This window comes from Colletotrichum godetiae (genome assembly GCF_030913485.1).
Source record: "Colletotrichum godetiae strain CBS 193.32 chromosome Unknown BDP55scaffold_57, whole genome shotgun sequence".
Classification (NCBI taxonomy): Eukaryota; Fungi; Ascomycota; class Sordariomycetes; order Glomerellales; family Glomerellaceae; genus Colletotrichum; species Colletotrichum godetiae.
Window position 1 is genome coordinate 1 of NW_026851305.1, and position 133454 is coordinate 133454.

At 52.6% G+C, this 133454-nt stretch overlaps 32 protein-coding genes across 32 annotated transcripts; 16 read left to right on the forward strand and 16 right to left on the reverse strand.

Annotated features, from left to right (window-relative positions):
• Positions 1–850: 850 nt before the first annotated feature.
• BDP55DRAFT_755187 (uncharacterized protein) lies at positions 851–3438 on the forward strand (the record flags this gene model as incomplete). Its single annotated transcript, XM_060580740.1, has 2 exons — positions 851–1399; positions 3121–3438. 2 exons carry the CDS (start codon positions 851–853, stop codon positions 3436–3438), a joined length of 867 nt encoding a protein of 288 aa, XP_060424447.1.
• A 1225-nt stretch (positions 3439–4663) lies between these two features.
• BDP55DRAFT_636671 (uncharacterized protein) lies at positions 4664–5626 on the forward strand (the record flags this gene model as incomplete). The annotated part of the gene is made up of 1 exon (XM_060572919.1): positions 4664–5626. One exon carries the CDS (start codon positions 4664–4666, stop codon positions 5624–5626), a length of 963 nt encoding a protein of 320 aa, XP_060424448.1.
• Positions 5627–7359: 1733 nt separating this feature from the next.
• On the forward strand, positions 7360–8470 carry BDP55DRAFT_333374 (uncharacterized protein). Its single transcript, XM_060566862.1, has 2 exons — positions 7360–7734; positions 7787–8470. The coding sequence occupies exons 1-2, from the start codon at positions 7660–7662 to the stop codon at positions 8366–8368; spliced, it is 657 nt and encodes a 218-aa protein (XP_060424449.1). The 5' UTR covers positions 7360–7659; the 3' UTR covers positions 8369–8470.
• Positions 8471–9625: 1155 nt separating this feature from the next.
• Positions 9626–10868, reverse strand: BDP55DRAFT_636672 (uncharacterized protein; the record flags this gene model as incomplete). The annotated part of the gene is made up of 3 exons (XM_060572920.1): positions 9626–10249; positions 10431–10556; positions 10620–10868. 3 exons carry the CDS (start codon positions 10866–10868, stop codon positions 9626–9628), a joined length of 999 nt encoding a protein of 332 aa, XP_060424450.1.
• A 2630-nt stretch (positions 10869–13498) lies between these two features.
• Positions 13499–16961, reverse strand: BDP55DRAFT_333438 (CP2 transcription factor). Its single transcript, XM_060566863.1, has 3 exons — positions 16495–16961; positions 16196–16348; positions 13499–15990 (listed from the first exon to the last, which is right to left on the reverse strand). The coding sequence occupies exons 1-3, from the start codon at positions 16506–16508 to the stop codon at positions 13761–13763; spliced, it is 2397 nt and encodes a 798-aa protein (XP_060424451.1). The 5' UTR covers positions 16509–16961; the 3' UTR covers positions 13499–13760.
• An 857-nt stretch (positions 16962–17818) lies between these two features.
• BDP55DRAFT_591645 (uncharacterized protein) lies at positions 17819–18575 on the reverse strand. The gene has a single exon (XM_060570930.1). It carries the CDS (start codon positions 18532–18534, stop codon positions 18211–18213), a length of 324 nt encoding a protein of 107 aa, XP_060424452.1. The 5' UTR covers positions 18535–18575; the 3' UTR covers positions 17819–18210.
• Positions 18576–35731: 17156 nt separating this feature from the next.
• On the forward strand, positions 35732–37202 carry BDP55DRAFT_562409 (oxysterol-binding family protein; the record flags this gene model as incomplete). The annotated part of the gene is made up of 3 exons (XM_060570152.1): positions 35732–35974; positions 36053–36721; positions 36786–37202. Coding segments are annotated over 3 exons (1329 nt in total), but the record flags the coding sequence as incomplete, so codon positions are not given.
• A 1684-nt stretch (positions 37203–38886) lies between these two features.
• BDP55DRAFT_733013 (uncharacterized protein) lies at positions 38887–40799 on the forward strand (the record flags this gene model as incomplete). The annotated part of the gene is made up of 2 exons (XM_060580017.1): positions 38887–39841; positions 40732–40799. The coding sequence occupies 2 exons, from the start codon at positions 38887–38889 to the stop codon at positions 40797–40799; spliced, it is 1023 nt and encodes a 340-aa protein (XP_060424454.1).
• BDP55DRAFT_333707 (uncharacterized protein) lies at positions 40592–42018 on the forward strand. Its single transcript, XM_060566865.1, has 2 exons — positions 40592–41809; positions 41871–42018. Exon 1 carries the CDS (start codon positions 40842–40844, stop codon positions 41712–41714), a length of 873 nt encoding a protein of 290 aa, XP_060424455.1. The 5' UTR covers positions 40592–40841; the 3' UTR covers positions 41715–41809; positions 41871–42018.
• A 2805-nt stretch (positions 42019–44823) lies between these two features.
• BDP55DRAFT_719635 (CAP domain-containing protein) lies at positions 44824–46157 on the forward strand. Its single transcript, XM_060578445.1, has 2 exons — positions 44824–45712; positions 45775–46157. Exons 1-2 carry the CDS (start codon positions 44991–44993, stop codon positions 45794–45796), a joined length of 744 nt encoding a protein of 247 aa, XP_060424456.1. The 5' UTR covers positions 44824–44990; the 3' UTR covers positions 45797–46157.
• A 532-nt stretch (positions 46158–46689) lies between these two features.
• BDP55DRAFT_755196 (Scytalone dehydratase) lies at positions 46690–47388 on the forward strand (the record flags this gene model as incomplete). The annotated part of the gene is made up of 3 exons (XM_060580741.1): positions 46690–46720; positions 46777–46874; positions 46928–47388. 3 exons carry the CDS (start codon positions 46690–46692, stop codon positions 47315–47317), a joined length of 519 nt encoding a protein of 172 aa, XP_060424457.1. The 3' UTR covers positions 47318–47388.
• A 156-nt stretch (positions 47389–47544) lies between these two features.
• BDP55DRAFT_697432 (putative phenylalanine ammonia-lyase) lies at positions 47545–50229 on the reverse strand (the record flags this gene model as incomplete). Its single annotated transcript, XM_060577682.1, has 4 exons — positions 47545–47598; positions 48181–48628; positions 48683–49872; positions 49945–50229. The coding sequence occupies 4 exons, from the start codon at positions 50227–50229 to the stop codon at positions 47545–47547; spliced, it is 1977 nt and encodes a 658-aa protein (XP_060424458.1).
• Positions 50230–51512: 1283 nt separating this feature from the next.
• Positions 51513–52467, forward strand: BDP55DRAFT_697434 (S-adenosyl-L-methionine-dependent methyltransferase; the record flags this gene model as incomplete). Its single annotated transcript, XM_060577683.1, has 3 exons — positions 51513–51583; positions 51645–52206; positions 52231–52467. The coding sequence occupies 3 exons, from the start codon at positions 51513–51515 to the stop codon at positions 52465–52467; spliced, it is 870 nt and encodes a 289-aa protein (XP_060424459.1).
• A 541-nt stretch (positions 52468–53008) lies between these two features.
• BDP55DRAFT_678740 (mitochondrial glycoprotein) lies at positions 53009–54973 on the reverse strand. The gene is made up of 2 exons (XM_060576010.1): positions 54046–54973; positions 53009–53976 (listed from the first exon to the last, which is right to left on the reverse strand). The coding sequence occupies exons 1-2, from the start codon at positions 54546–54548 to the stop codon at positions 53418–53420; spliced, it is 1062 nt and encodes a 353-aa protein (XP_060424460.1). The 5' UTR covers positions 54549–54973; the 3' UTR covers positions 53009–53417.
• Positions 54974–55054: 81 nt separating this feature from the next.
• BDP55DRAFT_521775 (uncharacterized protein) lies at positions 55055–55231 on the reverse strand (the record flags this gene model as incomplete). Its single annotated transcript, XM_060567776.1, has 1 exon — positions 55055–55231. A coding segment is annotated over one exon (177 nt), but the record flags the coding sequence as incomplete, so codon positions are not given.
• Positions 55232–56466: 1235 nt separating this feature from the next.
• BDP55DRAFT_333803 (translation machinery-associated protein 16) lies at positions 56467–57522 on the reverse strand. Its single transcript, XM_060566866.1, has 4 exons — positions 57229–57522; positions 57081–57168; positions 56889–57022; positions 56467–56831 (listed from the first exon to the last, which is right to left on the reverse strand). Exons 1-4 carry the CDS (start codon positions 57398–57400, stop codon positions 56689–56691), a joined length of 537 nt encoding a protein of 178 aa, XP_060424462.1. The 5' UTR covers positions 57401–57522; the 3' UTR covers positions 56467–56688.
• A 652-nt stretch (positions 57523–58174) lies between these two features.
• BDP55DRAFT_333848 (uncharacterized protein) lies at positions 58175–61087 on the forward strand. Its single transcript, XM_060566868.1, has 3 exons — positions 58175–58321; positions 58381–58528; positions 58611–61087. Exons 1-3 carry the CDS (start codon positions 58309–58311, stop codon positions 60862–60864), a joined length of 2415 nt encoding a protein of 804 aa, XP_060424463.1. The 5' UTR covers positions 58175–58308; the 3' UTR covers positions 60865–61087.
• Positions 61088–62267: 1180 nt separating this feature from the next.
• On the reverse strand, positions 62268–64147 carry BDP55DRAFT_333825 (IBR domain-containing protein). The gene is made up of 2 exons (XM_060566867.1): positions 63825–64147; positions 62268–63746 (listed from the first exon to the last, which is right to left on the reverse strand). The coding sequence occupies exons 1-2, from the start codon at positions 63913–63915 to the stop codon at positions 62305–62307; spliced, it is 1533 nt and encodes a 510-aa protein (XP_060424464.1). The 5' UTR covers positions 63916–64147; the 3' UTR covers positions 62268–62304.
• A 1702-nt stretch (positions 64148–65849) lies between these two features.
• On the reverse strand, positions 65850–67168 carry BDP55DRAFT_678753 (redoxin). The gene is made up of 4 exons (XM_060576011.1): positions 66633–67168; positions 66485–66530; positions 66250–66415; positions 65850–66197 (listed from the first exon to the last, which is right to left on the reverse strand). The coding sequence occupies exons 1-4, from the start codon at positions 66944–66946 to the stop codon at positions 66169–66171; spliced, it is 555 nt and encodes a 184-aa protein (XP_060424465.1). The 5' UTR covers positions 66947–67168; the 3' UTR covers positions 65850–66168.
• A 742-nt stretch (positions 67169–67910) lies between these two features.
• On the reverse strand, positions 67911–69324 carry BDP55DRAFT_562331 (isoprenoid synthase domain-containing protein; the record flags this gene model as incomplete). Its single annotated transcript, XM_060570146.1, has 7 exons — positions 67911–68180; positions 68237–68270; positions 68342–68431; positions 68490–68646; positions 68729–68982; positions 69050–69112; positions 69167–69324. 7 exons carry the CDS (start codon positions 69322–69324, stop codon positions 67911–67913), a joined length of 1026 nt encoding a protein of 341 aa, XP_060424466.1.
• Positions 69325–74882: 5558 nt separating this feature from the next.
• Positions 74883–77388, reverse strand: BDP55DRAFT_562422 (GTPase-activator protein for ras-like GTPase; the record flags this gene model as incomplete). The annotated part of the gene is made up of 4 exons (XM_060570153.1): positions 74883–75043; positions 75094–76687; positions 76742–77124; positions 77187–77388. The coding sequence occupies 4 exons, from the start codon at positions 77386–77388 to the stop codon at positions 74883–74885; spliced, it is 2340 nt and encodes a 779-aa protein (XP_060424467.1).
• Positions 77389–87656: 10268 nt separating this feature from the next.
• On the forward strand, positions 87657–88522 carry BDP55DRAFT_678762 (uncharacterized protein). The gene has a single exon (XM_060576012.1). The coding sequence runs from the start codon at positions 88022–88024 to the stop codon at positions 88316–88318; it is 297 nt and encodes a 98-aa protein (XP_060424468.1). The 5' UTR covers positions 87657–88021; the 3' UTR covers positions 88319–88522.
• Positions 88523–89832: 1310 nt separating this feature from the next.
• Positions 89833–92221, reverse strand: BDP55DRAFT_562304 (uncharacterized protein; the record flags this gene model as incomplete). Its single annotated transcript, XM_060570143.1, has 2 exons — positions 89833–90291; positions 90371–92221. 2 exons carry the CDS (start codon positions 92219–92221, stop codon positions 89833–89835), a joined length of 2310 nt encoding a protein of 769 aa, XP_060424469.1.
• Positions 92222–93639: 1418 nt separating this feature from the next.
• Positions 93640–94675, reverse strand: BDP55DRAFT_733025 (ASF1 like histone chaperone; the record flags this gene model as incomplete). The annotated part of the gene is made up of 4 exons (XM_060580018.1): positions 93640–94024; positions 94093–94401; positions 94464–94503; positions 94567–94675. 4 exons carry the CDS (start codon positions 94673–94675, stop codon positions 93640–93642), a joined length of 843 nt encoding a protein of 280 aa, XP_060424470.1.
• A 1257-nt stretch (positions 94676–95932) lies between these two features.
• On the forward strand, positions 95933–99271 carry BDP55DRAFT_733026 (mRNA 3'-end-processing protein RNA14; the record flags this gene model as incomplete). Its single annotated transcript, XM_060580019.1, has 4 exons — positions 95933–96649; positions 96706–97137; positions 97192–98206; positions 98259–99271. The coding sequence occupies 4 exons, from the start codon at positions 95933–95935 to the stop codon at positions 99269–99271; spliced, it is 3177 nt and encodes a 1058-aa protein (XP_060424471.1).
• Positions 99272–101814: 2543 nt separating this feature from the next.
• Positions 101815–105026, forward strand: BDP55DRAFT_591690 (piwi domain-containing protein). Its single transcript, XM_060570931.1, has 2 exons — positions 101815–102230; positions 102278–105026. Exons 1-2 carry the CDS (start codon positions 101890–101892, stop codon positions 104772–104774), a joined length of 2838 nt encoding a protein of 945 aa, XP_060424472.1. The 5' UTR covers positions 101815–101889; the 3' UTR covers positions 104775–105026.
• Positions 105027–105602: 576 nt separating this feature from the next.
• Positions 105603–108271, reverse strand: BDP55DRAFT_562313 (capsule biosynthesis phosphatase; the record flags this gene model as incomplete). The annotated part of the gene is made up of 4 exons (XM_060570144.1): positions 105603–107009; positions 107088–107550; positions 107624–107814; positions 107948–108271. 4 exons carry the CDS (start codon positions 108269–108271, stop codon positions 105603–105605), a joined length of 2385 nt encoding a protein of 794 aa, XP_060424473.1.
• A 3584-nt stretch (positions 108272–111855) lies between these two features.
• Positions 111856–112227, reverse strand: BDP55DRAFT_636696 (uncharacterized protein; the record flags this gene model as incomplete). The annotated part of the gene is made up of 1 exon (XM_060572921.1): positions 111856–112227. One exon carries the CDS (start codon positions 112225–112227, stop codon positions 111856–111858), a length of 372 nt encoding a protein of 123 aa, XP_060424474.1.
• A 3450-nt stretch (positions 112228–115677) lies between these two features.
• BDP55DRAFT_334239 (UDP-galactose transporter) lies at positions 115678–118748 on the forward strand. Its single transcript, XM_060566870.1, has 4 exons — positions 115678–116374; positions 116434–116574; positions 116632–116962; positions 117011–118748. The coding sequence occupies exons 1-4, from the start codon at positions 115835–115837 to the stop codon at positions 118684–118686; spliced, it is 2688 nt and encodes an 895-aa protein (XP_060424475.1). The 5' UTR covers positions 115678–115834; the 3' UTR covers positions 118687–118748.
• Positions 118749–120121: 1373 nt separating this feature from the next.
• BDP55DRAFT_562321 (glycosyl hydrolase) lies at positions 120122–122325 on the reverse strand (the record flags this gene model as incomplete). The annotated part of the gene is made up of 2 exons (XM_060570145.1): positions 120122–121683; positions 122193–122325. The coding sequence occupies 2 exons, from the start codon at positions 122323–122325 to the stop codon at positions 120122–120124; spliced, it is 1695 nt and encodes a 564-aa protein (XP_060424476.1).
• Positions 122326–124811: 2486 nt separating this feature from the next.
• Positions 124812–125832, forward strand: BDP55DRAFT_334286 (uncharacterized protein). Its single transcript, XM_060566871.1, has one exon. The coding sequence runs from the start codon at positions 124993–124995 to the stop codon at positions 125527–125529; it is 537 nt and encodes a 178-aa protein (XP_060424477.1). The 5' UTR covers positions 124812–124992; the 3' UTR covers positions 125530–125832.
• Positions 125833–127623: 1791 nt separating this feature from the next.
• Positions 127624–128295, forward strand: BDP55DRAFT_562360 (uncharacterized protein; the record flags this gene model as incomplete). The annotated part of the gene is made up of 2 exons (XM_060570148.1): positions 127624–127862; positions 128019–128295. 2 exons carry the CDS (start codon positions 127624–127626, stop codon positions 128293–128295), a joined length of 516 nt encoding a protein of 171 aa, XP_060424478.1.
• Positions 128296–133454: the final 5159 nt, after the last annotated feature.

A 133454-nucleotide genomic window follows, 5' to 3' on the forward strand; every position in this document is an offset into this window, starting at 1 on the left:
TGCTCGTATAAACAACACTACTCATTCATCCACGTCATGAAATCTCCCATCCCTTGTTTCAGTGAGACGATCATGAGATACAGATACAGTTTTCCGGTCAGAAGACATGGCATTCTATTTGAGAGAGGTGTCACAACTACGAGCATCACAAATAATATGCTAGATGCTGCTTTCTAGATGCGTTCTATTACGGCCTTGGGTGGCAACGCACATACAGTAGACGGAGTCTCATGACACACTCTCGGCAGAATAGAGCAAGGTTTGCAGTGACGGTATGACGATGGCAGTCTTAAGCTTATGATCCATCCGAGGCTATGAGGACTTGAAGCTATCGTCACATCATGTCAACCGGCCGAGAGCCCACAGAAGGGACTCTTAAGTATTGGATTTGACTTGATCATATTGATGTGAACATCGTACCTGAGGTATGAACAAACCATTGTCAATGGTGTTAATGCTCTCCAGTCTGTCCCTCGTCTCGCTCAGCCACTGTCGTCCCTCCCCGTCCCGGAGGCCTTTTCTCTAGCACACTGAATCAAAACACAACTTTTTTTGCTCCTTCCCTTTTGTTCTGAGTAAGTCGCTCCTTCCTCTTGCCAATTCGAAGGTTTCCTATTACTGAATTTTCAAAGCTTTATCCTCTCGTCGATTTCTTTCCTCTCTCCCTCCTTCTTACCTTCACCACCGCTACCACGTCCACACCCACCACCGTAGCAGCAACAACGACATCACAACATCACAACATTATCACTTTACTTCAATTCACGCACCATCAGCCGCTATTGCCACCGCCGTCATAACAGACCCTCCCCCATTCTCAGTAGGCGCAGCGGTGAATATACAGCCTCAGATGAAGGCCAGTGTTCCCTACGAGGTCTTTCTACATGTTATTGAGCAGCTCATCGAGATGTCAAAGGACCGCTACGACATCAAGGTGTGGTCTCTCGGCTATGAGCACAGCTTGGCCACCAAGCTTGTGCTCCACGAGCTCAATAGCACAAGGGTCAGGTCAGAGACCATCGCCCACCAGCGCCACCAGAAGTTGCGCCTTGCCCTGCAGATCAACCAGCAGTCCAGACGCATGGTAGAAAAGACCTACGCCCGCCTTCCTATGATGGTCGCCAACCCCGACGGGCTCACTCGCGGCCTCAGCCCGGTCAAGGCATTCGTCCCTCTCACAGACGAATATATCCCTTTCTTCACATCTCTTCAAGAAGGCCGAGAGTTCGAGCAGTTCATCTACAATCAAGCAGTACTTTTGCCCTCTTCGTCCGGCTACGCCCTCCTCACTCGCATCGAGAAGATCTTTCTTCCGTTTTTGCGCTACCTCACCACTAAAAATGCGGAGTCCCTTGCAACTCTCGTTAGACTACCAAACCTTAAGTCAATCGTCTTCAACGTCGGCAGATTCAGTGGCGAGCTTCGCGACAGCATGAGGCCAGGTCTCCATAAGGTTGACTCGGAGGACTTTCCTGACCTTGCAAAATTCTGCACCCACAGGTCCTCGGCACTCAGAACTCTCTGGGTCGACCATCTGCACAACAGAGGCGTCAAGCTCCTTGGGTTCATCGACAGCAATCAGAATCCGATCATTGAGTTGCACCCGAGTCGCGAGAGGATCTTGATTAGCTACCTTCTACCTTACGCCAACGAAGCGCTCAAAGAGATGATAGAGAGCATGACACAGCCCACGACGCATATCATGAACCTCGCGATTCTCTGATTTCAACATGGACGAGATAATGAATGATACAAAGGGAGGGATACAGACTCGTGTTATGGAAGGAGAGGAAGGTCTCTGGCTTTTTGGTTATGAAGGACAGATCTGGCACCTGGCTTGTGATGGATAGCTCTCGCCTCAAGAACTAGTCTATCACAGATGGACAGGTACTACGGATGAAGAAAGAGTTTCCAGCACACCGGCTCATTGGGAGTCACACTTAGGAGTTATCAAAGTCTTTGTCCCATGCATAGTTCACCAAAGGTGATCCGATCTTCTTTTTGCGTATGTCTATCATGTGTGCATGTTGTTCTCTTCATCTCAAGGTCTTTCATGGAGCCTTGCTTTGCCTGAGATGAAGGTGACTGGAAATTGATTCGTATAGTGGTCGGCCACTCCGCCATAGGTCTGATTCTGCGCCTCAAGTCAAGGGTGGACATGGAGGCGGACAAACAAACAGAGCCCAACATGACGACCAAGCGGCTACTCACATAAGCCCGATTTTCCTCACTTGACAAAGCTTTCTTTTTCCTACTTCGCCTCATTCCTTCTTTTCCTTTTCCACCCTATTCCAGCACTGAGCTTGGAGTGTTGGGTACTTAGTATTCGACAAGACATCGCGAGATCCTCAGTTTTCGCGGTCGTAAGGTACGTTGACGACTCATCAAACCCCTCTGCTATTTTCATCTACTAAAATCGCTCATCTAGGTACAATGGCATCGGAGGCTACCTCCTCATCTTCTCCGGCAGGCGTGTCAAACGCCGCCGGAGAGTGCGGTCAAGTTCGCCTCGCTAACCGAACGCTCCTCGCAACTGCCTCCTTCGCCAATATGCCGCGTCCCACCACTCGACGAGGTAAAGCCGGTCCCGCAGACCTGCCTCGCGAGGTCTTTCTCAACATCATTGATGCTTACCTCGAGAACGCTCTTGCCGACAACCGTTCAGTCCTCTGGTTCATCGACTACCACCATGACGCCCCGACCAAGCTCGTCCTCCGCATCAGAGGCTGTAAAGTCGGCACTGAGCAGGTTGAGATGAGCGAGCTCGAGCGTTTCCAGAGCATTTATCTTCCCCTTCAAATCGACAAGAAGACGCGCTCCATGGTCCACCGCCACTTCCGCCGCATGCCCGTCAAAAAGCATCACTCGTACAACTCGCCCCTCTCCGTCGTCGACGCCTGGGTCCGCCCTGAAGTTGACCTCTTCACGCCCGACTTCAACGATACGGAAGACGTCCACCCCCCGCGCGATATGAACTGCTCGGCGGCCATCCGGCTTCCCACCCCCCTAGGCTACGACCTCCTGAGCAGCGTCCAGCATATCTTCCTCCCGACCCTTCGCTTCTTTCAGAAGAACAACAAGGTCGCCGTCGCCGCGATCTCTACGCTTCCGAATCTCAAGACAGTCTCCATCATCGCTGGCTACTCAGTGCCCATGTACGATGATCCCGAGCTTCTGGCGATCCACCCGGGCTGGATGAAGATCGAGGGTCACCGTTACCCAGATATGAAGATTTGGGAGGAGAGACACGGTCGTGCCTTTCGCAAGTTGTGGCATCCGTTCGAGCGGCGTGATATTGAGTTGTTTGCGTTCAGAGATAACATCAAGCCGGCTGTTATGAAGATGAAGGTTACCAAGGAGGGTATCCGCGTTAACCATCTTTTCCCCGACTGCTCTTGTTGCCCTCCCGACATTGAGTACAACGACAAGGAGAGTTGAATGTTGAACATAGCCAGCTGTACTTGAACAACGTGCCGGGCTACTGGGGATAAGGTCGTGGAACTGTAAGGCAGTTGCTCCTTGGGCAAAACCTGGATCATCACCTCATGTCAGAGCCAAATGCACCAACTAGGGCGTTGCCGAGATAGTTTACCTAATGGCCATCGAGCGGCGGTTTGAGTCCACAACCGACACTACGTCGAATCTCCGCCTCGCTCTCGCTGATGATATGGGTTACCCTGAGCCGCTCAGCATCCAGAGATTCCGACAAATATCTCTTCCTTTGCAAATTAACAAGGAATTTCGAGACTCACTAGCCTAGTCTTCATACCTGTCCCCTCGAAGTCTTTTTATTATACGCTTATACGCGAACTAGCCCTGACATCATCGTCCTCCCTGATGTTGACCTGTTTCGGTCACGCAGAATTGGAAAGGGTGACAAGGAACTCCTCCATTCATTATTCCCGACTTTCGCGGTCCATACTTTCATGCAACACGTTTGGCAATTCCATATCTTGGAATTGAATAGGACGAATCTCGGAATCATAGAGAGTCTGCCGCAACTTGAAGAAGTCATGTTTAATGGGAGAAATCCCTTTGACAAGATTGAGATGAGTGATACCCAATGCGTACTCGACGCAATCCCCATGAAACCCAACGACTTCCCCGAATGGAGCAACGATCACCTCCCCCAAAATACTAGCTTTGGATCATTTTGGTATCCGTTCAGTCATCGAAGCATACGCGTATATGGAACAGTATTAGACAGTCGGCTCTCTTTTGGAATAATGTTGCTCAGTTTATTCTTTCTTCCCTTTTTTTCTGCCCAGAATAGATAATGCCAAAAGAAGAGTCTGAAAATTGGCGCCTAATCCTGTAGGCATACGATCTTTTGACTTTCGAAAGCTTGCTTGAATGCTTGAGAGAGAAAGGTCTATATCCATATTTCGCCGAAATCAATGCCAGAGAACCATCATTACGTGACAAAATTTTCTTTTGGAGATGGCAAAGAAAAGTTATTAGACTCCAGCATTGGTAGGACACTCAAGGTTCTTCACCTGGTATCTCCGGAACCATCAGTTCTACGAACATTATTGCTGCTCTTCTCCCCTGAGAACGCTGAGAAATTCTACCAAGAACAGATCACCGTCACGAACTTCTCATACCAAATCATCAATACTGTGAAATCTTACGCCTCCTTGGTTGTGTCTCGCCCAGAATCACGATGCAGCAAGTAACTACAAAGACAGCGGAGGAAGCCCATTACCTCCCCCGCCTACCAAACGAGATCATATTGATGATATTCGACAACCTAATCGCAGACGCTGCGGCCGACTGCCAGCCCATCACGTGGGATATTCATCAAGGAATGGAATGGTCTACCAGACGCCGATCTCATACCGCAGTAACCTACCATCCAGAACACCAAGAGCCCAGGGAGCTACTTTCCTCAATGAAGCGCTTCAACAGTATCCGACTCCCATTACATACCTGCTCATGGAACAGGGCCCTGACTATGAACATCTTTCATCCGTTTTACTATCGCAGCAACCTCTTTCGAGTATTCAGAGCCCCACCATTAGGGGATGAAAACTACATGCAATGTAATAAGCAGACCGGTGTCTGGACAAACCCAATACTCGACGTCTTCTGTCTTAGTAACATCCCCGTCGACAGCCGCGAAACGCACATGTGGCCGTTTTCGCGACCAAGCAGGCATCAGACCTCCTTGCCCCGCCAGCTCAGCGTCACGACCAACGGAATCCTCCGAGTTGTCCAAAACGTCAGATTCGACTGGGCCAAGTCGGGTATAAAGTTCCCAGAGGACCTGTCAGGCGCGCTCGAGTGGTGTCTCTCTCTTCCAAACGTCAAACGCATCGACTTGGACAAGCACCCGATGCATCCTACCGCCGGCGTGCCCGGGTACTTGAGGACGGGACGCTTTCAGCTCGCGTCTGGCAAGTTTGGACCCGAGAATCTTCACCTTGCCGGGCTACCGAATCGGATCACCTTTTCTCTGCAACGCCGTACGACGGACAAGGCCCCGTGGAAGGCGCTCCGGGAAAGGAGGGTCCCAGTTGTAATTCGCGACCGGGCCTTTAGTGAGGAGCAAAGTCACGAGACTGATCCGCTGGAGATATTCCTTGATGAGAGTGATGAGATTTGCTTCCGGCTCTTTTTTCGGTAGTCCTCCATCGTTGTTAGGTTAATACTAGGATGGGGGGTGGGGGCTCTTCACTGCTATTGCATTGGCAGACTTGGGCTCCAAGGGAAGGGGGAACCGAGAAAAGACGTTTAGATTGAAACATGAAGCTTGGCTTTGGCAAAGACTTTAGAGCACAAGTGTCGACATCCGCAGAAGGGATCTCGGAGCACACATGTAGTGAACTCATAAGTCATTTCTAGAATCTGGGAGACCCGTTCGTATTCGTTGACGATGTTTTCGAGGATGAGTATTCGTAACAAGTAACGGGGGGTATCTTGGGTTTGATCAAGACAAAGCGACGTTCGTTATTTAGGAGGAGGTCTCGGGGTACAGTGACTTTCAGCATTTTGAGGAAGTATCTCATGCTAAGGGAGTCGATGGCATTAACCGCCGGTGCCTTGGGGATCGTTTTCGAACGGCTGCGTAAGGTTAGATGGTATTGCTTTGAGTTGCCCTGCGTTTCCCTTTGCCAGTCAAGCATATTCAGGAACTAGTACTTCGATACCTCTACGTCCTTCCCATCACGTGTGACAAGTAACTATTCAGAGGCCTCGGTGGCCCTCAACGTACTTCAGAAACTGACAGATCCCATGGCACTTGCCATACTTGAACTACTTGAGTTTAACTCCGATTATGGGACGGAGGAAGGGAAGTACCACAAGCTAGGTGAGGGGATGATGGCATGAACACCATAGGTGATGCGCGAATATCTCGGAAATGATGATCTTGAACAGGGGGGGAGTGAGACTCAGAGTTCCGTGCAACAAACATGTCTCGTCAGCGAAGAAGACATCGGAAGGCCATGTCCAAACGCCCCCCCCCCCCCCCCCCCCCCCAAAAAAAAATAACCCACCTTGTCCCTTCCACGACCCCAATCTGGACGACAAGAGAATACGACCAGATAGCGCTTACACCCCGCTCAAGCACATCCTCTTCAAGAACTCCAATGTCCATGTTCGTAGACGATGATTGACGTAGCGTCAGGACGTGGACGTAGCGAGGGGTATCAACCGGCCAACCCTCACTCCCCGTCGCGAAACCATCGTGAGTATCCGTCGCTCATCAGGACACGCCCATCCCGCTCTTCAATTCGAATCCAGCTTTAGTGTTGAAACCTACCTCCCATCCAACTTCCAAGATGTCCTATCATTGTTCCGGTCGTCCCGTCTTCCTCTGCGGGACTGAGCCGGCAGGATCGGTAAGCGCCGTCCTCATCCTCGAGGCTGGGTATCTCCGGAGCTTCGTCGCTGGCATAGTGGAAAGGTCCCATCAATGCGAATTCGTAGCAATTGTTTCGTGGTCGCTGTTGTCGCCTTCATTGCTTGTTACTTTCGTCGTCGTTGCCCATGCTTGTGTCCCGTGTCGACCCCCTTTTCCATCTATCTCTCGTAATCCCATCGCGACTCGGTCGTGAATCCCCATCCAGCCTTCCCATCAAACTGAAAAAATCCATCCTTGAATCTTTCTCAATCGTTCTCATGCCAAATCAATCGCAAATTCGAATCTCCTTTGCTCGTTCAATCGCCGTCTTGTTGTAATCCCTTAAGATTCCTCTTTCTAAGTGTCGCTCATCCATCACCATAGAGAATCTCAGGTCGCACCAAAAAAAAACAAGAATAGCGAAATACAAAGATGGACAAGATTGTAGGGAATCATTAAGATTATAGAGAAATCTATCAGTGGCAAAAACCCCCTCCCGCTGGCCGTCTAACAGCAAACCCCCGCCTCCGAAACGTCACGGAGCTTGATAGAAACGGGCAATGACGTACGGCCGATCACCGCCGATCACCATTCGCCTCCTCTCACCTGAATAGTAACCCCAAAGCCCCAAATCATCTGATTTTCCGCCAATTCATTTCATCTTGAAGAATTGCAAAAGAGCATCCAATCGACAGCGAATACGCAAAATGAATGGATAAATAAGTCGAATCGGCAAGCAAAACCGGGCCGATTCGGATAACTGCATAGCGAAGTTCGCACAACTCTACCTTCGCATAGAGAAACCCGCGCAAACAATGGTCGAAAAACCACAGCTGTTTTCCCCGCTTCTTGCAAACGGTCGATCTGCAGATCTCCTCCTCTTGTTCGCCGTCAGAACCGTCAGAACAGAGACCATCACAAAGGGTCCAGGAGAATCCCTACCTATCACGCTCGTCTTTCGTCTTTCTCTACCCATTTCGCAAAGCTTCTGAAACACCCATCATCCACAAGGTTCTGTCACCCCCAGCCGATTATGGGCCCCCATCTCGACATGCCGAGGCCCTTTCCTCTCAGAAGGATTCGCCGATCCCCGCCACTCAACGTGCCTCGTCGCCCGCCTGGCAGGTCAGTTCCCCTAGAGAGACTCTGAGAGCTTGCAGAGAGGTAGGGTGGCGAGCTGGCGAAATGGGGGAAGCAAGGAGAAAAAGGCCCATCAGCCCTAAACTCAATGCCACTCGGCATACTGCGACAGCTGCCCCTAAGAGGAATTTCCCCATGGCGATCGCGTCTCCATTGGTACTTCTGCCATACGATTACCGTCGTATTCCAGGTGATAGAGGTCGCAGATCTGAATATCTCTCTGCGCGACAGACCTCTCCAGCAGCCTCTTGTGGTGATAATTGCCCGTTTCTCTACAAAGAGATTGCATTCTCCCATGCAGATCGCGGAAACAAGCCAGGGGAAGCTTCTTCCTCGCGTGGCGATAGCTCGCCGCCTGGCCACTCGTGGCCTGCTGTCCATTGACCAGTGAAAACGCTTGCTTCCGCTGCCTCGAGGGCTTCTCGTCCGCTTCTCGCCTATCCCACGGGGAGCAAAGTCGCTTGTGGGTGGCACTGTGGGCGCTGATAAGTCCCCAAGGTCCCGAAAGGGAGCACTTCATTCCACAAGAAGCCAGTTGACAAGCGAGGATCACCGTCTCGGCTGCCGTTCTACAAGGGGAATACCCTCATGCAGCAAGTAACAGGCCAGCAGGTAGTGATGAGGATGTGTATCGCAAGATCCTGCAGCCCTAGCCCCTTCTCGCCTACGGTCCTCACTCTCCTTCCTCACCCTCGCCCCCCCACGTTCCGGGCCAAAGGCCAGAAAGGGTGTGGAAGGGGAACACCGCCACGAACTCGCGATCTTCCCTCTCAGAAGAGCTCTCGGGTGTGGCAAAAGCCTCAAGTTACCGCTTCAGGAAACTGACAGGCCTCGTGTGTTGTCGCCATTGGCTCACCGTCGACGTTCCAGCGGCAAGACAAGCGTCACTCCGCTACCGAGCAGAGAAACCTAGTCCCTCACTGTGGCTGGAGAGGAGGCGGAGGACGCGGTAAGGGGAAACGAGGAAACAAGGAGGAGATTCTCACCTCGAAGTCGCGTTGTCTTGAGAGAAGGAAGGGATCGCGAGGAGCAGACTGAGAAAGACAAGGCAGTGTTGATATAAGAGCGTAGGAGGAGGGCACCAGAAACTCACCTTCATCCATCAAGAAAGCCGCGTCGAGCATGGCCCATGGGGCGTCGTCGACTCTTATCCTCTTCAACTTGGCGAGAGTCCCTTGTGGCTGGGTTCAAGGCGTCCCTCTTCTGATGGAACCCCTCCGCCATGCCTCCCGAGTCCCGAGCCCTCGTGGCACCCCTATCCTCGGCGATCCCAAGAGTCTGGAATCGTGTAGGGGTCCTGTCACCCAATGAGCGAGCCCGTTGTTGGCCAGATAGAAAGTGACTTCTTCCTAACGAGACCCCAAAGACACTCACCCCTGGGGCGCCCACTCCATCCGACGGCTGCACAAGCCGCACCCACGCACCAACGCCATTTGTTTCCCCGTCCGTCACCCTCCAACTGTGGCGAGTGCATCAGGCGAGAGCCAGTCAGGAGCCGTAAGCCTTCCACACCTGGTGCACACACCCCAGAGAAGCAGCTGCTCAGCCACTTCAGCCACGCAGCTCTCCGCACATATCGGTTGAACACTCCAAGTGTGGCTCGCCTCTAAAGCCACATGAAGTAAGTGATCGACATCTTCCCTACACTTGTGGCGGACGAGTTCGAAGCCGAACATGAGGCCTTAGACCCTCCGCTAAACCTAATTGTTTTACGCGAAGGGGCTGAACCCTTGGCCAGCTGAGATGCAATTGTCTTGGGGAATCTGACTGGGTACTTCCCCTGAAGAATGATGCGATTTTGAGATATAGTTTGCAGTGATCTTCATGCCACAGAGGATCTTGGGCGCTGGATTGTCGACCTGTGGCACCAATTGTGGCTAGTAGCCACGCAATCATGGCGCATCTTTGTCTCGTCACAGACGCACAGAGGTCATCTGGAATGCAACTGCCCTCCTTTTCTCTGCATGAAGTATCTTCGTTTCCAATAGACGCCGTAAAAGCAGTGTGACGAGGCTGTCTGTCCGGAGTCTCTTCATGGTCTGTTGGGCCCAGATTCTTCTGCGTGGCTCTGGCGGTGCTCCCTTGGTTGTCGATGATCAGCGTGTAAATGCTCCGTCTCGGGAAGCCAGTTGAGCCACTCCCTTTGGACAAAAGGTCCCAGTCTCTCTCGTATCTTGAGCCATTCGAAAGCATCCAACGGACGACTTGGGAACTGATCTGTGGCGAGTGCTCTCCACCGTTTCTGGGCTGTGGCTGGCCCTCCACCTAGCCAATGTACCGGTACTTTGGATGCAGGACCTGTGGTTTCACCCGCTCGCGTAGACCTTCATCGTGTACTCGTGCCGCTGCATAATGCAGACCCTTAGAAACCCATCAAATGTCAGGCGCAGGGCCTTGCATCCGCGTCATTGGGACAAGGGATGAGACGCGTGGCCGAAGTGCTTACCGCTGCTTTTCTCTCTCTGGGTGACTTGATGTGTGATACAGCACCAGCTCTTTGGACATTATCTGAGGAATTTGAGACATTTTCAGGCTCTGCTGAAAGTTGGGCAATATTCGATGTATCCCTACGCTTGTTTCATCAGTAATGGGACATGGAGTTGTATGCGACCGGGGCCGAAGGTGTTACTGCTACCATTAGCCGCAGAAGATCGACCTCGTAAGGCGAAGGCCTCGCTTTCCGCATGCCAAGGTCGCTTTCTGACCCCGAATTCCCCGCACGCGAGCCCCTCTTGGGGCGTATCTGCCAGGGAAGTTCGAGGCTATTGGCGGAATCCTTCTCGGGTTCCTTCGCGATGTTGTGAGATTCAATGAGTTTGGCGTCTTCCAGTGATGATCCCACATCAAAAGACGGCTTGTCAGTCACAAACCCTCGCCTCGGCATTCTGTAATATCAGGCGGAACGGGCCCTTGGCTGCGAAGACATCAGACCAAAAGACCGAATGGGAGACCAAACAAGTCACGGTCTACTAGCGTAACTAACTCAATCCAATTCGTTCGTCTCTGTGCGTACGTACTTTAGAGTCACAACGTCGTTTGAGAGCTTATTATTTGACACCGTCTGGTAAACGAGTTTTCGTGCGGCCATCTGCTTGCGGCCGTCCAAGAGACCGGTCTTCAATCTTGCGGTTCTAGATCAGGGCGGCCTCCGTGATAGCCCCCTTCGGTCTAGACTGTTCAGTTGATGCCCTGGAGTCAAATACGGCATCGCTTTTGGCGAGAAGATAACGCGATACGTAGACGATCAAACCGAAAGTGCATGGCAAGGCTGTCCGCTCAGGTGACTGCCTATATGCACGCTGGTGTCATAGTTTCAAGATCTTCGAGGTCAACAAACCTTTGCAGCTCGATTTGCATCGAGCGACAACCTACTGCCCACCCCTCAGACAAACACAAGTACTTCGATGTAGCTGAGCAACGCAGCATCCAAAACGTCCACAATGGACCCTTGTAGTCGTAGGTAGTCGCTCACTCGCTTCGGTCAATCTTAAAGGTGTTTGGTCCTGCGGTGCGTCGCTTGCGCCACACGTGGCTTCTCGACCTCACGGCACGGATATGCGTAGGTCGTCTTACTAGCTTTTCGTTCCAAATTTGACTCATGTTTAGGTCATCAGAGGAAACATCCTCGAGCGAATAAGACAAGAGTCCATGGCGCTTCCAGGCCCTCGGAACACGCAAGCACTCGCCACATCATTAGTGGCTCGTGCATCTTAACAGGCAACGAGAGGTGGCGATCGCTGTGGCTTGACGTAGAGCAGCGAGGGGGTTGTCGGGCGGCCTCGCAAGGTATCTTGTACTGCGCCGATCGCACGGCATGGCCGGAATCCGGCCGGTCTATAGGTGTCTCGCCGGGGACGTCGGGAGAATGGTCTGCTGACGGATCGGACGAAGCAAACAATTGCCCCGCTATTCGTCAGTCGGTGGCCGCGGAGCTGTCGGCGTATGTAGCGAAAGACCCCCGACAGCGCATGAGCATCTGATGTGTCGCCTGTCCATATTGAAAACACTCGATGGGTTTTCAAGTGTATTGACTAACTCATTGACCGAGGCATGTTTGCTGAGCGATGATCTTCCCCAATTCGAGGATTCCGATCGGGGGATGGCAGTATCATGCATCAGTGATATTCAAGCAGCTGAAAGGACGGCCACCAACAGCTTTGGGTTGCCATCCTCGACGGGAACTCGTCACCTCAGCCTTTGCTATACGCCCGCCCGATCTTTCTCCTGTTTGCAGAGTAGTAAAAAATTAAGCTCTGTTTGGCCCTGTTGCTTGAAAGTCGTCTCTATTGCTCCGGTTGGCTGAGAACGGCAAATAACATGACTGTAGGGGCCAAAGCTCATAGGCTTTAGTTGATGCCGTATTCACGAGCCCCAGTGTCCGATTCTCTCGTGATTTCGCCGAGGATCAACGCGATCTGATTGTGACCACCAACTGAGAGGCTTTTCGCGTTCGTGGGTACGAATACGCCCGGATCCCGCCGGCGCGGCGCGGCGTCAGGGCGTTGGAGTGTTTGGTCCCAGGCAGACCGTAGTGGGACGGAAACGTTGTGTGGCTGGAGAAAGACGGCCGCCTTCCATCGACGATGTCGTGGGCTCGAAAGCCGTCTCCAAGGATTATCCCAGGCGCGGCAGACCGAAACTTTGGATCCGTCCTTATTGCAAGAGGGAAGTCTCCGCATATCTTGTTCGATTATGATGGAGCAACCGGACCCGCGATGACAGTGGTCTAGACCGTTGACGGCGCTAGTCAAAGTACACTTCGCCAGCGGTTTCAACGCCTCCCCGGGGGCTCCCACCGTCGAAATGAGCGCTTCCCACGCGAGATTAGCCACAGCACGGCCGTCTTCCAATCATCGTGCATAACGACCTAAACGGCGGCTTCTGTGTCCCAGTCAGTAATAACCGCCTTGCATGACCTATACGGAACCGATATGAGCACTAGAGTCAGCCATTGTTTCTGTGGTTCGGTCTCTCGGGCCTGGCAATTTCAATTCAAAATGTGCTTGATGCGGGCGCTGCGAAAATAATGCAAACTCATGTAAATGCCGTAAATTCTCTGTTCCCGGATAGACCGAAGGAATCAGCGGGTATGTTGTTATGGTACAAGCCGCAATGCATTGCAGTGCAGGGAGCTCGTCTCTATCAATGGTGCCCTCCAATGCTTGCGTCATTTCATCGGCCAAGCTACACGGCTCCTGAGCACTCAGGAAGCAAAGATACACAATGTGTTGCCTTGAACAAATGAAAGACATGGGTTGGATACCAAATAGTATGGTAAAAGATATTGATGCGTGAAATGAAGGAAGAGAATGGAACAGGTCGCATCAGAGGCCATTGGCAAGGTCGAAAGGGCCACGGAAGTTCGGATTGCCTGTGAAAACGTATTCGCCATGTGTCTGCCCGTCGGGCTTCCAACGAGCCTCTCGAGATGTGCCGAACGGCCCTTGTGGAAGGGCGGGATATCTTGTGTTTTTTTGCTGCCCAGGATTGCCCATAGTGACCCAGATCTAAATGCCCAAATCATAAAAGTCGCCCACGATTTGTGTGGCGAGAAGCGTTGAAAAGAAGAAGCGGCCCATCCAGGGACTTGGTATCTCAAAATCAACAACGCCTTCGGAGCGATATTCCAACCGTGCGTGTGCGAGCGCGTGTATGCCTATGCCACCCATATCCTAGTGGCCTCCCTGGTGATGGGCTAGAAGAAAAGTGAAGCCCATCCCCAGTCCGAGTCCCATCCAATTGTTGCTGAAGTAGAGATGGATCCAATTATGTGATATTAAAAGTTAAGGCGCAATTCGAAGCCGCCTTGTGCAGATGACTGGTCCATGGCGTCGCCATCGCTTGGGTCAACGGCCATGTCCCATTCGCGTTTGAGCTGGACAGGGTTCTCGGGCAAGATCTCCTTGATCTCAAGCACCATGTCTTGGCCTTCTCTGAGTTCTTGGATGACATCGTCGTCTATCGCGACCTCGAGACCACGATCGAGGACGTGGACTGTCCGCAGAATCTTTGACGGGTCTAGGTTCCACTTGGCAGCCACACGGTAGTTAAAGTCCTTGAGGTTTCTCTGGGCCAAGTAGACAGCCCGGTAATACTCCCGTTTCTCGGGCTCGTGTGGGTTGGGTTGAATGACGTAGAAGCAGGCTGCGGGCTTTAGCACGCGCTCTGGGGGTGGACGGTAAGCTGGGTCCACGCCTAGTGCCTCGATCCAGCCGCTCAGATTGCCCGCATCATCGGTTTTGGTGACCTTTGTAGGCTGGTCCGACCCTTGCCGGGAAGCAGGTTCACCAGAGCCTTCGCCCTCGAAACCGGTCCATTGACGGTTGGGAACAACTGAAGCCTGAGACGCCAGCGATAGGGAGCTTGGCGAAGGTGATACTAATGATGAACCGGCAACGGAGCTGCGGCCACTGCGCGCTTGCCATGCTGGCCCCTCGCGAGATTCTACTTTGGCAAGTTCGCCTTGCTCTCCGGGAAGCGAAACGGGGTGGAGGTCTGGATCATCGAGGTCTTCGCCGCGCAGGTACAAAACGCTCACAGGTCGGGTACTAGTGAACATATCCTGCAGTGTTTGAAGCTTGAAGTGTAAGTCTTCTTCGAGAGGAGGGCGGACTCCCGCCCCGGCTGAACTGGTGGAAGACATGGACCAAGTTCGCTTATGTTTCTGAACCTTGCCAGGTCGCTGATCTGCACCCTTGACTTGTGCTGCAGCATTGGACCTCTTGCGCTTCCCAAAGTCCTTCATACCGCTTTCCGCTTGGGTTATCTGTTGCTTGAGCTTGTCGATTGTCTTCTTGACATGTGCAACGTCGTTGGAAAGCTTCCGTTCGGCACCGTGGTCACGGAATAGCTTGACCTTGCAGAAACAGATCTCCGGGTTGGCGTCGGCTGCTGGCTGCGCAGTGTCTATCGGGAACGTGCTGGTCTTGGTGCAGAGTCTTACAGGAATACCCTTGACACCCTTGGAGTGACTAAAGTCGGTGGACAAAAAGTTGAAGCGTACAGCAATGTTGCACTCGGGGGCGCCGTTGATGCCGGGTGTCCAAACCACTGAAAACCCGTCAAAGGAGGATGATTCTAGTTCAACGCGGGTTCTCTTGTCGTCGCCTTCGGTCGGCTGGCCTGCCTCGACGTACTCTACGGCCTGCAGCTTTCCGCCTCGTTGGTGGGCTTCGTTTGTGCCTCTTCCTTCTTTCCACAAAGCCCAGCAGACGCCGGGTTTCTGTCTTTGCTGCTCGTCTTCGAAAGAGATTCGGACAAACGTTCGAAACTTGGTACCCGGGGCCACGGGCATTGTAGCATTGGTATCGACGACAGACAGAGAGTAAGCTTGGCCCTTGTTGAGATACGTAACGGGAATCTCATCAGCGTGCTTGATCATAGCGGTAGGGGCATTGAGAGTAGCGTGGAACCGGAACTTCTCGGCAGATGGTGGCATAACCGCAGCCATGGGCATGCCTCCGAATTGACGTCCCTGAAAACCGACCATAGGCGAGTTGTGGAATGCGCTGTCGATAGAAGCCATTCGCTCTTCAGATGGATCAGAGTTCATTGGCGATCCATCTTGCTCCATGGTCTCGTACCCAGTGTCTTGATGAACAAATGAGGAGGGAGCGAAGGATTGCTGGTGCGCCGGAGGCTGAATGAATGGATTGAATGGTTGCTGAAACTGCTGAGGGTGGTGCATTCCTTGCATTCCTTGGAAGCCAGCGAGGTCCATCATGGGCTGTCCAGCGTGCATTGCCCCTTCAGATGTGGGCATCGACAGAGGTGTCCCGAGACCCATGCCGAGCCCCAGGGTGGGTGTGTGCAAGTCACCAGCTTGGGGATGATAGATGGTGTTGGTGCCTCCCGGTGTGGGAGTGTAGTAACCGGGCGGCGCATTGGCGAAGTTGGTGAAGGAGAAAGAGTTGGGGTCAAGCAGCGATGGGGTGAACCTCCATGGTTCATTCGTGGCTCTGGGTGTTGGGTCTTGATCCCTGAAAGCCTCATGGCTGAGGCTGTGGCTTCTATAGCGAGTATAATGTTAGCCACAGAGTCGGATAAGTCAAACATCTTTTTGAAGGTGATTCTGCGGATAAGTCCTTTTGATTCATAGGTGGGTAAGAGTACCCCGCGTTTCTGCCTGGACTCATCCCGGCGGACGCGGCCGGGTGCCGCAGAAGCAACGGCAAAACTCTAGGGAAAGTTCACGACGATATCGTTACTGACCTTTCTTGTACTCCCGGGATGGACGGAATCATGCCCGCATTATCGACGGCGGCGCTCGCGGCGCCAACTGGGGCCGTGGTCGTTACAGCTACCTCGGGGAACTGCTTTCGAAAAGTGGCCAGCAATTCATCGCCGGGTTTTTGGGCGCTTGTTCTGTGAACAGGCACACGAGTCAGCACATGGCCGGGCAGGCGTAAAAAGGTTTCGAGATGGCGCAACGACGCGCGCATCTTGAGCGGGGAGCCAGGCTGCGCAGCTATTTTTGTCGGCGCATAACGACAAGACATGGCAGAGCTTACCTTTGGCGAAACATTTGGAAAGCAGATCTGCGCGCTGCCTAGTGACAGCGATACCGAGTTGGTGTTCAGTAGTTGCGGGTGGTCTCCCAAATCCAGTCTCTTTCTGGCGAACGATCGAAAGGTCCGAATCCTCGCCCTCGTGTTGCTGCTTTGCGACGCCTGTCTCTTTTTTTCTTCTTCTGCTGCCGTAATTCAGCTGAAGGAGCCTGAACTTCCTTAACGAGCGTAGGTCAGGTGGGGGAAAGCCGAGCTTTGGCGTCTCATAGAGCGGTCGGAAGTAAAACGAGCGAATGGGTCGGTGATAGCGTCGCACGCGGTCGCGGAGCCAGAGGAGGAAGAAAAAGCCCGATGCGAAATTGGTTCCTCAAATGGCGATGTGCAATGTCAAATGGCCGCTAGCAAAAGTCGAGAAGTTGCAGGTCGAAAGGAAAAGGCCGCTCCGGTATGACGTCCGTGGGGAGAGAGCGGTATATTAGAGGATGCGGTGGGTACCTGGCATGTACGTGTGTGAAGCAAGGTGGACAGACAAGGATGCGCAGCGGAGCAACGATGGCCTAGATGCGCAGTGGGCGTTTCTGTCGTTATTGGATCTGCTTCACCGAGGAGATGAATCTGGCGGATGTAGCGGCTTGGTTAAGAGGCGCAAACAAGGAGACTAAGACGTTGGCAGACAGAGACCATGCGCGCACAAGAGGTGACAACAGTCGGTAGTCCGTTGGTTTGCCAAAGGGTCTCGAAATCCAGGTGTTGTGGTTTCGAGTATGGCCGGCAGTGGTGCGTTGCTTGGTACACAACCTGTTGCTCAAGGTGAGTAAATGGACGTTGACCGACACAGCGCGTGGGTGGGCGATGTGTGCGTATTCTGTTCCAGGGCCGGGGAGAAAGGTAGAAACGATGCGCAAGAGCGAGAAGAGACGCGGCTACGATGGGAGGTCGGAACAGAACTTCAAGCAAGACATGTAAGTAGAGAATCCAAGGGAAGGGGGACGGATGGGATGAGCGGTATCTAATGTATGTATGTGTGAATGCGCGCTTGTAAGGCAGAGTAGAGAGAGGTCAGGTAAGGATGGGGTGTGCGCGCGGGTTGAACGACGGTGCAGTGAGCCCTTTGGGCTGGGTCCTGGGTTGATGGGTATGAGGATGGATGGGACCTGGGTCTGGGACCTCCTTGGAGAGAGACAGAGAGAACTGGGGCCCATGGGGCCTTGGGTTGATGCTGGTAATAGCAAGGGTGTGTGGGATATGGAAATGGGTGTTGGAGGAGATGGGTAAATGGGCATGGGTGAGGATGGTCGGGGGGATGGGTACCTTACGATGTGCTTGGGCGAGACTGCAAAGACAAGTAGCTGATGGTACGTACTCTTTTTTTCCCTCTTTTTTTCTTTCCTCTGAGGTTATGGTTGTGGATGTGGGATGGATTGTGGAAGTGAGGTGAGCTACTTGAGGTCAGGCAGCAGCAGCAGTGGTAGTGGTAGTCGCAGCTGGGTCGAGAGGATACAACGGAGGTGAGATGAGTTGCAAAGATTGTCAAGGTAGAAAGATGAAGAAGTTGGAGATGGAATAGTAACAGAAGTGAGGAGAAGTCAGGTAGGAGGAGAAGGATGGAGAAGAAGGCCGGTATATGGGAGAAGTCTGGCGGAAGATATGAAGAAATCGCAGTGGGGTGTGTTTGTGATGTATCCAACGGAGGATTTCCGGTAGTAAGGTAGGGTACCTTTACCTCTCCTGCCTTGCCCTTGAGGCGGGTGAAGTGGGAGCTGAGCAGAGCAATGATGTACGGCAGAGCAAAAGCTGTGTAAAGTACGGATACGTTAAGTAGGGTGATGTCAACCAAGGTACTCGATAGTTTAAAAGAGAAAAGTTGAGTTGGGTCGAGGTGGAATCAAGTAGATATCGGGTATGAGGAACAAACAGTCGCTTCCTTTGGGATACCAAGCACCGTGAGGATAATGTAGGTAAAGGTAGGGTAAATAGGTAGAGAGACGAGTCGGACGGGGGAGGGAGAACTAGGAGGAAGAAGACGATATTGTCGGGTGCCATTGGATGTGTGATGTGTGAGGTCGGCCTGCTGCTGCTGCTTCTTTTGCTGGAGCTGCCGCTTCCGCTGCCACTGCGCAGCTGGGCTGGACTTGGTCCCTCGTTGGCTTTTCTGGTCGGGTGGGGTGGACATGCGAGGTTCCGACTACTTGTTGTCTTGCGTGAGACATATGGTCAGCCGAGGTAGCGGTACGTGTCTTTGGATGTGGGACTCGACTTGCAGTACATGCGTGCCGCTGTTTCCCCCCCTCCTTTGCTGAGCTTGCCCCGGCTACTGCTGCTGTTCTTAGGTTGCTGCTCTCCTCGCTCCTGCTCCTGCTTGCTCCAGGTGAGGTGAGGTGAGGTGTTCTGTACCGCTACCTTCCTTACCTTACTGCGACTGTCGTGTGTGGACAGTGGCAGTGGGCAGGGGCAGGGCATGTCCATCGGCGGCTTCCTCCACTCGATCCCCCCTCCCTTGCCAGGCCGACTGTCCATCTCAAGAAAAATAATTGTTAGTGCGCGACAATAACCATTGTATCGCACCCCCCGCTCGCTGGCCCCCCCGGCATGGGATGTGTCGACAAGGCTCATTTATGCACACGCCCCTCGTGCCCTCCAAAAAACGGACGGCAACGGTTGTACCAATGTCTCTCGCTCTCTTGAGCACCAATCCAAGGATACGTACCCATCATCACTCAGATGTGAGAGGATGAGAAAACTGCCCTCGCTGATGTAGATGTACGAAGTATCCGTAGGTACTGCAAGCCGATGAGGAGACTCGGCAGAGGAGAAGCCCAGAGAGGCGAGAAGAGAAGAGGTGAGGTGAGGTGACGGACCGACCGAGTCTCTCTCTTGCCGTGACGCGCAGCTCTGTGGCTCCATCAGACCGAGGTCAAGCTCATCCTTTCAGTCCAGATGTATCCGTACCTTGCTCTGTTGTCTGTTGTCTCTGGCCGCCCCAGCTTCGAATAGAGTCACCACCTTCACGTTATGCAAAGGAGGCGCGCGCATTCATCACCGCCAGTCAAGCCCAACTCCGACGAGTGTGGCACCTCAATCGTGGCTCGAGCTCTGGCACTCTCCGATGTCTTTCTTATTAGGCCAAGGTGCTATTACGCAAGCTAAGGTGCAGAGTAGTGTATCCGTACCCATATGGAATACAGTACTCCGTAGTCCGTACGGAGTACTACAGACAGCATCGTTCTTTTGCCGACCAAGTCTGTTCTGTTATTGTCCTTCCCCTGCACAGTCAGCCGACACTCTCTCTAACTTCAGTAGACTCGGAGAGGAGAGATTCGGAGAGTGGGGGATGGACAGGGGGACGAAGCCGCGCTACTCCGTCGCAGCGGCGACCTTTCCCAACTGACGTAGTTCGTCTAGCTGACCACTCTCTGACAGAGCCGATTAGAATGGCAGATTGATTGGGATCGTGGCTCGGAGGAGACGTGAGAGGCAAAAAGACGTCGTCAGTCAATTAAGAAAAGCGCTGCACAAAATGCAAAGGACCACAAAGTATGGATCCCCGTCCACGGAGGCCTTGCTAGATTTCGCGACCTAAGTTGCGGATGCTAAGGTAGTCGGTCCCTCGTCTTCGGTTCTGCGGCGGCGCGGCCTGCCCTGATGCAGTCAGATGGTGTCTCGTGGTCGGGGGGAGCTAAGGTAGGTATTCTCAGGCTTGAAGCCTTCAACAGGCGGGAACGGGGAAACGCGCGAGTCTCGTCAGATGGCAGGCTCTTTCTGGCCCTCTTCTGTCTGGATTGGGTCTGGCTTCAGACCGGTGTGCTTTCCCCTTGTGCGTGTGCTGTGCGGCGTGCCTCTTTCCACCCCCTTAGGTACCTGTGTTTATGTAGGTGCTCCGCACGATGTTTGGTCCCTTGGGGCCCTTGGGGTCAGATTTCGGCGCCGTCGCCGTTGCCGTGTGTCCCATCTTGGTGCTTGGCTAGCCCTGGTAGTCGATATTGGCGAGCCGTCATCCGTGTGCGGGTTCGATGCGACAGGACAGCGTTCGTTCTCGAGCTGACCATAGGTCGGGTGCAGAATGGAAAATGGAGATGCTCGGTGATGGATGGGGACGGGGTCGGAGACGGAGGCACGCACAACTTCGGCCAAGCAAAGGCAGGCAGGTGCCTTCCGTTTCCTTAACGAAGAAGTAAACATCATCCGGAACGATATTCGTACATTATTCAAACATGCCTGAGGTTTAGGTGCTCCGTAACCACCGCGGTTTTCCCCATTCGCACTTCGTACCTGCTCCCGTGTGCTGTCCAATCCTCGCTCCTTCCCATAACATTGGGGTTACTACTGAGTATTGATGTACTGTGTAAGGCAGTTGCTGCACACCCAAGCAAGAGCTTACCACCTTCAATACTACATTGACATGGGGAGCTGAGGTAAGTAGGGTACGGAGTGAGGTATTCGGGCTTGCCTCTCTTCTGCTTTTTCTGTTTACTTTTTGACCAACATGGTAAAAGAGCCATGCCATGTCCGCCAATCTAGGGTACGTGGGTTTCTAACGCTTTCTACCTTACCGGAAGGAAGGTCTGAGGATAAGGTAGCGCACCAGTCAATGGCTCCCGCTTGCTCTTGCCAGTCTCTCCCAGTCTCTCAGGTCATACGGATAATGGTGATTTTTTAAAGAAATAAAAAAACATGGGAAAGCGCAAAGCGCCCTTGCTCAAAACAGAAACACCACACATGGCAGGTGTGCGATGGAGGGCGCCTTACCGAAACTTTAATCATCAACTGGACACTTTAAACGGCGCTTTTCTCACACCTTATCGTCAAGCTTGGAAGGTAGTAGTCAGCATTCCCTTGCCTGCCTCACTAAGGTAAACAACGTCTCTCTGAGAGCCTGAGCTCCTTACTGAGCTGAGCATGCATCGTACCTCAATCTTGGCGGCGGCTTGCCCTTTCCCCCAATTCCTTGCGCTCAGCTCGGCTCGATCACTCCTGCCTCACGTCCCATGTACTGGGAACCTTGCCTTGCGGATGGGAAGGAACTGAGAATGGGTGCTTTCCATGTCGCACAGGGCACCTTCTCCTGGTGGTACTTCGTAAGGTACTCAGCTTCACGGGAGTCCTCAATCACATCATCTTCCCGCACAAGGTGCCTCCCTTCGCCCATTACATCGCTGATGCCCTCGTCCTCGTCGTCTTCATCCGCCATCTCCATCTTCAAGCACACTGAACCCAACCTGCGGATACCTCACCTGCCAGCCCAGTCCGACCTCATCTTCTTCATCTGTCCACACTGCCATAAGCCAATCTCAATTCCGCATCCATGCGCCTTTTTGTTTTCCCCATCCTCGCTTTGGCATTTCCGTGTGCCATGCTCCCTTTGGCTTCATCATTCCCATTTAACCCCCCCCCCCCCCCCCGCTCCTTGCCCATCCTCCGCTTCTTCTGCCGTCTGCGGCCTGCCATCGGCGCCATCCATGCATTCGCTCTTCTTCTTTCTCATCCACAGGCCTCATCCTTCTCCTGTTAGTCTGCCAATGCGCCTACCGTCGCAGTACCATGTGGGTATAGTGGGTATCGTCTGATTAAGGCGCCGTCTCTTGGATCGGTCCTTTCTTGCGCCATCGCGCCTCTGACAGCTGGATGCCCCATGCCCGCGGCGCCGCCCCGAGAAAACGTTCAGCACTGACAATAGGCGCCGGAGCATTGTACAACTTCGTCCCTCAAGATACTCACTGGTGCGCCCTTTGTGTATTCTTTGCACAACCCATTCCTCGCACTTCTAGACTCTTGATCAAACTTCTGCATTACGCTTCGGACAGAGTGACAGACCTCGCCTAGATTGGCGCAGCCGCCCAACTGCCTCGGGCTTTAACCAGTCATTCCGCCGAGGGATACTCGCAATTCCCCGTCTTTGCTTTTTCGATCAATTCCATCCAGTTACTCAAGACAATCTGCCAGCCCCTCGTCACTCCCTCCGATGCTTCAGACGCACTCCATAGAGCGAACTAATACCGCACTCTCCGAACGGATACATTCCATCAACTTGGTGTGGCGGCTCTGGCCACCCGCATCTAGAAAATCACAGAAGGTTAGTGGACAGAACGAGGTGCCGCTTCATTCGTCTTGGAGTAATAAGCGACTCGGTGGCTCTCAAAGCCTGCGATACCTTTCAAGTCTCGTCGTCGAGCCGTTGACCCCCGTCAAACCTAATCCGCGCAACGCCACCTCATACTGCGCGCTCAGGTACTACGTACGGCGCTTGACAAGCGTCGCCTACCTATTTTTGTCAGTATGCAAAAGTTGCCTTTTCGTCATAAGCAGTCAACGGCCTATTACCTAGCAGAAACATCTACCGCCAAAGAATGAGGTCGGCTTGTACCAATACTTACACCACCACACTACGCCTGTTGGACATTGAAGATGGTGAAGGCTTGCCACAAGACCCCTGGACCCTTAAGCCGTGTGGCTGTGCAATCTCCGTTTTGCCCCTCGCCGAAGTGCCCTGAACAAACTGGAGAGCTGCCGAATCCCAATCGAGCTGAGCCAGGACGGCCAGTGTCCGAAGATAGAGACTTCTGGGTCATTTGACAGATCGCAGGATACACCAAAACGGTCATGCCCGACGAGTGCTGCCGTTGGAAGGGCATTACGCTTGCCGTGCGCTTGTAGACCAGGATCTTCGGGGATGTTCGTCTGAATGCGATCCCGAAGGACGGGCTGTATCCGCTTGTTGTCGGCCAACAACGACGACCTTAGAATTCATTCAGTCGATCATCGCTTCGACGGCTAGGTAGGCCGACACAAGTCACCGGCGACACCCCACGCCCAAGGCTCGATGAAGCCGGGAATTGATTCAGAAGCGGCAATGGTCTCGGATCGCATATTGCAACAACTGGCCTTTGGGGTGTCTCCTTTTCGCCTGGCGGCGATTCAATGTCTAGAGATTTCACTAGTGAATGCAGATCGCTACCCTGCAAGCCGCTCCGCCCAAAGCCAAGTAGCGTTCTTGATGTCAACCACGATTCAGCGATGCGATCAGCACTGCACTCATCAGCAGGACGTACACGATATCCGGACAGCGCTTTGCTACTTTGCATGATTCACCCCTTAGCCTCCTTCCTACTGGCGGCCCCCAGCGGATGGGCGTGTGTTGGTTCTATCTCGGCCCTGGTTTACTGACGGGGTCGACTCCGATGTTCACATTGTTCATCGGGTCAATCGCGGATGCTTTTGCATACGGTGCAATTTCACAGCGAGGCTGTAGTGGCTGCCACCATGCAGGTATGCTCAGCGTTCCAATTCCACCTCTTGCAGGCCCGTTGATTCGACATCCTAGGTTGCTCGCTAAACGGTGGCTTCGGGTCTGACTATCCTATTCCAGATGACTGGCCTTGCCGGCCGTTACGCACCATCTAGTGAACTCTAAGTGGCGCTATCACAACGTCGCCAACGTTCTGTTAGCCTTGGGCGCCGTTGTCGCTACTGGAGATGACGACTATTACCCGCGCGGGACACGGCACGTGGTATAGCTCCCGTCCCGTTCACACGCGACAATTGGTTGCTATCGTTTTCAAAGGCACATTTGTGTTGACGCCATGTCGATGGTCACTATATCCAATGTCGTTCAGTACGCTTTTACTGAAGACTTGCAGCGGCACAGCACTGGTGACTATGGTTGGGTCATCGTTGCAACCACTTCAATGGGGCAGAGTCGTTGATGGTACCACATTGAGGGATCTGCCGCCAATCCGCTACCTCTTCTCTTCCGAAGACAACGCGGAAATGTACGTACAGCAATCGTGCAGGAGATTTCAACTTAGCCGCGTAACAGGAGCTTACATTGGACAATGGCTCCCAACGGTCCTCTGTTGACGTGGAGCTCTATTCTGAACGGCAGAGAATATTCAGAAGGCGTGTTGACGTCATTTCCCTGGCCAGCGAGTTCGCAGATGCACTCCCAAAGGCTTACTCGAGTCAGTTCAATCCCCATCTTGATATGCAACCAAGGCTTCGGAAACGAGAATCGACGAGGGTTCTTCCGGGCCGCCGTCAAATCCACGGCACAGTACTTCATGTGTTTCGTGTTTAGCCTATTCAGCATCGAAATGGCCCGAAACACTGCCAGACTCAAACAGCCCGGCCATTGCATAGTCCGGCATGGTATTTTGAGACGGCGCTGCATTCTTTACAACCATTTCGGGTTGCCAAATCGTCCGAAATTCTTCAAGTCATGTCGAATCAAAGCACAAGGGACGTCTTTTGACAATGGGTATACGGCTCCTTGCATTTAGAGGTCTTCGGGAGATTACGAGGCGACCTCCAGGGGCCCATGGAGCGACTACCAAAGTTGGGCGCCAACTGATCATTTCCGACTCTGACCAGTAGCTGTCAAAGGAGGAGACTGACACTGCGATCCTTGTTTCACCTAAGCTTACTCACCTTACCACAAAATTCGTTCACTGCCTAGCGTACAGGCCTCGAGGCTAGAACACAAGCACCACAAGCCTCAAGGTCGTCTCTTCCATGCATTTGCGATTGATCCCCAAAGATGGAGAACGAGATGAATTCCGGGCGGAGTCTGATGATGAGCGAGAGAAATTCCGTGCCAGGGGTTCCGAATTGAAAGTCGTCGAAGATTCATCTAAGTCAGACTCCATGGGCGGACTAAAAGAAGATCTACCGTCGATGCGAGCTTAAGCGATGGCTCGACTACGGATACAACGATCTCTGCAGAGCTTGCCGACCACAACAACTTCCAGCACGTCCCAATAGTTCGGTGGAGGTACTGGATCCGCCTCAAGTCGTGACAGCTACAGGCCACAGCTGCCCTTGCAGATGGGATCGCCGAGCTGACAATTCGTTCTAGACGGACGTCAACGAAGCTAGCTCGAAGGAACATCTTCTTTGCACCACGCTAAGAACAGTCCAAAGGAAGCTACTCGGGTTCCCCTCGGGCTCACCATACCTTATGCAGCGCACTACATCAGCGCAGAGTGCTCAAGCCGAAAGCTTTACGACAGGCCTCAACTTGGGGAAGAAGGTTGATGGGGGGGCCAGACCGTCTCATGTCAGGCACAACCCCATGTCTAGACTCTGGACCCGAGTGTCTCGCGCAGCGGCTTTGAGCCTGCGAGTCTGTGACTGTTCCCAAATTACCAGGGCGAGGCGGGACCTCGAGCAAAAGCTCTGACGTCACGGCGACCCAGACTCACCTCCTTACCCACAGGCTAATGTCGAGAGTTCGAAACTCATCAATCACGGGGCTACGAGCCTGCGACAACAAGCGCGATACTTGTGTCTCTGAACTCCTGGTGTTCGATTTACATCCGTACGAAGTACAGGAGCCTCAGGAAGAAGGGTCTTTGAAAAGGATTTGCCGATTGGGTCAGGACTCATTGGCGCCAATGACTAACACGAAATCGAAATAGAAGCAGAGGATGTCGGGAGCCAGCCATCGCGGCTCGCCTGCCCGTTTCTGATGCCGATCTTCGGTCCAGCACGCTGGAGAATCTGCCCACGGGCGAGGGAGTTCATCCCAGCACAACTTTCCGGGGGACATCGACGAGCCAATCGCTGCTTGCTTTTGTCATCAACTTCAACGGTCGTCGTTCCTAAGCACAGTAATCGTTCGTCCCAAAGGGAATGGAATTGCCAGTCTACTCAGCAGAGTTCCCGCGACTTGGAGATTGGACCGGGTGGTTAGGGGACTTTCCCCTACAACGAGGCGGCCAAACAGCACGGCGTTCAGTTTTAGTCTGATGGCGAAGCATCGATCTCATCGCTTCCGACTTTCCCTCGACCAGAATGCTCTGATCATACGGCTACATACGATACAGAGTACGAGGGCATTCCAACGTCGACCACAGTCTACTTCCAAATATCGAAATGTGCGGTTTTGCAGGGATAAGCCCAATGCAGTCGTTGCAGTTCGATAATTTCGCATCATTGTCGAGATAACATTGCCAACATCAAACCACAAGGATCCGGCCGTAGGGCTTCTAATTGAGACCCAGAAACTCGCCAAACATCGGTAGTTGGAGGTCCCAATAATTTCCAGCTGTGCGGTTCACGTCACACACACCTACCATGGTCCGTGGATGAGCTGAAGAGAGGCGATCCCAGCGTGCGGAAGAAGTTTCTGAGTCTGTGAAATGGGCCTCGTGATCAAAGATGCAGCCATGTGCGCACCAGTGCATGGAACATGGGTGGGCAGATTTTGATGAGAATTCGCCCCTTCAGTGTCGCGTTGCTACCATCGCCAAATGGCAAATACCTCACTGACGACATCGGTGGCCAGTCGAAATGGGCCTCGCAGCTCAGGCTGTGACTTTGATGGTTTTGTCTGGGTGCCACTCAGATGGAGACCAACACCGAAAATTTCCTCCTGTTCCTCATGGGGGGGATCCGACGTTGATTCGGCACAGCGAATTCATATGGAGACGACGGCATGGCAAAGCGCCGTGTGTTGCTTTCTTTCGACCCCGGGGCTTTGGAGAGAAACAAACTGCTGCGGGACCCAGGACCCGACATGCGCATGCTCCATCTCCATTCTCCATCTCAGTCTCCATCTTCATCTTGGACAAGGACCAGGGATGGATGTCAAAGTTGGAGAGAGCGCACCGCCACGAAAGAATGATGTCATGTCGTGCTTGACGAAAGCCAAACAGAAGAAGAAAAAACTGTCTTCACTGGGTCTCTATTTTCACCAAAGTACCTTCGAAAAAGCGACGTCGGCTCCACAGACAACATTCCACGATGCCACAAGCTCCATCCCCTCAGAAGGCTCCAATGAACAGTCGAGTTAGCCCTCACATCTTAAGTCAACTCTCCGCAATGTAGCGTCTTTGAGAGTTGCGGTGTGGAAACCTCTGCGCCGCACACTTGATTCGTGGCACCGGTAGAAGCCAGCGTTGCGATAGTGCAATGGAACTTGCATCAACAGTCGTTGCACAGAGAGTTGAAACAGACCCCGACAACACACGATCCGTGGTTCTCTGTGCCGCTGATATAGTTGCGCGGGACGTGTTCGAAACTCGTAACCCTGCCACCTGGTAGGCCGCACCCTCATCAGACCAGCTTCCGAAAATGGGAGAGTGTCGAACTTCTCTCAATGCAGGCACATTTATGCCGTCCAAATGGGGATGCTGAGATACCACGAACCACGTCATTCCCTCGAAAACGGGGCCCCCGTCTTCACTCTGTTCGGCCTAACGATGCATCGAAGTACGACTACAGGGGAGGCCAGTCTCAGCGCCTCGTTCTTCCCGGGACGTCGCACGAATTTGATGTGGCGTTGACCGACGGAAACTGCTGGGCCTGGAGAGTCTGCCTGAGCAGCAGCAATCACCAAGTTCTGCCCACTATGAAGTACGGACACAAAACATTGTTCTCTGATCAGTTGAACATGGCCGGATAATTCACCGAGTGGATACGGACAAGGTGTTACCAGGCGAGATGGCAGAGTACTTTGTCAATGGGTAGCCGGCTCCAGCAAGAGCTCCCTGAGCTCTACCCCGGGATCTTGAGCTTGACCATGGATACCATGTCCAACCCAAATGCGAGCCCGCACTCAGCACTCAGGAGTCAGGAGGTGACTGCAAAGATGCCGGCCCGGAGACGGCTACTACAACGGCATGATGAATATCTATCAAATGTCATGCCTGGTTGGCATTTGACGTCCATATCGCGCTACTAAACAGTGCACGGAGCGGGCAGCATGCCGTGAGGCAATGCCCGCAGATATGGCGCCGAAGCCAGCTACCATCGGCCTCGCACGATGTTATTGCGAGCCACAAATCTCGCCAAGCTTTGGAAATGCAACGCTTCGGACAGGCTTGGGTGGGCGGCCGTGGTACGGATAGAGAGCTTGGGATCATGGCCTTTATGAGCGCGTCAAAGTGGGAGGGTTGCCATGCATATTTGCGGGGCCCTTGCACATGTGGCTTCGGAGCACGCACTCTTGGGGCAAGAGGATTTCAGCAGACCCCAGGGCGTTTTGTAGCGCGTGGCATAACCTCACGACCGCTCATTGCTCAATGTCCGCATGAGATTATGACAACTGATGGTGTGCATCCCAATCTGGGCACATGGTTGAAGCCATCTTGGGCCATCCCGCGCAACGGCCCTGGGGTACAGGAGACTAACTACGAGACCACGGAGCCCTACCCAGCGATTGAAACCAACCGCCGGTTGCTTGCTAGTATGGTTTCTTCAGGGTCCTCGCATTCATGGTCAAAGCAGGGGGATCAAGTGCCCGAGTCTAGTTGACCGTTGATCGGCGATTTAAGAAAAATCAACAATTTCTTTCATGCTTCTATGCATTCAGCGCCAACATTACCAGGTATTTGGTTGAGGGTCGCGGCAGCCGCAGTGGAGGTGTGGGTGCACGCTGATGCTACATGGGCAAAGGTACGGAATCAATTCATCTCAGAGTTGCCGGCAAGCTCCACGGACTTATTCTTCATCGAGATTGCTTCGTGGCTTACCTCACGGTCAGCGTAAGGTAGGATAGGATCTCGTACCTTACCACTCTGCCGTGGCCCGTAACTTCAATAGCTTGCCGAACCCTAAAGTCCCCGATTCGCAGAACGGCGAGAGCCGCTCAGACTGGCTATGACGGAGATTCGACAATATCGCCCGCCGTTAAGTGCCAATAAACCTGTCAAACTACGCTCCGACTGTAGCACACGAGTCAGACGCAGTGTATATGAACCAGAGAAGACATCTTGATGGGTTTCTCAGTCACCAAACAGAGGGGCTACATAATAGTCGCAGGCCCTGACCCGCCCTGGCCCATCATCCTGGAGCTTAATTCCAATCTTACCACATGCAACGTTAGGCAGTAGGACACCTTCGGGGCTTGATCCCGCAGCTGGGGGAGTGCCATATGGTCGTAATTCAGTCAGTGGAGACGCAAGGTTGCTGTCCGACGCGCCGGTGATGAGAAGCTTTCGTCAATATGCGTCAGGGCAATGTCTCGTAGCCGAGCCGGTTGAGTTCGCCTGCTTGGGTTGAGGTCCACCTCACGTTGCACTCGGAGACCCGGGGCACCAACATGCGCTTTGCCGGACATGGGAACAAGGCCTCAAGGGACCGTTGTCATCCACCCCGGAACGTGCCCTTCTCTCGGGACTAGGAAATGACGAAGCTTAGGGTTAACTTTGTAAGCGCCAGTTGACGAGGGTAGCCAGGCGGAGGTTGCAACACTAACGGCGGCAAAAACAAAGTCGTGCTGTGGGCAACGCGCAGGTACAATTTTGTTTCCTCACTTACACCGCGAATGGATATGCAAGCCTCACCCTCCGAAGGGGCCACAGGAACACAAAAAAAGAAGCGAGCTACAACTGCAGCGGCATGTGATAAAGCCGAGTCCTACGATAGCGACAGATATACTCATCATGTTGTTGCGGATGAATGGCAGACGTGCTGTTAGAGCTAATCTCACATCCAGCAACTTGACTAGGGTCCCGACAGTGGAGGTGGCTCTCTGCCGTTGCGTTGCCCACTGACTTAGTGGTCCGGCACGGCACTCACAGACGCTGACGCTGTGGCATCGGAGAGCATCCCGCGTGCGCCCTGTGGTCGGCCGGGATCAGGGTGCAGATGGTGGATTTGCCCTAGGGATGCCTTTTAAGGGTCTCCACGGACGCCGCCGGGATGCAGCGATTATTGACGGTGACGGTTGCCCAAGAGAGAAAGTTTGGTGTCGATCATGAGGTCATTGTCGATGAGAGGGGATGAAATTGTTGGAGGAGAGAAAACTCTTCGATGGACCCTTCCATGGCGTGGGTCTTGCGGGGGCACACGGGGGGGGGGGCGGACAGCGTGTGTTGCGGTGTTTGGGGGCACAAAACATATGGCAGATGGTCCCTGACTCCGATGCCATGATCAGGGTTGGACCGAACAAGGTTTGTGTTGGGCTTGGGAATTGAGGAAGGCGGGAAGAGAGGGGAATCGGGGGGGGGCAGAAAGCGACGATGATCATTTCTCGACGAGGTAGGTTTCTCGATGGGTGGAAATCAGTCAATGGAACCCTTGATCGCGCCCCCCCCCCTGAGAAAATCATTGGAATATATATATTTATAGAGGGCTGAGCCACGATAGAGGCAACTTGGGGAAGTATTGGAGGGGAGACACTGACGTTATTCGCGTACGATTCTTGCAGACGTTAGACATGGGGATAAGACTGGCGTGTCTGGATACATGAAGCAGAAGCAGAAAAAGGGGGTAGCGGGATGTGTTTGGTGTGTGGGAAGAGGCGTGAATAGGAACTACACACCCCCCGATCCCCCGAGACGCATGTCCGACGTCGAGGATTCAGACGTCCAGGAGTCGATAGAGAGAGTCGGCATTAGGCAAAGAGGGCCGTGAAGCCCGGGCTCCTAGCCTCCGGTCGACCACGGGACTTTGCCACGCGTTGATCTCTCGTGTTCGGCCGGAATACCGGGGGGCCACTTTCTCACCACGAAGTAACCGCCGGGAGAGGAGATGTTTTTCTTGACGATAATGAATATACGGCGGTGCTTATTGGGTGGGGCGGGGGTTCACTTTTTGTTGCTTTGTCGATGAAGCTTGATTCGGAGGGGGGCCTTGCGGCGGCGGCACTTCCTCTTCGACTGGCATTGCTGGGTGGTATTTTTCTTTCCCTTATTCCCTCCTTCTCTCTGCCCACCGCATGCGATGCAACCCTTCAGGTGAACCTGTCAGTTGGAATGCTTGGATTGGAAAAAAACGGTCAGAATGCAGATCTTCCAAGATTCCCATGGCGCCAGAGACCCTGAAGTTGGCAGATGGAGGGGGATTATGCTCGTTAGAGCCCTTTGAGGAGGTGCAGGATGAAGCTATACGAAGTCAAAATCAGGGTCAACTTCCATCGGAGCCCCGGGTTGGTGGGTGGTTGGTGGTTCGGTGAGCCAAATGCCGAATGCAGGTACGGGCCACGGTTTCTCTCTTCTGCACCGCTGCGGATATCCCTGACATACACCGCTTTTGACTGGAGTGGAACATTGTTGCATTTCTTTTTGCGGCTTGACACCATTTTGATATTGGATTTTTTGAAGGGAGGGGGGGGTCCGTCCGGGAGTGGTGATGTTCGGAGGACCGGGGGGTTGGGTTTGATTCGGGCCTTGGAGGCGGCGAAACTTTTGAAGGCATTCACGCATTCACGAGCATCGTGATATTTTTCTTCTTACTCTTCGCGACGATCAGATGCATGAAGGGTAGCATGTAAGACGGGGAACGAACGGCGGCCCCCCCTCCCTTCTCCTCTTCTCGAAGCCCTTGACTCTCCCATGTTCCTTGATGACCCTCGAGTCGAGGAGATTTTCGGTGGAAATTGAAACTCGATGAGGAGTCTGATACCGAGATACCATCGGTACACACGCCGTTGAGGTATCCTTTCCATCAGACCCCCATTCCCAATTTCCATTTTCACCCCCCTGTTCCCATTCTTACTACAATTCAACTTACCGAGAGATGAGGTTGGTGATAAGAGTATGAGACGAATCGACGATCCCAAGCGGACGTACACCCCCCCCCCCTCTCGGTCCCCACCTCTTCCCTTCACTCCTGATGTAACCTCCTCCTCCTCCTCCTCCTCCTCCTCCTCCTCCTCCTCCTCCTCCTGCTGCTGTTCCTGTTAGCCTCCTCCTTCCCCTTCCAGAGGACCCTCCAAGAGACCCTCCAGGTTCCGAGCTCCCCCCCCCCCCCCCCCCCCTGGAATCGCGCTTTGGACCACCTAGCACCAACTAACCCAAGCAACGACGAGCCTTGTCTTGCCTTGGAGGTGAGTCCCTGGCAGGACCCTGAGATGGCCTGAGATGAGGGGTTCTTGAAGATCTGCAGCAACAGTAGCAGTAGCAGTGGCCAGTACGGAGTAGTAGTAGCCGCAGCAATAGTAAAGGCGGAGAACGGCGGCGGGCGGACGGGCGGGTGAGCAGGCGGATGAGAGAGGCGAAGGTAATATCAAAGTGTTCAATATCGGAAGCTGACTTTGTTCAGGTTCCGGTGAACCGTCGGGGGGGGGGGCATCATGGATGAGTATCAGGGCACGCTCAGGGGAAAGTGTTTTTCGGCGGGAATGAGGGGGGCCAGGGTGAAGATTGATTCACAGCCTCCTTGGGTATAGGAACTAGGAGATGGGGGAAAGGACGAGCGTTGAATAAGGTGTAGGTGAGTTTTTTTGGTCTCGTGATGGCTTCATGAGATGAAGGGGGGTCACGGGATACGAGGTGGACGTACGCTTGGGTGCTGCGGGCCCTGTGGGCTTGGAGATATGCGGCTCTACTGCGTGTTGTATGCAGGGTGGGATTTGGGTTCTCGTGACTGGTTGTGTTGCGCTTGTGATGTCCTTCACGTAGTAGAGGATTTGTTCACTTGTGGTGTCTTTTGCTGCAGACTTGCGTCTGCCTCCGTGGTTGCTTTGCTTACGTTACCTCTGATGTTTGAAGTTGAAGTTGATCTGAGGTTGGCTTGCAGAATCCAGGTTTGGGTTGTCAGTCAGGTAGTGTGGACTCTAGCTCTGTGACTGGACTCAAGTCAGTGCGGGTGGGAGAAGGCTGAAGAGCTGAAGAAGCGCAACTCGTTGAGTGATACGCTATGGTTGGGATGAGGCTTGGGTAGAATCGTATGCTGCTTTCGCTTTACTCCCTTTTTGGATTTGGGGAATGTCCCTGTCATGGGATTGAGAAGAATTGGATACTAACTATCTGTTCGCTATTTAACCCTTGTTATTGAGATTCGTGTGACTTCTTGTCGAATATACCCTATTGTATGAATTGACGGTGTTTTGAGAAGTCGTTCAACGGTTTGCGAGATATCATTCGTTCTCCAGCATGTAGTGGTGTTTGGAAGGAAGTAGTTGACGGATATCCCAACTTCACTTGGGACAGTAAAGGTATGTTGTACACAAGTACGGAGTAATCACAGTGCCTTTCTTACCTTCATCGCGCATATTGCGAGTAAGTGTACAAAGCAGATGATGCCGCCGCAGCCTCTCATTCCTCCCATGTGCTCGAGCTTGTTTCCTCGTCCTTTTAAGCTAGTTACCCCTCCCCTCTCACCATGGAAGCAGACGTGTTTGAAGGGGTTAGGCTTGAGTCAAGACAAGGCAGAGAGCGAGACAGTGAGGGAAGCTTGTGATGGCGGCTGGATTAGACATGTGGGCGGATGATTGGTCGATATCCGGCCCTGGCGTTGCGAGGCTGCTTTGCTGTCTGCGGCGGTCCGGACACGGCCTATGGTGATGGATGGATGGGAGCGTTATTACATGCATGGCTTGCCTTACGTGGTAGAACGGTAAGAGTGAGTATAGCCATGATGACTCCAGTTTCTCCTGAAGCTAGAGAGCCGATTCTACCATTCTCTCTGCATGCTTCTCGGTGCTAGATAAAACATCATCGAGAGCTCCGTTGTTCTCGAGCTGTTGCTAAAAGTCAGAGGTGCGAGGCCCCTTCGTTTCTGATGTAGCATCAGAGCGGGGAGGAAGTGTCTTATCGCAGCTCTTATCTGACTCTTTTCTAAGGGCTTCTGACAGTTGTTCTGGAAGGAGAAAGGACGGTCGGTGCGTTATCAGAGACTTTAAACAGTGCTATCACTTATCGGCCAGAGCTGTTGTACTCGTGATTACTTGGTCTCATGACCCATCACGTCACCTATCGCACTGTAGATGCAGGTACTGCCCCTAAGGCACACGCTGGACTGAGCTGCACCTACTGGCTGCTTGGCGCTGTCCCTCGGTGCCATCCTCCCGCTCCTTTCGTCAGGTTGCGGGTTTAGCGCTCTCTGTGCGGCGTCACCACCTGCCCTTGCCGCTCCGATACATGGAGCTCTGCTGCTGGCGGCGGCTGCTATTGCTTGATCGATGCTTGCTGATGCTGCTGATGCTGCTGATGCCGCTGATGCTGCTGTTCATGCCTTTTGGGTGCCGTGCATGCCATTTTTACGTACCTTTCTGGGGCCTGCAGTTTCGCCTTCATCTCTCTCTTCATCCTCTTTTATCCACCGCCATTTCCAAATTCTTTGTTTATTTGCTGGAGGAGAAAGAGAGAGAGGAGAGAGAGAACATTGCCCCCGAATCGAACAAACCTTCGTCTCTATCTACTCCGTTCCGCGTCTGGGTTGCACCTTTTCTTTTTTTCCGTGCTCGTCTTGCCGATTCGCTACCCATCTCCGATACGGCAACGTCCACAGTATTTCATACTATCCAGACCACCTACCCACTATCGCCTCTCAATATATTCCCAATAGACGCGAAAAGGAAGGGTTCGATTCCATCTGCAGAGTCTCATCTTCCATCGCATACGTATCTGTACACTGCGGCGCGCTGCGCACGAGTCGGACGACTGAAACGAAACAGACACGCGCGCTCACGCTTTGGAACCACCTCGCCTACGAATACCTTACCTGTCCAAACAAACGTACCCGCAACAACGGCTATCGCATCGCACCAGCGGTAGCATCTTTTCACTTCGACCCGGAGTCGAGCAACTCAAAGGAAAACCTTACCCTGCCATCTATAAACCACCTCTGGATCTCGACTGCAACCGCCAGATCTCTTGGGACTGCTACCTTACGTTGTAGTGTGGGTGTGCTTGTCTCTCACTGTTCGGTTTCTCTTTTTTGGCCGTTCCCATCTCGGCTTCGCAACCCCGCCAGCCGTTCTCGGCACCCCACCTTATCGCAGCCAAAGCCGCTATTTTTCGCCTGGGCGATTTCTTGGTGAACAGTACCTTTTACGCAGTACGCCGGCCGCCAAGCAGCAGTTAACCCAAAGGCGGAAAAAAGGGAAGCGTCGTCATCGGTTCCCAAACTCTCTCTCGCTCCTCCGAAAACCCACCGACCGGCGCGGGCTTGTTTGAACCTCTCGCCCATCCTCCACAACCAACCCAACCAACCAGCCCCTTGTCTCCGATCTCGAGACTGCAACCATGGCTGCTGCAGTTGCGCACGATACGCCTGAGGAGCCTCAGAGCGATGGCTCGAAGCTCAAGACCTTTATTGGCATTCTGAAGAAGTGAGTCTGTCCCGTGGTGGTTGGCGTCGTCTGGCAGTTTTTCCTGCATGCGCAGTGCTTTGGAAATGAGGAGGCGAGTTTCTCTGCCTCGCGGGCGGGGTGTGGTGCGTTGGCTGATGGGCGACGATCCCTGGAGGGGTAAACCTGCGGTCGTCACCTCATCAGACCCCCAAAGCTCCAGAGCCAGACGGACGAGACTCATCAGGAAATTGGAATTCAAGCTGACGGCCTCTTACTTTCAGGTTTATTGGTGTCGCCGACCTTGCTGCCGTCCGCTTCTCTCTTCCGTCCCAACTCCTCGAGCCGACACCGAATCTCGAATACTGGAATTACCTCGATGCGCCCAACGCCTTTGTTGCTATTGGTACCGCGGACGAGCCCCTCGATCGTATGCTCGAGGTCTGCCGGTTCTGGTTCACAAAGGATCTGAAGTACGTCAAGGGAAAGCCTTGCAAACCATACAACTCGTGTTTGGGAGAGTTCTTTAGGGTGAGTTGCTGCCGTTCCTTTCGCCGCGCAACATGCGCCTGTCATGGTTTGTGACGCTGATCGTGAGGATGTGACTAGTGTAATTGGGAAACCGAAGATAATGCTCCCAAGATCAACACGACGGCCCTCGGCAGCGGCGCGGCCAGCAGCTCGTCAAGCTTCAAGTCGGCCAAGGCAGACAAGAACGCCTCGGCCGTTTCCCTCTCCGTTCCTCAACACGGCAACACGACGGCCGAGAACAAGCCTCTCCGCATCTCATACCTAACCGAGCAGACCTCCCATCACCCGCCTGTAAGCGCGTTCCACATCAGCTGTCCCGAGCGGGGCCTCTCTGCTCGCGGCTTCGACCAGATCACGGCAAAATTCACGGGTACTAGTGTTCGCGTGTTGCCTGGTGAGCACAACCTCGGTATCTTTGTCACACTCGAAAAGCGCGGCGGCGAGACGTATCGCCTCACTCACCCCGCGGCGCATCTCGGTGGCATCCTCAGGGGAAGCTTGAGCGTCAGCGTCAGTGAGATGGCGTACATTACGTGCCCGGAGACCAAGCTCAAGACGATTCTGCACTACATTGAAGCTGGGTGGCTCGGCCGATCTACGAACCGCGTCGAGGGCATCATCTTCAAGTACGATCCCGAGAACGATAACAAGGTCAACATCAAGGATGTTCCGGAGGCCGATATTGTCGCCCGCCTCAGCGGTCCGTGGCGCGAGAAGATTGAGTTTACCCTCGGCCCTAAGCCAGTGGTATGTACCCTCCCCGTCTCCCTTCACCCCCATCTGTCGCATGAATACTGACCACAATATACAGAACTCTCATCCTGTCGAAGCCCGCTACACAATCATCGATCTCGCACCCCTCAATGTCGCACCCAAGGTGCTGCCCCCGAAGGAGAAGCAGCTCGAGAACGAATCCCTGACTATGTGGGGTGGCGTCACCGAAGCTATCCACGCGAAGCAGTTCTCCAAGGCGACGCAGGTCAAGGTCGAGCTCGAGGAGCGGCAGCGAGAGCTGGCGCGTGAGCGCGAGCGCACGGGTGAGGTCTTCAAGCCCGCCTTCTTCGAGCAGGTAACGGACACGGGTGGCAAGCCCGAGTTGACGGATAAGGGAAAAGAGGTGCTCGCGAGAGCGCAGAAGGGGGAGTGGGACATGAGCGATATCATTGTTGTAGAAGCTCCGGCTGCGGCTGCGGCTGCGGCTGAGACTCCAGCTGTGGAGAGCAAGTAAATGCCAGTGCTGGGGGGGGGAAATTAATTGGATTAGAAGTCATACTGAGCGCCTGGGAGCTGCATCCGGCCATCCCTCCTTTTCTTTTTTTTTTTCTTTTTTTTTTGTTGGAAACTCTTCTTCTCTCTCTCTTTCTCGGGTTGCTTTGGATTTGTTGACCTCTCGATCTTTTCCTTAACGGCCGATGGCATGACTTGTCCAACTCGGTCCCCAGTTTCGAAGGATGCATCGTTCAGTTTGCTTTTACAGGTTCTCTTGCTCGGGGTGTTATTTTCCCTGTTTATTCATCATCCCTCGCTTGAAGAATTCTTGCACAGACAATGAGGGCGGGAGGTTTTTGCGTTGCATGATGTGTGGGAGGGGAAGAGAAGAGGGAGATTTCTTTGCATTGTTCGCTTCTGTGGGACATTGCACTCATACACACACAGACACACACACACAAGCCTTTCTATGGAAGGTCGGCGTTGGGATTTTAGATGGTATTCTTGCTTGAGGTTTATAGTAATACACTTCATCAACACTTGATCTAGTATGAATGCGACTTGGGAGGATGAGTGACTAGCCTGGAGGACATGTGATATGTTTGCGTGTGTAGCTGTGAGAGGACTGGGCTTGAGAGGAATGCGGGTTTTGAAGTCGATCTGAACAGGAGGGGCGACAAGATTCGAAGGGGGAGAAGAAAAAGGTAATCCTTGAGATGGGCAGTCTCAACTCAGCCAAGCGCTACTGCTTCCCTTGTTTTCTGTAAGAAACTCTGCCAATATTTCACTCGAAGAAGAGGGGAAGAAAGCTTGTGGGAGTTGGTGTTGGGACGGCATGTTCGCTTTCGGATGACGGAGGTGACGCAGAGCGTTTTGATGTGGTACCGGGCGCCGAGCCGAGTTTTGGGTTCGGCTCCGTGCGGTTCGGCCCCGCTTTCGGGAAGGGGGGGGGGGATTCGGGGGTTTGGGGACGTCTTGGTGGTGGCACTCGACGCCGCACAAGCACGTATTGCAATTCCCTGGTGGCTTTCAAGCTGTAAAATCTTTGGTCAAAGGATTTTGTCTGTATTTTCGTGATGAGAATGGCAGTGTACACCTAATAATTGATGAGGTACTCATCTCATACACTCTCAAGGACCTACTGATAAGGAGGGCGTACCAGCATTAAAGATCTCTGATGAAGGATAATGGACAATGATGCAAGTAAAATATCTTTGTCTCTTGGTCAACGATTATCGACTTGAATCTCAAGGCGGCAGGGACAATCACTTTGTTTCCCTGGGTTACAAAGACCAAGCTCGTTGATTGTAACCGTGAAAGGGGGCTTGAGGTAAAAATGACACGTAAAGTTGGAAGAAGCTTCACAACTAACCTACTACACTACAGATCTCTACAACAGCAGCAGCAAACTCTCAAGTACTAATATAGATCGTCCTTTTTCTACAGTCCCGGCTCATAGCACTCCTCAGGACTGGCTCCCGAGCTCACTTCACCTTTGTATCAGCATTAACTTCACCTTTCGACTTCACCTACCAAAATCCAATTCCTCAACACAAACTTCACATTCACTGGTCCGGACTGACTTCATTGCCTGTAGCAACCAATTCGCAAGCATTCCCAACCACACCTCTCTCCAGTCTAAGTTTCTCTTTCCTACTTCTCTACTCAACTCAGCTACCAACAACCAGCTAACTCTCCCAACCATGGCTGATCAGTCCCAGAACCAGCCCACCACCGAAGCAAGCGCCTCAAGAGTCGTCGTCCCCCTGGAACTATTCCTCGAGATCGCAGACCGCTACGTCGAATCCGCCTACGCCGAAGCAGAAACCGAAGCGCCCTCGACATGGCACGTCGAAGGATGCCCAGACGCCCTGGATTCAATCTACATCACCGACAACCACGCCTTCGACTACGCCTCCCAGACGAAGCGCTGGCGCCTCGTCAGCGACCTCGCCAACCTCCGCAGCAAACACGTCTCGGACATCGTCGACAAGACCTTTTGTAAGTTTCCGCGCCACCACCATGTCCCGCGTCACCACCGCACCCCCGCGAACGCCGTAGACTGGTCCGCGAACGCCGCAAACTGGGCGCGCCCGAGAAAGCCCGGCAACATCGTGTTCAGCATTGACATTGATACCGATCTCCTACCCAGACACGCCTACGTCCTCCCCGAAATCGACATCTTCGTCCTTGACTTCAAGGCCGCGGATAGACATAATAACGCAGATGGCGAGAACCCTGAACCCCTCGAGACCGCAATCCTAACCCTCTCGTCGGAGTCTGCCGACGGACCAATGCGCATGATCCGTAACGTCAGCAGCAGCTTGTCAAACCTAATGACAGCATCCAGCAAGCAAATCCGCGCCCTCGCGGCCCTGCCCGAGCTGAGACGCGTGCAGACGTGGTGCGCGATCCAGAGCCCCGTGCAGCCTGACAAGCCGCTGCACGATCACCGGGCGATTCTGCCTGTTGACCCTGCTATCTTGCCTGACCTCGCTGCGGAGTTGGCGCTGAGCGATACGCGGCTTTTGTTGTTGTGGGAGCCGTTGTTTGATGCTGGGGTAGAGATTACGATCCAGCCGAGGTATGCTAAGCGTGGGGAGATTGAGCTCGTTCGTACGGATGGGGGGCTGCGGACGAGGTTTGTTGAGGAGGAGTGTAAGTGCTATCGGATTGAACTGGAATAGAGAGAACGGCAAAGCTTACTATATGGTAGGGTAAGTTCTTTGGAGTTGGCGGGAGTGTCCTCTCCGGCTTGGTACTGGAACCTTGTTCATGTTGGTATATGGTGGTAGGTGGGAAGCGTCGGGATGGAAGAAGCTAGACTGCCTTGCCTTTTGATGTTCTTTGATACCCCAATTTGAATTCAGTTGCTCGCGAAGTCAAAGTCTGACATGCGAGGAGTGGTGTCTCTCCATACCAAGTGTCAAACGGGCCTACGTTGACGATGCGATAAGCGCCTTGCACCCTCTTCATACCGCCTCGTTTCGCGAGAATGCTGGCCGAGGCAGCCAGTTCTATACACTATAGAATTGGAGAGGCTAAGTGTGTCTACTCATCGAGTCACGTCCCTAAGATCACTGTACCAGATAGTAGGCAACACGCACTTGAGACACTCGACCAAGGTAGTTATGGACGGCCATTAGGATCTACGTACTCTCTATGTGTCGATGTAGCTGCAAGTATTCTATGGTAACGATGAACCAATTTCACACCTCGGCCATACCCAATGTAGAGCGATCCTGCCTTTCAATGTTGGAGGTCGTCAGGGTGTCTCGGATTATGCTTTCTACTCTGCTTGTTCCAGCCCCGAAAATTCAATTCTCTGTCCCGAGGGAAGCGCCAGGAACTCATTGCTTGGCTCAAATCATGAGAACCCTGCTCGTAAAGTTCGACAGCGCCACGAATCCTACCTGGGTATTGCTATGTTGAACGACTAGAAACTTTCTTCCGTTTCATACCACTACAGCAGCTCACCTCACCTCCATCTCCGTCATGTCGCAACATAGACGCCGTCGGTACAGGCAATACTAATGTCTACTGCACAGCGTCGACTAAATCCAACGCCACATTACTAATCTCCTTCGTCATCATCTATAACGCCTCTGAAAGATAAACATCGACCCGCAGCCAGAGTCACACGAGGACTGTATTCACCATGCGCTGGTCCACCAAGTTTTGCAATATCTTGGAGCGTATAAAATTCGGAATCAGAGGCGCCACTCTCCCAACCGGCGTCCTTCCGTATGAAATATGGCTCGCAATTGTCGACGCCGTGATTAACGATTTGGAATCGACAGTCAAGCCATTATCTTGGGTTGTGGTCGGATTCGAGTCCGAGCAGGTGACAGATATGATTCGCTGCCGCATGCTCGACAAAGGCAAACACCCCTGGTCTCACAGAATCGAGCATTTCTTGATTGACGAAGCTAGGAACTGGGAAAGGGGCAGAACCAGGCTTCGGCATAATGCCATGGAATTCCTGCGTAACTTTACACTAGTCGACCACAGAACTCGAGAGATCATAAACAGACGGTTACCACGATGCACATATTTCCGGATAGATTGGCATGATCGCGGCAGGCCGTTGACGTGGCCTTCGTCCATACGGGTCGTCCCGAGCGTTGACCAGTTTGCTTACTGTGTCAAATATCCAATTCCGCATGATCATATGGTCAAGTGCAGGACTCTTTTTCGCCTTTTCGAATACGGCGGTTGCGTGGGACCTTTCTCCCATGTCCAATCCATAAGCCTCTGTGCGGTTCTGCTCAGGCCCGGCTTGGTGCAAAAGCTTAGGCACCACTTTCAGTACTTGCAAAAGATGCCGAACTTGGAAAACGTAGAATTCAGAGCAAAAGGACGGTACATGGAATCGGATAAGACCGCTACTTATACGGTAGAGGACAATCTTATTACCTTCTTGCCTGAGAACTTGGACATGGTCGATATTGTTTCACTGTGGAGGTCACTCAAAGACCGAGGGGTGAGGTTCACCGTGAGCCATTCCAAGCCTTTGATCGAGTTTACTTGAAATCACCTTCACACATTATCGCAAGATCCCCTTTGTAGAACGGGAAGGGATGTTGTTGGAGAAAAAGGGTCGGATAAGACGACAAGAGAACCGAGGTATGTATGTGAAGAAGACGTACCCGGACATATTGATAGCATGTGCTAATGAGCAACGCAGTACTTGTCTTCGCCTGAGTCTTGACAAGCTAGGCAACAACCGGAGCCAGCTATGGAGTCTTTGGCTCCAAATAAACAAGCTTGGCTGGCAATCTACAGGGACAAGCTAGTGAGGCGCAATTGCTCGGATTACCGATGGCGTTCGAAGCTGCCTGAGAAGTATGACACTCGATATTTTGGAAGTATGCTGTGTATGGACGGCAGTCAAATGACCAGCTGCCCACGCGTTTCGACGAACTAAACCTCGACCAAGGCTGTACTCAGTACGCCTCACTGGCCTACGTCAGACGCGCGGACTGGGCAGACAAGGGCAAAAAAGAGATTCCGGTCCAGCGAGATGATCAGTAGATTAATAAACTTGTTGATACGAGATCTGGGCGAAGCGACTCGACTCAGCCGCACTGGATGGATACCGCCGCCTGCAAAACCACCTGGGGATAAGCGGCTAGGTTCCCTTCTCCCTCTCGCGCGGCTGATTCAGCGTTTACGCGTCTCCTTGCCACTTCGCTTACTGAACTCTGAATTGAATGCAAGATTGTGATGTCCCGTGAGGTGACTGGCGGTGGAGTTATGCCTGACTCGCCGGGTCTATGAAGGCCCGAGGTGCGGAAAGGCCAGAGGCGGAAGTAAATTGTTAACATGAAAGCCGTAGAATGTTCATGAGCTGACGCACGGGAGAAGAAGGAGCTGGCTGAACTTGAGGCCTACATCCATGCATAAGAGGTTGCCATAGATAATAGGATCAGTAAACAATCCTATTCGTACTACGTACTCCGTTCTTCGAAGTAACATAAGGTGCTTGGACAGACGACGGTCGCTTCCGCACTGGCCAATTGGTCAGTCAACCGGGTTCATCGGGGAAAGCAGTCGAAGCGATGATGAGGACTGTGCGGATTGCAACAGGAACTCGTGACAGAGAAATGGAGACATTTCGAAGCGAACTTGGCGAAGAAGGCAGAGAGGGGCATAGTGACACCTTGGCTCAACTCTGTACCGGCGGGATGTAACCGGGGCGAGCTCAACCATGTTGATTTCGCAATCTCGGAGGCCCACTTGGACGATACCATAGAGAACGGCATATAGGGCCCTAACGGATATGGTGTAACTCAAATGAGAGATTTTCTGTGTAGCAAACTTATGCAACATACAGAGTCGTTTGCAGTGCCACGGTGCTTGCCAGTTAACTCTAAACAGCTCATGACGAAACGAGTTGAGAGATTTGTTAAAGTGGTCTGAGAACTACACGTGCGAGAGAGGGAGAGAGACATCAGATGAACTAGTGTAGGGAAAGGTCTAGGCCAATTTTTTTCTTTATTTTTTTTTTATTTTTTTTGCATGACACGAACCACATCCATTTCTCACGAGTCACCAGTACCAAGACGCCGGATCCAACGGCGCGGGAATGTGGGAACTCCCAGCCCCGGCCCATGCAAGCTTTGGTTTGCCGCCAAGTCCAAGCCTCGACGCCTGCCAAAGACCATCGATCGGCGGGATTGGCTGGAACCAAAGGAGCGGAAGGAAGGGAGGGAAGCAAGGAGCCACGGGCTTAAAGCAAAAGAGGCTCAAGGCCTCGAACGTGTCCGATGATCATCGATGCGGTCTACGGAATATAGGTGCTAGTTTACTACGGATAGTGGCAAAAGGGATTGTTTGTGTGCTTCTGGTGATGTGCCAGAGCGAAACGCCCCCCCCGACAAAGACTTTGTCTGGTTTTCCTTTACCCCTGAGTTGAAGCTTGTAGCCGAAGCTAGAGTTTGAAGTTGTTTAATGAGGGAACGAAAAAGCATTGTGCAATGTTTGATTGGCCATACCCCGCACCAGACTACCAACATGAGTTCTCGCCCAGAAACTGGGTTTGCCATCCATGACGCCTTTTCATCCCACTTGACGGGATGATCGAAGCATAATAAACAATGTCCGTTCGGCTGCAACTTCATTAATTAGACGAGAAGAGAGTGTCAGAGAAAGAAATGACAGGTGGGGTGCTCCGAAGTAGGCGAACCCAACCAAATAGGGTGTATCGTACTCTATACGGGCAGTTTCTCTCTCACTTTCTTCTGATCTGGCCCCCTCGGACACCGACTCCATAGGACGTTGAACGAGGCTGTAAGAAGAGAATTAGAGAGTACCGCGGTAAGGAGGGCTCTCAGACTTGTTGCTTGAGAAAAGTGACAAAGAGATTGAGACCTCATGAGGGAGTATCGAGCAGCCAAGGAGTCGAGGAAATGTCATCCCTGAGCAGATTTGGTTCTGGACCGCTGCCTGGACCACACGCTCGGCCCCACATGGGGTCCCTTCCATTTACCGGCAGCAGCTAAATCCACTGATGTGACATAATCTGGTAGGGCTACGTCCCAGAGAAATCCTTGGAGATCCTGGGTGTGGTGGTGTGAGACATGTCGACAGGGGCGAGTTTGTTGCTGCCCGGTCGAATTTAAACCACTCATCTGGGGTCGTTTCCAATGTCAGCGTATCCACTAATACAATGGGCACCGTTGTGTGATCCAACTTCCGCGCTTCCGCGGCTCCTGCAGAAGAAGGGGAGGAACTCAGGGCCAGGCACAGGAAACTGTTGGAACTTGGAAAGACTTGTTGACAATGTTGACGGTGTGGGGGATGCTTCCAACACACTGAGATCCTAATCCCTTCCAGGTTCCAGGCTCCCCTCGAATCCCCTGGTCCTATCAGGATGCAAAGGAGATTCGATCCTTCGTAAGTGCTCTCTCCAAAGAGCCGGGAGTGTGAGACACCACGTCTTCCAGTTTAATATCTCTGATGTGGAGGCTTGCATACGGGAGATCATCACTCGTCTCAAGTTGAATACCGCCAGCGGCAAAATATCCCGACATCAGCAGGACCGGGGGCAAACAACTCTAACTAAGAATTCGTAAACAAGATGCAAAATATATAACATCCGAGTCTCTCGCGTTCCATTTGCGTTGTTTCCCTTTTCCTCTTCACCCAAAATCGACCTTTTGCGTCTGTCACTCTTTTACACCCCAGCGGTACTCATCGACGCCTTGGCAGGTTCCATCCTCCGTTCACTCCTTCAGATCAACATCCAAGAATCCCGGCGATTTTCCAAGAAAACTCCTTCTTCAACCAAACCCAAGCTTTCAAAATGCGTTTCTCCGCTGTAGCCGTTGCCGCTCTCGCCACCCAGGCCGCCGCCTGGAGAGGTCAGGGCCCCCCGTCCGGCTCCTACTGGGGTTGGGGGAACACCGGCCTCGAGGCCAGCAAGTCCGCCTCTCCCGACGACTGCTCCGGCGCCGAGGTGACCTCCACCTCCACCATCACCCTCCCCGCCGCCACCGCCCCTCCCGCTGCCACCTCCGCCGCCCCGGTCGTGACCCCCTCCGCCGCCGCCCCTGTCGAGGAGGCCGTCAGCACCACTTCCTCTGCTGCGCCGGCCGCCACCACCGCCGCTTCCAGCGGCACCTCCGGCCTCACCTCGGACCAGCAGGCCGCCCTCGATGCCCACAACGCCGCCCGCTCCGACGTCGGCGTTCCGGCCCTCGAGTGGGATGCTACCCTCGCCTCCAACGCCCAGGAGTGGGCCACCCACCTCCTCTCCGTCGGCTCCCTGACGCACTCTTCCGTCAATGACCAGGGCGAGAACCTGTACATGCAGTCCAACACCGACAGCCCCTACATCAACGCCGCCAACGCCTGGATCGCCGAGAAGTCTTCCTACAACGGCGAGACCATCACCGCGGACAACTACATGGGCTTCGGTCACTACACTCAGATCGTCTGGAAGAGCACCACCAAGGTCGGTCTGGCTGTTGCCACCAACTCCCAGGGCACCTACGTCGTCGCCCGCTACTCGCCCCCCGGCAACTAGTAAGTTTCAATCCTCCTCAGTGGAACCAGTCATGAAAGCAGATAGCTAACAAGAGAAACAGCCTCGGCGAGAAGCCCTACTAAACGTCGATAAGGACGCCGCCATTGGACGGATTTTGATAAAATGGCACAAGGGATCACGCAGCGACAACAAAGCAGGACACCTGTTCTGGTAGCTACGCTGGCTGGGCCGTACACCAACAAACTCTTTTCTTTCCATTCTTGGACATTTTTTGTGTACTTGGGGTTGAGATATTTTCCCACGACTTGATGCTGGATTCCAAAATCAGGATCGAGGAAAAGGAGGTAGATCCTGGGTCCCTTTTTTACAAAACCAACCGCCCTTTGGCGAATTTCTTGCATGACTATAACGAGACATAGCTTAAATGCCTCACGATGCAACTTGAACTTCCTCCCGGTGATTCGATATGATGTTCCGATGGTGCTTGGCTGTATGCACATGAGGAGTGGCGTTCCACTCTGCGATGAGACTCGGGAAATTGTTCTCCTTATGGCCTTTGCCGAGTCGCCATCCGACTCTTTTGACTTTATGCTAGTGGACGTTTTGAACAGGAATCGACTTGGCACGCAAAGAACTTGTGTGTATGCCTTGCTTCGTCGCAAAAAGTTGACATAGCCGGCCGGTAAGCTTCTCCGGGAAGTGGAGGAACGGCAAGTGGATGGGTTGTACCCACGGTCCCCCGCTCTCTCGAATTGTGACGACGAACCACGCAGACTGAGTATCTGCCCATTTGCTTAGATATAGCTGTGTAAAACAAAGGATCCGGTTACATGAAGAAGGCTTCTCCTATGCTTTGACTTGAAGGCTGAGGATACACGTATTAACATCCAGTGATTCCATTTTCAAGCAGTGTCTGGTCACCCGAGTAGTTTCTCCCGGCAGGAATTTGGCACCAAATCACGAACGCCAGGCTATAGCTTCATCCATTTCTATTATAGTTCATACATTCGATACGATGACGTCTTCTGCAAACATTACTTTCGATGGTAAGCCAATTCACCAAGCTTCAATGCTCATGGTGCAATGCTGATGAGTACTCTAGACTACCTCGGGTTAAATGCATGTCTCTACGAGTGGGCAGACAGCTACGACACAAAAGACTGGGATCGTCTTCGCAAGTGTGTCGCCCCTACCCTCCGCGTAAGCTCATCACACATTCCTCCGACAAGACCAACCTAACCCTCACACCAAAGATCGACTACCCCTTCCTTAACAAGATCTGGGAAGCCATGCCCGCAGAAGACTATGTCGCCATGATGAGCAGCAAGCCCATGCTCGGCAGCCCCCTCCTCAAGACGCAACACCTTGTCGGCGCAAGCCGCTGGGAAAAGATCTCAGACACCGAGGTAGTGGGCCATCATCAGCTGCGAGTCCCGCATCAAAAGTACACCGACGAGACGTTCAAACAAGTTGCCGTCAAGGGGCATGCGCATAGTAGCAATAAGCACTGGTATAGAAAGGTCGACGGCGTGTGGAAGTTTGCGGGGCTGAGTCCCAGGATGCACTGGTCCGAGTATGATTTCGAGGCGGTAGCTGCTGAGGGGCGTGATTCGCTTTTAGCTGGGACGGAGAGGGATGCATGATGGGTGAGAGCAGTGCGAGGTCTTTGGAATGCTTGCAAGGTTGTTTGGCAGTTTTCAGGAACGAGTTTGCGATGCCTGGCATTGTATCTGCAGCTTGAGATCAAGACTAGTTTGTCAATGAACCAGTAGAATAAGCATAGGCCTTCGCCTCCGTCGGTGCCGTAGTAACCTGGGTTCATGTCGGCATCACAATGCCCGGCCTTCTTATCGAGTCTAAGGCCATGAGACTACCCCTGAGTATCTCTGCACCTCATGAGCGGTTTCGGCCCCGAGAACATCCGCTGGCAAACTCACTGAACAAGCTCAGGTTGTCGAGGGCGACCTGTAAGTGGTCGAGCTGCGAGCAGGAAGGGCCTCATCTTGAACTTCAAGTTCACATCCACAAGGTTCGTCACGCTACCGCCATCGACCTAACTGACCATGTGCTGCAGCATACCGGTTGCTGCATCCGTTTGCAGCCTCTTACTGCACAGGAAGCACTTCAGATCGACAACAATGAGGTTGGCCGCCGCCCGCACGACCCTATAGACCTTACTGCAAGTGCCATGTCCCTAATGAATGACTCGAGGAAACCTGCCGCGCGACGACATGCTCAGGCAAGGCCGTTCCCGGTAGAGGAGATGGTCTCAACGTGGTAATACACGTGCGAGCCGCTTGTCACCGTTCCTGTGCTACGTGACTGTTGCTAGTTGGTTTCAATCGCCCAACGACATGTCATGCATCCCACGGCGTCTATAGATCGAATTCGGGTTCGAGACAGCGAATGCGATAGAGAGTGGCTCTTGAAGAACCATTGAAGCTATCTAAAAGTTTCCTCTTTTACATCGCACAGTATCCTATTTAGAGTCTAGACTAGCAACTACCGACATCACCATGTCGTGCATCGACCCATTGCGCAAAGCGACGTAGATTTCGCTGGTCAATGTGCCAATAGTCTTCTTTCCCGCTTCCTCGGGGCTTTCGCCGGTTCCCAAAGTGGGCGGGTAGTCTTGCAGACCGCGATGAATCGGAACCCCCAGTGTTTTCCTGACATATTTGTAGATTGCTTTTGAAGCAACCCCGAGATATGCGCCTGTGCTTGGGTTCTCCAGAAACCGTAAGCGTGTCTTGCAGTATTCGTGACTGATTCTTTCGGCGGATTGCTTTGTATGATCGTCCATGGCCTTGAGAGCAATGATCAACTCCTCGGGATGCATGCCCTCGAGAAACGGGCGCCAGATCTCAAGTTGCCCACCTGTCGCTTCTCGCGCAGCAGTTCGACCTCGATCCTCCACGTCGAGGTTGACCAGGTTGTTCCACTTCTGGAGCAGGCTCTCGCCACAGCGTCAGGCAATGTCGTCCGCTCCGTCGGTAGCTTTGGGAAACCAGATACAATTCTGAGCAACTTCCAGCATCGCGGGTCTTGCGACGTTGCAAAAATCGAGATTGAGGCATTCCAGATCGAGAGCCTGGCAAAAGGCGTACACGTAAGTTGCCAACTTGAGGAATAAGATCTCGGTCATTTCCAACGCGTTTCTGGCAGCTATCAATGCAAGCGAGTTGATCGACTGATTGTTCATCTCAGCGCTCTGGATATGGGCGGATACTGGATGGGATAGATGGGCCAGCTCAGACATGTAAGCTGCCATGGTGATGTCCAACCCTTTCGTCGTGAAAGACTTGCTCGGTTTATCAACGGCGAGGTTCGGCGGCAGGCAGTCATTGAGCTTGGCGTTGAGAAGCTCTGTGCATTGCGCAAACATGAGTTTGCCCAAAAGCTGCATGGAGGATGAAACCTTTTCCATGGCGGAAGTGATAGCTAGCGCCTGAAAGTTCCCCCCTTGATGTACGGTTTCGGTCTCGACATCAAAGAGGGGATTGTCCGTAGTGTTATTGATCTCAACTTGTACTTGCTGTTGAGCTAGCATCAAGACTTCAAGCAAGTAACCAATCCATTGGGGCGCGGTCCGAAGAGGATATCGGCCTTTTACAAGGCCTTCGGCGTGGTCGTCCCTATTTCTGGTCAACTTGGATCCAGAGAGAAGACGTAGTATGGTGGCAGCAGCCTCCATCTGTCCCAGGTGCGGTCGACATTGGGATATGAACGGATGGTAATTCGACTGTCGACCTCGTAGTGCCTCAGTTGCCATGGCGGTAAGGAATTGTGACATTGTTGCGAGTTGATGAGCTTGGTGCATGACGATACAGGCCGCTGCGGCGCTTGTAGCAGTACCATTTGTGATGCCCAACGCTTCCTTGGCTTCAAAACGTACTGGCTCCATGCCTATGAATTTCGAGGCTTCTTTTTCAGTCATGAACTTTTGGTTTTGCGTGCCGACAACAACGTAAACATCCGAGTTGCCCTCCAAAACGCCGGCAATGTAAGATAGAGGTATCAAGTCCCCTGAAGCTGAGATGCTTGCACGCAACGGAACTATCGGAATGACATGGTTGTCCAGCAGAGTCAACATAGCTTTCAGAACTTCCAAACGAACACCAGAATGACCACGCAGCAAAGAATTAACCCGAATGAGGAACATTCCTCTGACAATGGAGGTAGGAAGGGCATGACCTCTCTAGGCTTGCATGCCAAGATGGCTTTCGCCATAAGGATCTGAGCCTCTGTCGGAAGGCAGAAGAATATCAACTTGGGGAAGCTGCAGTAGCCCTCTCTGCAATTCTTCATGGTCAGAGGTGCGCACGTCGGCACTTCCGCCAAATCCTGTTGTGATGCCGTAGATTGTAGCTCCTTGGCGAAGCTTCAGGCGCAACAGGACAGTGCTTTGATGGACCTTGTTGAGGATGTTGGCATCCGATGTCAAAGAGACCGGAGCGTGATAATGGCTGACGGCTACCACGTCGGAAAGTAATAAAGTCTGGCCGTCTACAACGCATGAGAATGTGAGTCCAGCAACTGCCGGAGATGTTTCCATTGCCCGGAGACAAGATTTAGATGTCCCATCAACATGATGGTAGGATGCGTCTTGAAGAGACAAAATATAAGTTGGAGACAAGTAAATGGTGTTCAGGTGAGTGCGAGGTGATGTATCAAGGAGTGATTGAGAGCGCAAGAGTGAGGCATGTCAGTTTAGTTCAAGGCAGTTCAACTTATATATTCCCGGATGCAAAGATACCTGAGCATGTTAACTGCAGTATTCGCTGCTCTTTCTGTGTGCGTGCCCTCATGACCATCAAGATTGGGGGCGACCAACTCTAGAATTCCACTCATCTGCGAGCTTCCCTCGACACGACTCGGATACTCGGATATTTTGCGGGAACGTTGAGAATCATTTCTTATCTTGTTCCTAGTGACACGATATGCTGCCTACAAGTTGATCAATGATAATCGTCACTATTTTAGTCAAGCGCACGGAGAGCACTCCACCGGTGGGATGCCGAAATCATAGTTTGCCCACATTTCCTGAAGCAATGGCGGTGCGAATTTTGGTCCTCTTAGCTTCTTCTCGTCGGACGCAACTAGACTGATTATCGGTCTAAAATCTGATTATTCTGCCCAGTATCGTGAGAAATCTCATGGACACCATCACATGTCTCTTGTTCACACGCAGGCACTGGCAGTGGCTCCATTTGATAAGATCTTCCAGAATCTAAGCGAATGCATCTTTATACTGCCCAGACACCCCGGCATGCCTCAAACTTTCAGAGAAGCTATTCAGACACGTGTCATAGGAGGCTTCTCCTAACAAATGGATGGTGGGATTGATTCAATCTTGGTCCATTGCCATATTCCCGTCAGCACAATGCTGCGTTCGGGATACAGTTTGGACCATTCGTAAAAACATGTCTTAATCCTCAACTTTGGCTTACATTGCCTAGCGTTCAACAAACTTTAATTGAAGCCATTCACAGTCGGCGTCCTTTGACGAATGGTGAGAACGGTCCATCTCAATTGCCGCGTTACTGCTCAACATCTCGACTCAGTACAACACTGCTTTTATGACAAGGTTGCAAACCATAAGGTGGTGAAAGTACAACTTACCCCTCAATCGCATGGCGCTTATCATTTTGAAAAAGTCTCGGGTCTGAAGCCGAATATTTATATAAGTTGCGATGTGATATGGACATCATGTACTTGCTTTCTCTCCCTCTCAATATGCCTTATATACAGGATTCAGCCTGAACAAAAAGATAGCCCAATCGGACATCTCATTTTAGCCAGCCGGAGGCGAGCTTGCAAAGCTTTGAAGAAACCATCATGGCAACATCATCACAGTACGCTGAGCGCACCTACCATGACACTTCGTCTCCATACGTTCTACCCAATGAGTAAGTATTTCTGACAACACACGCCGAGGGCGTCTTGATGTACATGAGCTTACTATGCTAGTGCCCCGGAGCAAACTCGTCTCGATGAACAAGCACTTGCCATCGAATCAATACTGGGTGGGAAGCCGTTTCTCTTCAACCTGAGACTTCTCCCGATCCAATCAAAGATTCTCGACATCGGATGTGGAACTGCAGTAGCCACTACCCGGCTCGCACGACAATGTCCTTCTTCTTGGGCGTACGGGATTGATTTGTCTGCAGTCCCTGATCATGTCAAAGCTTCAGCTCCGACCAATGTCACTTTTTTGAAAGACAACATCATGAACGATCTGTCCGAGCAGGGACTCCAGGAACAAAGCTTGGATTATGTGTTTGGGCGTATGTTGTTCCTCGCAATTGACGACTGGAAAGAGTACTTCTCACGCGTCCACCACTTCTTGAAGCCTGGTGCCATCGTAGAGCACCAAGATTGCTCTTGGGAGTACTACCGCCAAGGTACGCAGACAAAGCTTAGCGGAAATTGGTCGTGGCATCAAGCAGTTCTAGAGGAGTCGCAGGCTATGGGACTGGACATCCTGGTTGGTGACCATGCTGGGGATCACATGAAAGCCGCCGGGCTCGAAGTTCTGCACACGCAATAGTTTGAGTTTTCGATGGTGCCGTCCGAGAAGAATATTCCCAGCGCAGCGGTGGGTTACTATGCGCAACGCACTCTTCTCAAGGCCTTCCCAGACCTTCTCAGAAAGATACTGACAAAGCGGGACTTGTACTCTAATGAAGATGTTTCGAAATTGACGAAGAAATGCCTTGAGACTTCATCAGTGGAGGAAGGGATTTTTGTCAAGTACACAGTCCCCATTGGGAGAAAGCCAGCTCAGGAGTAGTTGATACAAGCAATTATGATAATGCCAGCATTACTCGTCAGGAGAACTTGGGCAACCCCTGTGTCCACCACATGCGGACCCTTGTCTCTAGCAACACTTCAATATTGAGAATGGTTGGTGTTGCACCGCTGGCCGGGCTTCCAAGCACTCTATGCCATCATCCTCACCCGAAGAGGCACATTGACCACAGCCGATAGGGCGTGGGTTTTCAAGTCCTGGGGAGGTATCGCCCGGACTCCTGCAGAAAGGCTATGAGGCTTACTCGAAGTCTTTGAGAGGCTGTGCAGGAGACTATTGGTGCTTCGGATGACTTAGCACAGTATCTTCGTCCGCGTCACGGAATTGCTGGCGGCACACCAGATCGAGGTACACGTCTCTCACCTTGATAGTCAAACTCCCTTCCGAAAACAATCACATACGACCACACCCATCGGAGAATTCGGGATCCCGTCCGCTCTCCCATAGACAAGCCGATGAGGGCCAGATTAGTAGTTGAGTCGGTGACGATCAGCGAATACCTGGTGTTGTATGTTTTTGTTTTCCTCTCCTCTCTCTTTTTGACCGACCAAGGTTGGGTGCATGTTGATGTTCATCTCCCACTTGGTTTAAATGAACCTTGATGACATTGCCCGTCAACAAGTTGGTATCGAATGAAGCTTGGGGAATGACAGTGGGGCAAATGCGGTCAATGTGTGCAGGAGGATTTTGTGATATTACAGTTTCTTATGTGGGCAACCGGCATGCCAGCCAGGCCATGGGTTTGATATGGTACATCGTAGAGTGGAAAACAGCTATAAGAACAAGCCAAGAAGGTCCTTTTCCAGGGTGTGGGTTTTTCGTATCATCTTACACTTTGCACGCGCGCCGCGCCATCATACATCATTGAGTCTTCTTCTTCTTCCCAACATATTTTTTTCCCTTCCAAACAAAAACCATCATTCACCTTGAATTTAGGCGTTGACGAAGCCCTTGACGTTGTTCAACCACCGGACGTACTCGCGCTGCTCCTTGACGTCAATGTAGTCGGGCGCGAAGACGGCCAGGCCCTGGGTGATGCCGCGCTCCTCGAGGTAGCGCTCCATCAGGATCTGCAGATCCTCATCGAGGCTGCCGAAGGGGGGCCCGGGGTAAATGTCGCTGCGAGCGTGGGCGACCTCGGCGTTGGAGGCGTGGGCGAGCTTGCCGTCCTCGTAGTAGAACATGTTGTCGACGACGATGGCGCCGTCTTGGGCGGTGGCGTCGATGTTGAGGGCGCCGGGGGTCTTGCCGGGCTTCTCGACGACGATGCTCAGGCGGCAAGGGGGAGCGGCCTCGTCGAGGTCGCCCTCCTCCTCCTCGAGCTGCTCCTCGGCGTTGGCGGAGCGAGCGCCGCCGGAGGACTGGACACCGGACTGCTTGTTGGGGTTCTGGACGTCGGATTCGAACTCCTCGTCCTCGAGGGCGCGGTCCTGGTCGTACATCTCGGGGTCGTAGTTGGCGAGGTCGGCGATGGAGAAAGTGATTGTGATCCTGAGGGTTTCTGTTAGTTTCCCATTTCGCAATACTGGTTGCTAGACGCTGCTGGGCTGCAGAACTCACTTCTCCTCGCCAAACTTGCGGGTAAGCTTGACCTCCTCCTTGCCAGGGGTGTCGTGGAGCTCAAAGGGGCTGTTGTCGATGAAGTCTTTGACGCTCGCGGGCAGCTGCTCGTTCTGCTTCACCTCCTCCTCAAACTGGAGCTCGCTCTCGAGCTTGGCGACGAGCTCTGAGTCGGTCTCGCCGGCGGCAGACTTCCTGAAGGCGGAGCTGGAGAAGGCTGATGCGCGCTGGGTCTGGACGGCAGCGCTCCATGATGAGGCCTTGATGAAGGCACTGGGGCGCGCGGTCTGTCTGAGGGAAAGGCGGGTGAGAGCTCTGGGCGCGGAGCGCGCGACGGATCTGATGGAAAGCATGATGGGCGGTGACTGGAGGTGTTGTGTTGAGCGGTGGTGATGGTTGAGGCAAGGAGAGGTGCAAAAGCTTGTTGGAGGAGGGTGGAGGTGGATTGGCTGGATCTGCCAGGTCGCAAAAAAGCTTTGGAGAGCTCCCAAAATTTTTGACATCAGATTAGAAATCGGCGAAACCTTTGGCCGGGTTACGCGGCGCTAGGTGGAGCGGGACCGCCAGGGACTTAACGGCAGGGTCCATTCTGCAAACACTTCTCAAATTCAGGCACCAGACCATAACTCCACTGCATCTGGAATCGATCCACAGAAGCACCTTGATTTTGATGTTATCAATACAGGTTCTGAGCTAAGCTCCAATAGGTAGCAACAGGATCCAGACCTTTCGACACTCAGACTTCGCTCCATGAAGTCGTGGGCTTGTCTCCAGGAAACCATTCACTGTAACAAACAACAGTTTTCAAGACAATTCTAGGAAATACTTCTAGCTGACCCGCAACTAGCTTGCCGTGAAATGGCTCTATAGTTGACTCTTTTCTCACTCAGCCTGCACCGCCTTTTCCTTTCCTTTCCTTTCCTTTCCTTTCCTTTCCTTTCCTTTCCTTTCTCTAGTGAAGACTGATATGTTGCGACACTGGTTGTGGCCGAGGGATGCGACGGACTCCCTCTTTACACTTCCAGCAGTGATTTTGGGTACAGCTACGGTCGCTACCTATGCCGGCATCACAGCTTCCAAAGACGCCGTTCTTTTTGGCCAGAAAGCAGGGTCTCTCCGATATGAGGACCGTATCTTGGTGACTGCATACACTGCAGACGCGGAGGTGTGTGATGTATTTGCACATGGTTTGCTAGATGTCTATATAAGCATATCTCCAAGTGCCTCAAATGCTGAAAGACGGCTTACATTGCAGATATGTGGAATCTGAAGATGGCCGAGTTATCGAAATTATGGAGAATGATAGGCACAGCTAGGAAGATTGGCGAGATAGTTGATCAGTCTAAATTGTAGTAATTATCCGCTAATACATAACATAACAATGACAGTAGATATGATGCCCGTAGACCCGGAGATCTGGCTGAATGATATACCATTGGAGATGACCCAATGATCCTGCGTGACGGAAATACTCCCCGAGATCCAGCGCATCAAGAGCCCAGCCGCCATCGTTGTACCGACAGCATGATGCCAGTGTTATGTTAAGCGCCCACCAGCATCCCGATCCTCTGTCCTGCGACACTCTCAGACGCAATTCTGTTCACAACATCTCACCACTTGTGGGAAGAGACTTGGATCGAGTAGAGTAGATGGGTCCATTCTCAACCACAAGACTCTGCAGGCGTGTAACTGTTGAAAGCCTCGCGAGACGAGTACACCGGCGGTGTAATGTAGCACCTGGAACTCGAGGGAAAAGCTGGGTCTTAGTATGAAGCAGAATAACGACTCGCCGACAATGTGGTCCCAGTGGCCTGGTCCAGGAGGCTTGGAGCAGATGGGATGCATGATCTGGACTTGCTTGGCGAGTCTGAGCACAGGCTGACGACGCCGTGGAAAAGATGTCGCGCGATGGAGCTGTATGGTCAGGACGTTTCGGTTCCCGGCGTCATCGTGACTACCGGCATGCAATATGGAAGCTCCATGGTTGGGCGATCTGGGATAAAGAGGATCATGTTATACTAGGCTGCAAGGTTTCTCAGGCAGCGTTTGCCGATCCTCACCCAAAGTTTCGGAAGTAATTGTTTGTTTCATGCAAAACCGCCACGTTGGCTCTTCATATGACGCTGCTTCGGTCTCTGCCGCCCGCCTTTTGAATCTCCCTCCCCCGAATGGCCATCGGTACGGCGCGCGGTTTCCCATGAAGCCACATGCTCTCCACGTTTGGCACCCTTTGCCGAAGACCCCTTTTGTGCAACGAGCACAGGAGAATCATGACTTAGACGCTAAACGAGCCAGTGATTTGACCATGCGTGGTCTGCTGTGATCCGAGCCTTGGGAACTTTCGCACCTCAACATGCACGGTTGCTGTATGTAACCGGAGAAATTTTGTCTGTTGGCCAAACAAGAAGTCCGATACAGTGCCTGAACCTGTCTGAGACAATTCCCGCGAAAATCCCGCCCCTTCTATGGTGGCACCGTACGAGGAGCCGTGTACAGAAATTGGAGCCGACGATTGATCCCCCATCCCTTGTCCCAGTGAAATCGATGATGCAGCTTCGATTCGAGGCCTGACTTGCTGGTGGCCTCGTGGTTTTCCCCCAAACGCCGAAAGAACGCCATGGTCATGCTGTCAGATGCCAGAAACTAAACTCTGGGAGGGAAGCTGGAGGTTCTGACGTTTCCGTCACTCGTGATCTTGACCCAGGCGACGGAGGTGAGGTAAGCCCATGAGCCCTCCCAGCGGTCGAGGAGGGTGACGTTGGACGAATTTGTGAGGTCAGGAAGGTCTACATAGATGTTAGCACGTCGTGAAATAAGGTACACTATGATGCAGGACGACTAACAGAACCCGATCTTGTACTCTTCCTCCAGGTTGGAGATTTTCAGCTTGAGCAAGTCTTCCTTGGCACTTGCAGGGCGGCCGGCACGGCGGGTCTTCTTGACCTCGGCGTACTCCTCATCGTACTGGTGCACAAATCTGCTAATGTGTCAGTGTTTGCTCAAAGTATGTGGGCTGTTCGGCTGCTGAGACGTACTTGCTGATGAGCTCCTGAACGGCGGCCAAGTCGAGGGGTTCAGATCCCCTCTCCTGGATAGCCTTTTGGAAGTAGGAGGCACGGTCAACTAGGGGCACTCGGTATCAGTCCTTGTGAGTTTGGATATTCTTGAACTCGGTAGTCTTACTCATGGGCTGCTCCTTCTTGTTCTTTGAAGCGTGGAGCTTTCCCAGCCTTTGGTCTCTGATGGAGGCCTTGTGAAGACGCTTGGAGTCTCTTGAGAACTCATGCAAGGCCAGGTCATGACCGTTGCGCTTCTTCGCAATGTGCTTGCGGGCCTTTTCTAATGTTGAGGGCATATTGGCGGTAGGGGAGCGACAGAGTGACTGAGACAAAATCAAGCCCCTCAATGAGATTGTTACCTGAGATCGAAGATGCTCAAGAGTGAACGAGACGCAGAATGAGATTTACGATGGCGTTGGTCTGTGAAAGTCGGTCTGTGCCCCACCGGATGAAAATCCCATCCATCTCTCCTCTGCAGTGTGTTTGTACCTTCGTACCTGTGCACAGACATTGAATGGAATGAAAAGAAGACGTCTCCACTTAACCGAAGAAGGGTCCAATGGTCTCCAGCCAAATCCGGACAGAGTGACGTTGCTCTGGATATCCTGGCCATGGCACGCTAATCCCCTTTGGGGCATTCGCTCGGCCTGGTCCTTGCGTTAATAAAAAAAAAAAGACAGAGAAAGAAAGAGGGAAAAAAAGAGTCGCGATATGAGCCTGACGCGGTCCGGTGTATCCACCCGCGTTCCAATATAGCAGGCCCAGGTCCCCCCGGGCGATTCCACCGTCCCTTTCCCGTGCAGGAAGCCGTGATTCACTCCACCTGCACACTTTCGCTCCTCCGACCTCAGCATCGTGGTGAATTTCTGTCGACCTCGCCTTTCCCCCTCTTCCAGTCTCCAACCTGTCGTCGCGAATATTCCGAACAAGTGGCATTTCCGGTATCGTCAACGTAGCGCCCCAGTGCTTTGTTTACATTTGCCCCCGGGTCACCTGACTTGGCGTTCCGACTTGCAATCCTTACGCGAACGTCTTCCCTACGCGTCATTCTCTCTCAATGAATGGACTGAGCATTGCTTTCCCATTGTCGACTCCGGCTTCTGGCCTGTGAATCGGATCGGAGAGAGAGAGAGACCTAGGCTACCCTCAGGAAATCCAAACTTGCCGACCTTTGAGGACCTGCGAACCCTTCTTGCGATCAACAATGGGCGTCTCAGGTACCTTTTCTCCCTTGCTTCGGGTCTGGCGAACGTTCTTGCTCACCGAACCCCCCTAGGCCTTCTTCCGTTGCTCAAGTCCATCCACAAGCCAACCGAGTTGAAGAAGTTCGCCGGTGAGACGCTCGGCGTCGACGCCTACGGATGGCTTCACAGAGGAGCCATTGCCTGCGCTGTTGACCTGGCCAAGGGCAACCCCACCCGCAAGTAAGTGGCCCTAGCTATGCGCTGTGCATTGGCACTTTCCAAGCTACGCACCCGTAGGTTTATATGCCTAACACTGCATCAGATATGTCGACTTCGCCATGCATCGGGTAAGGATGCTCAAGCATTTTGGCGTCACACCATACATGGTATTTGATGGCGACTTCCTTCCCAGCAAAGCCGCCACCGAGGGATCCCGCGCTAAACGCCGTGAAGAGAGCAAAAAGTCTGCCATGGAGCTTCTCAGAGCCGGAAAGTCGTCACAAGCAGCCCTCGAGTTTCAGAAGGCCATTGATGTCACACCGGAAATGGCTCGCAACCTCATTGACGAATTGAAGAAGATGAATATTTCGTACGTCGTTGCACCGTACGAGGCTGATTCTCAGCTCGTTTACCTCGAACGCCAAGGCCTCATCAACGGCATTCTGTCGGAGGACTCCGATCTCTTGGTTTTCGGTTGCAAGCGGCTCCTCACGAAACTCGACCAGTACGGCAATTGCATCGAGATCAACCGGAGGGATTTCTGTGCAGTTCGGGAGGTTTCTCTTACGGGGTGGACAGATGACGACTTCCGCCGTATGGCTATTCTCAGCGGGTGCGACTATCTTGAGGGCATCAACAACATGGGTCTCAAGACGGCGTACCGGATGATTCGCAAGTATAAGACGGTTGATCGACTGGTCCGGATGATTCAGTTCGAGGGAAAGCACCGTGTTTCAGAGAACTACATGTCTCGGTTTGCTCAGGCGGAGCTCACATTCATTTACCAAAGAGTCTACTGCCCGACGACGAAGCGGCTGGTGTGTTTAACAGAACCTGAGGAAGGCAAGGGTGTGGAGGATATGCCGTTCATTGGCGGCTACGTCGAGCCAGCCTTGGCTACGGCAATTGCACTCGGAGACGTCAACCCCATCACCAAGGAGACCATCATCCCCGCGCCCATGCCTGGCTCCAAGACCGATACGAAAAGAAGACATTCCCAGTCCGCCGAGGCCCTCGCGGCTGCCTCTTCATCGTCGACCCGCACGCGACAACCGACTAAACCGGTTGATTCGTACTTCAAAGGACACCAGCGTATTCCGATGGGTGAAATGGACCGCAATTGCTTCTCTGTCGATCCAGAGAGAGTTGCTGCTCTTACTCACAACGGCCTTGTTCCCAGAGTCTTTCCCCTTCCTAGGCCATATGTCGGCAACACTTCATCATCACAGCCAACCGCCAGCTCTCGCCCCACACGAACCGCCCGTTCAAATACTTCCCCTCGCCTCTTACGACGACGGACCGAGCCCATCCAGGACTTACTGCAACAAAACGCCCCTAGCAGCTCTGACGGAACCCGTCGTATCACTGCCGGTGATGCGACAAACACCCTTGTCGATATTGATGCGCTAATGAAAGGCGGTTCCCAACGGCCTCCCAAGAAGGTCCGTCTCTGTGCAGACACAGACATCACAGAAACGAAAACTGAGGAATCCCAAAAGAGCAAGTTCTTCTCCAAGAACGGAAGCTCAAACAACAAGAGCAAGGACAGTTTCCTATTCTCAGACGACTCCATCGACGAGGCACTACTTCATCTCCCCGACATTGACGGATGGCATGCTCCTAAGCCAAAGTCAATATCGGTGTATGAAGAGAGTCAGAACACGGATACAGGAACGGAGGCAACTGCCGGCACAGACAGCCAGTTCAGCAAGGACGGAGAGATATCGGCTACGCCGCTAACTGATGTGTCCGAAGTAGATGACGTCGAGCCGACCAAGTCTGTCTCGTCACTCCCAGAGAAGAACATGAGACGGACGTCACTACAGCGATTTGCCTTCAGCTCTCAGCCCAGCCCAGCCGTCTCAAGCCAGCCCAACACGCCGAGCACCATTGCCTCTCAGCAATCATCGACTTTCACACCCTCAACCGGTGCCCCCTCCACTGCGGCATCCTCCATCACCTTTTCGGCTAGCTCAATCGCAGCCGGTCCGTCCAAGACCACTCCGCTTCTCACCCCACTGCAGCGGATGGGAGCCCGTGCCCTCCAGCGCAAAAACCCGCCTGCCCGGCAGCCACTGTCTCCTACTAAGAGCATGATACAGCGGAGCCCTAAACGCAGTCCCCGGAAGAGCCGGCTACTCAAGTCGTTCCCCGTCAACCCGTCGTTTGTGCCTCTGCCCAAGGTCGACTTGGCCGAGGTCGAGGCTCTGAACGCGCCGTGCGGAAGCGAAGACCAGATCATCCCCGATAGCGACGGCGAGAATGATGACGATGTCTTTGCCCAAGACCTTGGCCAGAAAGACGACAGCGACTCCATGCCCAAGGCACTGAACCTTTCTCGGTTTGTATACAACTGAAGCAATCATTAACCACATGTCGATGCGATACCCACAAACGTTGCGTCATTATTTTGTTCTATCCACTTTGGAAGCAGGCGTTACGAGACACGCATCATTGAGGCGCAAGGAGCGCGACCTCCACAGGGTAGAGATAGCTCTATTCTCTTGAGCACCCGATCATGTTATCCCCCACTCCTGATTCGCAGCGAGGGCGGTATATGCCAGTGGTGAATCAAGACAAGGTCACCAAGGCGTACGGGCAGGAAGGCATACAGCATACGTTATCAATTGGCATGATAGGGGTTTTCTAGGGACCACAGAACATGAGAAGCGTGCCAAGGCAAATCAAGAGCAATGGGATAGCCAGGGTTTCTTGTATGCATTGTAATCACAGGAGACGATGGAGTTTTTAGTTAGTGATGATGGGAATATATCATGGCCGGAAGACCTTTTGTGATGAAACATGTGTTCTACTATGTGTGACCAGCTTGCAGGACTGTTGTTCAAAATTCGAACTACAACGACTTGCCCCTATGGGGTTTGGACTGAGTGTGTATCCGTACTCCGTACATTACGGGACTTGAATAAACATGCAATCTCGGCCCGGACCGGGAGCCATCCAGCCCCCAATCCCACCTTGAACCAAGAGCAGGGACCCAGATAAGTCAGTCAAGCAATGCGGCCCATTGCGCGCTCACAAAACACTTTACACTAATCACCAACAAGGGAAGACAGATACATGGGTCGCAACGTTTTACAAATTACACAGAACTCACAACACAGAATCCATGATGAAGAAAGGACCAAGACATGAGCTTGCCCAACGAGAATAAAAAAATAGTGGCGTGATGCATGAACCCTAGCCCGCCGTGCCTGGGACACTGGGGGGCATGTAACCTGAAGACCTATACCATACACAATGCTCATGATGCGCAGCAGTCATCCCTTGCCTTCCCTTTAAGATGAAAGAGAGAGGAGAAAAAAAGTCAACCTCTGTCAAGATGGAAACACTCAAGTGATGACCATGATGGCAGCAGCCAATCCTCCCCATGTTTGTTTCCGTTTCTGCGTCTAATGCCTTCCTCTTGCAAGTTTCCGTCTCAAACTCCCGCCACAAATCTTTCACGTGGCTCTCTCGTCTGAGTCCATGCTTCTGTGTACATTCATACCAAGCACAGAAAGCGATTCGCGAGCCTCACAAATCATGCTAATCATCTTCCTTCTGTGCCTTGACTGCCACCGCGTTATCTCATCCCTAGTCGAAGAGGATTACGGGGTTCCATCGTCTGTCGCTGCCTTCATCGAAAGCGCGCCTCGCCGAGGCCACCCGGCCCGCATCATTCATGATCTACTGACGACGACTGCTTGTGGCCCCGGCTGGTGAAGGTCCGTGAAGATCTACATTAAAGGTCCAACGTCCTAATATGGTCAGCGATTATTCGATCTGGTATATATTGTTCACATACCATTGGCCAGGTTGTCTGCAGTGTCTTCAAGTAAGATGATCCGTCGCTTCTTGCAGTACGACGTCTTGTCCATTATGTCGACCTTTAACTTCTTGTCACAAAGCTCCTGGACGGGCTTCTCAAACATCTCTGACAAGGCCTCGACGGCCATCTCCAGATCCTTTTGGTTATCTTCGAAAATCTCGGTCAAGTTGTTGCGCGCCAGATAAAATGCAAAGGCATAGGTCCACTTAAGAGTCTGCCGGCAAGTTTGCAGCGTTTGTGAGGCCTGGTTCAGGTACTGAACCTCAATCCAAGACATGCCCGAGGCCGTCTGGAGCTGCACCATCTTTTTCTCCGTCTTATGGTAGATGTCCTTGTCGAGCTTGGCAGACTGCTCGTGGTTGGCGTATCGGTTGTAGTAATGCAGATAGCGCTCTAGCGATATGCGGGACTTAGCCTGGGCATCACGCGCGTCTGTACCACTCTTTTCCTCGAAGCGATTGCAGTTGTACCAGCTCGTGCCGTGCTCCGACCACAAGCCCATGCACATCCAGCAGAACTCGTGCTTGCACTTTCGGCATGTCATGTGATTGCAGCCGCCGTTCTTCTCGATTGTCGAGTTGCACTTGGGGCACTCCTTGGTATTGGCCGATATCCAGTTAGCAGTCTCCGAATCGTCTGCACACTTCTTCAACCATCGCTTGACAAGCTCACATGGAGCAGGCTGGTGATCAGTTAAAATGCAACCAAAGCAGAAGCGATGACCGCAGCCGCATGCTACTGTGGGAACAATTCTGTCCAAGTCCTTCTTCTTAATGGCGCATTCCACGGCGTTGGGGCAGTCTGGTGCAGGGCACCACTTCAAGATTTCCTTGTCCTCCACGTACGTCCGGTTAAGCAGCTCATGGTATCGGGAGTTGAGGTCGGATGCAACGAGCAGATCCAACGACTTTGAATCGATGATGCGGCCGCAGCCCTCGGCCGGACACTGGATACGAGCTGCCTCACCTTCTTCGCGAATCTTTTGAGTCAGGTAGTGGCGGTAGCAGTCCACGCAGTATCGGTGGCCGCATTTGAGAGAGAAGGTCTGGAGGCCCTCCTCATCTTCGCAGCAGATGTCGCACATGAAGCCCGGAATGGCTTCAAGCTTAGGCGGGCCAGCCACATTCGAGCCAAGGCCGGCAGCCTCCAAGACCTTGTTGGGAGCGTCCATGTAGTCCTCGATCAAACGTTCTTTGTTCCACCTAAAGTGCCGCAACAATATTGCAACGTCCTCCTTGCGGATGTTCAGGATCATGTTGACCTCGTCGATCATGTCATCCTGTTGACGTTGGATATCCTTTGGTTCGTAGACCTTGAATGAGATGTCGTAGGCCACTTTCTTTCGGCTGTCGGAGTCTTTGATCATGCCCAGGTCCTCGGGCTCGTCTTCGAAGTCATCTTCATCGAAATCTGTGGAGGAATCAGAGACGTCAGTGGGTGGCTTCGAGACCGAGAAGTCTCGAGGTGGGTTGAGGGATGTATGCATACCATCAGGGCCAGACATGTCCTCGCCGCTGTCATCCTGCATGATCTCGTCGTCGCTCGAGGGAGCCGACATGAAGTCCTCCTCTGAATCCATGCCGTTGCTCGCGGTGGTGACGGGGGTTGGGGGAGCGTCCTGTCCGGCAGCCGAGGCGATCCTCTTCTTTGTCGCGGTGTCTTGGTTATTGGAGGATATCGTCGCCTCAGCGGCCTTTCTCTTCCGCGTAGTGGGAGGAATGGTGCCGACTGCAGATGGAGGCGAGGAAAGCGTTTCCGAGGGGGCGGAAACGGGTAGGATTATATGGGTAGGTGAGACACGGGTGACGGAGATGGAGAGTGAGGATCAGATTCAACGAGGGGAGTAAGAATGCCTGTTGGGCGCCGGTCGCGGTGTGTGATTCACTTGATGGGTGGAGGGGTAGATTGGTAAGTTGCAGGCTGCGATGGCCCAAGGCTGAGGTAACAAACAGGCACAAAGACCGGGAAGAGCTGGTCAAGTTGTACAAAATGCGCGGTCTGCGATTGTTCGGAGAATCGGCGGGCTGTCGAGGTCGGGCGGGATCAGTCAGAGCGGTAGGCGGCAATAAGGACCTGGCTCGGTTGCCTGCGGTGTAGAATGCCGCGAGGTAGAGTGCGAGGGCGGTAGTCTATGGGTGATGGGTGTGGGCGTGGGTATGTGGATGTGAAAGTGGGATTGGAATGCGTTGCTGGAAAGGTGAACGAGTGAGCAACTGAGCGTGTGGGATGTGGGTGGGATGAGTGGGTGGATAGCGGGAGGGAGTCGGACGGTTTGGTTTGGCAGTCACAGATAGTCAGGACCAGGCAGGCAGTGACTTCCTTCTCTCCCAGCGAGTAGGTATTGGGTCCAATGACGGAACTCAGACGTCGGGTGTTGGTTGGAAGAATGCACCGGAGGTAAGAGGCCGAGTGACTTGGTTGATGGCGGGCGGTGACGGTAAATCCAAAGTATCTTATCAGGCACTTAGGTAGGGCGGGGGTACAAATTCCCCGCTGGGCTAGCGCGGGCTTGCACTGTGAACCACCGGTACCTAGGGGCAGGGTCAAGGGGGAGTATCCTCACCTCACTCTATCACAGTACTCCGTACAGCCTTGCAACTTGAGTCTCAGTGTCACTGAACAAGCTGACTCTATCCGTTAAATATTGACACCATCGGCACTATGTTCCAACATGCATCTCCTCTGGTCTTGGGAATATGATGGCGGACTTCGCTCCCAATGTGAGTAATGTGAGTGAGTACCTTGGGTACCTCAAGTACCTACCTCCTTAGAGGTAAGGAAGTGAGGGGGGACAGGGTCACAAGGTTGCAGATGCTTCTATTTTGCGCTTCCAGCGCTATCTTTACATCTCGTCTCCGAATGCAGCCCAGCGAAAGTGATCAGGCACTGGTGAACGAGATGCGCTTCAGGCAGCACACGACTCGATAAAGCACTTCGCCCTCCCCCAGACACCAATACCACCGGGGAGGAGGCCAGTCCTCAAACCCCCGGGGGCCAGATGCAGCCCCGTGCCAGTGTCATTGCAATGGACGCTGGCCAGTGACTGCGTCCGACGGCGGGCAGGTGACCTAATGGGCCTTGCGCCCTCACAATCTGGTCCTTGTCCCAGTCCAGCCCAAGACAGTGCGGAGTTAAGCGACGAGGGACTCAATAGGTATCCAGGAGTAAGAGAGAGGGTGGTCTTTGGCTTTGGGCTTGATGCATGGCATGACGGTGAACGACTCACACAGCTGCCCTGAGCGCCACGGCTGGCACAATCGAGAGTTGAGACAATCGTTGCTTGTCGCTCGATAAGTAGGTGCGGAACCTGGCGGAACTGCCCCTCGCTTTCTCCTTAGTCATTCACCCTTATCGATAGCGACATTGCATTCTCACGTTGTTTGCCCCTGCATTTGTCAGGCGGGAGCGGCCCGGCATCAAGTGGCTCCGATGTCGCCGGTTGTCGGGTGTCCACAAATGCCCGGCTCGGCCAGCTTTAGTTCCGGGGTTCACTTGAGCTTCGGCATTTGTAGGCCTGACAAATATGATAGTCTCGTCCTGGTCAATCACTTCGGGTACCTATTCGCGTCGTGTATGATCCGATGGCTTTCGAAGGCAACGTTCGAGTTCTTTGTGGGACCCCCAGGCCGGTACACGAGACACCATTTCTTCTTGGTGCTGTCATCAGGGGTTGAGATTGGGAGACACGTTTCCTAGATTGTCTCTGAATTCAAGCTGGTATTCGCGATACACATTGCATCTTCTTTCAACTCGCATCTACCTATTCCAAGTGGCCTTCGAGGTTCTCCTTCTCGTAATCTTCGCAACAACGCAACTTCGGGTCCACGTTTTCTCAACCCAAGACCTTGTCGGCCAGGGAAACTGTATGGAATGTCAGCTAGTCCCCCCAAGATGTCATGGCCTAAAATCTTACCAGCAGTGCCAATGTTATCGGGCTCGACGTGGGCTTCCTTGACCTTGCTGTTCTCAATCACGAGGGTATAGCGCTTGCTGCGGTCGTTGCCAAAGATGGCCTTGCTGTCAAAGTCGACGTCAAAGGCTCTGGTGAACTCGCCGGACGGGTCTCCCAGGAATCGGATCTTTCACAGTGTCAGCACCTCATCGCAGCCATGATGCAAGGGGACAGGGAAATTGGGCTCTTGACATACTCCAGTCTGGGCGGCAGGGTCCAGTTGGTCACCCCAGGCCTTCATGCTACTCGTTCGTCAGCATCAATTGCTTTCTATACCTCGGTGCTTCGAAGCCTCGGTGCTTCAAAACTTTGGGTGCCTCGAAAGTCTGAAGGGGGAAGCTTACACAAAGGGGTCGTTGACGGATACGACAAAGACGGAGCCGGCCTCCTTGAGCTTCGGGTGGTTGATGTACGAAGGGATGTGGCTCGCGGAGCACGCGGGCGAGAAGGCGGCGGGCACGCCGATGATGAGGCCGTTGGTTACCTTGCCAAACTCCTCGGCGAGGTTGACCTTGTTGCCGGGCGAGTTCTCGACGAGGTCGATCTCGGGCACAGCGTCGCCAACCTTGACGAAGGCGGCGGGCGTAGAGTGGAAGGCCCGCGCCGGCACAGCGGGGCGGGTGAGAGCGAGTCTTCTTGCGGCGAAGCGGAAAGCCATTGTGTCTGTAGGTAGATGTGTACGGTTTGGAGGTTGAAGTTGGTGCGAGGTGAGTGTGGAAGTTTAGTAGATACGCTCCTAAATGGGGGACGAGGCTGGATGATATGTGTTTGTGTTAGGTTGGTAAGTAGAGCTTCTGTTTTCCTGGGACTAGAGCTTGGGGGGGGGGGAGCTTGGTCTTTTTCCCCAGACGCTGCCCTAGAGCTGAAAGCTTGGGAGGGGCCGCGCCCACTCCCACTACCCCCCCGGGTCCCAATTGAGACATTTGCTTGGCTGAGCTCGCAAATTGCCATGACATCAGACCAACGTCCAATGGCAAACGTCCCCCCCTGCGTCCCCCTGTGAGACAATCATTTTGTACCTACTCGCCTACTGTGGGTAGTTAAGCACGGAGTATCAGTATGGTAAGGTACCTTACCGTGTAATAATCCCAAGTTGCTAAGAGGCTAAAATCCTTCTGGCGCGGTCGCCTTGGTACGCCGCATTTGTTCATAAGCCCCGGGCGCTGCAACGCAAACTTGACTTGTCATGCACGGCACCAATAACGTATGCATTTCATCAACCTCTACTTTTCTTTTTTTTTGTAATACTTGCTTCTTATCGCGCTGTCTCTCAAGGTCCTCGGTCCCCTTTTCCAATCCGCTGGCACTGGGAATCGGGGGCTGTCAACTTATCAACCCGCATCCCACGCGTTGGAACAGAGGACTTGGCCGTTTGGCAATTGATCCATGAGGTTAGGGCCCTTTGGGGTATCATTCATCATTACGGATGTTCTACTCGCGGCGTCGCCGCCCAGCTCTTACTCTACCACTCATGACCATCCATTATCATCGTCCATTACCGTCTCCGTTCCACCCATTTCTCTCAACTTCATGAATCGGGAGCCCTCAACTCCTGCCTCAAGCTTCCATCAGCATCCGGTGGACCTACGTTATATCGCTTCGACTCAAGACTGTTCCCATCGTCAGCAATGCCCAGCGGTAGAAAGAAAGGGCCAAGCTACAAACCTCCAAGTCAAGTTGCCAGTGCAAATCGTCTTGAGCGTCGCAGTGACCTCCCGAATCGCATCCGCATCCACCTGGCTCAGGTTGATCAACCTCCGCTCGCAGACGTCAAGCTGCCTGATGGCCTTGTCAATCTCTTCGACGACTTCTCCGACGACACTCTCCAGGTCGCTACCGTCTTTCCCGTTCCAGTACCGCACCGGGACCGCGTTGAGAGTACGGCCTTTTCGCTGCTCGGATGATTAGTTCCTCGGTTGCAAAACATCACCATGCGGGATTCACTTACCAACTCCTTGTTCAGCGAGAGCAAGTCATTCGTTCTATTTTCCAAAATATCTTGTCAGCTTCTGCATACCTCCAATCCGGGGTGTTTCAGAGGGGCAAAACTAACAGGCCGATGATGACGCTGACCGACTCCTGGACCATCTTATACGGCTGCGTATTGACGACGTGCGCCGGCCACTCTGATCCAGATGCGAACCTATTCTGTCGTCAACAACAGCCTTCCCCTTCACGAGGGGTCTCTCAAGTCTTCTTACTCTGCCAAGGCACACAGAGGGCCAGCGCCGCCCGTCTTCTTACGAAGCTTCTCATACGATAACGTCGTCGGCGCGTGTCCGTTCTGGATATACCGCATCTCTTGCACTGTCGAGTCAATGTACTCGAACAAACTGACCCTCAACCTCCTCCGCTGATCTGCCATGGCCAAACAACGTCAGCTCCCAGATTTCTTCGCTATACCTAGGAGTGCCAGCGACAGAAAGAAAACAAATCTCACCTCGATCATACTGCTGGCAAATCACTTTCGCAACCGGCTGGAACCCCGTAATGACAGGGTCCGTCGACGCCTTCTTGGGCCCCTCAGAAAGCTGAAGATACTGCGCAATATAGTCCTTGGCCTTGTTGCGGAAATCCTTGGCCTTTTCCGCGCTCTTATACTCAAGGCTCTCGATGTAGTCATCGAGTCTACCTTGCCAGAGCACCATCAGCGTCAGGGTGCCGAGTCTCTCTCTTTTTGCGTTGGGCCAGAGGCTAAAGTCACACACGACGTATCAGCAAGTGCTGCTCTTGTTTTGGGACTCGTTTGAGGATATCTCACCATGAGGCTAGGAGAGCCGGATTCGCTTCCAGGACGTTGGCCTTGTCTTTTGGTGACGTATCGCTTTGATAAGTCAGCATATCAGAATCATGTCTTCAAAGTCTTGAAGCAGCTCACCTTTGCTCAAGGAGTTTGCAAATCAAACCCTCAACCTCGGAGGCGTGAACATTCTTCCCAGACGGCCAGTGGCTGACCATCCGGCGTAGGTCCGGGATGACCATGACCAGTCCATCGAGCCGACTGGCCAGCTGCGCGCTCTCGGTATGCGCAGCCATCTCTCTTTTTTGAAATGGTACAGTTACCTCGGTGCTTAAGCGCTCGAAGCTGCGCAGGATTTTAGAAGATAGGGGTCCGGTTTATCGAGATTTGATTTGATTTGGCTTTTGTTATCTTTCCTTCTAGAAGGTCCAACGAATGTCACCCTACCGGCACTTAGGCTAAAAAGGGAGCACAACGTTCAAGATTTCCCCCCTTTTGTTTTGCGTTGGCGTGTGCGTCTTTCTGTCTGTTTATGATGGAGGTAATTACGACTTTTTGCTTGCTGGGTTCCTGGTGTGGAGCATTGCGAGATTAAGTCAATGCTGCCCCAAGGGAACCCAACAGGTGAAGAACTCTCCCCTATTATGGGAATTTCTCAAAAGAGAGAGGGACCGCGAATCACTGATCGTCGGACATCGTTCCCCTATCAGTGAATCATCAGATAGACAACTGGTCCTGCTGTTTCCCCCCGTTGTAGTTTTGGTAGGCAAGCGTCTTGCGTCGTTTGGGGGAAATGCGGGTTGGCCCGCGTGGGAAGCGGCTGGGGGGCGTTGTAAGTGACAGCTGACGTGCTCGAAACAAGCTTAACTTTCTTCACCGGGCTCGGTGATTTTCGGTGAGTGGTGGGGAGCTTGGTATAAGTACGTAAAATTCCGACTACTTGTTCACTTGGATCTTCCATAGAATTGGGCATGATGAGTCTAGGGTTCAGTGATGGCCGACAGACTAGTGACCACTTACATCCCCAGTCACTCGGGTTGTGTTCTGAAACGAATGCCACCATCCATCGACGATATCTGTATTCCCCGCCAAATGCAACGCTTCACTTCATGCGGCCTCGCAAGCCGATGTGTGTCATGCAACAACGAGCAATACCCAGTTGGTCGCCGACATCTCAATTGAATAGCGTCACCGACTGTTTGTCCACCCACCACCCTTTGGCAACTACCGAGATCGCAAATCGCCACCAACTATAACAAATATGCGGCCTCCAAGTGGCGATATTGGTGAACTGGTGATTTACACCCAGCACGATGGTCAATCAGCGTGTGGTGTAGTAAGGGTGCGTCTAAGGGTGTGTCATACCAAATCCATCCGTCCATCCCATCCCATCTCATCACGAACCGACCTGTCGGCTCGTCTCCGCCACGTCTTCGACTTGATGCGCCACGTTTTATAATGCGAACCATTCAGGTTGCTTTTACCGATCGTATCTATGAACACTGCCCACACGCTGATTCATAGGATGTATCATGGGATCGAAGTGGCCACGCAATGTGGACGAGCTTGGTCCCGGTCTAAGTATTTTGATGGGGCAACGATATCGCGACTAGCCAAGGTATAGAGACAACAATTATCGGAGATTCCAACATAGCTATACAGTAGTTTCGTAGCAGCAGGCGCAAGTGAAGCTTCAAAGTTATGAAAAGTGTGGAGCAGAATTGGTATCTTGCAGAGGCACATTGTCTTCAATGCGACGACATGCTTCGGTGTTCGATGGAAACAAGCTGGCGACGATCGTCCATCCCTAATCGATGTCTTTGCTTGATTCCTACTTTAGGTACCTATCACAAGTCAAAGGCCCGGGCAGAGCCATCCTCCCTTTAGCTCTCGTCTACGATCCTCAGGTTTAACGATGTAAGAAATATGGTCGCAACAAATGCTGCCACTCGGGGTCTTGGAGCATCAAATCGGCTGAAAGCAATTTCATCGTGCATCCCGTTCAAGGCAGTCGTATTGCCAACTGCCTACTTCTCCTCGCTACTGCTTTCTCATCATGGCAAATCATGCAGGCTCAGAGCTCGTCAACTTACACACTCGGTATAGAGCTTACTGAATACAAGAAAACTGAAGAACCTCAACACTTGAGCTACGACCGACCACAAAACCCCCCCCCCCCAAAGCATATCTCATTGGCGAATTGCGAAATCTTCACTGCAATTTTAGCACACCCCAAGCTCTCAAGACGTTTCGTCACATTTTTCACTGCAATATTAGTCCATCTCAACAAGCTCTCAAGACGATTAGCAACTTTGTCGACTCACTCCCTGCATACAAAGAAGGCCACAGCTTTGCTGCGGTTGAGCAGCGCTATTCACTGCAATCTTGGCTCCCCCCAATGCTCTCAAGATGTGTTTCCACTTTAACGCCGCAGCTCCATTCCAGAAGTCCAGCCCGCGCCGGAAGTAACCAGGTTGGGGGCTGAAGTCTTCACTGCAATTTTGGCTCCCTCCAAAGCTCTCAAGACGTTTTCCTACCGGCCCACCTCAGCTCCTCCAAAGCCAAACGTCAAAGGTGCTGGGGGCGAAAGCTTCACTGCAATGTTGGCCCATCTCGAGCTCTCAAGACGATTTGCAGCCGCCCCAACCCCTGCATGCTAACCTCTCTCAAACGTCGGTCGTGGACGAGAGGCGAAGTCTTCACTACGTTCTTAACCCAAGTCAACCAGAAAGTCCCACGACCAGAGTATCCGTACACAGCCTTCTTCCAGCTCAAGGTTTGTGGGGCGTAATCTTCACTGCGACATTAGCTGATCCCAAGCTCTCAAGATGATCCAATTAGGCATGTGATTCAGAAACAGGCGTTTACACTGCGTTTTTAACCCAACTCAATCAGATATTTCCGCGACTAATTTACACAGCCTTCTTCCAAAGCAAAACCCAGATCAAGAAAGTTCGGTTATCTGGCTCCAACGCCCATGGAAACATCTCCGTATCGTCTTGCCATCTAATATGAGGTCAAATAAACAGCACGCTTTGTCTCCGGAAAAAAGGCGTCAGATGTCGATGTTCCTATGCTCTATTAGTCTCGTCCCAAATGCAGACTTCCAAGCACATCCGGACGTCATGCGGTAATACAAAACAGCTCCGTCTGAAATTCTCAAGTTATCAACCTGATCAAAGCACCACCGATATATTCAGGAGATCAACTTGTAATGATACGAGATAGATTAACTTACAAAGCAATGAGAGCATACCCCTTCGGAAGATATAAATATTCTGCCTGGATTGTCTCCTCGTTTTAACTCTCAAATTTGGTCTGAGTGTTGAAGACTCAGGAGGCATAAAGCAAAGTCTCCAGATACAGCGGATTTCAATTTACTCACCCGGTCCTGATATCATGGATAAGCAAAAGATTAACACTGCTGCCGGCTTCTGTAAGTGATTCTGACGAACTGGCAGATAACTTGTTTAACTGTCTGCGTCCCGGGGGTTGGGGGTTCGAAATCCGGACTCAATTTCACATCAAAAACGGAGCGCTCTGTCTTTGCGTGAGAAGATGTGCGATACACGTGAGGCTGTTGCGAATCTTTGGAGATCAGATTCTTCCAGGCACGTGTACTGATCGTTCCTTCTATTCGATCATCATGATATGATGCAGTAGCAAGGATGCTTGACAGGTTTCCATTGAACCTGGGCTACGCCGGCTTCACTAATAAAGCAGACTCCACTCTCACGACCTTCAAACTCACACCCTCATTAATATACCAGAATGTACAACTCCTGGCATTTGCTCGAGAGAGTCATGCTAGGGACTTGTCAGCCTGTGTCCGCTCTTCTTAGACATCTCCTGTGAGGTGAGGTCCTTTTCACATCCAGCCTCGTTCGTCTATTCTTCATCGTGACCCCCACGTATTCTCGAGATCACAAGCGATTCATCTCCTGTCTCCCCCGGGATCCTAAGCCAAAATCACATCATGCGGGCTCATCATCATGGCATTCCTCAAGTCCAGTGACCAACTCACCCTCAGCAACATGACTCTCATTCACCAAAGTCCACAACTAACACTCATGTTTCCTCAGACGCCTTGCAACTGGCCTTTAGCTCATTCTTATAAACACAAACAGCCTCCTCCTAACAATATCCCTACTCTTCTCACATCATCATCTCGGCTCTTCCCCCATCTCCAGCCTCCTTCAAAAGCAAACCCACCCATCAAACTCACCAAACCTCACCACCACTCTCACGTCAGCCTCATCTCATCTCACCAACCCACCACGCCGCCGCACCTGAACCACTACAACCCCCGCTCCACAGGGCTGTGACACGCCAACCAAACCCAATCGAGCCAAAAAAAAAAAAAACCATCGTCACCTTCAAACCACTCCTCTCCTTCAAATCACACACCCTCTCCTATCCTACCCTACCCAACCCATAACCTTCCCTCCATGCCTCTCAACCTAGAAGAAAGCACTCCAACAAACCCAAGGGCCCGGCAAACCATACATACATGTAGCGCCCTTCCTCACCCTACACCCCCAGACCTCTCAAACACGACACACACACTTCGGTGATATATACCACCGTGTATATATCACGCCCTCTACGCCACAAAACTTGAAACACGAACAGAACACACATACAAAAACAAAACAGAGCCCACCGCCACAGGACAACGTGGCAGGCAGGCTCACGTCACCCCCCCTCCCCTCAGCCGTTACTCACCCACCCATCCCATCTCGGATGACAAACTCATCGGATGAAGTGTTGCCACCGACTAGGAAATCCGCAGATATAGGGAGAACACGAGAAGTCCAGATTTACAGTTAGATGCCCACCTACCATTACGAACGAATGCGCGCCATTCCCCAAGAAAAAACTCAGAAGAGGTGTGTACTGAAGCTTTGGAACCGAAGCAGAAAATTGAGACAAACACGACGAGCTGTCAAAATTGTCGCTCAAACTGAACCCCTCATACACCCCCTTTTCAAACCTTGAATCGCGGAAGTCAATTCTTCCCTCGTACGATATTGTCACCTCATTATTTTTGAGGAACATGTCACGATACGTCATCACGAAGAGATCGAGTTGTGAGAGAAATCATCCACCTTCATTCCATTTCCTTCTCGTCCATCTTCTCTACCGTATCATTTCAGACATGAAGTACAAAGGACAGGACATAAAAACCAAAGTGTCGCCGGACCAGCCGAATACAACTTGCGCCGTCGTTGCGCATCAGGACGTGGGATCGGGAAATGAGGACCAAAAAGGAGATAAGCAAAGCTACAAAAGGCAGCATGAAACCATGAATTTCCTGGCGCCGGCCGCCACACACGAGAATTAAAAATGACGTAGCAGGTATATCGGGAGGGTGTAAAAAAGAGAAGACTACAAGCCGTACCGCCTATTCGCCGATATCATGTGGCGCGCAAGGCTGGAAGAGACAAAAAACCAGGTTCCCATATGTATATATCCACGGTGATAATCTTGTACGTGACCTAGTCTAGAGAAAGCGGCTCAAAGCCTCGAGCATGCAAACAAAGATCTAGGCGAATACGAAAGAGACAGGTATAAGAACGCCGGTATGCGTATGGATAAACGAGATGGTCGAGAAGTGAATTAAGGGCGGCCGTAGCGAGGAGGTGTTCATAAGAGTGGGAAAAATGGCAACGCATTGATGCATACAAATGCGAGGATGGAAGTCGAAGGCGGTGCGACGATGAAGACGAAAACGTCGTGGTATCAGGATTCAAAGAGATGCCGAGAACGCCTAATTCGAAGGAAAGCCAGTCGAGGGTATCTCTGGGAGGGAAAGTTGTACAGTCGAGAATTGAGAGGGCCAAGTTGGTGGCATTTACCACCCCTTCTTTCTCGCAAATCGCTTGTTCAACAGAGTGAGAACCTTGGTGACGTTGAACTGGACATACTCCAGATCCAGGTCGTCCTGGCCGTCCTTCTGCATCTCAAGAAGGTCGTCGAGCTTGAGATCCAGTTCAAGAAGACCGCGATTACGTCCTGTAGCAGAGTCAGTAAAAGTTGCGCACTGAGCAATCGGGATAACGTACCCTTGTAGTGAAGAGAAATAACAAAGGTACCCGGCAGAGGGCTGGTAAAGTTGAAGTAAATGTTGGCCCTCCGGTTGTCCGGGACGTTGCTTTTTTGAATGACACCCTCCTTCTCCAGCTGCTGGTGAGTAAATTTGTAAGGCCCGAGGACCTGTTGCTTCTGCTGCTTCCGCTTGGTTCCCTCGCTTTGCGAACGAACATTGTGTAGGTAGCTCTTGTACGTCTCCAATTGACCGACGAGGTAGTTGTTGTGGTCGCGAATGGTCTTGTAAACCTCTTCCAACTTGCCAGTCTCCTGAATGACTCCGTCCTTGAGTGATCCAAGATGTTGCAATTCCTGCTCGACTTCGTCACGCAGCAGGCCGAATTGATCGCTCTTATCGATAACCTTCAATTCCTGCAGCTGTGAAAGCAGCTCCATCGCCCTAATACCTTTGCGGACCATCACGGCGTCGTTCCGGCTCGTAGCCGCGGCGTCGGCGATCCGCTCGAGACGCAGAGGCCTTCGTGCAACGCTGCTGTTGGAAGGGATCGATCGCATGATTTGCACAAAGACGGATTTGGCTTCCATAAAGTACACTTCCTCTTGCGTGATGTCGAGCGCCGCTGTCAAGTCGTCGATCGCTGTTTCCCATCGGCTGAAGAGGGGGAGGTTGATAGCGCGGTTCTCCTTGCGAGGAACCTGTGGGGGCGCGCCTCCGAGCTCCGCCATGATGATGCCCAAGTGTGAGTTGTCATCTTTGCAGAGCTCTCCGTTGTGCTTCTCGATCAGACCATGCATGGCATAGATCTCGTTCAGCGTGATGGACAGCTCCAAATCCTTCTTTGAAAGTGCGACATAGTTGTCCATTTCCAAGCTCTCGTAGAAGTCGCCGACTTCACACAAGTCAAGCATGAACTTGTTGATACGCTCCTTGTTCTGATAGATGAAGGGCTGCAGCTTGGCCATGTACGGCTCTTTGGCGTATGAGGGCTTGTTAGCAAGGTTTTGCAGCATCTTTGCAATCAAGGTCAGCGTTCTTCTCGGGCGATCAGCCGGCTGACCGTCAATGAGCATGTATGATTTGGGCGTGACGATTGCCGGGTTGATGAAGCGCAAGAAGAAGAATCCGCCGATGAGGGTGCAAATGACCTGGTCATTGGCATCGGGGTACTTGCGCTTCGTCAAACTACGAATTTGCTTGCAAATCCACCGAATACCGTACGGCGCCTCGTCGAGTCCGTCAATGATGGTCGTCAAGAAACCATTAGCAATCTCGGTGAGCATCGTGAGGCGCGGCTCGATGATGGCTTGAACTTGGGGGTTCTCCGCAGCCTGCTCAGCAGTAACGCCCTTGGGAAGCGATGCAGGCAGACTACCGGTGTCCTCCTCAATCTGCTCGATCATGCGCTCGTAGACCTTGAGAGGGTTGATCTCCAGGTCAAGATCCTTCAACTCGATCAGACTGTTGATTCTATCAGCGAGAACTGACTTGAGAAAGCTCTGTCCTGGTCCTCTGCGCGTGTATGTGGTCATCATTCGTGAGACGGGCGTGTTTGCGCGCAGAAGCGAAGAATATTCGGGGGTATTGTCAAATTGGTAGGTGAGAACAGACTAGTGCACCAAAAGTCAGCTTGCGAATTCGCGCAGTGGTCACGGGTCACAAACCTGGAACATAGTCAAGAGCAGATGCTCTTCACGACTCTCATACTGGTTTCCGTAGATAGTGAACATGACTGTTTGCAACAAAGAGTCGATCTCCGACATTGACACCAATCGGCAGAGGTGTGCAATATGCCTCGGCTCGGATTGCAACAGGAACATCAAGTTGCCATACTTTTGCGTCTTGTCGTCGTTGGGAAAGGCGCCTTCTTGCATATCCGTCGCGTCTTCCAAGTGGCTTGCGACCTCGTTCTGTTCCTCGAGGGCCATTCGGTTCTGAATAAGGAGGGCGATTCGGGAATCAAGATATCGTACGTCCTTTTCGAGGACAAAGTTCTTTTTGGATTGTGAAGAGATCTTGGACTTGAGCTCTCTGAGAATCTTCTGGGCTGTAACATGCATCGTTAGCAGGGTGGGCTGGCAAGAATAGTGCAGCGGCTGCAGAGCCTACCTTTGGCCAAGTCATCCTCAATCTCCAGATCAGTCTCGTTCGCTGACATGGACATGTACAGCGCGGACATGGAGTACCGCTTCGATTGGCGGGCGGACCGCGATCCATCGTAGGAAGACATGGTGTTTTGGCGGGAAAGGGGTTGAAAGGAGGAGGAGGAGGCGGTCGAAGCTCGAGATGGTGTTTGAAGCATGACGGACATGTTGACGATGATCTGAGGTGATGTTTGCGCGAAGTAGGCAGGTCGCCTGAGAGAGCCCCTTGAATGAACGGGGTCTCGACGTCGCCTGCGAAGAGGTTACGACGGCCGACGCTGGTGAATCGGTGGGTGGCTGGACGGCAAAGTTGCAGTGCAGCTGCGAGGTTGGCGATTGGAAGAGCGACTCTTGGAATCCAGCGTGAAAGGAAGTAGTTCTTCCGAGTTATCCAAAGATGCAGTTGTCGTTGGCAGGCCGTTGCGACTCGAGAAAGAAGAGCGGTTTGTCAAGACGTGGCTGCGAAGAGGTGATGGAGGGGGCGTGGCAGGTTTTGGGGGGGAACTGCACCAGGAACTGGGTGGAATCGAGTCGTGCGTGTCGTGCGGGAACTGGGTCGGTTAGAGTGTGATTGAGTGGTGGGTGAGAGTGTGTAATGGTGTGTGCGGGCACAATTGGTTTGTCGTCCAGCGAACGCCTCGAGACAGTGATTGAGTTGAGGGCACAAGAGGCTGCGAAGTGATTTGAGTCGGTATCAAAGAACCCAAGATGGCAGACTTCGAGAATGTGGTGTTGGTTTTTTGTGGTGTTTCGAGCGGAAGCTTCGTCGGGGGGCAGACCGATGGATATTGCTTTTGACCCAGCTTATAGGGCGGCGCGACAAATAAGGGCGCTGTTTTAGCTTTGGCAGGCGCGGCCGCAAGTGTGTGGACAGCGGTGATCAAATTAAAATCGAGCCTAGGAGCGGCGAGGTTCCAGATCCAGTCAGATAATTGGGGGGGAGGGGAGGGTTGTGTAGGTGCTAGGTTCGGTGCGTCTGGTTGAGAGACGTGATGAGCCCGTTCTTTTGGGATATGTTTCTCTGGGAGGTCGCTATGCTGTGAGATGGCAGAGCTTTCTCACTGCCGTTTGCAAGAAGCGAAGAAAAGGGCGAGGATAGGTTTAGAAAAGCAGATCAGAGTTGGATAGAAGAAGAAGAGTGTGAGAGAATGAGCGTGTGTGTCTGAATGTGTGTGTGTGTGTGTGTGTGTGTGTGTGTGTGTGTGTGTGTGTATGATGGTTCCGTGTGGGTGGAATGAGGACCGGGGGGCCAATTCTCTTGGGGGGACAGAGAGAGATAGGCCCTTGTCGCTCAAGTAGAAAGGAGGGGATGGTACAGACGTACGGAGTACAGCGAGGTAGGACTGCGTAGGGCGGCGGTTCAGAACGTGCGAAAGGAGGGACAAGCATCAAAGTTGGACAAGAGTGCGACGGGGGGCGTGCGGTGCAGAGAGAAAGAGGCAGAGGATGAAGAGGGACCGGGGACAGAGAGAGAGCAGAGAGCAGAGAGCAGAGACTGTGAAAGAGAGGGAAAAGGCTGTGTTCCTCAGGTCCTGGCCATATCCAGGTAAAGGGTACGTACAGTTGGTGGTCGCGGTGCATACGGAGAGATTAAGGTACGGATGGATAGGATGGGTCGCGAATAAAGGGGCATGGGTCACTTAGGGCCAGCAGATGGACAGGCACAAGGCACATGGCACGGACACTGAGTGAGCGATCAACAAGCATCGGTATCTGTACCTTATTGCCTCTTACGTCTGCAGAATGTTAGGCCCGTTGCGGGTGCCATGAGATGATGAGAGAGCAGCCAGAGCTCTCACTTGACTGTGTAGGCAAGGTACTCATACGGTTAGCCAGGCTCGTAATTGAACAGACTGGCCGGAGGTGCAGCGGACAGGTTGCACAAAACGGTGGGATTGGCTTTATTGGAGGGTCAAGGTTGGATGAGCAAAGTGGATGGATGGAAGGATGGATGGGGGTGTGATGCGTGATCACTGATGGCTCGTGGGCACGCCGCACTGCGAGGAAGAGGGCCGGCCTGCCTGAATGTGAAAGTTGGACCTGATCCAGGACGATGAGAACGGGGGAGTCCCTGGTTCTCTTCGGTACGTCTTCCTTCCTAGGTAAGTGGGATTAAGTCGAGTAGTGGATGGTCTTGAAGAAGAAGGCGACGACGCGAAAAGCGCGTTGAGTGCTACAAGATATTACAATGCGCGGACAGGCTCTTAGACTCACAAGTGGGAGCTAAGTGTAAATGAAGCTCGATGTGATGAGAGTGAGGGTGAGTCTGTGGTGAGCGTACCTGCGTATGAGAGTGAGATTGAATGAGCATGAACGACTGCCTCCAAGACTGCATACCTACTGTGTATGGTACTCCGTACCCAAGAAGGTACACTCCCTAACTTGGGATGAGGGAGGAGGTGGGGTCACTAAGAATGGAGGGTGGGGAACGGACCCCTTGCCTCGTGCGCGCGATGCGGAGCGGTTCCTGGCTTCAGGCGAAGTGGGCGAGTGGGCAGAAACTAACTACTACGGTATCAGGCCAAAGTTTAACCCCCTAGTCAAGTACTGGTGGGTCTGCCCATACCCCACCTTCCACAAGTGATCTGACCAACCAGAAACCGCCATTTCCAGCACGGGCCCACTAATTAGCCTAGCCTAACTTTTTTACTAATTACGATTACTTCCTCTTATATACCTATTACTTACCCTTATTTTTAATAAATTATTATTAATATAGTATAGTTAATAAATAGTATAACGAAGTACTTTAATAAGGTCGACTATTAGCGGGTTTATATACTATATATTAATATAAAATTTATATAGGTTTAAATAATCGATTTAACCGGATTTATAAAAAACTAGGTTTATACGGCTATAAGGGCTTTATTGGTAGTAATTATACTACGTTCTAGCTACCTATAGGTTATAATTTTATAATAAAAGGAAGCCCTTATTAAATATGTTATTTTTTTTAAAAAAGGCCGCTAGGCCTCCTTTTTATTATTTTTAATTATTTTTTTTTTAATTTAGTATTTATATTATATAAGTAGCCCTATATCGGCTCGGGTTTTACTATTATATTGCCCGCCGTAAGCCCCCTATATCCGAGGCTAACCGAATTAAGTATTTTGTTTAAATTTAAGAATATTTTTATTAAACCGTTAAAAACTAGTAGAAGGTTTTATAGATAAATAAAATATAGGTTATAGGCGGTTATTATTATAAACTTTATATTACTTACCGTTAAGGCAAAGAATAGGATTCGATATATATTATTAAGAAGTATTAACATAAGTAAGGTTAAATATTTTAGGGATATTTTTCTGGGGATCGGAAAGGACTAAGTATCTTTTAAAAGAAAGATTAGGGTAGTATTTATATTAATACCTATTAAAAATATATTATATTTATTATTAACGGTTAAATTCGTTTTTATCGATAGATATATAGTAATAACCTTATTTTAATATAAAATAGCGCCTTAATATATAACGTAGAATTAATCTAGTAAAAACTTAATAACCGTAATATCTATTTAATATTCTAGCTACCTTTTTTACTTAATTTCAACTTTATTAAAATATATTAAAATTAAATAAAGGATTATATATAGGACCTTGCGGGTATATAAAAAAATCTTATATACGATATATTATGACGATAAGTTAAAGAGGCCTAGGATACCTTTTTAGAGGACTTTCTATATTTGCTATTAAATACGATGCCCGTATGTTATTAAGTAGTAATTAATATTAATAAAATATATATTAAATACTAATTTAGCTATAAAAATTAATTAAGATCGAATAATTGTCGATTATGTTAGCCATTTAGCGCTAACGATCTGACTGGTGCGTTGACCCTTGTCTGTGGATCGGTACTATGCTAGGGGATTAAACTTACCCCTATAGACCAAGTAGATACGTACCGGAGTATACCTTTGAAGGTATGAACACTTACTACCCACCTACTATAGGAAGGATACAAACGGGCACTCAGTCGCCGGGGGCCTACCTACTGCAGTAAGGTAGCAGGGGAAACCATCAAAGCCCAATGGAGCCTCGCCGAGTCCGTCAGCGGGCGTACTGACCGAACCAAGCGATAAGTTACTATGAACTGCTGCTGCCCAACTAGCGATGCGCAAACACGCAACGGGCGACGGGTGCAGTGGGAGATAGAAAGCTCTCGGAATAGCCAGTTTGATTACACGCCTGTATTATGACATCAAGACATTTGGAGATCATAGCAGTGTTGAGAATAGGAGAAGGGGGCTCTTGTCACGCATTCACTAACACGGGCTCAGAGAAAGAAAGAAAGAAAAAAGTGTTGCGAAGTACGACGAGTAGGGAGAGAGGACGTCCATGACTGCTTGTTGAGAGAAAGAAAACAGGCGGCAATCTGTCAGAGTTCATGTAAGTCGCTTCAAAAATGCAAATTAGAGCAATTTGTCTCTTGTGGTGAGACTGGATACTATGGGCGTGTAACGTGGGCATATCACAATGTTTCTCATGCTCGCCCGCCCGTCTGTCTGCTACCTAACTGGAAATCGACAAATCTCCATCGGTCAGTTGATAACTTGACAGGTATCCGTATCTATACTGCGTCCAGATGCATCATACAGAAAATAAAGGACCATGATCTCCCGGAGCAGATGTGAAGAAGAAGACGACCCCACCAACGAGAACCTTGGAAACAGACACAGAAAAAATCAAAGTGTGGGATGGGACGACGATGAATGGTCCCGCGACTCCCGCCTCGCTGTAACGCCAGAAATCTGTTTGAGAATTCTGCAGGGGTTCCATCGCTTCCTTCTCTCCTCCAAAGATGGTTGCTGCGGCCTGCCGGACCTGCACCTGCCCGCACTTGTCTTCCCAAGTTCCCAAGTCCCGATTCAGTCCAGTCGAAGTGACGGGGTCATCCAACCACCCCCGCAGTCACACCTTCCTCTAGGTATTACCTACCTCACCTCATCTACACCTCGACACCTTCCGTGATATCAGGTACGTATTCTCACGATTTCTAACCTGGAAGTTGAGGATTAAAAGCTCCTGCCTACCTTACGTGCTTACCTGAATGCCCGGTACCTACCTACCGTACTAGAACTGTAGATATATTGGACCTTATCTAACCACAGACCGTCCGCCTCGGGTACGTACCGATGTACACATCTGTCTGTCTTCTCTACCTTATGAATATCCGTACTCCAAAACATCCTTCTTGACCTTCATCCTCGAACAAGGCACCTGCAGAGTGCAATAACGGCGCTACAAATCATCAACTGTGTGCTCACCCCCATCTGAGACTCCTCGCCTCTTGCCGCTACACACCGAGTCCCATCGCCTCGGGCCTTTTGCCGTCGGGTCAGATAAATGCACACCACCTCAACCCCCAAGTCAATCAATCGAGGACTTGACCCTACCTACACCTTCAAAGTTACGTGAGCTGCCACAGCTGCGTGTATTCCGGCTTGGACACTCCATTCGCTTACCTACTTGGGCTCTCTCCATCCATCTCAGTTGAGCTAGAAATCTTCTTCACAAGCCGCTCGAGACCTCACCAGCCAATCGTCGTCATTCGTCTGTTCAATTGGTCGCGCGTCATTTCCAACGAACAGACTATCCCGTGCGCGCTCCTTAGCATCAAACTCGTCGAGCTGTACCGACTTTGCCAGCTTGCCTCATCGTGCGTCCAGTCTTGATGCAAACGCAGGAACAAATTGGGCCGAATATGACTGCTGATGGCTGCAACTGCAACTTCCCATCATTTGGGTGAAAAGGGGTGAACAAGCCCCGTCAACGGACGACGTCCTACCGTTTCGCTCGATTCCAAAGCGAGGGATCGCCCACCTTGCCTTGCGTCCGTCCTGTGATACTCTGCCTTACAGCTCAACTTACCTAGCCGCCGGGTGGATTGGAGAAACCTACATCCAGGTAGAAGACCCAGGCTCCAGAAACCGAGCGTTGCAATAACGAACCCTCACCAGGCATCATCTCCATCTTTGGTAGTGTCAGGATCCCACCAACGCTTGCTGCATTGTTGGTGGCGGCACCTGCGACATATCCTCACCTAGTCATCCTAGACATGCGGGACGGACTGGCCTTGACCCGTTCGTCTTCGGCTTCTTGCTCGCCCTTCGCATCCATCCAAGCATCTACCTTTCCAACCGAGACCTGCCAAAAACTGAAATTCTGTTGATCAAGAGAGAACGAGAGACTAAAATAGCCCTCTCGCAACGAACTCTAGAAGCCTGATGGAACCGCTGCCCACAGACTCGGGATGCCACACTGAACGGCGCCGGACATATGGCTTCCTTTCTTTTAAAAGAACGGATGGATGTACCGCAAAACACACAACATCGGAGCCGGGTGGTCTAAATGCAAGAACCTAGGTTGGGAATCGTCCCTTTCCCACTCTTGCAGTCGTTCCTAGTGCTTTTCTGTTCGAGAAAAGTACCGACCAGACAGGAGCAGAAACCGGCATGACGCCCATCGTTCATGCAACCAGGAGGCGCAGGCAGGCTTGAAACCACTGCTTTTTTCAGCTGCACATTTCAGTCCTGCGTCTGCAAATGCTGCAGAAAGAAGAAAGAGATCAAGACAGGCTGCCAAACGCACAGCAACATGACGCCGTGTCAGTAGCTCGCAACTTCTAGTCTCACAGCACCTTCACTAGACGAGCAGTGTAACCGCCTTGCGCCAACTTGGCTCACCGTTCGGAGTGTCTGCGTTTGTGACAGCGCAACTTGAAGGTTCATGCACACCTGATATGATCGACTTCTCGACCCAACTCAGCATTGATGAACCTATCGGCGGCCCGTGTGCTCGTAAAAATCGGCGCCATCGTTAACGACAAACAAGTGGCATGTCAGAGAGCGCCACCCCTCCTTTTTCCCTCGGTGTGCCTCTGTCAACTCCATTTTTGACTTTGACATTGTCAGCGTCTGCACCCCAGAGACAGCGACAGGGACCAAATTCAGGACCAGGGTCGCGCTTGACCGTATCGAGAAGGCCCACATGCCCGTTCGGAGAGCGGTTGGGCGGGATGTGGAATAGGGGAAGCCAAAAAGAAAAACAAGATCTCGACTCGGGTACGGTGGTCCCCGGCCCATCCAGGAATTCCTGCATCCTTCAATCCGTATCCCTGATCCCGTTTCCCCATGATTATCGCATCTCTTCGGCTTCGGACGCGGACATTGGAGGGTGGAACGGACCTCCTAAACCCTGCGATGCTCCAAGCCACACAGCAACTCGTCATCATCTTTTACAAACCGCGCTATCCGTTCATCACATCCGATACCTTCAGCGGGCTTGTTTGGTTTCAACCGGTGAACACGAGTACAGACGTCCGTTGTATTATCGGACGGAACATCGATCTCCTGATGGAAAAACTGGAAATCAATACAAATATTTACGGTTCCGAATACCCTTAAGTATCACGTACGGTTACATGGTACGGATACCGGCCTTGGGAAGCTGAGCCTCCCGCCGGCCCTCGCTGCGGCCCGTACGCGTTATTAAGGGACTGTCGTTCGCGAAGCATAATGCCTGCGTTCAAGTCTCAAAGTTGACGCCGGTAGCCAGATTTCTGGAACCTTTCATCATCCAGCTGAACCCGCCAGCGGTCCATCGCCAAGGATCCCGTGCTCTACTAGTGTAGTCGATGTAAGACCGCTTCACTGCCGATCTTCTTTGTGTCACCCAACTGCGAGATGCGCAAGTCTATTCTTCAGAGTATCAGGTGTACACCCTTCTGTAGCACGCATTCTCTAGATATCTGTTTTCTCGGCTACCTGCTACTCAATCTGTCGAGCCTCCAAATCAAGAGCCTGGCTGCGGTGGCGCGTCTACGTCAAGGTCTGGCCGCATCAGACGCGGATTCGGCGCTGTCGACCGCCTGGTCGCGCTGCCAGCGAAAAAGGGGTCTTAGCCGCCCGCGTGCAGACAGTCCTGACAATGACCTGGGACTCGATACCAACGCCATCACAGTGCGGCTTGCCTTTAAGCATGTCGAATGCGAAAACATAGCTCACAGAATCCGCCGCGTAGAACAAAGGCTGTCAAAGCAGCGGGGGACTGTGGCTGAACTGAAGCCTGCACCGCCTTGAGCTGGCCTATGCTCTTCATTTCCCCATGCCTGCGACACGTGGGAGGACAGGATGCGATTTCATGAGGATCGCCCCCTCTAGGGAGGTCCGGCAACACCTAGCTTCAGCTCGGCTTGTTCCTGACCTTGTCCAAAAGAGACCTTGGCTCGTCCCAGGAACAGCGAAGACAAGACACGCCGCGCGACGGATGGGAACATTGATCCACCACTATTCGAGGCCGTTCTCGATGCTCCGCCTACACTCAAAGTTTTACCAGCACAACAGTGCGTGACGCGGAGAAATTGTACGCGACGTTTCTCCTTGCGAACTAGATTGATGGACCCTTCTGCAGGAACCGTCGTTCGAAGCGTCCGATGCACAGTCCATGGCCTCGTTGCTGTCACCAAAATCAGGGGCTTGTCTCTACTACTCTAGCCCTGCTGGGGTCAGATGGTCACGAGCAGAGCGTTCTTGGCTGGTGGGCAAGGAACAAGATTTCCACTATTGACTGTAGCTCAGAAATCTTTTTGACTTTTCAGCCTGGCTCCGGTCAACGTCAACGGCCACCGGCCTCCTTGTGATCTGACGGTGTTGCTATAATGGGCAATCATTTCCCCCTTTAGCCCCCTTTCCCATCGTGATGGCTAGATATGAAGGGCTTCTCCGTTCGACACCAGGATGGCTTGGCTGGTAACGACGTCTGTCATTGTAAAGATTTCAATGTCAGATCCCAAAGTGCCTCTCTCGTCGTTAATGAGCCAATGGGATAGCGCCAAGCCATGGCTGCCCTTTCGGATCTGCCTCCCGCGATGCTGTCTGTGCGATGCGAGGTCTGAACTGGGCAACATCAAAGCACCACCCACACGATACAAGCTCAAATTCAAGATCGAGATTATCCCGTATTCTAGTACAGCGCAGCAGCCACGTAGAAGCTTTCTTCGTCCAATCGGCAACAGTTCCATGGTATCGTCGGAGTCATCGGGAAGATACAGCCAATATCTTAGCAAGACCATGAGGTAGCGGTTCATCTACGTTCTGCCTCACAAAGCGCTAAATCTACGAATAGATAGACGACGTCTTCTTACCAATCTATGATTCCCTAGATGGCACACATGATTTCACCGTCTCGCTTAGCCTCTTCCAACAAGCTCACGAGACTGACTCGCGATCCAGCATTGTAGGCTGACGGCCTGCTGGATGAGATTGCGACTACCGAGGGTCCTGGGTCTAGTTCTATGTAGGCTTTCTGATGATCCATCGACACAGTTCAACTTACACGCCTGTCACCTCGCTTGGCTTATGGCAGATGACGTCCACAAAGAAAACGAAACTAGACGACCTCTCATGTTGAACAGCGCCATCAGTGTGTTTCAGTCACGGTCTGCCACAGCTACACGGCATTCCCGCCCTCTCTCTCTCTCTCTCTCTAGGTACAGAGTACAGAGTAAGGAAACACAGAAACCGCTATTGTCGGGTTGCAAACCATCTGCAGGTGCAGGCGCCCGACGTCAAAGCTCTCGCCGACAGCTGTCACTTCCCACCCTAACCCCGGAGAACCCTGTAGGAGGGGCCTTCCTTAATCTCCGCGGACGTCGTCGCGTTTGTCACCCCGACGCAGATCTCCTTGACGAGGCCTGGGTGAGGATGTACATTGGCCTGCTCGACTGTAGCTCAGTAGGAGATTCCTACCCAACAGGACTCCGTAGATTGACAAGTATGCGCAAAGCACGGATAGCGCATCATTAACTTTGTAAAGAAAAAATCGGGTGGCTGGAAGGAGATCCACAACTCTGAAGCAGCGCGTGAGCAGGGTTATCGGCCATTTTTGAAGGCAACGGCTGCGTGGGAGAGGCTTCTTCTACTTCATGTGGAGCACCAGGGGGGGGAAACAATCGTAGATCTTTTCCCACACTTACAACCTTTGCGCCTCCTCGGCCGGTCGCCATTTACTGCGGCGGGGTACGCGAACCTAGGGCAGAACAATCCCGGGTCAGCCCACCGACCCGGGCCCCGCCCCTCTGAGGACTCGGGAGAAGAGAAGAGGTACTCGGAGTGGCTGGCTACATGGCTTGAGTGGGGAGGGGAAGCTGCTCTTTTACGAGTCTGCTTGGTGCTCTCACATCGCAAGAGACTCATCCTCGTCACAGATAGCGAAATGACGATGGTCAGAAATTCTGTTACGTGTGGCAGGAACCCTGGAGCCTGGGACCTCTTGATCGGCGACATGGGTTCAGTCGGGTGACAAGCCAGCGTTGACAGGGGCTGGACGAGGACGAGGACGAGACTTCTTTTTCCGGCTCCCCGAGCCCCCAATGTGTGCTCTTGTGTGAATCCGTAGCCCGTCGGTATTATGCTCAATCTCCACAGTGTTGTGATTGTTCTGCTGCTATGGAGTAGAGAATCGTAAACTTGAAGTCCTTCGTATTAACAGACAGAGACGTGGCACAAGCAAGGCGACGAACCCAGATCTAAGACGGATGTTCCCTCGCCTGTCCCATCTATAATCCAAGAACCCCCTCCCTTCCTAGAGGTTACCGAGATGACGGGGAAAAAGGAAACGGGAGAACGAAAAGCAGGTAAGGTGCAAGGTTCGAGTGTCGCGAGATCGAAGGGAACGAACAGCTGGGGGGGGAGATGACGTTGTTCTACAAAGATTAGCGATTTTGGTGACTGAGACAAAGAGATCCCATCTCAAGTCACACCCTACTTGCCGCTTCTTTTCCTTCGTTTGGATGTTCAAGAACATGGTGTTTGTTTTCTCTTTATTTTCTTTATTCTCCTTTCCCATTGCTCGTGGGCGGTGGGATCAGGGGTTGTGGAATATTGTTTTTTGGCCATTTTGGGGAAATTTTGGTCTAGGTTGGATTGGTGATACATGGGGTGGAAAAAGTCACTTTCTTTCACGAGGCTTGACTAGAGAGCACCTGGTATTGCGAGACTTGTCGGCTATCGAGACGTGTTGGCGAGATGGCGCAGTCATCTGGGCTGGAGTAGAAGCGTATTTCCCAGTGAGATTCAAAATTGACTAGAAACAAGTTTTCTGGGGAGTTTGATGTGGACATGCCAACATTGGGAACTCGGATCAGAGACGGAAGATATGATGGCAAGTACCAGATACCAGATATATCAGACCGTTCAAGCTGTCCCATTTCACAATGTTTCGCCTGAAGGAGAGGAGTGATTGGCATGCCGAGTCCAACTGGTCATCTCACATGGCCGGAAACATGATTAGCGACTACATCGGTGTATTGATTGTGGTGAGCAAGGCGCGTTTCGATATGAGATCTGCACAGTGCCAACATAGGAGGGCCTCGTTCTTAGATAGGTCGGATGTTGAGTGTCGTTTTTGGACTCTGGCACAGGGAAGAGAAGTGCAACTTGGGTCCTGTTGTTTCTCATTGGAAATCGAGATTGATATTACCCTCTTTCACGAATACTACTCTTACTTCAACCAGCGTCCCTATTTGTCACCCGCTTGCGCACTCATTTCATAACTTGATCAAAGGGCGCAAGGACTATCACCGAGTGAAGCTTCGGATAGTCGTCCCTCAACGAGTCAGAGACCTAGATTCTCGTCCTTCTCGTGTTTACACTTGTCGATAAGTCAAGCCTGCAACAGAAAAGCGATGACTCATACATAATAGCCTCAATCCGGGATCCTTGGAATCGGGGACACTTATAAGGATCAAGGTCTTGCCGGACCAGAACAGAATGTTCATCTACCTACCTTTTGCGTATAGGTCTTCCACTGAACCCATGAATCGAGCTTCTCTACCCATTTCCGCCCCTTATGGGCGCTTCGACAGCGTCCTGCAAGAGTCCAGTGGTAGTCAGCGGAATATGCCACACGTTCTGAGCCACGTCCGAATCCAGCCTCGGCTCCGAAAACCCTTGGGAGGATTAGTGGAATTCCTGGGGTGGTTAAACGATCGGAATAGCCGAAACAAGATGGCGAGCATAGGTATTCTCGCAGAGGAGCTCATTGATGATGACACCCCTGTGCTCCCTAGCTACCCAGGCCTCGTCGAAGATAATACGTGCCCACCGTCTCATGTGGTTTCTGAGATGGGACTTGAGCTCCCATTTTGGAACTTAGATCTCAACATTCTCATCATCTTTCTCGACAGCATATCATATTCGTCAAGTTCGGTATATACTTGCCTTCTTATTAGCTGTAATTGCATTACGATTGGTATCTTCCTATACTTTAAGAAGCGTATCATTAAAAGATTGTATGACTAATCCAAGGGAATAATAGCAACAACAGCACCAGTTGTAGCAATAGCAGCAACGGCGGCAATAGTAGGACCAGAAATTAGGGATCGAGCAGGAAACTGCTCTATCAACATCAATATTTACATTGCCGGGTGCTAAGCACGCTGTCTCATAGTCCAGTCATTCTCGAGAAGTAAGTCGGTATCCAGGAACAACTTGGAAGCCTTACATTTAGCTTTGGCATTCTTACACGTAGGAAAGCAAACATCTTCAAAACGTAAAAAGGGGGGTATCTAGCAGCTACAGAAACACAAACAATCAAATCACCTCACACATTCCCAAACGCTAGACCGTCACCCGGCCCACCACCTCGCTCACGTCCACTCCTACGAACCCCATTCTTTCTCACCCAAGCCCACCACCCCATAAACGACTGTATCAAACCCAAATCATTGTCACGATGCTGCTGCTGCGGCTGTGGATGGTGCCGCGGCGAAGGTGCCGGCACCGCAGGCGGTCGACGGCTCGTCAACCGCCTCTTCCTCCTGGGTCTCGTCTCCGCCACGGGCATGACGACAGCTGGTGTGAACTGATCATCCGAGCCGGCGTCTGTAAATAGCCGAAACGGCCAGGCGAGCGCGGCAAAAGTGTGCCGGGCGAGCGAGTACCCCGCGCGCGTCTGCAGGAGGATGAGGGCCACGATGAAGGGGACGCAGACGCAGACCATTGTCACGGGGAATCTCCAGTCTTCTGGTGAGATTGTAAACTCTGTGATTCCAAAGACTGACTGTAGAGTTTTGACGTGTTAGTATATAGACGTTGAGAAAGGATAGAAGGAAGAGGTAGCAGGCGGGACATCCGCTTACAGTCACAAAAGTCAGGGGCAAAAACACCATGGACCCCAACGTCAGGACCTTGATGTTATCCCCTTGCTCAATCGCCCTCCTCGACTCCTTGATGGAACTTCCGCTGAAAAGCTGATCTCTCAAGTTCTCAATCTCCTTGCGCGTCGCGGCATTCTTGGCGTGCACCGTCTCCAGATCCCGACACGCGCGCTCCAAGTCGGAACGTAAGAGCACCATCTTATCGCGGTACGCCACGCCCTCGGTGCTCTCCGGCGCCGGGTGCGGCCAGAGGGTCTGGTGCCTTCCCTCCCAGAAATCGTCGGGAAACGTCTCACGGTAGGCCGCGAGCATGGCGCGCAGGCCCTCGTTGACGACGCCCAGCGTATTGTAAGCCCAAAAGTACCGCCGAATGTAGGTGAAGTGCTTGTCCTCGAAGAGGAGCTTGTCGCGCAGGCGGGCGTCAAACATGAAGTCCGTCGGCGGGGTAATGAGCTTTGCGATGCGGGCGTGGAGCGCCAGGTTGCGCTTCGTCGCGTCGCGGTATTCCGTCACGAGGGCGTCTAGGAAGGCGTAGGGCCCTGAGGGGAAGTTCTTGTGCGCTTCGGCGTCGCCGCCGCGGAGGGTGTGTTCGTCGTCTGGGAAGGACTGGATCGAGAGCAAGTGCCACGGCGCGAAGGTGTCGAAGAGGAAGCCTTCTTGCGGGCCTTCGCGGCGGCGGGTTTGTTTGACGGATTGTCGTGGTGGGCCGGAGAGGGAGAGGGCGAGGATGGAGCTGCATTCTGCGATGTCGATGTGGTCCCGGGAGCGGCGGTCTGCGGGCCGTTTGTCGTACTTTTGAAAGGGGGCTGGTTCGAGGCCCTCACCTACGACTGTGTAATACTTGAAGACGAAGAAGAAGCTGCGCTGGCGGAGGTGTGAGGGTGAAGGATCCCTCGCGAAGGCACGGTGGACGTGGGCTGTCGTCTTCCCGTTGTTCCCATGGTCTGTGATTAGATGGTTGAGGAGCTCCGTCATGTCGAAGTAGGGACGCATCGTCATGTGCAGCGCACCGAGCATGAGGGCAGACGGTTCTTGTATGATTGTCACAAGACCTACGGCCAGACCATCGGCGTGAATCTCCTTGAGAGCGTTCCATACCGTCGGGGCGTCAACGATTTGAGTAGGGGCTGGAGCTGCGTCGGCTGCGGCGCCTCGAGGACGGCGGTCTGGGTGTTTACCCACGGGTCGAGGTGACCCTTCATTGTCGACGTCGTACAGCTCGAACGTTGAGCTGACATAGCCCTGGCTTTCATACGCAGCAAAGTCTTCGAATACCGCATCCTCGTCGATGTCGGTTTGCCGTTTGATCACGTCCGCGAGCGCAATGGCGGCGCCGCCGGTGAAGTCAGTGTACTTGAGATGGCGTAGGAGTTGATTGTCTGTCCATGATACCCGCTCGACGAGCTTGGTGGGAGGGTTGGCGAGGGTCCCATCCGAACTGGTGGCACTACAAGGGCCGGCAATGTCGAGCAAGGGGAGATACTCGACGTCCAGCTCTGAGTGAATCGAGGCCGGTATGTGCTTCCTATCAACGACGCTGGACAGTGTCCGCTTCTCAATGGGGTCCGAGAAGGTGGAACGGCGGGCACGGCGAAGAGTAGGCTGAAAGGTCGCTTCTGATGAGAATGGTGGACTCTGGCCTGGACTCTGGACGGGACTTGGCGATGGCCGGAGGAGGGGAGATGGCTGGCGAATGTTGTTTGTCGTCTTGATATCTGATCTGTCTCTCACGGCACTGGCCAAAGAGTCATGGAGACTTCGTAGGTTACGGAGATATTGATCGTGGCTTGCCTCAACTACTCTGAGCAGCTCCTCGGGACTCTGGGCTGACATATCAGTGATAGATAAGGAGTTTGTCTAAATAAGTGTTTGAGAGATCGAGGAGGCGACTATGCGAGGATAATGGATCAAGAAAAAGTGAATGCGCTGGGCAGCCCGTCCTTAGGACAGCAGCCCTTTTCTACTTAGTAACATGCACAGCCTGCTTTGCCTTTGACCTCCGACAAGACACCCGAAATCAGGATGTTGTGCCATCGGCAGTCTCCAGCTACACCACAAGCACTAGCCTAGGCAGCCTCGACGTTCCCCTCACCCAAGGGGATCGACCCCAAACGCGGCTGAGCCGCGGAGCCCAGGGCCCAAAGGTACGGCGCGGCGTCTTCGGTGTGTGCGAGCATACGCTGCGGGATAAATGAAGGCCAGCAGATGATGGTCCCGTCTCGAGATGACTTCGTGGGCCCAGGGGTGCGTGCGTGCGTACGTGCGAACATCGGCCGACATCACCGAACCCAAGCTTTCGGCCACTGGACCGGGTGGGTGGGCACGGATATGTTCCCCGGTATGCATCTCTGTGCGCCCCGAACGTGTGGTATGACGCAGGGAAACGGGACTTGATAAGTAAACCCGGGGGAGGGGATGAAGGAGGGGTCCAAGATCAGAAAACGCGACGTGGGGTTGAATTGGGGGAGTCACCGAGGTCAGGTAAAGTAGATTTGGACATGAGTCGTCGGAGTTGGTTAGCGATCACCAAGAAAGGCAGGGCTGTCGATGCGGTGTCGTCCGGCGCCGGCCATCAGCAGCGGCTTTCCGCGGCCTATGAGGTGTGAGTCGTAGCTGCAGGTGATTGGCGATGGCTGCTGCCTTGGCAGTTGTGAATGGCGTTGCGCTACCGCCAAGGAGAATTCACGTGCGTAAAGATGCAATCGTTCAGACTTAGGAAGGGGGGAAACGGGGGGCGCGGGAGAGACATCTGGTTGCTGGGGTGCCTTAGCGTGATTTGGAGAGGAATTCGCAAGCCGTTTGAAAATGTCTCAACCCTCAGTCGCTCGCATGATGCAGATGAAGACGCTAGATCATGTATGTAGTGTGGCATCTTTGCATGGAGCTTGGCGTCCGCTTTTTCTTCACCGAGGGCCTTGGATCCAAACCAGAAATCTTGCAAGTAGAAAAATTGTTACCTACTAGAGGTAATTTGACACGAAGCCCACCAAGAAGGGGATCGAAAAGGCACATATCCACAGAAAAAGGTATCGTTTGCATCTAATTACTAGGACCAAGTCCCTTCTGCACTTGGCCCCTCTCCAGACCACACCATCTATACTGTGTGGCTCGGGTACCTTATGCAATCATCATCCAGGTCGTATTCTTCGTGTAAACCGCCATCCTGCGCAATTCTAGTCGAATAACCTCTGGGTCGGCAAAACAATGGGGGTATGGGCAAAAGCGTCAAAACATCTCTCGACAGGCGTCACCTAGTGAGTAGCGACCTCCTGGACCTTGCCGGCAGCGGCAACGGGCTTGTCACCGGTGTCGACGTCCATGGCGTCGTCATCAGCAGCCTCACCCTCGCCCTCCTCCTCCAGCTCATCCTCGCTCTCGCCCTCGATATCGACACTGCCGTCATCCGACATCTCGTCCTCCTCGGCAGGGACAGCCTCGCCCTCGCCGTTCTCGACGCCAGCCATCTCGGAATCCTCACCGGCGGGCTTCTCGCCGTTGGCAGCGCCGTCGAGGGCAGCCTCGGCCTCCTCCTCCTCCTCCTCGCGCTCCTCAGCACCGTACTCGTCCTCGTCAGCCACGAGGTCAGCCTCAGGCTGCTCAGGGGGGAACTCGGCGGGGGCGGCGGCATCGTTGTCCCTATCGCTCTCGGTTAGCTCCACTATTCTGTCGCTTCTTGATTTCCCCTCATGGTTATGAAAACGTACCACTTGATGGCGAAGCGGGTCACACGAGGCTTCTCGGCGAGAACGTTGCGCTTAACTCGCTCAATGATGGGCTTGGAGGGGGGCTCGGCGTTGAGCTCCTCAGAGTCGTACTCATTGTTGACATAGTAGCCAACGCGAACGAACTCGCGACCATCGTAAGCGCAGGTCAGGAGGATCACAGTGACACCCAAAATGTCGGCGTCGGGAATTCTGGAGGTGTTGGGCGCATCGGCCTCGAAGATGAACTTGTTGACACCGACGGGAACAGGGCCAACGAGAAGACTGTCGAGCTCTTGGTCGTACTGATCACTGTTTTCCCAACAGTTAGCGAATGGCGGTGTACATGGTGAAAAATTCCACCACAAACTAACCTAGTCGCAGAACCAACGTAGGTCAACTTCCACTCGAGATCTGATTAAAATCTTGTTAGCAAGAAGGAGGAAAAAAATACTGGTGTTGGCTGGCATTGTTTACCCTTCTCCAAGGACTCCAAGCACTCGAAGGTGATCTCGAACTCGTACTTGTCCGTGAACTTGGCGGGGTTGTTCAGGACCTGAACGCCCAAAAGCGAGACGATCGACATCGTGAAAGGTGGGGGATAGAGTATGGGTTTAGAAAGCGGTAATGGATGTAGAGAAAAAAGTCTGCGCGACTTCGAGTGAAGGAAAGTTGAGAAGAAATTCGTTGCGTAGACGTCGCTCTGAGGTGGTGGGTGGAGTTGGTGTATTGAGAAGGTCGGATTGTTTTGCGGCGAGCAAGATGGAAGAAGAAGGCTCGGCTCGTCAATTGCAACGGGACAACGGCGTGGGCCTGGGACGCGCCTGCCTTCCCCCCCTACCGCGAATTTCGCGTAAAGTGGTCTACACGTTGACGCTAGCCCCTTTCGGCCCTCGCGCCTGTCCGTGTTGCCTGTCAGGTTCCCGTCACCTCCCAGCCACACAGAGCGAAGCTTGGAATGGCTGATGCCTTCCATAGTCATCTTACCTTATCGTGCTCACCTGTGTGGAAAGTACACCACGTAGCTAGAATACCCAGCCTCTTTTCAAAACACTGAGACTGTGATTGTTTAATATCTTCAAAAGCCGAACTTCGCTAGAGCATTGACTCACAGATGCTCGGGCAAGGGCCCAGTCATCTGTCGCCCAATGCCCTAGCTTCTATTCTTGCCATTCTGGTCGTTCCTACTATTCCTGTTATTATTGCTATTAATGTTATTCTTATTATTCTTGTCATTGCCTCTCATCCCTAGTCTATTTCTCAGAGAATATGCTCTGGATATGAATTAAATACTAAGGCCAATATAATAATCTTACGTTGATACTTGGTAGGCTCTGGAGATGAAAGTTCAGGCCTTCCTGGGTGCTTGTTATCCGATAAGATTGTCTTATCAGCCGTAGCTGGGTTCAGCCGAAATTTTGCCAGGTCACCGCCAAATCACGCTAGCCTGGTTTCGGCGTCTACTTTCCTCCAATCTTTCACATTGCCAACAAGCTGCAACCTTCCAATTTTGCGACCCGTTGGTCTTACAAGCAGCCACCATCATCAGCTTCACTGCCCGCCACAGCCATCAGCGACCTTCGATAGCCGATTACGAACGACACGCCTCTTTCAAGACTTTCTTTTGCGACCATTTGTCGATCTTCTGCGAGCCCGATTACGCCTTCCTCGCCCGAATTACCCAGCGTCTTCGCGCCTAGGGCGATCCATCAGCTCATAGCTACGATCGGCGGCACTACACTGCGAAGTCAATTGATCCTTAGGTTCTCGGTTGAAAGCATCGCATCGTGATCTTTGTGAAACTTTGCGACCCAGATTCTTCGGAGAGCTCATCATCATCGCAATGGATCCCGAACTCCCGCAGAACGACCAGCAATTCGAGGGTGCGTCTTGGGGAGAAGATGGATATGAAGAAACAAATGATATACAGCATAGCGACGAACAAAGTCAAGATCCTGCCTTCCCACTTGATCAAGCTGCGAATGGTGACTCAGAAGATGCTGGCGAATATGACCCAGAGTCGGTCGCGATAACTTCAGTTCCAGAGACCGCAGAGCCCAGTCCCCCCGCCGAATCAGCCCCAACTCCTACCACGTCCACATCCATCAAGCCGAAATCAGGCAAACCCAAAACACAGGGAGGATTCCTAGTGGGAGACTCCGATGACGAGGAGGAAGATGCGCCTACTCCGGCATCGAACGCTGTTCCTGCTGCTCCTGCGACACAGATTCCCATTGCACAAAACCCCCCTTTCCCTTCTGCATCTACTCCTGTCCAAGGCCAAGTGAGCGCCACCCCAGAGCAGGTGAACCATGGAGTTCCCGTGCGAGCGCCAAGTGCGGCATCGAGTGCAGCGCAAGCGCCACCCCCTCCAGCAGTGCAGCCTGTCCCGAGCAGAGACCCGAACGACACTTTTGGCATCTTGGAGGATCGTGTGAAGGAGGACCCGAGAGGGGATATGGATGCCTGGCTTGCATTGTTCGCGGAACACCGACGCTACGACCAATTGGATGAGCTGCGCGCTGCCTATGAGCGATTCCTCCAAGTTTTCCCCCAAGCCGTGAGTGAAGTGTTGCTTGTGTGCAGCGAAGTTGGGAAACTAACACATAATTCTAGGCCGATATCTGGGCCGACTGGGCACAGCTCGAGTTGGACTCCAACCGCTTTCAGGACGCCGAAGCGCTCTTCAGCCGATCACTGGTCAACGTGCCCAATGTCAAGCTCTGGACCGTTTACCTCAACTACATCCGCAGACGATACGATTTGAACAACGACCCCAACGGGGAGTCTCGCCGAATCCTGAGCATGTCCTACGACTTTGTCATTGCTTCGGTTGGCATTGATCGTGACTCGGGTCAGCTATGGAAGGACTACATCCAATTCATCAAGAGTGGCCCAGGCCAGGTCGGAGGCAGCGGCTGGCAGGATCAACAGAAGATGGACCAGTTGCGCAAAGCCTACCACCGCGCCATCACAGTTCCCATGTTTGCGCTTACGGATTTATGGAAGGATTACGACCAGTTCGAAATGAGCCTGAACAAAACCACTGTAAGTTTCGTGTTCCCTCAGTAGATGAATCACTGTTGCTAACGACATAATAAGGGCCGCCAATTTATCCAGAAGCGATCACCTGCCTACATGACAGCCAAGGCTGCAAACTCCCAGCTAGATCGGTTGATTCCCAGGCTCTCGCGGACGTCACTTCCTCGACTGCCCCCTGCGCCAGGCTTCTATGGCGACCAGGAATTCATGGAGCAGGTCGATATCTGGAAGAAGTGGATTCAGTGGGAGAAGGAGGATCCGCTGGTTCTCCTGGACGAAGAGCCTGAGGCCTATAAAACTCGCGTATTGTATTGCTACAGGCAAGCGTTGATGGCTCTTCGTTTCTGGCCCGAAATGTGGGTGGACGCAGCAGAGTGGTGCTTCGCCAACAACATTGCGAAGGATGGCAAGGAGCTGGGCCTGTCTTTCCTGACAGACGGCATCGAGGCCAACCCCGAAAGCGTGTTGCTTGCGCTCAGACATGGAGACCGTGTGGAAACGACCTACCCGGCCGGAGACGATGACGCGAGCAAGGCAGCCCGCGCCAAGGCAATCAGGGAGCCCTACAGTAGCGTCCTCGACACACTGTACGCCATGTCCAAGAAGCTCAAGGAGCGGGAAGAAAAGGAGGTTCGCAAGATCGAGGAAGCTTCGGCCCAAGACCCTAACATCAAGGACTCGATCGAACGCAACGACGACGATATCGACGGCGAGAACCAGCCCGGTGAACTTGGAAAGGAAGAGCGCATCAACGCCGTGAAGCATGGATTCTCGGTGCAGACGGATATGCTCAAGCGCACTATTTCATTCGTGTGGATCGCGCTTTGTCGGGCTGCTAGGAGGACACAAGGCAAGGGCAACACGACCTCGGGCCTTCGACAAGTGTTCATTGAGGCCCGTGGCCGCGGTCAGCTCACCAGCGATGTCTACATCGCTGTTGCCAAGATGGAAGCTCTTATCTACAACGACCCGGCCGGTGGTAAGATCTTTGACCGCGGTGCAAAGCTTTTCCCCGAGGATGCTAGTTTCATGCTAGAGTACCTCAAGTTCTTGCACTCCAAGGGTGACACGACAAGTGAGTCCCGGCTCCTCTCATACTCAAATGGATTATGCTGACCCATTCATAGATGCCCGTGTTGTTTTCGAGACCTGCGTCAACCGTCTCACGCAGAAAGAAGATAAGAAGGACCAGGCAAAGCAACTTTACTCATACTTCCACAAGTACGAATCGCAGTTTGGAGAGCTCTCCTCCATTGCCGAGCTAGAGAAGCGCATGTCGGAACTCTGGCCTACTGATCCCAGACTTTCACACTTTGCAAACCGTTTCTCAGTAGACACATTCGATCCCATCGCCTACCGCCTTATCATCTCGCCGGCCGTTCAACTGCGGCCGAAGATGCTGATCCCAACCATCGAGAAGCCGACCTCAGTTCGACAATCACCGATGGCCTTGCCGGTTCGCCAGACGGCCAGCCCGGGCCCGCAGTACATGGGCGTTACAAACTCTCCAAAGAGACCTTTCGCAGGCGATGATTATGAAGAGCTCAACAGGCCACGAAAGCTTGCCAGAGGAGAATCGCCTCTCAAGGGTGCCGCGGGTCGTCGCCTTGACCAGCAAAGACGCAACCAGGGAGCACCCCTTTCCCGAGACATCACTTTCCTCTTGGGTATTCTGCCGCCGGCTCACGCTTACGCTCACTCGCCTAATGCATTCCGTCTGAGCGCGCCCAATCTCGTTGGTCTGATTCGCGACACCCCTGTGCTCGATTACAGCGCGTGGAAAACCCAACAAGAGCTCGGCGCTCGACAAAACAACGGTATGCAACCCCCTTCCCACAGCCGACAGGCATCTGGTGACTACGCTGGGTACGGAAAGAGTGGACGAAACTCGCCCCAGAGAGCCCTTAGCCCATACGATGCATCGGGCAGGCGCCTGGCATCATCCGGATACAGGAGCTCTCCCCTACGACCTGGTTCCAGTGGCGGAAATACCGACCCTGCTGTATACCGACAGGACGTGCCGCAACAGGGACAGTATTCACCAGCGACTTCCTTTGATGCGAGCGCTTCTTGGGCACCGCAGGCGCCTACCGGTTACGGCCAAGCACCAGCACAGCAATATGGCAGATATCAGTATTGATCTTGGAGCTGACGATTGGATTCAGGGGCTGGTTTCCGAAGGGGTTGGCCCTAATTACGATGTCTATCAAAGACTTGGCCGACCACAATAGTCGGTATTTGGTGGCTCATCAAACCTTGAGAGGCTCGGCACATTATGTTGTAGCCTTCCTCTTGAGCTTTGGTTCATGATTTCGAGGGCATTCGTTTGCTCGTTCCTCAAGGGGACATTGGTCGCAAAGCCTGCGACATCAGTGTTCTGTATAATACAAAAAACCTCAAGGGGCTCCGCATTACGAGGGGCGTTCAGGGCGGCGGATATTTCACTTGTACTGCTCGCGAAAGCAGTGCGCACTATTTTGTCAAAAAGCATACGCCACGGCATTGCGTTCGATGGCTCGTTCACAAGAAAATTTTGGGAATGGGGATGGATGGCGGACAGCTGCATGGGATGCCAGCACTGAGGTGTCGCCTACTTTGGTTAGCTAGCCGCTTGAGTAGTCATGAAAGCTGCTTTTGAGACAACACTATCTTTTCTCCTGTGCACTGTCTTGTATTTAGTGATGAATATGTTCGGTCACCTCTTCTATTCCAGTGTACCTCATGCTTGCTGGCTATCGCTGACGGCCGTTGCGCACACCGCGGGCAAGTTGGGGGGCCTTTAGCTTGACAATCATTCTCTGTTGCTCATGAGATTACCAGTCCGTCGCCCTCACAGAGACGTGGAAAGCTTCGTTGTTGGCCAGGCTTCGAAGTGACTGGCATTGCTCGTGGTGATTGCAGACCTGCCGCCTCATCAAACATGGGAACAGACCACAGGTATCATGGGCTTTCTAAGAGAACTGTCAAGACCTAGTAATCGAGCAATGGAGTGAGACCCTAGCGAATTGCCAGTCAGACACGATGCTCATATCGTCCATCACTGGTCGACTGACGAGCTCCGTTACAAGTGCGAAGCCGGGTGACTCCACGCAAGATATGGTGAATTTCCTGGGAGCTTTCAATGAGCCGATATTCGGTTCTTGGTATCGTCGTCATCATCAGGAGGCATTCTGAAGCATTTCTGAGGTAGAGGAGCAGCCTCATGACTGGCAACCATGCCTTCCTTGAGCAATATACCGGTAGCACCTTCCAGCCAACGAATATTTAGTCAATGTCAGTCCTACATGTGGGTTAAGTCGATCCCAGGCTGTGTGTAAATGTACTGGTTTTCAGAGAGTCTCACGTCCTTAACAGTTTTGGCCTTCTTCTGCTTCTAACGTTGTAGCATTTTTCACGAGTCTGGCTTTGAGGCTCATAGGTGTTGCTTAGCTCACGGTTGATGATATATTTGGATCGTATATAGCATGATATCAATGCTTGATTAATGAAATTCATCACCCCCTTATCCTGTTTATTCCTTCTATCACGCCGTGTCATTACGATAAATGCTGGCGTTCATGCTGGCGTCCTCACCGCCTTGACGACCATATGGGCGTCTTGGTTGCCGTATGTTCAGTATTCCATCCCTGTGGCTCAAATACCGCTGGAAGGAGGCATCGTGGCATGTTGTAGAGGCCCGAATGTTGATATCTAGATGCGTACCTGCCTCAAAGTTGAAAATATGATCATGTTCATGTAATCAAATGTTTTGGAAGTGAAATTCTGATGTCCTAGATCCCAATATCTCTCATTTCTCCTTGTCTCCCGATCCTTCTTGCTGCTTTCTCCCCCTGCTCCTTCCTCAGAACCGTCTCAGAACCGTTCGACTGATCTCCAGATCTCGCCCTCTTCTCTGGAGGCTATATAAACCCACCTCTCGACCCTCCAACCTCCAGGCTTCTTCTTCTTCACCTTCACACATCACTCACACTCACACTCATACTCACATACTAAAACAGTTCAATCACAAATTCACTCAAATTCAACCTTCTACTCAAGTAAGTTCACAACACTTTCATGCTTGGCATACCATACATATCACCAAGATACCCACGCAAATAATATTGCTGCCATACCCTCCTCCCAAAATCCACTGCCTCCTTCCTCAGAGCCTTGACACCTCTTCCATCAGGTCTACAGAAAGGCCTTTTCTGTCTTCTACCAACCCACTTCTTCTTCTTCCATACACACACACATCAATCACATCACAACTCAGTCTCAACCTCAACCTCTTTCAACCCAAACAAGGTACTCTACCCATAAATCCCTCCTATATCTGCAAAAGAAAGACCTCAGCTTCCATTTTTCACATCTCCTTCCACATCCCCCATACCTTCCCTCGTCGATTCCTGCGCTCCAGATTCTTTCCTTCTCTCCAGATTCATTCCTCCTCAGTTTGTTCCTTCTCTCCGGATTTTTCATATCTGATTACCTCCTTCCTCGGATCCCTCTGTCAATTGCCCAGGCAGCTACAAAAAGGGCTCTCTTCCTCCACTTCAAATCTCAACCTCTTCCTCTCAACATCATCTATCTTAGCGTTCAGATACTGACTACAAACAGCGACATCACTCACTACACTACGACAACCCAACTTTCACAAACGCAGCGACCATGTCTTCCGTCGGTCGTTCCCCTAGCCGTGGCCCTGGCAATTCTGGCAGCCCTGGCAGATCTCACTCGGGATCCCAATCCTCGCTCAAGCATGGCTTCGGACCCTCTATGGGTTTCGACCCCGCGAAGCCCGATGGCGGTCCCAACAAGGATCACATCAACTCCCGCATTGACCCTCCCCCGGAGTCGTACCTCAACGCTGGCGAGACTCCTTTCATTCGCAGGCCCGGTTTCAACACCGCTGGCAAGGAAATTAACTTGGAGGTTAACCAGTTCCGCGTCAAGCAGTGGAACGACAAGATGACCATCTACCAGTATGATGTGTCTATTTCGCCCGTGCCCTTGAAGTACAGCGTCGTCTTCAAGAAGGTCTGGGACTCCCCGCCTGTCCAGGCCATGCTGGCGAAGTACAATACCCTCTGGTTGCAGGATGGACGCAAATTGGCTTGGTAAGTTATTCTATTCCAATTTTCTACTGTCTCTAACACAAACATAGGTCCTCGGTTCCTATCAACCGTGGCGAGGAACGCTTGAAGGTTGACCTCGATGAGGGCAAGCCGGTTCGTCCCAACGCCAAGCCACGCGACAACTCCTTCTTCTTCGTAATGAAGGAGACAAAGAAAATCAACCTTGTTGCTCTCGAGGCTTACCTCACTGGTAAGATGGACTGGGACAACACTGTGCTGGAGTGCATGAACTTCCTCGACCACCTGGTTCGCCAATACTCCAGTGAGAACCTTGTATCTATCAAGCGCAACTTCTACAACGAGCGCGATCGGAAGGCCATGGACCTTGGCCCTTGTTTGGAGGTCATCAAAGGTGTCTACTCGTCGGTCCGGATGAATCAATCGGTTATGAACAAGCTTGGTCGTGGGCTCGGTCTGAATGTCGACGTTGCCAACACGGCATTCTGGAAGGGAGACAAGCAGCTGCATCTCTTCGTCAGGGACTTCCTGGGTACTTGCGACCGCAGATGGCAGGGCCTCTCCCCGCCGGACATCGCCAAGATCTTGAAGCCAGTGCGCCAGCAGGACAAGAACGGCAAGACGGTGCTCACCATGTCGGATGCCTTCAAGCATCTTAGGAAGCTGGCAAAGCTTCGATTCTCCCCCAAGCACCGTGGCAAGGAGAACTGGAACAAGGTCTACACCATCAAGGGCTTTGCATTCAGCCCGAACTACGGCGAGAGTGGTGCTACTACTGACAGCATCGTCTTCAACCACAATGGCGAGGAGATGAGCATCACAAAATACTTTGACAAGACCTACGGCTACAAGGTTCAGTTCCGTGAGTGGCCTGTTGTTGAGACCGCCAAGGCAGGCTTCTTCCCCATGGAGGTCTGTGTCGTTGCGGCCATGCAGCGGTACAATTACAAGCTTGACCCTGATCAAACTTCTGCAATGATCAAGGCTGCGGTCACCCGCCCAACCCAGCGCAAGGCGGACATCATCAACGCCAAGAACCAGTTGGCATGGAAGGAGGACCCCTACCTCCGCCAGTATGGTGTCGTCTTTGACGACCAGATGGCCAAGACCAAGGGCAGCCTGCTTGAGCCCCCCAAGATCCAGTACGCCAACAATGTCGTCAGTCCCATGTTCTCCGGTCGCTGGGATCTGCGCGGCAAGAAGTTCTGGGTTCCCAACCGTGTTCCCCTGGCCTCCTGGGGTATCGTGATCCTCGAAAACTCCACTAGCAAAGCCAATGCTCAGAACTTTGCGCAGACGTTCAAGCAGACGTACACTGGCCATGGAGGCAAGATCGCAAAGGACGCCGTTGTCATCGACAGCGAGGCACGCAACAACAATGTTGCCGATGCGGTTGCTAAGGCGTATGCCCAGATCAAGGCGAAGACTAAAGCTACCCCGCAGCTGCTCTTCTGCATCTTGCGATACAACAATGTTGGATCTTACGAGCGAATCAAGAAGTCCGCCGATTGTCGATTCGGCCTGCTCACTCAGTGCGTCCTTTCCCGCCACGTCGACAAGAACCAGGCCCAGTACCATTCCAACGTGGCCATGAAGGTCAACGCGAAGCTCGGAGGAGTTACCTGCCGTATCCCTCACCCATCCGGTCCTTCTAACAAGAGCCCCCCGTTCTTCAAGGAAGTCACCATGATGATTGGAGTGGACGTTTCCCACGCGACCCCTGGAATCGACGCTCCTTCGATGGCGGCGATGACCATGTCTATGGATGCCGATGCCACTTTCTACTCGGCCGCTGTTGAGACCAACGGCTACCGTGTTGAGATGCTCTCTCCAGTTACTGCCCGCACTTTCCTTGGTCGTCTCATGCCCACCTGGCACAAGCGTATGGGCCACCCTGCGCCTCCTCCCCACATCATCTACTTCCGCGACGGTGTCTCTGAGGGCCAGTACTCACAGGTGTTGGAATACGAGGTCGGAACGATGAAGAACATCATCAAGAGCATCTACCCCACCGCTAAGCAACCCAAGTGGACAGTCATTGTGGCTACCAAGCGCCATCACATTCGATTCTTCCCCCAGGAGAGAACGGGTGACAAGAACGGCAACCCCCTCCCCGGAACTGTTCTCGAGAAGGAGGTCTGCCACCCCTTCTGGTGGGACTTCTACATGTGTTCCCACGTGGCCATCCAGGGAACTGCTCGACCTGTGCACTACACCGTTCTGGTGGACGAGGCCAAGATGGGCCCGAACGATCTCCAGCGGATGATCTATGGTCAATGCTACCAGTACGCTCGCTCGACAACCCCCGTCTCTCTTCACCCGGCCATCTACTACGCCGATCTCGCATGCGGCCGTGCTCGTGCACACGAGAACATTGCTACAGCTCAGGGCTTCCGCTCCGGTCCCAAGGCGGCGGAGATAGTCGAAGACCGAGGCGCCGGCGGTCGTAGCATGTTCGAGGGCGAGCGTCCTACCGAGTCCCTTCCCCTGCTGCCTCTGGGTGGCAATGGCCCTGACGCTGACCCCCAGGCAGCTGACATGCTCAAGAACACCATGTGGTACATCTGAGCGTGCACACCAGAGGCTCCGACAGGCAACGATTGGCAGAAGTGAGATGGAAGGGTGACGATGGAAAGATGGCGATGAAAAGATGACGATAGAAGAGGCGAGCACGGTTGGCGGTTGAAGGAAAGTGCGGGAGAATCAAGTTTCTAGTTCCGGGTCAGTCAGGATAAGAATTGGCCTTAATCGAGCAGAAAGTAGATGGGAGTACCTGGGTGAGCAGGCCCTGCTCTGCCGAGCGTAGATAGCGAACGTTACCATTCCCCAATTAATCACAGTGTCTTCTTGGTGATTGTAAATTGTTCATCCGCAGCAGAATCTACCATCAACACTTGACATGCCAATATCTATGGCATGCGAGACAACAACCACGTCGAAAGCCACACATTCCCTTCTCTCCATGATCTCTATAAGGGAGAGGTTCTGATGTAAGGTTTCTTGATTTCTTGGTATAATAAGTAGTACATGACCCTCATAGACCGACGCTGAACAACACCCCCGAATTGCAGTGGAAAACCCGATCAAAACGCTTCCCTCCTTTTCCTCCCTATATGCACGCAATACGAACAATTTTGAAGGAAATGCTACCTTGTTCCCTTTCCCACACTATCGATCGCTCTCGGTTGGCTTCCGACGCGACGTGTCGAAAAGGGCTCCACATGAGCTCTCCGCTTTCTTTCACGGAAGCTCTGTCCCGAATGACATCAATGCAACTCCACCCCCGCCATCGCAAACCCACCTCCACCTTTCCGATAACTCGGCATATTATAGCCCGCGAATCGAGCGGCTTGGCTTTTCAGAGTATATAGGCGATATCACCGACGGTACACATGCTTATTTCGCAGTAACGGTGACGCTGGGGATGGAGAGGTTCTCGCCCTTGCCCGAGGCAATGGGCATCTCGCGGGCCTTCTCATCGGAGCCAAAGTTGGAGCTCGCGCGCCGACTAAGCGTGACACCTGCCGTGGATCGCGCACCCGGACCATAGTTGATGTTGCTCGCCTTGTCGAGCGTCTCCTTGCACATGCGCAGGAAGACAGCGCCGAGTTCGGGTCGGTGCAGGGGAATCAAGCTGAAGAACAGGGATGCGGTGATACGGAAGAGGGTCTTGCGGTGCAGGCGGACAGAGTACGTCTCCTCGAGGAAGGTGAAGAAGTGCTCCTGGAGGCTCTCGAGCAGGTCTGAGTCGGCCTCGTCGAGAAGGGGCTTGTCATTGTCGAGAGCGTCGCGCAAGTCATAGTTGTTTGCGCTCATGAACAGGATGTGGTCGTAGCCGCAGAGGGACTGGAGGACCTTGCCCAAATCGTAGTGGATATCGCCCTCAGGCGTCAGGGTGTTCTCCAGCTGGCAGCGCACGTCGATGAAGCTGACAAGCTTCTCGTCCTTGGAAAGGATGGCATTGCTGAAGACCGGGTCCCCGTGAATGACCTGTGCGTGAACACCCTTTTCCTCAGCCTCGTACGTGTCGAGGAACTCGTTGATACGGGCGAAGAGAGATGCAGCAAGGGGGCCAAGTGCATCATACTTGTGCTGGTCCTTGTAGTAGCGGCTGCGCAGCTTCGAGCCGTAATTTGCGTAGATGTTGACGCGGTTGTTCGCCCGCGCGAGGGAGTGCTCCTCAAACTTCTTCTCCAGGGCACTGGGGATCTTGAGCGTGGCCTTGTCTGTACTGCCCGTGGTGTGGACGGTGTGCAGGGCCTTGAGGAGGGAGATCAGACGACCCTTAGTGATGGACCGACCGACCAGGAGATGAGAGAAGGTCAAACCGCGGCGGTTCTCCATGGTGATGTTGTAAGTGGTGGTGTCGGGAATGTAGTCCACGTTAAAAACGGTGGGGAAGACTTGGGCAATCTCGGCGGGCATGTGGGAGTAGAAGAAGAGCTCGCCAAGAATATTTTCAGACTTGCTCGACTTGATGACCTTATCGCCAATGATCTGAATGGTATTGAAATCGCGTGCAGCAATCATGCCGGCCTTCTTCGCGTCGTCACCGGTCGCTGCATCTTGTCCGATAAGCGCAGCCGGGTCCTGCTCGTCCAATAGCCAGCCAATCTCCCGCATGGTATCGAGGTTGGCGTTGACAGCAAGGTCATCGACGTAGACGTCGGCGTAGGGCTTGCCAAAGTGGATATCGTGGTATGGAATCTCGTACTTGGCCAGCTGGGCAAAGGTGACAGGGCCGACGTCGGCCAGGACTGAACCCAAGTTTCCGTGATGCGTGCGCATGCGGCGAGCCGTTTGCTGTTCAAAAGTTAGCACAAAGTCTTGGAAAATGTAGGAAGCCATGATCTGCTCGCCAAGCGCCAAGAGTCGGCTTACAATGATGATGTAGTGACCAGCGTTGTACAGCTGCTGGACAAGGCGAATGTTCTTCTCGATGGGAGGGCAGGTGGAGTAGTCTCCGGCCACCGCAGGCACACCGACCAAGGTCATGTCGAGATCGAAGCAGAAGCGGCGCTTCTTCAGCTTGATAGGGAGGTTGGAAGTATCGGTCTTGAGGAGCTTTAGGAGGTCCTTGAGCTGCTCGGGTGTGCCAACAACGCTAAAGTCCTTGGTGCTGACAGGCATGCCCAGGTACGGCACGCCGTTCTGGATCATGAGGGCGATCATCTGGGATGTATAGTACTCGCCAACCTCTGAGCCGTCGGGCCTCTTCATGTCGAGGTTCTGGGCAGCCCACGACTTGAGCTGGCCAGCGGACGGGAAAACGTATGCGCCCGTGTTTGCCTTGTTGGAGATGGCCTTCTTCTCCTGAATGTCGACAATGCGCTCTAAACCGTCCCTGTAGTAGTCATCTGTCAGAAATTGCCTCTTGGCGAAAGGTGGCTCGCGCTTCGTCCCGGGTGGCCACTCACTTGGGTTCTGTCTTGATGTAAGAGAAGATGGGCTTGTCGCCAATGTCGGGGAAGTAGAAGCAGCCGCCGTGGCCCTTGGGCATGTTGCGAATGTCCTGGAGGACATCGGCCCAGTAGATGGTGTCGCAGTCGAGAGAAACAGTCTTGCGCTCGAGGTGCTTCTTGGTCATGCTCTGGGTGACGATGAAGAGCTATGAGGGATCGTCAGCGATGCACTTCCAAGCTTGGCCTTGCCCCTCCTTGCGAATCGCGCAAAGGCGGAAGAGGCAGAGCGCCGGTAAGAGAGCAAGAAGAGATCCAGAAGAAGCTCAGGGAAAGGCTTACCGTCTCGCTGGCACCCTTGGTCTGGTGGCGCAAGCGCAAGAGTCTGAAGTCGATCTTGGAAAAGGTCTTGCTCACGAGCTGGCCGATTCTGAACTCATCGTCGACCTCCTCGTTAATGGCCATCCACAGGGTGTCGCCAGGCTTGAGGCTCAGGTTGTCAATCAGCCATAGCAGCATGGGCCGTCCGACGATGTTGATCAGGGGCTTCGGATAGCGGTAACCCTCCTTCGCGAAACGGGAACCAATGCCGCCAATGGGGATAATGACATTGATGGGCTCGTGGTTGACGTCGCCGTTGGCGGTTGCCTTGGTCTGAGTGGCCATTGTATCGACTTTCTACGATCAACAGCTGGAGATTTGGTTAGTCGAGATGCGATTTACCGGCTGCGAGGAGCGAGTGGTGGGACGACGAGAGAAGTGTCGCAAGGCGGGCAAAGGTCCGAAGGGATCGAGGGGATGGGTCGTCGCCAACGATGGCAATGTCTCTCTAAGCTTTTAGGTGGAACTGTGGCGGTGAGATTGCGGCACCACAACCGAAGAAGAGAAGGACGGTCTGCTTTGTTTGCAGGAGGAAGAATACCAACAAGTGAAGGAATGCAGGAAATGCGAATCTACAATATCCAGTCCGGCACGTCACAATAGACAAGGAAAAGAAGTGATACTGGAGAAGGAGGGCTTGCGAAATGTACGAGGCCAAGAGAAGAGGGTCGGCCGACAATGGGGAAAGGTGTCCCTCTTTCCCACCTCAGTTTAAAAAGGTACGTACTCTACGAACTACAGAGTCGGGTAGTCATAAGGTACACACTTTCCAGGGCCCTCGAAGTTTACACAGTAGGTACTCCGTCCCTGATGGTAGATGGAGGCTAAGGGTCGTGGAGACAGTATCCCGGTAACAGCAAGTAACAGCAGATGCGCGATCTCGCCCTGTGTAGCTGTAGCCGACCGTCCGTCCGTACAGTCAGGGCAAGGGGGGGAAGAAAAGGTTCGGGTCCTCTTTACTGCGAAAGAGAGCGAGAGAAAAAAAAGTCGCCTTTGCTATTTTAATTTTCTCCAACTGGAACAGATCCATTGCGGGCGGTAGCGGCCCCCAAACCCCATCAGGGGACCGACCTGGACCTCCACTTACCCCCTCCCTTGTCCTCGACGCCCTGTACGGAGCTGTGCCCTTTCTCCCCTGGCCTCTTAGACTCATCTTGGTAGTGTCGAATGGGAAGCTGACAAGGATAAAGGGGCTTGCTCTTCAGGGGTCTGTTTTCTTCTTCGCTCTCTTCTCGAGTTTCTCCTGTCGAGCCTCAGCCGTGCAGCCTGTCTCGGCACGTCGCAATCGGCGACGTTGGTCTGGAACTACTAACATAGTGCAGAATATCGCCGTCCATGGTATCCCAACGGGCTCAAATAGACGCACCAACTCGCCAATCGACTGACTGATAGACAGGAGACAGCCAGCCACAAGCACCACTTTAAGACACGAGGTGGCATGTAGCCCGCTGGAGGGGTTCTTTGCTGTGCCGCGTCGTGACAGTGGATCAAAAACGCCCATGGGACGCTTACCTTTCAAGTCCTCAATGAGTGTTGCCAATGGCGCTGTCAATGTTGGTGCCAGAAAAGAATGCCGGTTAGCACATCCTCTTTTCTTTTTATAATTACCTTCTAAAGTATTTTCTATAAAGATTATGAATATTATAAAGATTATAATAGAAATAATAGAAATAATTGGCGAACTAGTAAAAGTAGTAGGAGTGGGTAGTAAGAAAACGATTGTATCGAGGTGTCACCCACTTGGCGCCGCCCGGGCGTGACTGCTGTCAATGGTTTGCGGGAGTGGACCCAGTCGACGCCCCGGCCGGAGACAGTTAGCGCCCGAAAGAGCTAACACTGTACGCCGAACCCCTGTGACGAGTAGACGCCCGGGCCAGCCCAGACTTTCGACGTGCCTGGCCTTGTGGGTTTCCTCTCCAAGTCCAAGTTATCAAGGCTGTAGGCAAAATGTTTGGCGTAACCCGATCCATAGTGTATCTTCGCCTCATCAGTCATGCCCACGATGTTACTCATTTTCTTTTTGCTGCTCACTAATCCTTTTTACTCTTGAGTGATGCCGCTATATTCCGATTCCATCGTCTGGCGCCATCATCTCACTTGCGATGGGGGCCCCCTCCGTTGGAAACCCGTCGCCCCGTTTTCGCAAAACTTTGGTCGGGCCAAGCCAGGGTTTCTCTCCTACTCTCCTCCAGGACGAGCCAGCCTCATCGGCCTCTTGATTTCCCAGCGCTGCAATTACCATACCGTGTATGCCGGGCCGTTTGTTTAGCAAATGTAGGGCGTAGCCACGAGGAGTAAAGATGGACACGTGTCTTGGCCGTCGGATTGGCTTGCTAGAGATGAGAAGTTGCGTAAGAAAGCGGCCTCTCAAACGGATTTGCCCGCTTTGACTACTCTTATTAGCCAACTTGACATCACCACGTACTATACATCAGCCGAACCAGCCCTCTTGATAAGACTCCTTGCCGACTCGACTTTGTCCAGGTCCTGATTTCGTCCTTTAATTGCGCTGCCTTAGTTCTTGGCGTGAGTTTGCGAACATTAGCCAGTCATGATGGATGTAGTAAATTCGAGTCAATCCTGCAGGTAGCAGAGTGATGAAGAAGATCAATAACCATTGGCGGTGCAACTAGGCAGCTGCATCTGTCCGCCCAGCCACTTCGCAAGCTCGCAACCACCATCCCAACGACAAGTCGCCCGGGGCGGGCAAGGATGGCCAAACAGAATCGTTCTGCGAGTCTGCTCATGCTGTCAGCCTTGCGTGGGATTGGCGGAGACGCAGGGGAAGGGGCGAGCGACATGAGGGGCCAGGGGTTGTGTGCCTCTGTGTGAGAGTGTGGCTTGGGCATTGGCATTGGTATTGGCATTGGCGTTGGAGGTTCAGCGCAATCGGCGTAAGCACAATCCATTAATCAATGCCAAGCATCGATACTGTGCTGCGGGCAATTGATGAGATTGCGGCATGCAAACTGCGCAATGGGCTGATTGCGATACAGCTATGCGGTTGGCCACTGGTGATAATCATGTTCGGTTCAGGGGCGACTCTCATTTTGACTTGGTGCTCTTGCCGTGGACAAAGTTTGATGGGTTGCATATCGGATTGCCGGTCCCATTGTTGAGACTTTCGCTCCTCCTAGCGGCCCGCAAGCCATGAGAACCTTGGGTTGCGCCAAGTGCCAATGAGGCCGGTTTGAACTCTGACGTGTATCACTTGTTATTTGACCGAAAATAGTGATCCACAGTCCTGAACCCAATACTGCTGAGAGGCCAAAGTCTGTTAAATTGCTGGTCAAGGACTTTGGGTAGAGATGCTCCTATCGAACAAGGCACTCTGCCACAGCTGCCATAGCACGACGCCTACGCAAGTCTGATGAGCGTATTACGGGATCGAGAGACGTGATGCGGATACTTGAGAAGGAGTGTCTTAGGTGCTACGTCAAGTCTTGGGACAAGACCATATTGAGAGTGAGACTCGCACAAAGGATGTCGAAGGGACCCAAAAGGCGGACGCCGTCGGCGCACGTTTTGAAACCGCTGCTTGACTCGTGGTGGGGGTGGTTTATCTGGCTGTGATGAGCGGCGATGAGCAGAGCAAGGTACCTAGTTGGGTACCCTTGGTGTGCTGCTAGGTATTAAGTCGGCAACTTGACGGACGGTTGGACTTGACAGGCGGAGACGGACTGTAGGGGAGACTTTGTACAGTGGAAATGGTACCATTTTTTGTTCCCGAAGCTACCGAGCGATGGGTATCTGATCGAGGGAAGATGCTGGGAGAATCCGGGGAATTTGCAGCGAGTCCTTGTTCAGATAAAGTTATCTGGTGTGTTTCATGCTTCAAGATTGCTGCCTCACTTTTACCTTGCTCCCACTCAGAGGTCGCCCGTCCGTTGTTCGTCGTCGCCAGTCCATAACTGCCAAGGTAAGGGTGCCACGGATGATATTGTCTCTTGCTCCGCCAAGACGTGCATCTTGTGTTTTAGAGACGTCGTTGTCGAGGAGGCGAAGCTGACGGAGACAGCGAGAGCAGTGGCAGCCAAGGCGGGATGGAACGGTATGGAGAAGGTAGCAAAAGAGAGGATGAACCAGTCGTCCGAGTCTCGATGCACTTGCAACGAGGCTCCAACAAATGGTTCCAGCTTCAGGTCTAGGGCCGCAGGACGAATGTCGTAATTGCTGCGTCTTTTTCCGTCCGTGTGTAGACGAGACTGTGCTGTGCGTCGTGGTTCTTCTTCTCGAAGCATGCCGACTGTCTACCTATGGAGACGTCTGAGAGGTCGAGACTCGAAGCAGGTTAGGAGAGAAAATAGAAGCAGTCACTTAAGGTTTAATCCGCTGGAACGGTAGACTATGCACTCATGCCACACGTTGCAGGGCTGTGCTGGCGACGCGTCTCCTTTTCATTGCGTCCCGCCGTTATCGTCAAATTCGTCGGGCCGTTTTTGCCTACGCGGTGAAATGTAGGCGAACCGGTGCGTTGTAGGAGTGTTGGTTGAGTTTGCGTAAGAATCTTAGTTAGATGGCAAGACGTTGTACATGGGGGCGGTGGGTGGGTGAGGTTGAGCAAGTGCTAGGTATCTCACGTTCTTTCCAGTTTCCACCGCTCCGCTCCGTGCCTGCCTTTCGTACGTCTTCTTTGGCACTGGTCGGATTCCAGACCACATGCAGACAGGGTTGCTAGGCGTGCCCCAGTGCCCGGATACGAACCGATTTCTTTCCTTCTCATAACCGGCATTAGATGGAATTCAAAATGGTGCATATCCGTAACGGCTGTGCAAATACAGATTGATGGCCGGAATACCGACATCAAACCTTCCATCGACTAGCCAATAATCGAAGTTGACATACGTTTCCGTAGATTGAGCGCAGACACTGCGATGAAGCATTCATCGGGTGTATTTCTTTTTGGTCGCTGATCGAGGGCTGGCTCGGCGTGAGGGAACAACAAGCAATTCTTCAAGTCGCTTATCCATATCCGTCACCCGTCATCCGTGCGATCTGACTTGGCCCTGCGTCTTATCGCACAGAAACCCCAGAGACAGGAGGCTAGAATTGTTGCGAAATAAGCATCTCTTGCAGCCCTACAAGCTATTGTCAACCATTGAGAAGCCGTCGCGGCGCCTAGAAAGCGTGTTATTGGCGACGGGATGCACGATTGCGCAAGCTGACGAACGTTATTAAGGGTTCGCACAGAGTTCACCTACCTGCCGATGGTGTACGGATAGAACCAGGAACCGGAGGTCATCGCCGTCATTAAAGACGGTTCATCTTACTGAGCGCCCTCAGAAAGAGGCTCCAATTAACGCTAATTGATTGCTGGTTGAGTGATTGTAATGCGATCCCCACTGACGGTCCACGGATGGATGAGTGAGACGCCCTTGCCTCGAGCGGGCCGTACTGTGTCAACGAACTGACACATGTTGGGCACTGTACGAACCTCGGTGGCGGAGTCGCACCCAATTCTCGGTTCCCAGACCCCACTCTTTGCCTGCCTTACCTCAAAGGGTTGCTCCTTCCTGCGGGCATCCACCCAGGATTCAAAGGTACGTACTAATCCCTGAGGGAGGCGGGTGAGGGCGGGAAATGGGACTTGCGCGCACCGCGAACCTCAAGTGGGAAACGGTGCTTCTTTGCTAGCCCCAGGGGAAGCGCAGCCGGAGCAAGGGGCAGCTCTCCATCTACACTACACAGTAGGAGCAAGTCTACCTAGGTACTCGTGTCATGCTCCAAGCCTCCAAAATAGGTGTGTACCGATAGTGTAAGGCGGCACGGCTGTTGGCTAGGTACTACAGGACATCGTCAAGCCTCTAGCAAAGTTGCAGCTCGTCGTCGTCGTTGTCCGTTCAGCAGCTGCAACTCTCAGCCTCTCTGCAAGACCAACCCTGATTCGGATAGGTCGACACGCACATCTCCCGGCAGTTTTGCGTCGTTATTAGAAATTTCTTCCACGTAGGTTTGTTGGCCTCATCTCTGCTGCTAGTGATAAGATTGAGTTTTGAATAGCCCCTTTTTCTTCCTGCAGTGGCACATCAGCTTATTGGGGCCGCCTAGATTGGGCAAACCAAAAACATAAGGATTCAGGATTCAGGAGTCCAGGACCAGCTGTGCTTTGCTTTCAGCTCTGGTGCGCTTCCCGACGATTACCACTTGCCACTGGATACGGACACACTGTATCAGGGGATCACCGAGTACTCTGCGCACCGTTATAATACATGTCGAGGTTTCGTGTTGGAACAGCTTCGGCACCGGTTGCAGTGCGCGTCATGGCAAGACGGAGAAAGCTATCTCTCCTCGAGTATAGACCACTCTACGTGCAGCACTTTAGGTTAGCATACATACGCAAGAGATAACTCGGTCCTCATCGTCTTGGATCACCAATCAATGTCGTTGCCCCCAGGTAGCATGGTGTCACTTAAATCTAGAGAGCATCAGACGAGGGCATAGTCGAGTCTTCACATGAAGATCCAGCTGGTCCTCTAGCGAAGGAACTGAAAATGGCAAGGCAAAGCCGTCGTCGCCTTGCACAGACAACGCAGGTTAGGTTCAACGATACCTGGGTGACACCGGTCTCCCGGCTCGCCTGACGTGGTACAAAGAGTCCCGTTGTCAGAGATCGGCTACTTTAATTCTGACACAGTGCGGCCCCTCCGGAGACCCCTTCGAAAACAGAGCCAAGATCAAGGTTCCCCCCGTTCGTGTCCACCTCACAAGAGTTAACGGGAGAAGAGAGTCGGGAGAAGATACATACGGATAGCAGGTCGGGTGTCTCCTGTGTATCTAAGGTAAGAAAGGTATGGATGGTGTATCCGTACTGGCTGTAGCAGCTCCAAGCTGTGACCCCTTTCAAAGTAAGAGACGGGAGGTGCGCCATCATCGTCCTTCTCTTAGGCGAGCCTCAAGGCAGGTACGAATACCTAAACTTTCATAGCGGCTTCCTTTCATCCACTGGCAGACGAGACGGCGCTGCACCGTGTCACCATCCCGTCCAATGACGGCCCGTGCTATTTTCCTCGATAGACCCACATGCACCTGGACTTTCTGCGACTTCTCATTGGAAATCGCTTGGCTCCCCCAAAGACCCCACCAAAGAAAAAAGTGAGTGAGAGAGCGGCGGAGAGAGGGAGAAAGTGCAGGTGTCCCGCAACCTGTACGAAAGTACCTTTTCGACCGGGTGTGGCACACACTGTACATTCGCCAAAGTATGTCAGCAACCTCGAGTGGACACCTACAGGGATCCATCTCTGGCCACGGCGCCCCCCCCCCCCCCCCCCCTTCCCTTGCCTCGACTGCCTGCAGTGCGCTTCTGCTTGACGCTGCTCTCTCTCCTCCCCGTTCCTGCTCGCCGTGGGCACCTCGCTTCCCATGCAACACCCATTCCAGCCTATTCTTCTTCCCGTGTATTCTCATTCGTCTCTTTTCAATTCTTCCGGTTCTGTCCAGCGCCACCTGACAACGCGATATTGGGTCCATCGCAGGCGAAAACAAGCGACGACTCTCCCACTCGAAACAAATCCAAACGAATCCATCGACGAATAGCTGTACACTCGAATACGCATGTCGGACGCGGCGGCCCAGCGAGCGTCATTCCCCCACACCCAGGAAACCTAAACACGGCCAGAGACGGTCCTTTCCCACCTGCTGCAGCACCAAAGACCGCCAGCAGATTTACCGCCTGCAATTGCGAGCCGCACGCTGCATTCGAGCAGCATCCTCCTACACTCCTCGCTCACTGGCAAACACCGAGACGCTCTTTTCGCACAATCCTCGACGAACATCGATCGCCTCTTACGTCGCGCCCTTTCGAGCCTCTTTACTGAACCGCCCTCTAGCGGCTGGTGATAATTGTCTACAATGTTACGACACGGGAGCATACTGGGGCTCTTCTTGAAGCCCCTCAGTTGGGTCCCCAATGGTCCTCAACATGCCGCCTACGCTGCTGCCCTTGGCTTGGTCGCGATCCAAGTTGGCATCGGTATCATCATGAAGATTTCCCAGACGGGCGGATCCTACTCGTTTTCTCCCTCGGCGTCTGTCACCATCTCCGAGTTCCTCAAGATGCTCTTGTCGACCATCTTCTTCTACAACGAATGCAAGCGCAGGGTAGCCGATGGCATTCGCCCATCAACCAGAGGCGGTGGCAGTGGCTATGCCTCCATCGCCACAGAACTCCCTTTGGCCGAGAGAAGCAGTTTGGATGAGAAGCGGGAAGAGGAAGGATTGAACGGCAGTGCCAGCTCGTCCAGCACTGGCAACATTGTTGAGAGAAACAACGGCCCGCTTCCGCCGCTTGATGTGAGAACATACTGGAGCTACGTCCGTGGCGAGGTCACCAGAGATGTGCGATATGGCTTCTGCAACTTGGCGCTATTCTACGTGCTCATTAACAACTCGGTACGTCATGCCTCTGCCATGTTCTTCGATGTTGTGTTCGTTGCCGCTAACTTGTTCAGATCTTCGTCAGCTACAAAATGGCCGATCCCGGTACGATTCAACTGACCAAGAGCGGTGTCACCTTCATTACCGCCTTGGTCATGATTGCGACTCTGAACACCAAGATTTCCAAGATCCAGTGGATTGCCATCCTTATGCAGGTGAGTGACACGAACCTGGAAACCAACTGTTTTGACTTCGTTACTGACACGATGCAGATTTGCGGTTTGATGGTGACCCAGTACAACCCGACAACGGGCACAACTTACCCGTTCAGCACCTACTTCATCTTGCTCTTCCAGGTCTTCCTGAGTGCCTCGTCAGGCGTGTACAACCAGGCCCTGCTCAAGACCGACGACTCGAGCTTGCATGCTGATAACATGATCCTTTACGGTGCGGGTGCTGCCATGAATTTGTTGTGCCACTTGGTCATCAAGACATTGAAGGCCGACGAGCCAGGATTCTTTGAAGGTTATACCAGCTTTGGCGCCATCATGGTCATTGTCAGCAATGTCTTCATTGGTCTTGCCATTACCGCTGTATACAAATGTGAGAACCCACTGGCCCCTGCTGAGTGATGAGTGCTAATCCTTATAGATGCCGACGCGGTCATCAAGTGCTTCGCCACGGCTGTTGCGACTGGTATTCTCCTCTACGTTTCACCCATCTTGTTCGGCACCTCGCTCAGCTTCCTCGTCCTACCGGGTACCGTTGTTGTCTTTGTTGCATCGTGGCTCTACATGGACAACCCGCCTCCCAAGGACCCCAACCCTGCTCCGACCAATGAGCCTCAGAAGATGTCGTTGTTCAGCAAGATGGCAGCTGTTGCAAGGAAGTTCAACAAGATCTTCCTCGCCGTGGCCACATTCATCACCGTTGTAATTGTGGCGTTCCTCACCATGTCTGAGGCCAAGATGCCAGACTTCGCCAAGGATGGAGCATCCGCCCCGTCTGCGCCTTCTGGCCCGAAGCCTGTTACTGGCGGCGAGAGCAAGATCGAGTCGCCCTTTAAGAACACAATGGCCATGATTCGATGGAACTCTGCTCGTCCGGAGCGCGTTCCGATGCTGCAGAAATACGAACCGTTCTTCCACACGGTGCATATTTCCATGCCCAACATGTTCAAGGAGGAGGATCCCGAGTTCCACAACCTTACCCACGATCAATTCCCGGGAACCTTTACCGTTTACAAGCAAGTGTCCCGTACCATGAAGCTCATCCTCGACACCCAACCCGAGATCGACGGTTTGATGTACTACCACTTCGATGCCTGGATTGACCCTCTTGGCTGGACGGGTATGAACCCATACAACATCCACTTCCCCGCCATCATCGACACCGCCCCGCCGTCCCACGGTGGACCCGAGTACATGTGCCTTACTGATACCAAGAACTACAACTGGTGGGGATGGGGACAGGACTTCCACCGCACCGCCATGGCCGCGGCCGCGGTTGTTGACAACTTTGACCTCGAGTACAAGATCAGACGTGACGAGTGGTGCGTTGGCTGGAGTGACATCTACTACATTCCGAGACGATTCTTCGCCGATTACATCTTTCTTTCCGAAATCTTTGCTGGCTTTGGAGTCTTCCACGAAGTGGCAATTCCCACCATTGTCCGCATCATCGACCAGAGTCGCCGACGCAACCCGTACCGGTCCATCATTGACCACATCAGTGACTGCTGGGGCCACTGCTGTAGCTCCAACCCCAAGATCCGCGACGTTCTTGGTGCCCGCTGCGGCCACCGCCTCAACTACTTGGAGGAGGCACCCACTAAGGCCTTCTACGACAAGCTTGATGCTCAGGCGTCAATTCTCGGCCACCCTCTCAACTCGACCAGATACGCCATGTCCAGTGCCGATGCCGCTCACCTATTCGACAGCGCAGCCCTGGCGAGCGTCAACAATGGGGAGGCCAAGAAGGTCAAGCCGATCAACGATGACGCTTTGGAGGATGATCAGCGGGCGGATAAGCTGGCAGCAGACAAGTCCAGCGAAGAGAAGGACAGGCTCAAGTCCGAGCACGCTCCTGTTGACAAGACTGAGAGCCCCGGCAATCCCAAGGCCGACCCTAGCAAGATTGCTACGCCCAAGGAGAACAAGGAGGTGCCAAAGAAGGAGGAACACAAGGAGGAGCACAAAGACGAGAAGAAGGAGGGTGACAAAAAGGTCGATCCTAACGACGCTCTCAGGGAAGCAGATCGGGAGGCGGACGTCAAGCGGAGGCTACGACGTGACGTTGTGGCCGCTGTTGCCGGACTCGGTTATTAACCTCATATACCCCTAAATTTCTTTCCTTTCCTGTATTCTTTCTTGTTACCCCCTTTGACCATTCTCTACTCCACGACGCCAAAGTCCTACTTGAGGGAGACCTTGGTCGTAGGGAATCGGACGCCTAATCTAGGTTGGGCCATTGCCAGAGGGGCACGAGACACGACAATAAAGGCTGTATTGGCAGCATTGACTGGTAGATATTTTCCCTGATGGCATGGAGCGGCCATTGTGTGCACCACCCACGGAGCGAGTGCTTTTTCCAAGCTCTCTGGATACGCCCGGTACGATATAGACTTGTCGACATTTAGTAGTTCATGAGCAAAAAAGGCTTTCTTTTCTTTTTCCTTTTCATTATTCTTGTTTGGAACTGGTACCAGGCGTAAAAGAGGCAAGAGACAGCGGGGTAATGCTCTTGACTGTTAGGGGAGCACGTAGCGTCCGGCAATAGCTTTTGCGGCCGGTTGGGGGTGAACAGCTCGATTGAGACTGGGCGATTAGTGTTCAACAAAATACAATGCGTGTAATATTGAGATTTGGTTCATTCGTCAGAGCACTGGGCTCCTTGTCCCGCGGTGACTACAGTGAGAATGATGAGAGGAGCTTGCTTCTAGAAGCTCTACAGCTGCTAGAACTTCCTACGGCTGGGCGCTTCTAATACAATGGGATGGTGCGCACCGTCTTCCTGCTCATTCTTTGTCGAGTGTCCTAGGTGAGGGCGTTTTGAGTTTTCGGTTTTGAGCTTGGCATCCCAAGTTTGACGCAGACCATGTTTTCAGACGGGAATAGAGGGAGGGGCGGAAGGAAAGGGAGGAGAGGAGACGAGGAGAAGAAGAAGAAGGAGCGGGGGTGAGCTTCTAAGCAGTATGATTGAAACACTCGTTGTTTCCCCGTTTCTTGTCCCGTTTATGTATGTGTGTGTGTGTGCGTGTGTGTGTGTGGTTTACATGGTTCTAGAACACGTGAGAATGAGCCCGCGAACTACGATACCGTCTCATTTGTCTACGTATATTCGCTTCCAGGAATGATGGACCACTTGACACTCTTAGGCGACTGAAAGACTGGAGATGACTTCACAAACCTTGTTCTCACAGGTTCCGGTCGAGTTTGAGAGGCAGCCTACAGTAGAGACGGATTGTGTGCAGAAAACTGTCCTCACGCATTCGAAATGAAGATGAGAATAAACGGTAAAATCATGATTCGTACGAATGCCGCCTATAATGACGTGGAAACTCTTATCCCAAAGAAAAGCCCTCTTGTCTGAGCCCTAGAATCTCTCTTCATGCCTCATGTCCAACATGACCAGGAAAAGAGTCTGTCATCGCTTCCGCTTCATCGCCCAATATCACACCAACAGGCCAGGAAGCCGCTTGGAAGGACGTTTGCAAAGCCACCATGTTCTCCAATTACAAGGGATCTCGGACGGATCTGCTCCTCACAGTTCCTCCGTGATCCACTTGTCCTGTTTGCTCTGCGAGACGGCCTTCTCGTCGTACGTTCCCCAGGAGCTCTTGAGCGCCACGGCCTTGAAGTCAAAAGTAATGCCCTGATCGTTGGTTCCTATGCCGCGGGAGAGAACAATGCTGTCGAGGGGCTTATCAGTGAAGTAGAGCATGGTGCCGGCCTCGACACCGCCGTTGACGTAGACCTCGAGGACGGAGCGATCGAGGATGCCGTGTAGCTGGAACTCGACGTTGCCGCTGGAGCCTTCGCTCGAGGCGGCCTCGAGGGCTTGGACGTTGGAGACGCCAAAGGTGCCGGACCTATCCCACACCGCGCTGGCGCGACCAATGTTGAGGTTGGCCGTGGGGGCCCCGCTGCCGGAGGCACCCGTGAAGTCGAAGCCGAGAGAGACTTGCTCCGTGCCGTTTGACTGGGAGCCCCGGAAGGCCAATTGAGCAGAAGCCGTCGAGCCTTCCTGGAGGAGAGTCTTTGCCATCTTGACGGTCAAGGTCCACTCTACAGCTGGGTTGTAGTCGCGGATGACGGCGCTGCTGCCCTCAATGCCCGATACGTCCTTCTCGTCAAGGATGGGATTCCAGCCGGACGTCGAGCTCACCAGCTTCGACAGGTCGCCGGCCGGCGCCGACATGAGTCGGTTGGTGTTGGAGTCCAACCAGTGCCGGCGCACACCGCCCATGCAGTGACGCCATCCCTCTTGGTCGGTCGGCGTGCAGCACCCATAGAGCGTCGCGTCAACCGCCCACGAGACGGAGTATGCATCTTGGTTGGCGTCGTTGAGGTTCTGGAAGTGGAAGAAGGCGGTGGCGTACTTATCGGGGCCAAAGTCAAAGTCATAGATGGAGAAGGTGTCCTGGCGCGAGAAGATTCCTCTCCGCGAGGCGAGGCTGGCGGGCACATCCGGGGTGAAGGTGGTGCCATCCCACTCGCCCGTGATGTACTTGACTGCAGCACCGCCAGTCGGGCCACCACCCCCCAGGCTGAGAGTCAGAACCCACTTAGCGCCCACGATGCTTCCAGACTTGTCCTTTCGGGGGATCTGGAGGAATTGAGGGCACTCAATCAAACCAATATTTCGCTGCGGGTTCCAGATGGACGACTGCGTCCAGTTGACCAAGTTGGTGGAGGTGTAGAAGGCGACCTCACTCTCGAGCGACAGAACCATGACCCAGGTATTGGTCTCATGGTGGAAGGATGGCTTGGGGTCGCGGAATCCGTGTCTGTTGAGCGAGATAATGGGGTTGTTCTCGTACTGGTTGAAGGTCTCGCCGCCATCGTATGACCATGCAAGATGCTGGGATTCCTGATCAGGCTCCCATGAGGTGTAGTAGGCGATGATGTTGTCCTTTCCGCTTGTCTTGTCTGACGGGAAGAAGCCGGAGGTATTGTTCTTGTCGACGACGACGCTTCCCGACCAGATGGAGCCATCGCGCGCAGTGGCAGGAATGGCAACAGGATGGTCAACCCAATTGTAGAATTCGGTGGCCGTCGTGTGGCCCCAGTGCTTCACGCCATCGCCAGCGACGTTGTCGGCATCTGAGTCAAAAAGTCAGTCGTGAAGTCCTGAAGAAGTTTGAAACATTGAAACCAGGCCAATCTTGGCATAGTCTCATCGAAGCAGTGACACATGGCATGCCAGATTAGAATGCATCGCAGGGAGAAGAACATGTACGGTAAGGTAGGGGAAGGAAAGAAAGCATGCGGTGTGTCTCATTCCGCGCCAAAATGCGGGGGTGGAATTGCAACGCTCATCATCGCGCATGTGATGTTTCCGTCTTTGGCAGAGGCGCAACCCTCACGCCAACGGGAACTAGCACGTGTGCAGAATGCAGATCCAATGAAACGGGCAGAAAGGCGCGACATTGACATTGCACAGGACAAACATCGGTAACCGCTCGCCCGGAACCTGCGCAATGCGTTGCACAACTCAAAATACCCGCGGCTTTGGTAGATGTTTCCACTACGGTACTTTGTGTTTGGGGGGAGTTTGGGGAACAGGTGGATTGAAAAATGAAGGGGGAAAGGCGGTAGTGGAAGAGACTTACACTGGTAGTACATGTGCCAGACACCGTCCGAGTCAACAAAGAGGCCGTTTGGATCATTAAGCCATTCGGCGGGTGGTGAGAAGTGGATTTGGGGCCGCCAGCGGCCGGATCTGTCGGCTGCTTGTCTCGCCATGATTGCTGCTGGAGCTTCGTCGTCTATTGAGCGTTTGAGGTCTGATGAGAAGTGGGCGCGTTCTGCATCGGAGAAGAAGCCTGGCAGAGCGTATGACGGTGCTGCGAGCAGTGTCGACAGAAGCGATGTGTAGAAAAGATGCTGCCTCATGGTTGCAAGAGTTCGGCTCCCCGGGCTATAAGAGAGAACCAGTGTCAAGGTTTCGGCCAAACGGTGCGGCGGCGGGTAAGGGGGTGCTGTTCCCTGATCAACAGACTTCGGATGGGGGTGAGTAGCGGAGCGTGTCAGCTTAAAGGTAGAGTGACTTTAGGACGAAGCTTGTGTAAGGTAATCAATGAACTGTAAGTCTGAGGCACAAAAAAGGCAAGGTAGTTCAGCTGAGAGGGAACACCAAGAAGTCTGGGGGTAAGACAATATGGGGAGATAGAAGAAGGTCTTTTTCGTCCACGAACGAGCTAGAGAAGAGCGGGAACAGAAATGACGGATCTAGAGAGAGAGGAGAGCGGGTATTTAATCACGAAGAAGCAAAAGAAGGTGAATCAACCTCGGGAGGTGTCTCTCACAACATGCAGTAGCCCACATCCAGACAGCAAGCAGTAGACAGAAAAAGAAAAAAAAGGAAGAAGAAAAAACGACAACGGCGAACTAGGCGCAGTGACATTGGCTTAGCTTGAACTCCGCTGGCTGAGTAGCTGTTGCACCAGCGTCCGGGCAAGTTCAATGGCAGGCGGCAGCGGGAGACTGGCGAGAGAAAGACGTGCGCCATCATCTCAGCAGGGCCTTTCGAACGGAATCATGGCACTGGACGCCAAGGACGCAAAGGGGAAGGGGGCATCGCACACCATGCGTCCAAGACTGGTCTCATGACTCTCTGTCCGGTTGGCAGGTGGCTGGCTCTCGTGGCCTCCTTTTTTCTGCTTCGGTTCGCAAACCACGGCTTACACCCCGCGCCGAGTTGGCCCATCTCCAATTATTTTCTTCTAGAAAGTTGGGGTAAGGTAGCCGTCAGGGGGGGAACTGACTGTACCCCCCCAAACTTGCGGTAAACAACGCTGGATTGTGTAACCACAAGAGGGAGGGAAAATGGGAGAGGAAGAGAAAGAAAAAAACAGGTGTGTGGTGTGAGGTGAACCACCAGCTGATTGATTGTGAGCACAACCCCGCAAAACAGCTAGGTATTCCAGGACTGCGTAGGCGGCCGGCGGTAGGGACTGGGGCTACATCGTACGCCCCGGACTGGCCAAAGAGGGCCCGTTCCCGTCCCTACTTTCCCCGGATTTCGATTGGTCAGGTGGCCAGGATTTCGATTGGTCAGGTGGCCAGGATTTGCGTTGCTTGCATTATTGAAGGCGACCTAGCTTGGGTTGATCAACTTGAATTGTGGTGACGTTCTGCAGCGATTTTCCAGGATGGAACCATGTATCTGGGGAACGGATGCGGGGGTTGATTGTTTACTGCTCTCGACGGGGACAATGCGCTCAGATTTCTCAATGTTCCATCAAGAACCAACAATAGAGAAAGAAAACAATGACCATGTGAGCGGCCTGGTCTTGGCTCTCGAAGTAACATCGGTGAGGACGAGGCCATTGACTAGCATGTGGATGAGACCAAAAAAAAAAAAAAAAAAAAAAAAAAAAAAAAAAAAAAGACAATGACCGAGGAGGTTTTGATGAGGGGAAAGGAGCCTGACTGCATCGTGCAAGTTGGCGTTGTTGGCCTTGCCTATCCTCAGTGTTCGAGACGTTGGCAGGCACGCGGGGTTCTAAAAGTGGATCCCTCTCTCTGCCCCTCATCAGGTCAGCATTCGTATTGCCGAAGGGAGGACATTGAAACAAAGAAGGGAAACTGCCCCCCATTCACGCCGGGAAAGAACAATGTTTGGCAGGAAGGTCGCAAGCCAAGGCGGAAAGGAACATCCTTCCCATCGGCAAATTTCCTACGTTGTTATCCGTACTTTCAATGGATGTGTTTTTTTTATGCGGAAGCCAAGACGGGCCGGAAGGCAACCTACCTGCCTACCGGGCTACCTACACAACTCTCTCAATCCTGTTCTGGAGATGACGCTGTTTGTCTCGGCTGCTCTTCGCTCCGACAGTTTGCCCTCCTGAATGATGGCCGGAATGGCAACATCTGCTCCAAGCGGCGTCTGACTCCTTCGCGCGCATGTCCACACCACTTCTCCAAATTCTCAACGTAACAACTGCTACGCTCCAGATACTCCGTCATCCTACCCTGCCTCACTCGAGCCAACAGACCGCTAGATCGTGAACGCCTTTTGGTGCGTATCACCTCACATCTGCACATCTTCCAGCCTCCCTGCCTACCTGGGATGCCCACCCCAGTTTGTGGTCGGGGAACCTTTGAGAGAAATCTTCCAGATCACCTGCAGACCAACAAAATACAACGGCGCGCGAGATCTGAGCAAGACACGGATCGACGCCGAGTCAGAGACATGGCGCCCACGCGATGCCGGCCCTAACCGCAACTTTCACCTTCGACTTGTACCACCCGAGTCATGATGCTATAGTCACCAGCCCTTAGCAATCGTTCTGACGTTACTTCAAATATGCATCGCGAGTCTTTCTTCAGACCACGAGACAGCGACGATCTTTTGTCCGTCTTTCTCCGTCTTGCCATCGCTGTCTACCTCGAGCATCACAGTCGTTGATGACGAAGTTCGCTGCCCTCACATATCACATCTTGCATCGCCACGAGACAACAACACTCGCATTGCATTCGATGCAACGTCCAGGCGAGACTAGCATCGCCTTTGTTGATTATCATTACAAACAACGCGAGGCTTTGTGGCCATGCTCACGTTCATGCCGGCCCAACTTCGGCATCCGACTGTGTTGCCAGAGTCACCGGCCCAGGAACATATCCAGACGTTACAATAGACGCAGACCCTTGACAGGCTGGTCTCATGTTGGCCGCTGGGCAATCATTGACACCTTATATGCTCCCCCGCCTTTCTGGCTTTGGTCCGACTGCCACGTGACGAATGTCTCCCTCGCCCTTCAAAGCATTCAAAACCTATACTGCGGCCAGGTTTCGTCGAAAGAAAAACCATCAACAGCATCGCCAAATCTAGAACCTTATGGCGCAAACAATGCAGCCGAGGCGTTCCTCCTCACAGGCCCACCACCTTCGTCGACCTGTACGATGATACGCCATTATCGGTCTAGACTTGGTCGTACCACTTGAATCAATGAAGCTGCTGCTATAGCGACTTCATGACTCTCGTCATCATCTCCAACCTTGCCGTTCACGCGCCCTCGGCTTCCCTCATTTGGAAGTCTTCCGGCCAAGCGGTTGTGAAGTTTCTGTTGCTGCCCGTCGTCCGCCACCATCGAGTATTATGGTGGGAACCCGGATGCTTAGCTTCAAGACGGAGCATTAAGATGTGCACTATCGATGGCCCTGTAGTTGGAGCCGCAGGTGTTGCTGCCCACGCGGCCTGGCCTGGACTTTTCTGCAGCCGGAATGCTCAGGAACGACGATGCAGTCTCGCATGTGGCGCTACGTGCGAACATTCCCTTGGACACGACTTTTACTAACAGCGCAAAGCTCGCGATATTTCTTCCGGCTAGGTCAGCTTCGTGTTAACTAGCAGTCATCTAGTACGTCCCGTTCTGGAGAATGTGCCGAGGAAATACTGGAGGCGGAGCCCAATGCCAAGAGGCCATCGGCGGAAGATGGCCGCGTCCAGATTATCAGATGAGCTTGATTCATGCCAGGGGCAAGGCGAAGCGAACGACCAATGACGTGCGTATTTGATCAGGCTAGCACTTGAGGTTGTCGCTAACGTAGATGGTCGTTGAAGAAAAGGGTGCTCTCGGGCAGAAGCCGTTTGAGGTAGGGATGGGATGGAATTCCGACCATCTGGTTGAGCTGGAGACTCGTGTTCGACCATGTCGGTTTCTCTGTTATCATCATCTTCCTCTTTGGGCCCTCGATCTTGTGTTCAGTCTCATCATCTTGGTCCTGGTTTCCGTAAGAGCACTCTCCAGCAGGAAGCAGGGCTGCTGCGGCTCCTTGGTGGTCTGGTCTCGTGCACGCCGTCTGCCCAAAAGCTCGGTGAGAGATGACATTGAAGGATGGGTTGGGCGAATAATGGCGCGCCAAAACTAAGGTTGAGCGGAGCCCAACGTGTGAGTGCTGGGCAGATATGCAGGTTGCCCAAACTGACCAACGGCGAGCCCCAGTTTCGACGTTCCGATCATCTCCAATTGGCTCATGTTCCCTCTAGTATGCTCCAATATGCTGCCCACCCTGCGTTATCAGACCAATGCGAGTGAATGCTAGCGAATGGTAGCGACTGCTAGCCTCTAGACTTTTGAGGCCCCCTCCTCTCCTATGCACCGCCCCGCCGTGCCCGCCAGATCCAGCACCGTCGAATCTGCGCTCACTTTACTTAAGTATCGCCACGGCCCGGCTCCTTGTCCGTGAGCCAAAAGGTCTCGACTCTCCGCTTTCCCCCACGTCTGCTTCAAATCCTGGACTCCCGAAAAACCCGGAACATCCAATCCCGCCACCCCGCGCCGCCATCAGCCTCATCCCGAGAAGCTTGTCTGAATCCAGCAACCCGGACGTAACTCAATCTCCATTTTATATAATCTCAGCCGTTATCCCGTCTTGTCCACTTCCGCTCTCGGACTCCATCGACTTCGGCTACTTTCGACTACTTACTTTTGACTGTCCACTCTCGACAGCAATTCGAACAAGATACTCCAAGCAAACACTGCTTCAGGAGAATCATCTCAAGCCTCACATACCTAACGGAATGGCCCGATAGCATCCCCACGCTTCAACCTCAACTGCCCGTCACAAAACACCATTACCTCTTTTGGTAGCCTCCCCGGAGAATCATCATCTATTCTGAGAGCCGCATGCGGGGAATTTCCCCGCCTACTCTTTGACTCGGTCAAAGCACCCTTACACCCCAGGGCTCGCTGTTGCCTTTGGATCTGTTAACCGCTTAACCGTCCTCCCTATTTCCGACGACCCCTCCCCCTTCGAACGGGTCGGTCTAAGCCTTGATCATCGGATCAGGTCTTTTAACAAACCCTCACCCAGGAAACCCAACACTCTGCCACGGTGGCGTTCTACCTAGACACCAATATACAACCCAACCTCGTTGACTCTTGTTATTGCGTGTTACTCGGAAACACCATTTGCTACTGCGAATACTACTCCGACCAAACCATCACCACCACACTGAAGCTAGACTCAGTCGACGATCCACCTCCGATCATCGGCATCGGCTTGCCGTGTTCATCTTCATCATGGAGATCACCTATGGCACCTGGTGTCATGGAGTGTCCACTCGACACCCCCTCTTATTCTTCGGAAACGCTGAGCCCGACCCGAAGCCCCCTAAACCCCGGGAACGAAAATGAAAGCGATAAGGCCAGCGACAGCGGGTTCAGCAACGGCGTCGCGACGCCCGCTGCTGCCGGTATCGATATTTCGCGATTACGTTTTGAATGCCGTTGGCAGAATTGTGGCAAGGTCTTCCGCAGACCTAGCGATTTGACGTAAATCTCACCTCACTCTCCTTTTCTCTCTATTATCCTTATGACTAGCCCCCTCTCCCTCTCTTTCTCAAGCTTGTCAAGAGTCTGAAGCAATCCCCCCCTTCATTTTAAGATATGGTGAGAAATTCCATAAAACTGACATCAAATCCCCATCAGCAAACATGAGAGGTACCATATCAAGGAGTACCTCTGCGACGAAGCGAGCTGCGACAAGGCCTTTGCGACGATGAAGGACCTGAAGCGGCACAAGAAGACGCACGAGACGCTCGACGGCGACGGCGCGGGCGGGGGCTACCGGTGCCGTGTCCCCGGGTGCCGAAAGGCGAAGACGGGACACGTGTATAACCGCCGCGACAACTTTGTTCGTCACCTGCGGACCAAGCATGTGGGTATGGACTTTGATGTTAGGGAGGAGTTTGATGTGACGTACTGAGATGTACGTCGTAGGTGGTATGAACGTGCAGATAAGGTAGTTGGGGGGTGAAGAATTAAGGCGGGGGCGGGGGTTATGGAAATGAGGAGGACGGGGATCGGTTTTTTTTCTCTTCTCTTTGCGGCTTCTTTTTTACTCCGTTCAACTTTGCGATGTGGACATGGTCTACGCAACCCGGCAACAGATTCAACTGTTTTTCTCTTCTTTTTTCGGTATTTCCGAATTTGGGTTTGGGATGGTTTGCTTTCTTTTACAAGCTGCTGAACCAGATAAGGGAAGATTCATAGACTTGGGAGGGAATACTCGATTTTGATGTCTTTTCGTTGTTTCCTTTGGTCGGATTTTCAGGACATTTGATACCTAGGTATGTTCATGAAAACATGAAATGGGCTTATGATTGGGCTTATGATTGAGTACGATTCAACGGCCGGATTAGGATCTTGGGCCTGAGATGAGTTCGCTTACTGTGGGGGGGAATATAATGAGACTAGAAAAAGTCTGGTTTGATTTACTATACCCTGAGCCTCTGTTATCGTGACCTTGATGCATGGATGAACTGCCCTAGCCTGGAATTGGTGCCGGTTTCTTCTGGCACCTGTGAGTTATGAAGAAAATCGGCCTGAAATTGCAGAACAAGGTATGCCAATGGAATCAGACTCATCTATCGAGCTTTACCCCGGGTGAGTAGAGCCTAGTAGTGGAAAACCTTGAGGTAATGTAGAACGACGAGAACCCAAGCACTAAGCACTGTAGTCCCAGAACCGGCTTGGATGCTTCCTGCATTATGAGAAACATGACTGCAAAAGAGCTTAGAGGTATCTTTGATAGACTGTCAACGAATACACCTACCCTGAACCATGCAAACCAACACCATCTACCATCACTGCCTTGAGATCAGTCGTCGGGTCTAAGGATTAGATACGATATGTCAAGTTTTTGAATAACGTGCGTGGAAGAAAAAAGGAATGGCACTCGTACGCTGCTTAACAAGAATACAACCACTAACGTGTCGTGAGACCAACAGACAATTGCATAAAGGACACCGAAAGAACGAAACTTTGTGATACTACCCATCCTCAATAGTCGCTGTGACATATCAGAGCCTCTCATGTATCATTACCGAAACCAGAGTGCGTCTCGTCCATTAGGCGCCTCCGGCTTGCCGCCCAGTCTTCTTTCATGATTTCTTGTTCGAGGAAAACAAAACGTTTCCATTCGAACCTAGATGCCGCCTGTGAGACGCCACTGCATGTCTTCTGTGGGCTGGCGTCCCGGATTTGGGTCCGTGTACTATGTGAATTGGCACTTTGAACATTGCGAAAAGAAATTAGGGCCAGAAGTTGAGAGTTGGAGTAAACACTAGTGTTTTGATCTTTTGGTCACTGTCGAATTCAATACCTCAGGGAGCGATAGGCTATAGGGAATAACAAATGGCAATAGCAGAAAGCTCATTTCCAAGGCATTGCCGATATCTAGATGGTCTGTAGCACAAATGAAGTAGGTCGGTTGCACGGTCAAGGGTATCATTAACACTGATAAACCGTACCTCTGGCGCGATGACCTCATCTCTTGGTACAGTTCTGGGAACTCGTTGATTAGTGACCAGGGTTACTGGACTAGGAATCAGGTGGGCTGAAGGAGATCCATAAACAATTGGGTCTCGGCATAGGAACACAGACGTCAAATACAAAGGCTCTCGTTAGGTTAGAGAATCAAGCAATGTACTGTCAGTTCTCAAAATCAAGGATTGCAAGATATCTTGTCTGTTGGCAAGCTCGATCTGGAACGGGAACGGGGAAACATCGGTCTTGTGCTTGGAAAAACCTTGAGCAAACAGAACGCAAGGCGAAAAGCCTGGATTTCTCAACGAGCCTTGTGAATTCGAATTCAAAAGACTTACACATGCAGACTTTCGGAACGCCGTCATCTCCGGCTGTCTCTGCTTGCTCCATCTTTCCAGAAAAAGCACGATACACAGAGTGCATTTTCCTCAGAGTTGATGGTCCTTCATTACCACCATAGGTATCGCTGCTAGCGTGCACTCAGGGTCATACGGAGCTCCTAACTGATGAATCCGGAGGAAACTGGAACTTTCAGTTCACTTTCATAACAGGCGACAGTTCCTTGTCCGTACAACTAGGCGTCTCTTCAAGTATGAAGCATCGTGACATGGGCTGGTGCTCGTATGTCGGTCTCATAGTCGGGCTTGCCCACACTACTATATCCATGGAAAGCAGTCTGTTCGACTTCTCAGATCATGAGGTTGGCCTCTCCCGAACCCCTGTCTTTGGATAAATTGACATTAAACCCAGCGTATAAAGTGTCTCTGATAGATCATAATCGGGCATTGGATACTCCACGTGGGCTGCTCACCAAGACGGGTATGACGATGTTCCCTTTCTAGATGTTTGTGTAATTATTATATATCAGACGTTGTGTAATGAAGTTGCCTTGGGTCTCAGATGGCTGACCGTGCTTGGGCTTTGGCTCAGCAATCCCGGCCAGCCTTTGTTGTAATAGTTTGATTGAAAACCCCTGACAGAGAAATCTCTACGTAGTATCCATCGCCAGGACCCGTACGTGCTCATGCTGAGCCACGTGGTCCGCATTGAAGATTCTGACTTATGTTGTGAGCGACCTCGGCTCAAGGCATCTTTGCAAGATGACCATGGATTTCTGTTCACTCCCCCGGTTAGATGCCGAACTATTTCCTGGCAAATACGGCCTTGCGTAATTCAGCGTCAACTTCTACGCGAACAAAATGAACGCAGGTCTATTTCAAGAAGATCGGCACTTCTGCCTCCTTCTTCTTCGCAGTACCTTACTCGCGGATTTATCGGAGCAAGACGCTGACACTAGACAGTAGGTTAACAACCCATCTTGATACTCAAGACCTCGGCTTTGCCTCCGGGATTCTCAAGGTTGGAGCGGTCACTAGGGTCAATTGTGTTCTCTCCCCGTGCACATGCATGTATTCATGTACGGTGTAAACTTACAGACAGATTGGCATTGCCAGAAGAGTGACCGAATCCAAAACTTCCCTCAGCGTATTTCATTGTTGGCGAGTCTACTGTCTGATGTCTCCTAGGCGCATTAAGTTGTTGTTACCAGACTCATTTACCGATAGTCATCCCCTACGCTAAGGGGCGCCTTGTCATGTCACAATGGGAGCGAGGTGTCAAGTGAGCTCCAGCGAATTGGATACGTCGGGTGGTCGGGCAGCTTTCGCTAGCTTGACTGCGGCATAACATACTGAAGATCACCGAGTAAGGTAAGCGCAAATCAGCGACATCGGGTTGGCTACTCCATCACATCGGGTGTGTCCGCAAGTGAAGATGCCCAACCTTACCAGCGGCGTCAAGAGCGGTACAAATGATAGTGGTCAACTTCTGCCTCCCGATCATTTGCGGTCTATGACACAAGTACCGAGCTAACGCCCGGACAACATCCCCAAAATGGCAAGTCTCAAAGACCGGACAAGTTACCCGTCGCGCGCCGCGGGCGATTTTTCGTGTCATTTACTCGTATGTACGAAGAGCCCATAGGAATAACAATTGTGGCACTTTTGAGCGACCCTTTTTGAGCGACCGACAAAGATTTGTTACCGCAGCAGCGCGCTGCGTGTCAAGGTCGACCGTCGAAATACACGTCCCGAGCCAAGGGGACGAAGGGTTCCACCCACGTGTGCGGAATCTGGGGCTCCATTGGTTCGAATGGAGACTATGGATCCCTCCCCGTCTGGATCCCACCCCAGAGACGACTGGGTATTGGGAAGCGGACCCTGGCTTAGTCTGGCAGGTCTGGACAGAACTAGCTGGGGGTGTGTAGTGTCCTGGCTGACGACTGTGGAAGAGAAGAATTGGGGTTGGTCTTTTGTTTTTTCGGGTGGATTTGGTACTTTACTATCATAGCATTAACAGCCGAGTTGATCAGGAGGGTTAGAAAGCGTGGTGTGATGGGCCAGGAGATGGTGTTAAGACTGGCTAGAATGATCTCGGTGAAAAGTTAGGTACGACGGGCTTTTGATAGCGGTGTGTTCCTGTAAAGCGAGCACAACCGATGAGCGCAACTTTGTACAAATTTCGAGCGATCTTGGACTCATCGGACTGAGGAAATGCTAATCCCAGGCTCGCTCTCTCCGTCGATGAAGGAAATCTCAAAGTCCCATTTGTGCCTTGAAGGTCCTGTGCGCAAATACGCCATGCGACAACGGCAAGGATAGCTGTACCAGAGAGCCGGAATAGAGAGGATACCTATGCGTAAACGCCATGCAACGCGCGCCCCGGTGTCATACATGAACCCCTTCATTAAGACGATCTTTCGACAGGTCTGCCAACAGGGAACGCCGTTCAAGCACGTGGGTTGATGAGACTTGACTTTTTACGACTCCAGCGAAAAGACTGAACATCCCGTCCGTAAGAAGACAACTGGCACGCGACAGCTTGCAGAACTTGTTCGATCGTCGGGGAGGGCAATATCGTACATTCCTAGACGGGCGTCGTCGTCGCGCCCGAAAGCTTGGCCTCCTGCTTGGCGGCATCATCACGCAACCTCGATGCTAGAAAGGTTGTCGATGCCAAGTGCCAAGCAGCGGCAGACCACGGGAGCTTCCAGCATGGAATGAGAGCCGCACCAGGGTATTTTCTTCAACGACATGTCGATTTCGCAATGCGCAGTCGCCCTTTCAAATCTCACGAAAGTTGACCTATTCTTCCGAAGCCAAAAACGTGAAAAATCCGGCGCTGAGATCCAAAGTCATTGATATCGAATGCCGTTGCTGATTTAGACCGTAGCGCAACGTGCTCCCGTATCGCAATGTGATTGGTCGGCTGTAGCACGGAAACATCGAGCCCACCTCCCTCACCACCACCCCGGAGCTGAATTCACGGGAGGGTCGGCCGGGCCTAGGCTAATGCTGGAAGTTGGAAAGGAAGGGAAGTACCTCCGGCGGAGAGGGACATGTCAGTCAGGCAAATCGTGGTACCCCCATGTTTTACTGGACTGATTGGCCTTCGTATCGGGCGTTCGGTATGTGGAATAGGCTAGAGTATGGACGGTTCCAACGTGGAATGGTAGCCAACGTGCTGCGAAAACCTGCGATGATATGCCAGCAGAGAATTACTTCTCGGCGATAATGAAACATTCGGCGTCATCAATCC

Bases quoted from the DNA above. Each gene is read 5' to 3' on its own strand.
- BDP55DRAFT_678762 (XM_060576012.1), top strand. From the start codon at position 88,022: ATGTTCAAGAACATGGTGTTTGTTTTCTCTTTATTTTCTTTATTCTCC.
- BDP55DRAFT_333825 (XM_060566867.1), bottom strand. From the start codon at position 63,915: ATGGATTCAGAGGAGGACTTCATGTCGGCTCCCTCGAGCGACGACGAG. The intron at 63,747-63,824 runs GTATGCATACAT...ATTCCTCCACAG, and splicing joins GGACATGTCTGGCCCTGATG to ATTTCGATGAAGATGACTTC.
- BDP55DRAFT_333438 (XM_060566863.1), bottom strand. The intron at 15,991-16,195 runs GTCAGTAACGAT...TCGCTATAGAAG, and splicing joins ATCCCGGGAGTACAAGAAAG to CCACAGCCTCAGCCATGAGG.
- BDP55DRAFT_678740 (XM_060576010.1), bottom strand. From the start codon at position 54,548: ATGTCAAAAATTTTGGGAGCTCTCCAAAGCTTTTTTGCGACCTGGCAG. The intron at 53,977-54,045 runs GTGAGTTCTGCA...AGAAACCCTCAG, and splicing joins CGCAAGTTTGGCGAGGAGAA to GATCACAATCACTTTCTCCA.
- BDP55DRAFT_333803 (XM_060566866.1), bottom strand. From the start codon at position 57,400: ATGCCCTCAACATTAGAAAAGGCCCGCAAGCACATTGCGAAGAAGCGC. The intron at 57,023-57,080 runs GTACGTCTCAGC...ACACATTAGCAG, and splicing joins GTTCAGGAGCTCATCAGCAA to ATTTGTGCACCAGTACGATG. The intron at 56,832-56,888 runs GTTAGTCGTCCT...ACATCTATGTAG, and splicing joins AGAGTACAAGATCGGGTTCT to ACCTTCCTGACCTCACAAAT.
- BDP55DRAFT_591690 (XM_060570931.1), top strand. From the start codon at position 101,890: ATGGGTTTCGACCCCGCGAAGCCCGATGGCGGTCCCAACAAGGATCAC. The intron at 102,231-102,277 runs GTAAGTTATTCT...ACACAAACATAG, and splicing joins GATGGACGCAAATTGGCTTG to GTCCTCGGTTCCTATCAACC.
- BDP55DRAFT_333848 (XM_060566868.1), top strand. The intron at 58,529-58,610 runs GTAAGTGGCCCT...ACACTGCATCAG, and splicing joins AAGGGCAACCCCACCCGCAA to ATATGTCGACTTCGCCATGC.
- BDP55DRAFT_333707 (XM_060566865.1), top strand. From the start codon at position 40,842: ATGCGCTGGTCCACCAAGTTTTGCAATATCTTGGAGCGTATAAAATTC.
- BDP55DRAFT_678753 (XM_060576011.1), bottom strand. From the start codon at position 66,946: ATGGCTTTCCGCTTCGCCGCAAGAAGACTCGCTCTCACCCGCCCCGCT. The intron at 66,531-66,632 runs GTAAGCTTCCCC...ACGAACGAGTAG, and splicing joins TCCGTCAACGACCCCTTTGT to CATGAAGGCCTGGGGTGACC. The intron at 66,416-66,484 runs GTATGTCAAGAG...ACACTGTGAAAG, and splicing joins ACCCTGCCGCCCAGACTGGA to ATCCGATTCCTGGGAGACCC.
- BDP55DRAFT_334239 (XM_060566870.1), top strand. From the start codon at position 115,835: ATGTTACGACACGGGAGCATACTGGGGCTCTTCTTGAAGCCCCTCAGT. The intron at 116,575-116,631 runs GTGAGTGACACG...GACACGATGCAG, and splicing joins GGATTGCCATCCTTATGCAG to ATTTGCGGTTTGATGGTGAC. The intron at 116,963-117,010 runs GTGAGAACCCAC...TAATCCTTATAG, and splicing joins CATTACCGCTGTATACAAAT to ATGCCGACGCGGTCATCAAG.
- BDP55DRAFT_334286 (XM_060566871.1), top strand. From the start codon at position 124,993: ATGACGAAGTTCGCTGCCCTCACATATCACATCTTGCATCGCCACGAG.
- BDP55DRAFT_591645 (XM_060570930.1), bottom strand. From the start codon at position 18,534: ATGGCACCCGACAATATCGTCTTCTTCCTCCTAGTTCTCCCTCCCCCG.
- BDP55DRAFT_719635 (XM_060578445.1), top strand. From the start codon at position 44,991: ATGCGTTTCTCCGCTGTAGCCGTTGCCGCTCTCGCCACCCAGGCCGCC. The intron at 45,713-45,774 runs GTAAGTTTCAAT...CAAGAGAAACAG, and splicing joins TACTCGCCCCCCGGCAACTA to CCTCGGCGAGAAGCCCTACT.
- BDP55DRAFT_333374 (XM_060566862.1), top strand. From the start codon at position 7,660: ATGGTCGAAAAACCACAGCTGTTTTCCCCGCTTCTTGCAAACGGTCGA. The intron at 7,735-7,786 runs GTCAGAACCGTC...GAGAATCCCTAC, and splicing joins ATCTCCTCCTCTTGTTCGCC to CTATCACGCTCGTCTTTCGT.